Source organism: Hemitrygon akajei, chromosome 8 (genome assembly GCF_048418815.1).
Source record: "Hemitrygon akajei chromosome 8, sHemAka1.3, whole genome shotgun sequence".
Taxonomy (NCBI): domain Eukaryota; kingdom Metazoa; phylum Chordata; class Chondrichthyes; order Myliobatiformes; family Dasyatidae; genus Hemitrygon; species Hemitrygon akajei.
Window position 1 is genome coordinate 95,546 of NC_133131.1, and position 144,179 is coordinate 239,724.

Consider the following 144,179-nt stretch of genomic DNA (forward strand, 5'->3'; position numbering starts at 1 on the left):
TCCACGTCCACTCTGTCTGTGTCCTCTGGTCCTGGACTCTCCCACTATAGGAAACATCCTCTCCACGTCCACTCTGTCTGTGTCCTCTGGTCCTGGAATCTCCCATTATAGGAAACATCCTCTCCACATCCACTCTGTCTGTGTCCTCTGGTCCTGGACTCTCCCACTATAGGAAACATCCTCTCCACATCCACTCTGTCTGTGTCCTCTGGTCCTGGACTCCCCCACTATAGGAAACAACCTCTCCACATCCACTCTATCTGTGTCCTCTGGTCCTGGACTCCCTCCACTATAGGAAACATCCTCTCCACATCCACTCTATCTGTGTCCTCTGGTCCTAGACTCCCCCACTATAGGAAACATCCTCTTCACATCCACTCTATCTGTGTCCTCTGGTCCTAGACTCCCCGACTATAGGAAACATCCTCTCCACACCCACTCTATCTGTGTCCTCTGGTCCTAGACTCCCCCACTATAGGAAACATCCTCTCCACAGCCACTCTATCTGTGTCCTCTGGTCCTAGACTCCCCCACTATAGGAAACATCCTCTCCATTCTATCTGTGTCCTCTGGTCCTAGACTCCCCCACTATAGGAAACATCCTCTCCATATCCACTCTATCTGTGTCCTCTGGTCCTAGACTCCCCCACTATAGGAAACATCCTCTTCACGTCCACTCTATCTGTGTCCTCTGGTCCTAGACTCCCCCACTATAGGAAACATCCTCTCCACGTCCACTCTGTCTGTGTCCTCTGGTCCTGGACTCTCCCACTATAGGAAACATCCTCTCCACATCCACTGTGTCTGTGTCCTCTGGTCCTAGACTCCCCCACTATAGGAAACATCCTCTCCACGTACACTCTATCTGTGTCCTCTGGTCCTAGACTCCCCCACTATAGGAAACATCCTCTCCACGTCCACTCTGTCTGTGTCCTCTGGTCCTGGACTCTCCCACTATAGGAAACATCCTCTCCACGTCCACTCTGTCTGTGTCCTCTGGTCCTGGACTCTCCTACTATAGGAAACATCCTCTCCACGTCCACTCTGTCTGTGTCCTCTGGTCCTGGACTCTCCCATTATAGGAAACATCCTCTCCACATCCACTCTGTCTGTGTCCTCTGGTCCTGGACTCTCCCACTATAGGAAACATCCTCTCCACATCCACTCTGTCTGTGTCCTCTGGTCCTAGACTCCCCCACTATAGGAAACATCCTCTCCACATCCACTCTGTCTGTGTCCTCTGGTCCTGGACTCCCCCACTATAGGAAACATCCTCTCCACATGTGTCCTCTGGTCCTGGACTCCCTCCACTATAGGAAACATCCTCTCCATATCCACTCTATCTGTGTCCTCTGGTCCTAGACTCCCCCACTATAGGAAACATCCTCTCCATATCCACTCTATCTGTGTCCTCTGGTCCTAGACTCCCCCACTATAGGAAACATCCTCTTCACGTCCACTCTATCTGTGTCCTCTGGTCCTAGACTCCTCCACTATAGGAAACATCCTCTCCACATCCACTCTATCTGTGTCCTCTGGTCCTGGACTCCCCCACTATAGGAAACATCCTCTCCACATCCACTCTATCTGTGTCCTCTGGTCCTAGACTCCTCCACTATAGGAAACATCCACTCTATCTGTGTCCTCTGGTCCTAGACTCCCCCACTATAGGAAACATCCTCTCCACATCCACTCTATCTGTGTCCTCTGGTCCTAGGCTCCCCCACTATAGGAAACATCCTCTCCACATCCACTCTATCTGTGTCCTCTGGTCCTAGACTCCCCCACTATAGGAAACATGCTCTCCACATCCACTCTATCTGTGTCCTCTGGTCCTAGATTCCCCCACTATAGGAAACATCCTCTCCACATCCACTCTATCTGTGTCCTCTGGTCCTGGACTCCCCCACTATAGGAAACATCCTCTCCACATCCACTCTGTCTGTGTCCTCTGGTCCTAGACTCCCCCACTATAGGAAACATCCTCTCCACATCCACTCTATCTGTGTCCTCTGGTCCTAGACTCCCCCACTATAGGAAACATCCTCCCCACATCCACTCTATCTGTGTCCTCTGGTCCTAGACTCCCCCACTATAGGAAACATCCTCTCCACACCCACTCTATCTGTGTCCACTGGTCCTAGACTCCCCCACTATAGGAAACATCCTCTCCACACCCACTCTATCTGTGTCCTCTGGTCCTAGACTCCCCCACTATAGGAAACATCCTCTCCACACCCACTCTATCTGTGTCCTCTGGTCCTAGACTCCCCCACTATAGGAAACATCCTCTCCATTCTATCTGTGTCCTCTGGTCCTAGACTCCCCCACTATAGGAAACATCCTCTCCACATCCACTCTATCTGTGTCCTCTGGTCCTAGACTCCCCCACTATAGGAAACATCCTCTCCACACCCACTCTATCTGTGTCCTCTGGTCCTAGACTCCCCCACTATAGGAAACATCCTCTCCACATCCACTCTATCTGTGTCCTCTGGTCCTGGACTCCCCCACTATAGGAAACATCCTCTCCACATCCACTCTATCTGTGTCCTCTGGTCCTGGACTCTCCCACTATAGGAAACATCCTCTCCACATCCACTCTGTCTGTGTCCTCTGGTCCTAGACTCCCCCACTATAGGAAACATCCTCTCCACATCCACTCTGTCTGTGTCCTCTGGTCCTAGACTCCCCCACTATAGGAAACATCCTCTCCAAATCCACTCTATCTGTGTCCTCTGGTCCTGGACTCCACTATAGGAAACATCCTCTCCACATCCACTCTGTCTGTGTCCTCTGGTCCTAGACTCCCCCACTATAGGAAACATCCTCTCCACATCCACTCTATCTGTGTCCTCTGGTCCTAGACTCCCCCACTATAGGAAACATCCTCCCCACATCCACTCTATCTGTGTCCTCTGGTCCTAGACTCCCCCACTATAGGAAACATCCTCTCCACACCCACTCTATCTGTGTCCTCTGGTCCTAGACTCCCCCACTATAGGAAACATCCTCTCCACACCCACTCTATCTGTGTCCTCTGGTCCTAGACTCCCCCACTATAGGAAACATCCTCTCCACACCCACTCTATCTGTGTCCTCTGGTCCTAGACTCCCCCACTATAGGAAACATCCTCTCCATTCTATCTGTGTCCTCTGGTCCTAGACTCCCCCACTATAGGAAACATCCTCTCCACATCCACTCTATCTGTGTCCTCTGGTCCTAGACTCCCCCACTATAGGAAACATCCTCTCCACACCCACTCTATCTGTGTCCTCTGGTCCTAGACTCCCCCACTATAGGAAACATCCTCTCCACGTCCACTCTATCTGTGTCCTCTGATCCTAGACTCCCCCACTATAGGAAACATCCTCTCCACGTCCACTCTGTCTGTGTCCTCTGGTCCTGGACTCTCCCACTATAGGAAACATCCTCTCCACGTCCACTCTGTCTGTGTCCTCTGGTCCTGGACTCTCCCACTATAGGAAACATCCTCTCCACGTCCACTCTGTCTGTGTCCTCTGGTCCTGGACTCTCCCATTATAGGAAACATCCTCTCCACATCCACTCTGTCTGTGTCCTCTGGTCCTGGACTCTCCCACTATAGGAAACATCCTCTCCACATCCACTCTGTCTGTGTCCTCTGGTCCTAGACTCCCCCACTATAGGAAACATCCTCTCCACACCCACTCTATCTGTGTCCTCTGGTCCTAGACTCCCCCACTATAGGAAACATCCTCTCCACAGCCACTCTATCTGTGTCCTCTGGTCCTAGACTCCCCCACTATAGGAAACATCCTCTCCATTCTATCTGTGTCCTCTGGTCCTAGACTCCCCCACTATAGGAAACATCCTCTCCATATCCACTCTATCTGTGTCCTCTGGTCCTAGACTCCCCCACTATAGGAAACATCCTCTTCACGTCCACTCTATCTGTGTCCTCTGGTCCTAGACTCCCCCACTATAGGAAACATCCTCTCCACGTCCACTCTGTCTGTGTCCTCTGGTCCTGGACTCTCCCACTATAGGAAACATCCTCTCCACATCCACTTTGTCTGTGTCCTCTGGTCCTAGACTCCCCCACTATAGGAAACATCCTCTCCACGTCCACTCTATCTGTGTCCTCTGGTCCTAGACTCCTCCACTATAGGAAACATCCTCTCCACATCCACTCTATCTGTGTCCTCTGGTCCTGGACTCCCCCACTATAGGAAACATCCTCTCCACATCCACTCTATCTGTGTCCTCTGGTCCTGGACTCCCCCACTATAGGAAACATCCTCTCCACATCCACTCTATCTGTGTCCTCTGGACCTAGACTCCCCCACTATAGGAAACATCCTCTCCACATCCACTCTATCTGTGTCCTCTGGTCCTAGACTCCTCCACTATAGGAAACATCCTCTCCACATCCACTCTATCTGTGACCTCTGTATCTAGACTCCCCCACTATAGGAAACATTCTCTCCACATCCACTCTATCTGTGTCCTCTGGTCCTGGACTCCCCCACTATAGGAAACATCCTCTCCACATCCACTCTATCTGTGTCCTCTGGTCCTGGACTCCCCCACTATAGGAAACATCCTCTCCACATCCACTCTATCTGTGTCCTCTGGTCCTAGACTCCCCCACTATAGGAAACATCCTCTCCACATCCACTCTATCTGTGTCCTCTGGTCCTAGACTCCTCCACTATAGGAAACATCCTCTCCACATCCACTCTATCTGTGTCCTCTGGTCCTAGACTCCCCCACTATAGGAAACATCCTCTCCACATCCACTCTATCTGTGTCCTCTGGTCCTAGGCTCCCCCACTATAGGAAACATCCTCTCCACATCCACTCTATCTGTGTCCTCTGGTCCTAGACTCCCCCACTATAGGAAACATCCTCTCCACATCCACTCTATCTGTGTCCTCTGGTCCTAGACTCCCCCACTATAGGAAACATCCTCTCCACATCCACTCTATCTGTGTCCTCTGGTCCTGGACTCCCCCACTATAGGAAACATCCTCTCCACATCCACTCTATCTGTGTCCTCTGGTCCTGGACTCTCCCACTATAGGAAACATCCTCTCCACATCCACTCTGTCTGTGTCCTCTGGTCCTAGACTCCCCCACTATAGGAAACATCCTCTCCACATCCACTCTGTCTGTGTCCTCTGGACCTAGACTCCCCCACTATAGGAAACATCCTCTCCAAATCCACTCTATCTGTGTCCTCTGGTCCTGGACTCCCCCACTATAGGAAACATCCTCTCCACATCCACTCTGTCTGTGTCCTCTGGTCCTAGACTCCCCCACTATAGGAAACATCCTCTCCACATCCACTCTATCTGTGTCCTCTGGTCCTAGACTCCCCCACTATAGGAAACATCCTCCCCACATCCACTCTATCTGTGTCCTCTGGTCCTAGACTCCCCCACTATAGGAAACATCCTCTCCACACCCACTCTATCTGTGTCCACTGGTCCTAGACTCCCCCACTATAGGAAACATCCTCTCCACACCCACTCTATCTGTGTCCTCTGGTCCTAGACTCCCCCACTATAGGAAACATCCTCTCCACACCCACTCTATCTGTGTCCTCTGGTCCTAGACTCCCCCACTATAGGAAACATCCTCTCCACATCCACTCTATCTGTGACCTCTGTATCTAGACTCCCCCACTATAGGAAACATTCTCTCCACATCCACTCTATCTGTGTCCTCTGGTCCTGGACTCCCCCACTATAGGAAACATCCTCTCCACATCCACTCTATCTGTGTCCTCTGGTCCTGGACTCCCCCACTATAGGAAACATCCTCTCCACATCCACTCTATCTGTGTCCTCTGGTCCTAGACTCCCCCACTATAGGAAACATCCTCTCCACATCCACTCTATCTGTGTCCTCTGGTCCTAGACTCCTCCACTATAGGAAACATCCTCTCCACATCCACTCTATCTGTGTCCTCTGGTCCTAGACTCCCCCACTATAGGAAACATCCTCTCCACATCCACTCTATCTGTGTCCTCTGGTCCTAGGCTCCCCCACTATAGGAAACATCCTCTCCACATCCACTCTATCTGTGTCCTCTGGTCCTAGACTCCCCCACTATAGGAAACATCCTCTCCACATCCACTCTATCTGTGTCCTCTGGTCCTAGACTCCCCCACTATAGGAAACATCCTCTCCACATCCACTCTATCTGTGTCCTCTGGTCCTGGACTCCCCCACTATAGCAAACATCCTCTCCACATCCACTCTATCTGTGTCCTCTGGTCCTGGACTCTCCCACTATAGGAAACATCCTCTCCACATCCACTCTGTCTGTGTCCTCTGGTCCTAGACTCCCCCACTATAGGAAACATCCTCTCCACATCCACTCTGTCTGTGTCCTCTGGACCTAGACTCCCCCACTATAGGAAACATCCTCTCCAAATCCACTCTATCTGTGTCCTCTGGTCCTAGACTCCCCCACTATAGGAAACATCCTCTCCACACCCACTCTATCTGTGTCCACTGGTCCTAGACTCCCCCACTATAGGAAACATCCTCTCCACACCCACTCTATCTGTGTCCTCTGGTCCTAGACTCCCCCACTATAGGAAACATCCTCTCCACACCCACTCTATCTGTGTCCTCTGGTCCTAGACTCCCCCACTATAGGAAACATCCTCTCCACACCCACTCTATCTGTGTCCTCTGGTCCTAGACTCCCCCACTATAGGAAACATCCTCTCCACACCCACTCTATCTGTGTCCTCTGGTCCTAGACTCCCCCACTATAGGAAACATCCTCTCCATTCTATCTGTGTCCTCTGGTCCTAGACTCCCCCACTATAGGAAACATCCTCTCCACACCCACTCTATCTGTGTCCTCTGGTCCTAGACTCCCCCACTATAGGAAACATCCTCTCCACACCCACTCTATCTGTGTCCTCTGGTCCTAGACTCCCCCACTATAGGAAACATCCTCTCCACGTCCACTCTATCTGTGTCCTCTGGTCCTAGACTCCCCCACTATAGGAAACATCCTCTCCACGTCCACTCTGTCTGTGTCCTCTGGTCCTTGACTCTCCCACTATAGGAAACATCCTCTCCACGTCCACTCTGTCTGTGTCCTCTGGTCCTGGACTCTCCCATTATAGGAAACATCCTCTCCACATCCACTCTATCTGTGTCCTCTGGTCCTAGACTCCTCCACCATAGGAAACATCCTCTCCACATCCACTCTATCTGTGTCCTCTGGTCCTGGACTCCCCCACTATAGGAAACATCCTCTCCACATCCACTCTATCTGTGTCCTCTGGTCCTGGACTCCCCCACTATAGGAAACATCCTCTCCACATCCACTCTATCTGTGTCCTCTGGACCTAGACTCCCCCACTATAGGAAACATCCTCTCCACATCCACTCTATCTGTGTCCTCTGGTCCTAGACTCCTCCACTATAGGAAACATCCTCTCCACATCCACTCTATCTGTGACCTCTGTATCTAGACTCCCCCACTATAGGAAACATTCTCTCCACATCCACTCTATCTGTGTCCTCTGGTCCTAGACTCCCCCACTATAGGAAACATCCTCTCCACATCCACTCTATCTGTGTCCTCTGGTCCTGGACTCCCCCACTATAGGAAACATCCTCTCCACATCCACTCTATCTGTGTCCTCTGGTCCTAGACTCCCCCACTATAGGAAACATGCTCTCCACATCCACTCTATCTGTGTCCTCTGGTCCTAGACTCCTCCACTATAGGAAACATCCTCTCCACATCCACTCTATCTGTGTCCTCTGGTCCTAGACTCCCCCACTATAGGAAACATCCTCTCCACATCCACTCTATCTGTGTCCTCTGGTCCTAGACTCCCCCACTATAGGAAACATCCTCTCCACATCCACTCTATCTGTGTCCTCTGGTCCTAGACTCCCCCACTATAGGAAACATCCTCTCCACATCCACTCTATCTGTGTCCTCTGGTCCTAGACTCCCCCACTATAGGAAACATCCTCTCCACACCCACTCTATCTGTGTCCTCTGGTCCTAGACTCCCCCACTATAGGAAACATCCTCTCCACACCCACTCTATCTGTGTCCTCTGGTCCTAGACTCCCCCACTATAGGAAACATCCTCTCCACACCCACTCTATCTGTGTCCTCTGGTCCTCGACTCCCCCACTATAGGAAACATCCTCTCCATTCTATCTGTGTCCTCTGGTCCTAGACTCCCCCACTATAGGAAACATCCTCTCCACATCCACTCTATCTGTGTCCTCTGGTCCTAGACTCCCCCACTATAGGAAACATCCTCTCCACACCCACTCTATCTGTGTCCTCTGGTCCTAGACTCCCCCACTATAGGAAACATCCTCTCCACGTCCACTCTATCTGTGTCCTCTGGTCCTAGACTCCCCCACTATAGGAAACATCCTCTCCACGTCCACTCTGTCTGTGTCCTCTGGTCCTGGACTCTCCCACTATAGGAAACATCCTCTCCACGTCCACTCTGTCTGTGTCCTCTGGTCCTGGACTCTCCCACTATAGGAAACATCCTCTCCACGTCCACTCTGTCTGTGTCCTCTGGTCCTGGAATCTCCCATTATAGGAAACATCCTCTCCACATCCACTCTGTCTGTGTCCTCTGGTCCTGGACTCTCCCACTATAGGAAACATCCTCTCCACATCCACTCTGTCTGTGTCCTCTGGTCCTGGACTCCCCCACTATAGGAAACAACCTCTCCACATCCACTCTATCTGTGTCCTCTGGTCCTGGACTCCCTCCACTATAGGAAACATCCTCTCCACATCCACTCTATCTGTGTCCTCTGGTCCTAGACTCCCCCACTATAGGAAACATCCTCTTCACATCCACTCTATCTGTGTCCTCTGGTCCTAGACTCCCCGACTATAGGAAACATCCTCTCCACACCCACTCTATCTGTGTCCTCTGGTCCTAGACTCCCCCACTATAGGAAACATCCTCTCCACAGCCACTCTATCTGTGTCCTCTGGTCCTAGACTCCCCCACTATAGGAAACATCCTCTCCATTCTATCTGTGTCCTCTGGTCCTAGACTCCCCCACTATAGGAAACATCCTCTCCATATCCACTCTATCTGTGTCCTCTGGTCCTAGACTCCCCCACTATAGGAAACATCCTCTTCACGTCCACTCTATCTGTGTCCTCTGGTCCTAGACTCCCCCACTATAGGAAACATCCTCTCCACGTCCACTCTGTCTGTGTCCTCTGGTCCTGGACTCTCCCACTATAGGAAACATCCTCTCCACATCCACTGTGTCTGTGTCCTCTGGTCCTAGACTCCCCCACTATAGGAAACATCCTCTCCACGTACACTCTATCTGTGTCCTCTGGTCCTAGACTCCCCCACTATAGGAAACATCCTCTCCACGTCCACTCTGTCTGTGTCCTCTGGTCCTGGACTCTCCCACTATAGGAAACATCCTCTCCACGTCCACTCTGTCTGTGTCCTCTGGTCCTGGACTCTCCTACTATAGGAAACATCCTCTCCACGTCCACTCTGTCTGTGTCCTCTGGTCCTGGACTCTCCCATTATAGGAAACATCCTCTCCACATCCACTCTGTCTGTGTCCTCTGGTCCTGGACTCTCCCACTATAGGAAACATCCTCTCCACATCCACTCTGTCTGTGTCCTCTGGTCCTAGACTCCCCCACTATAGGAAACATCCTCTCCACATCCACTCTGTCTGTGTCCTCTGGTCCTGGACTCCCCCACTATAGGAAACATCCTCTCCACATGTGTCCTCTGGTCCTGGACTCCCTCCACTATAGGAAACATCCTCTCCATATCCACTCTATCTGTGTCCTCTGGTCCTAGACTCCCCCACTATAGGAAACATCCTCTCCATATCCACTCTATCTGTGTCCTCTGGTCCTAGACTCCCCCACTATAGGAAACATCCTCTTCACGTCCACTCTATCTGTGTCCTCTGGTCCTAGACTCCCCCACTATAGGAAACATCCTCTCCACGTCCACTCTGTCTGTGTCCTCTGGTCCTGGACTCTCCCACTATAGGAAACATCCTCTCCACATCCACTTTGTCTGTGTCCTCTGGTCCTAGACTCCCCCACTCTAGGAAACATCCTCTCCACATCCACTCTGTCTGTGTCCTCTGGTCCTAGACTCCCCCACTATAGGAAACATCCTCTCCACATCCACTCTATCTGTGTCTTCTGGTCCTGGACTCCCCCCACTATAGGAAACATCCTCTCCACATCCACTCTATCTGTGTCCTCTGGTCCTGGACTCCCCCACTATAGGAAACATCCTCTTCACATCCACTCTATCTGTGTCCTCTGGTCCTAGACTCCCCCACTATAGGAAACATCCTCTCCACACCCACTCTATCTGTGTCCTCTGGTCCTAGACTCCCCCACTATAGGAAACATCCTCTCCACACCCACTCTATCTGTGTCCTCTGGTCCTAGACTCCCCCACTATAGGAAACATCCACTGCACATCCACTCTATCTGTGTCCTCTGGTCCTAGACTCCTCCACTATAGGAAACATCCTCTCCACATCCACTCTATCTGTGTCCTCTGGTCCTAGACTCCTGCACTATAGGAAACATCCTCTCCACATCCACTCTATCTGTGTCCTCTGGTCCTAGACTCCCCCACTATAGGAAACATCCTCTCCACATCCACTCTATCTGTGACCTCTGTACCTAGACTCCCCTACTATAGGAAACATCCTCTCCACATCCACTCTATCTGTGTCCTCTGGTCCTAGACTCCCCCACTATAGGAAACATCCTCTCCACATCCACTCTATCTGTGTCCTCTGGTCCTGGACTCCCCCACTATAGGAAACATCCTCTCCACATCCACTCTATCTGTGTCCTCTGGTCCTAGACTCCCCCACTATAGGAAACATCCTCTCCACATCCACTCTATCTGTGTCCTCTGGTCCTAGACTCCTCCACTATAGGAAACATCCTCTCCACATCCACTCTATCTGTGTCCTCTGGTCCTAGACTCCTCCACTATAGGAAACATCCTCTCCACATCCACTCTGTGGAGGCCTTTCACTGTTCAACAGATTTCAATGAGATCACCCCTCATTGTTCCGAATTCGTGACACAAGCCCGGAAACACCTGACAATCACCATATGACAAGCCATTCAATCCTAGAATCATTTTCATGAACCTTCTTTGAACCCTCTCCAGTTTCAGCACATCCTTTCTAGGATAAAGGGCCCAAAACTGCTCTCAATACCTCAAGTGAGGCCCCACCAGTGCTTTATAAAGTCTCATCATTACATCTTTGCTTTTATATTCTAGTTCACTTGAAATGAATGCTAACATCACATTTGCCTTCCTCACCACTACCTCAACCTGCAAATTAACCTTTGGGGAATCCTGCACAAGTCCCTTTGCATTTCAGTAATTTTTGTCTCTCCATTTAGAAAACAGTGAAGCTTTTCATTTCTTCTCACAAAGTGCATGACCATACACTTCCCAATACTGTATTCCATCTGCCATTTCTTTGCCCATTCTCCGAATCTGTTTAAGTTCTTCTGTAGCCTCTTTACTTCCTCAAAACTACCTGACCCCCAACCTATTTTCGTCAGGAAGGGTCTCGGCTCAAAACGTCGACAACACTTCTCCCTATAGATGCTGCCTGGGCTGCTGTGTCCCACCTGCATTTTGTGTGTGTTGTTCACATCACCCAATTCTCATTTGTCTATCCTGCCTGTTATGTCTTCAAAGAATTCCAACAGATTTGTCAGGCAAGATTTTCCCTTGAGGAAACCATGCTGACTATGAGCTATTTTATCATGTGCCTCCAAGTGCCCCGAAACCTATAGTTCCCATTCCCTGCCTCTCTCCCTTCTTGAAGAGTAACATTTGCAATTTTCCAGTCTTCCAGAATCTAGTGATTCTTGAAAAATCATTACTAATGCTTCCACAATCTGTTCAGCCTCCTCTTTCAGAACCCTGGGGTGTCGTCCGTCTGTCCGGGTGACTGATCTACCTTCAGACCTTTCAGTTTCCCAAGAACCTTCTCTCCAGTTCTGGTAACTTCACACACTTCATGCCCCCTGACACCTGGAACTTACACCAAACTGCCAGTGTCTTCTACAGTGAAGATGGAGGCAAAATACTTTTTCAGTTCATCCGTTTCCTTGCTTCCCATTCCCCTCTCCAGCAGTGTTTTCCAGTGGCCCGATATCCACTCTCACCCGTCTTTTACACTACATGTATCTGAAAAAACTTCTGGTATCCTCATTAATATTATTGGCAAGCTTACTTTCGTATGCCATCTTTACCTTCTTAATGACTTTTTAGTTGGCCGCTATTATTTTTTTTAAAAGCTTCCCAATCTAACTTCTCACTAATTTTTGTTCTATTATATTCCCTCTCTTTGGCTTCTGTGTTGGCTTTGATTTCTCTTGTTAGCCATGGCTGTGTCATCTTGCCTTTAGAATACTTCTTCCTCTTTGAGATGTATATATCCTGCGCCTTCCAAATTGTTTTCAGAAATTCTAGCCATCACTGCTCTGCCATCATTCCTGCCTGTGTTCTTTTCCAATCCATTCTGGCCAACTCCTCTCTCATTCCCTTTGCTCCACAGTAATACTGATATCTGACTTTAGTTTCTCCTCAAGTCCAGCACATACAGTGACAAAATAATATTAACATAAGTCCTTGAGTGGCATGGCCTGAATATTGACTGGTTGACATAAAGTGCAATGTGCATGTTTATACAAGACTAGACAATGGGGCACCCTTTGAGAGAAAGGTAGTGCAGTCTGATGTGACCAGAATGAACATTAAACTTTCCTGAATGCTATTAGTATTGCTCTGCTTTGGAAATTGAAGATGAAAACCACAGTTTATTAAAGAAGAAAGACGTAGCAAGGCAAATATAGCTCCTCCTCGTTTAATGAAGGACACTTTTGATGGCATCATTTTTGGTTGATCTGCCACCCTTGTGCCTCTCGTTGTCATTCTGGAGACATCCAGTCCTTTCATGCGTCGTCTCTTAATCTCTTCTGCCGTTTGTGCTTTGTCTCTGATTGTGCTCCTTTGCCTCTTCCTCTCTCCTCCTCCTGTGCCTCTCGTTGTCATTCTGGAGACGTGCACGCCTCTCCTCCTCTGTCTCTTCTCCTCTCATCTTTTTTGTCCTGACTCTTTGATCCTGGAGTCGAGTGGCCCTGACCTCATCTGATTCTTGTTCTCTCCCTCTCCTTGTCGCTTCCCGACGACGTTTGGCGTCATCTCGTGACCATAATGTCCCCCCCTCTTCCCACTAGGCTGACCATATACTTTTTTCCCCTAATGCTGGATGGAAGATACGAAGCTGGTTATTCATGACGATGTGGTTGGCGCTCTCCTCAGTGGCCGCGGTGGGGCCGCCATTACAATGAGGTTTGCTGAAGGGCGGCAGCCGCCGATCAGCCGCAGAGCTGCCCTGCCCTTTTGCTCCGCTTGGTGTCGCTGCGGAGGCTGGTCGTGCGCATGCGTCCCGCTGCCGCGTCCCGTTTCCCTAATGGCGGGGCTGTTGATTTTGGCGAGTGAGCACTTTTATACGAATATATTATCCTAAACTTTGCCTACATTCTGCAAGTTAGCGCATTTTAAGTAGATTTTGTCAAAAATAGTGCCGCTGTAATGCACCGTTTGCGCTAATTGGAGGTCACAGACAAACAGCATGAGAGTTTTAGTAATATATAGATATAGGAGAAAATCAGGCTATTTGGCCCATCAAGTCTGCTCTGCCATTCTATCATGGCTGATTTATTACCCCATTCTCCTGCCTCTCCCTGTAACATTTGAGAGGGCTTATCAACCTCTGCTTTAAATAACCCAATGACTTGATCTCCACAGCTGTCTGTGGCAAAGAATTTCACAGATTCACCACTCTCTGGCTAAAGAAATCCCTCCTCATCTCCGTTCTAAATGGACACCCCTCTATTCTCAGGCTGTGCCCTCTTGTCCTAGACTTTCCAACTATAGGAAACATTCTCTTCACATCCACCTTATTTCGGCCTTTCAACATGCGATAGGTTTCAATGAGATAACCACACCCCCACCTACCCCGTTCTTCTAAACTCCAGCCAGTACAGGCTCAGAGCAATCACCTATTCCTCATATATTAACCCTTTCATTCTCAACCCTCCTCTGGACCCTCTCCAATGTGAGCACAACTTTTCTTAGATAAGGGGCCCAAACTGCTCACAATACTTTGTGTGGTCTGACCAATGCCTCAGCATTACACCCTGGCTTTTATACTTCAGACTTCTCAAAATTAATGCTGACATTGCATTTGCCTTCCTTGCCATTAACTGAGTCTGCAAGTTAACCTTTAGGGAATCTTGCACAAACTCTCCCAATTCTGTTTGCAACTCTGATTTTTAAAGTTTCTCCCCAGGTAGTACATAGTCCACATCTTTATTCCTTCTATCAAAGTGCATGACCATACACTTCCCTACAGTATTTTCCATCTGCTACTTATTTACAAGTTCTTCTGCAGCCTCTTTGCTTCCTCAACACTACCTATCCCTCCACACATCTTCGTATCATCTGCAAACCTGGCCACAAAGCCATTAATTTCATCATCCAAATCACTGAAATATAACATAAAAAGAAATGATCCCAACACCAACCACTGTGGAGCACCATTAGTTATCAGCAGCCAATCAGAAAAAAATCTTATTCCCACTCTGCTTCCTGCCAATCAGCAATTCTGGTATATTTCCTGTAATACCATGGGCTCTTGTTAAGCAGTCTCATTTGTAGCATCTTGTCAAAGGGCTTCTGAAAATACAAGTAAATGACATCCACTGACTACTTTGTCTATACCGCCTGTTATTTCTCAGCCAAGATTTCCCCTTAAGGAAGCTATGCTGACTTTGGCCTACTTTATCATGTGCCTCCAAGTAACCTGAAACCTAATCCTTAATAATGGACTCCAACATCTTCCCAACCACTGAAGTCAGGCTAACTGGCCTATAGTTTTCATCCTCCTGCCTCCCTCTCTTCCTAAAATAAGTGACATTTGCAAATTTCTAGTCCCCTGGAACCATTCCTGAATCTGTTGATTCTTGAAAGATCATTACTAATGTTTGCACAATCTCTCTAGCCACCTCTTTCAGAACCCCTGGGGTGTTCTGATCCAGGTGACTGATATACCTTCAGGCCTTTCATCCTCCCAAGCACCTTCTCCTTAGTAATAGCAACTACACTCACTTCTACACCCCCCCCCCCCCCGACACTCTTGAATTTCTTGCATACTGTGAGTGTTTTCCATGGTGAAGTCTGAAATCATCTACCATTTCCTGTCCCCCATTACTACCTCTCCAGGGTGATTTTCCAGCAGGCCAATATCCATTTTTGTCTCTCTTTCATTTAGATAACTGGAAAAAAAATCATTTGGTTTGCTCTTTTACATTATTGGTTAGCATACCTTCATAATTCCTCTATCTCTCCTTATGGATCTTTGGCTGGTTTTTAAAAGCTTCACAATCCTCTAACTTCCCACTATTTTTGTTATATTCCTTTTACTTTTATAGAGTCTGACTTCCCTTGTCAGTGTCATTGTCTCGTTAGAATACATCTTCATCTTTGGAATCCTGCGTCTTCTGAATTGCTCCCAGAAACTCCAGCTGTTCCTGTTCTGCCATCATCCCTGTTAGTATCCCCTTCCAATCAACTTTGGCCAGCTCCTCTCTCAAGCCTCTGTAATTCCCTTAATTCCACTGTAATACTGAATAATCTGACTTTATTCTCTCTTCTCGCCTCCCCTCCCCCCCTCTTTCGTGAAGTCTGTCATATAATGATCACTGCCTTCTAAGAGTTGCTTTACCTTAAGATCCATAATCAAATCTGGGTTCATTACCCAACACCAAATCCAGAATTGCCTTTCCCCTAGTGGGCTCAACCACAAGATGCTCTGAAAAGCCATTTCGTAGGCATTCTACAAATTCCCTCTCTTGGGTTCCAGCACCAACCTGATTTTCCCAATCTACCTGTATATTGAAATCCCCCATGACGATCTTCTGACATGCATTTTCTATCTCCTGTTGTACCTTGTAGTGCACATCCTGGCCACTGTTTGGGGGCCTGAAAGTAATTCCCATCAGGGCCTTTGTACCCTTGCAGTTTCTTAACTCTACCCACACGAATTCTACATCTTCCATTCCTATGTCACCTCTTTGTAAAGATTTGATTTTTTTGTACCAGTATAGCCATACCAGCCCCTTTGCCTACCTATCTGCCCCTTTCATACAATGTGTATCCTTGGATTTTAAGCTCCCAACTATAATCTTCTTTCAGTCACGGCTCAGTGATACCCGGAACGTCGTAGGTGCCAACCTCTATCTGCGCTACAAGATCATCTACCTTAATCCGTATACTGTGTGCATTCCAACGTAACACCTTCAGTCCTGTATCCATCACCCTTTCTGATTTCCACCTTGTTACACTTTAAGATCCCATACACTGCAATTTTGCTTTATCTGCCTGTCCTTCCTGACAGCCTCACTACACACTGCCCCGTCCTCAGGCCTATTACTCTGGTTCCCAGCCCCCTGTCTATTTAGTTCAAACCCTCCTGAACAGCTCTAGCAAACTTGCCCATAAGGATATCGGACCCCTAGGGTTTGGGCATAATCCACGCCTTTTGTACAGGTCATACCTTCCCCAGAAGAGATCCCAATGATCCAGAAATCTGAAGCACTGCCCCCTGCACCAGTTCCTCATTCACTCATTCGTCTGCACCTCTAACTATGGAATCCACTATCACTACTACAGTTCTCTTCTCCCCCTTCATTTCTGAGCCACAGCACCAGTCTTGGGACCAGACGTCCGGTTGATGTGACTGCCCCCAAAACGTCACCCCCGTCAACAGTATGCAAAGTGGTATAATTATTATTGAGGGGAATAGCCACAGGGGCTACCTCTGCATTGGCTACCTATTTCCCCTCCCCCTCCTGACAGTCACCCAGGTACCTGCCTCCTGAAACCTAGGGATGACTACCTGCCTGTAGCTCCTATTTTTCCTCAGTTAAGTTTTTTTAGACACAGAGTGGAGCTCCCTCCACACCGTCCCATCACACACTCCCTGGGTCAGACACAGAGTGAAACTCCCTCCACACCGTCTCATCACACACTCCCGGGGTCAGACACAGAGTGAAACTCCCTCCACACCGTCCCATCACACACTCCCGGGGTCAGACACAGAGTGAAACTCCCTCCACACCGTCCCATCACACACTCCCCGGGTCAGACACAGAGTGAATCTCCCTCCACACCATCCCTCACACACTCCCCGGGTCAGACACAGAGTGAATCTCCCTCCACACCGTCCCATCACACACTCAATGGGTCAGACACAGAGTGAAACTCCCTCACACACTCCCGGGGCTGAGCAGTGCGTGTCTGATTCAGATACAGGGAACACTTGACTGCTGGCTGCTGCAGTCGATGCGTGGAACTGGAACTGAGAGCAAGTGCAGAGAGTTTTCCGTTCTCTTTGCTGGTGGAGAGGAGAGGAAGGGGTTTATTATTGGAAAGAATTGGGGAGTTGGTGGAAGAGCAATTTACAATAGCCGGGGAGGCGGGAAAGGTGCAGGGTAGGGCTGTTGGTTTGGTTGGAAGCTCCAACTTTAACACTGTAGTGTCCAAACCTAGCACATTAACCCTCTCCTCACCACACTGACCTGGCCATGACCCTTCATTCAAGACCAGTGTGGATAAGTTGGTTTACTACAGGCCAGTGAGCCAAATATCCGCTGGAAGGGAAATAGTCGGGAAAATGTTCTGAGCCACGGAGTTCCGAGACAGAGCCCATCAAAGGAACTCAGCGTAGTTTTGCTTGGGTGGTGTCCGTCTCTCCAGTTTGATTGAACTTTGAGGAGGTTGAAAATGTATTAGTGAGGGCAGGGCAGTGGGTTTCATCAGGCCTTTGACAAAGTACCACACACATGTTGCTAAACAGGTGGCAAAGTGGCGGCATGGGCAGAGGTTTGGCTGACAGGCAGAAGGCAGAGAGGGGGACATCCTTTTCAGCATGGCTGCTGGGGATTAATGGAGTTCTGCAGGGGTCAGTGTGGGACCACAATTCTTCACTCTACGTATTGATGATCCAGATGAAAGAACTGACGGCTTTGTCGCCACGTTTGCAGATGATAATACAAGATAGAGCCACAGAATGGTAACAGGCCCTTTGGCCCATCTAGTCCAAGCCAAGCCGTTTAAGCTGCCCACTCCCATCGACCTGCACCGATAGTCATTGAAAAGTACAGTACAGAAACAGGTATGGGAGGAAGAGGCATTGTTAAAGCTCAGATGGTCAGAGGATCACACAGCATGGTAACAGGTACTTCAGCCCAACTCATCCATACTGACTGCCCAGCAAGTGAGTCCCATCTGCCTGAATTGGGCTTCATAGCCCTCTTACCTGCCCACTCCAACACCCCCCCATGTACTTACCTGGAGGCTTTGAAATGTTGCTAATGTGCCTACCACCACTCTGCCATGGTTGGTCCCTCACCCTCCTGTGAAAGGAGGAGGGTTGGGAATGGGGCTAGCAATCCCATCCCATAAAACCCCAGTGCTACAGAAATACCAGAGGCTCCTGGGAGAGGAAGGATTAAAGGAGGTGGACTACATCTGGAAACAACTTGAAAACTGGCTCAGGCCAGAGAATCTGGAGAACTGCTGTCAATGGCCTGTGCCCCAATTTCAAACTTCAAAGTAATTTAATTATTAAAATACATATATGTCACCATATACAACCGTGAGATTAATTTTCTTGTGGGTATACTCAATAAATCTATAAAATACTGCAATAACCATAATGGAACTAATGAAAGTCTGCCCAGTCAGAGTGTTCAACCAGTGTGCAAAAGACAACAAACTGTGCAAATACAAAAGAAGAAACAATAATAATAAATTAACAATAAATATCAAGAACATGAGATGAAGAGTTCTTGAAAGTGAGGCCATAGCCTGGGAACACTTCAATGAGTGAAGTTATCCCCTCTGGTTCAAGAGCCCGATGTTTGATGGGTAATAGCAGTTCCTGAACCTGGTGGTGCGAGTGCTGAGGCTCCTCTACCTTCTTCCTGATGGCAGCAGCGAGAAGAGAGTGTGATCTGGGTGGTGGGGTCTCTGAAGATGCTACTTTTCTACGACAGTGTTTCATGTAGATGTGCTCAATGGTGGCAGGGGAGAGCTTTACCTGTGATGGACCTGGGCTGTATCCACTACTTCTTGTAGGATTTTCTGTTCATAGCCAAGGGTCCTCCCATGACATGCTGTGATGCAGCTAGTCAATATACTCTCCATTACACATCTATAAAAGTTTGTCAAAGTTTTAGATGTCATTCCAGATCTCCGCAAACTCCTAAGGAAGTGGCGGTGCTGCCGTGCTTCCTTTGTGATTGCACTTACGTGCTGGATCCAGGACAGGTAACACTGAGGAATTTAAAGTTGCTGACTTTCTCCACCTCTGATTTCATGGACCTCTGGTTTCCTTCTCCTGAAGTCTATTATTAGCTCCTTGCTCTTGCTGATATCGAGTAAGAAATTATTGTTATGGTACTGCTCAACCAGATTTTCAATCACCCTCCTAAGTGTTGATTCATCACCACCTTTGAATCGGCCTACAGCAGTGGTGTCGTCAGCAAACTTAAATATGGGGTTTGAGCTGTACTTAACCACACAGTCAAAAGTGTAAAGTGAGCAGAGATGGGGCTAAGTACATAGCCTTGTTATTACCAGTCCAAGCTGAATGGGTCTGCAAATGAGGAAATCGAGGATCCAGTTATACAAGGAAGTATTGAGGCCAAGGTCTTTGAGCTTATTGGTTAGTTTTGAGGGGACAATGGTATTGAATGCTGAGCTGTAATTGATGAAGAGCATCGTGATGCATCTTTGCTGTCCAGACGTTCCAGAGTTGAGTGAAGTGCCAATGAGATGGCATCTGCTGTGGGCCTGTTGATCCAGTAGGCAAACTGGAGCAGATCCAAGTTGCTTCTCAGGCAGATGTTGATGGTTCATCACCAGCCTCTCTAAACACTTCTTAACTGTGGATATAAGTGCTTCTGGGTGACAGTCATTGAAGCAGCTCATCGTACTCATGTCCTGACGAAGGGTCTCGGCCCGAATCATTGACTGTTCATTTCCACAGGTGCTGCCCAACCTGCTGAGTTCATCCAGCTTGTTGTACGTGTTGATTTGACCACAGCATCTGCAGTGTACTTAGTGTTCATCATACTCTTCTTGGGCACCGGTATGATTGAAGCCTGCAGCTGGACAGCACACACACTGCCAAAGCGAGAGGTGAAAGATCTCAGTGAACACTCCAGCCAGTTGAACAATGCAGTCTTTCACACTTCACCAGCTGCCCCATCTGGACCGGATGCTTTTCATGGCTTTACCCTCCCAAAGGCTACTTGCACATCAGTCTCAGAGACTGAAATTATAGGAACTTCGGGGGGTGTGGGGGTCTGTGATGCTCTCTCCCTGTTTTGATGGTCAAAGCGAGCGTAGAGGGCATTGAGCTCATCTGGAAGCGAGGTCCCACTGTCACCTTGTCATTTGATTTAATTTTATAAGAGGTGATAGTATTCAATCTCTGCTACAACTGTCAACCATTCTTCGTTGATTCAAGTTTGGTCTGGAATTTCCACGTTGCCCGTGACATGGCTTTCCAGAGATTATGTCTGGACCTCTTGATCATCAAACTTGAATGCCTTTGATCTGGCCCTCTGCAGATTGCGAGTCTAACGGTTCATCCAGGGCTTCTGAATGTTATCCTTTGTTGTCCCAAAATGCAGTCTGGGCATGGTCTAGTGTGTTGGGACCTCTGGTGTTACAGGTTATATACTGACGGTAATTGGGCCGGGTTTTCTTCAAACATGTCCTATAATTTGAATGCATCGGCGGACTGTTTCTAGTTTGGAGATGGCATCATGCAGTATTGGGAGCGCTTGATTAAAGTTGACCAGTGTTGCTATGTAAACTGCAGACAAGATTATGGAGAACTCCTTATGTAAATACAATGGATGACATCTGACCATTAGGTGTTCCAGGTGGGGGCAACACGAGTTCAACAAAACCACCACATTGGCGCACCAAGGGGGGTTTATCATGAAACAGCCCCACAATTTGCGTTTTCTGAATCAGCAGTTCGGTCCATTCGATCATCAAGACACCTTCCTGTTTGCCTGCTCTATCTGGCGTGCTGGGAGAAAGCCATGTCTCGGTCGTACAGAATATAACAGCCTCTCATTTTCCTCTGATAATGCAATCTTGCCCTCAGATCCTCAGGTCCAGTAGGGTTGGTGGCCTTAGGAAGAAGATGCCCACCACAGTCACCAAAACAGTACAGGCCCTTACACCCAGGATGTTGTGCTGACCTTTAACCTAGTCTAAGACCCATCTAACCCTCATCCATGTGCTTGTCTTTTAAATGTCTCCTGGTAGTGTGTTGCATGCACCCACCACTGTACAAAAAACTATCTCTGGCACCCCCCTCCCCCAAACTTTCCTCCAGTGACCTGAGACCACTTCTGGCAGTTCAATCCAAATCACAAAACCCTTTGCTTGAAGAAGCTGCCCTGGTGTTCCTTTGACATCTCTCACCTCTGGTCTTAAAGCAACAGATAGTGAGCGCCACTGAGGCAGGGTCTGCAGAGGATTTTGACTTGTTGGGAGAGTGGGCAAAGGGGTCGATAGAATAGAGCAGAGGGAAATGTGGGATAATGCACTTTGATAGAAGGAAAAAAGGTGTAGGCTATTTTCTAAATGGGGAGTGGATACAGAGACATAGGTACAAAAGGACTTGGGAGCCCTTGTGTGAGATTCAATAGTGAAGAAGGCAAATGCAATGTTCACATTCATTTTGAGAAGAGCAAGGATCCAATGCTGAGGCTTTATAAGCTATTGGTCAGACTGCACTTGGAATTTTGGAAGCAATTTTGGGTTCCTCATCCAAGAATGGATGTGCTGGTATTGGAGAGAGTCCAGCGAAGGTTCACGAGAATGATTGGGAACAGAAATAGGCCATTCAGCCCATTGAGTCTGCTCCACCATTCTATCATGGCTGATCACGGATCCCACTCAACCCCAGACACCTGCCTTCTCACCAGATCCTTCGAAGCCCTGACTGATCAGGAAACTATCAACTTCCACCTTAAGTATACACACGGACTTGGCCTCCATTGCAATCTGTGGCAGAGCATTCCACAGCTTTACTACTCTCTGGCTAAGAAAAAATCCTCCTTGCCTCTGTTCCAAAAGGTCATCCCTCAGTTTTGAGGTTGTTCTGGATACCCCCACCATAGGAAACATCCTCTCCACATCCACCCTATCTAGTCCCTTCAACATTTGGTAGTTTTCAATTAAATCCTCACACATTCTTCTAAATTCCAGTGAGTACAGGCCCAAAGCTGCCAAACACGCCTCACATTTTAACCCCTTCATTCCCAGAATAATTCTCGTGAACCTCCTCTGGACTCTCTCCAATGACAACACATCCTTTCTGAGATATAGGGCCCAAGTGCAGCCTGACCAGTGTCTTAAAAAGTTCAGCATTATCTCCTTGCTTCAGTATTCTATTAGGTAGGAAAAGGGAGGAGGTCCTGAAAAAAGAATACAGGGAGTTAGGAAGGAAGCTGAGAAGCAGGACCTCAAGGGTAGTAATTTCGGGATTACTGCCTGTGCCACATGACAGTGAGGATAGGAATAAAATGAGGTGACAGATAAATGTGTGGCTGAAGAATTGGAGCAAGTGGCAGGGATTCTGATTTCTGGATCATTGGGACCTCTTCTGGGGCAGGTGGAACCTGTACAACATGGATGGGTTGCACTTGAATCCAAGGGAGACCAATATTCTTGCAGGCAGATTTACTAGTGCTGTTGGGAGTGGTTTAAACTAAAATATCAGGGGGACGGGCACCAGTGCGACAGAGCTGAGGATGGGCCAGCAGGTTTACAAGTAGATGATGGGGGGTAACATGAATGTGAGGAAGGATAAACCAATGATTGGGTACAAATGCAGACAGAGCAAAGAATTAAATTGTACCACAGAAGCAAAGTTGAAAAGGATGAAGAAGACTGAAGATGTTGTATTTAAATGTGTGTAGCATTCGGAATAAGGTGGATGAACTCATGGCGCTATTGGAGATTGTAGGTATGAAGTTGTGGGCATCACTGAGTCGTGGCTGAAAGACAGCCATAGTTGGGAGCTCAATATCAAAGGATATACTTTCTATTGAAAGGACAGACAGTAAAGCATAGGCAGTGGTGGGGCTCTGTTGGTAAGAGATGGAATTACATCTTTAAAAAGAGGTGACATGGTATCAGAGAAAATTGAATCTTTGTGGGTGGAGTTAAGAAACTGCAAGGGTAAAACAATTATTATGGGGATCGTATCAAGGTCTCCAAATAGTGGCCAAGATGTGGGGTTGAGATTGCAAAGGGAGCTGGAAAGGGCATGTAATAAGGGTAATGACACAATTGTAATGGGGGACTTCAATATGCAAGGGGGTTTGGAAAATCAGGTTGGTGTCAGATCGCAAGGAATTTGTTGAATGCCTGTGAATGGTTTTTTAGAGCAACTTGTGCTTGAGCCTATTCAGGGAAAGGCTATCTTAGATTGGGTGTTGTGTAATAACCCAGATCTAATGTGGGAGCTTAATGTAAAGGAACACTTAGGAGGCAGTGATTTCATAACATGATTGAATTCATACTGCAGTTTGAAAGGGAGAAGCATAACTCACGTGTCAGTATCGCAATGGAATAAAAGAAATTACAGAGGCATTGGAGGAGGAGGATTGGATCGGAGGATACAGTGGGGGGGGGGGGGGGGATGACGGCAGAGCAGAGATGGCTGAAGTTTCTGGAAATAGTTCACAAGGTGCAGGATAGATACGTCCCACAGAAGTTGTTCTCAAATGGCTGAGGTAGGCAACTGTGGCTGACAAAGGAAGTTAAGGACGGCATAAAAACCAAGGAAAGGGCATATAAGGTAGCAAAAGTGAGTGGGAAGTTGGATGATTGGGAAGCTTTTAAAATCCCACAAAAGGCAACTAAAAAGCCATAAGAAGGGAAAAGATGCAATATGAGGGCAAACTAGTGGATAATATAAAGCAGGATACTAAAAGTTTTTTCAGTTATATAAAGAGTAAAAGGGAGGTGAGAGTTGATATTGAACCGCTGGAAAGTGATGCTGGTGAGGTTGTAATGGGGGATAAAGAAATGGCAGATGAACTTAATGGGTGCTTTGCACCTGCCTTCACTGTGGAAGACACGAGCAGTGTGCCAGAGGTTTGTGTGTGTCAGGGAGCAGGAGTGAGTGTCATTGCTATTACAAAGGAAGAAGTGCTAGGCAAACTCAGAGGTCTTAAGGTGGATAAGTCACCTGGACCAGATGGATTACATCCCAGAGTCCTGAGAGAGGTTGCTGAAAGGATAACGGATGCATTGGTCATGATCTTTCAAGAATTACTTGATCCTGGCATGGTCGCAGAGGACTGGAAGATTGCAAATGTCACTCCACTCTTTTAAGAAGGGAGGAAGGCAAAAGAAAGGAAATTATAGACCAGTTAGTCTAACCTCAGTGGTTGGGAAAGTGTTGGAGTCAGTAAGGGTTAGGAGATGAGGTGGGAGAATAAGGTTTGAAAAAAAATTCAGCCCTGCCTGTCCAACAATCAGCTAAGATGCCTATATAAGCTCATCCCATTTGCCCGGATTCCTTAAAACCTTTTTTATCCATATGCTTGTCAGAGTCTGTTAAATACTGTCATTCACATCTATGGCTTTCTCTAGCACCAACCTAAATCTAGTTTTAGACTTCCCTGTCCTAGGGAAAAAACTGCAACCATCTACCTTATCTGTGCCCCTCATGAGCTTATAAACCTCTACAAAATCAGTCTGCAGTCAGAGGAACCACACTACACTCCACCCTCTCACCCCTTCCATCAAGTCCGTTGCTGGCTCGCTCTCCCCAGCTTCCACGTGAATGAATCTTCTGAGCCAGACTACCTTGCAGGACCTTGTTAAAGTCCATGTAAACAAGGTTTACTAACCTGCTCTCATCTGCCTTCCTATTTACCTCTTCAAACTCAGTCGAACTCTTTACTGTCAGGGGACTGAGTTCAAGAGCTTTGAGGTAATGTTGCAACTCTGTAAAACTCTGCTTTGACCACACGCGGAGTATCATGTTCATTTCTGGTTGTCTCATTCTAGGAAGGAAGTGGAAGCTTTAGAGAGGGTGCAGAGGAGATTTAATAGGATGTTCGAACAACGCACACAAAATGCTGGTGGAACACAGCAGGCCAGGCAGCATCTATAAGGAGAATCACTGTTGACGTTTCGGGCCGAGACCCTTTGGCAGGACTAACTGACCTTCAGTTTCGCGTCTCGGCCCGAAACGTCGACAAGTGCTTCTGCTTATGGATGCTGCCTGGCCTGCTGTGTTCCACCAGCATTTTGTGTGTGTTGTTCGAATTTCCAGCATCTGCAGATTTCCTCGTGTTAACAGGATGCTGCCTGGATTAGACAGCATGTCTTATGAGGAGATGATTGAATGAACTATATCTTTTCTCGGTGGAGCAAAGGAGGATGAGAGGTGACGATAGAAATGTACAAGGTGATATGAGACCCAGAGACACCCACACCCTGACCCCGACAGAGATGCTCCCAACCCTGACCCAGAGACCCTCTCAACTCTGACCCTGATAGGATGCCATGGAATTTTTCCCAGGTGGAAATGACAAAAAGGATGGCATAATTTTAAGGTGATTGGAGAGAAGTATAGGGGGCATTTCAGAGGTACGTTTTTACAGAGTGGTGGCTGCATGGAATGCCTTTGCCAGGGTGCTGATAGAGGTAGATAAATTAGGGACACACGAATGATAGAAAAATTGATACTATATGGGAGGAGAGGGTTAGGTTAACTTGTAGGCACAACACTGGGCTGAAGGGCCTGGACTCTCCTGCAATGCTCTAGGCTCTGCTGCACCCTTTTGGTCCGTGCTCAGGGGAAGGTGTATACCCATCAGAGACAGTGGGGTGCCCCTCTCCAACTCTGAGGTGAGAGTTCATACACTAAGCAGGAGTAGAGAGGGTGGTTGCCATGGAAACGGCATGGTGTTTCAGAATGGGGGCTACTTATGGACAAGAAGGTGGATTTTCTTCTCAAATATTTGGAATTCTCTGCGCAGAGAGCAGAGGAGTGGAGTCCCCAAGTGCCCTAGGATGGAGATGGGAAGATGCTTGTACAAGCAGAATGGTGGGCTGTGTGTAGGCCGAGATGTTGTGGTGGAGGGTTTTGTCCTGGTGAAGATGGGTTGGTCAAATTCAGCAGGCATCCCAGCTGGAGTACGCCAGTAGCCCTGACCCAGGCAAGGAAACAACATTCACAACAAGTTGGAAAATATTGTTTTATTGAAACCAAGTCTGACACATCGATCCATACAAAGATTACTACAATCTTTAATTAACATTGCGTATACTTTATTTAGAATGCTCCTGCCCAGGGAACGGCTCCAGCCTCTTGGCCTGTCACCCCAATGCAGGCTTGGCCTGAAGGAAGCCCCGCATCTGCCCCACCCTTGCATGCCTCAACCCAGCCCCTCACACCCAGTCCGATGTCGAGAACACCCTGAGGGAGGGTGGGAATGGGTTACTGGGGCCAAGGGCCAGGCCATTCAGCCCACTTTATCTCACTAAGCCTACGTCCCTGATTGGGACTCCTAGTCCTTGCCCCCACCACCCCCACTGCCTCCTTCCTGGAGCAATCAAGTGAGATCAACTCCTGTTTGTCTCAACAGCTGCACCTCTGGGCCCTGTCTACCCAACCTCTCTGCATCCAAACCCAGACGACCAGCGCAGGGAGACTACATGCTAGGGAAACCAGACGTCTGTCCTTTCTGTGGTGGATGGGGAGACCTTACGTATGTCTGCACGCTGGGGAGACCAGACACACTGTTCAGTCTAGCAGAGACCAGACATCTGTACCCTCTGTGGTGAGTGTGGAGACCAGATGTCTGAACTTTCTGTGGTGGACAGACCAGACATCTGCACTCTCCTGCAGTACATCCTCACCAGGAGGCATCCCTGTCCCCTCAACCACTACTTACAACATCACATTAACTCTCCCCCCCCCCCCATGGTGGGAGGGTCACAACTGCCCCCTTTAGAGGGTAGGGTGGGTCACTGACTGATGTGGTTGTGTTGTGAGGAAAGGGGGGGGGTTATTAAATGGGAAGAGGGAGAGTCAGATGAGCACATGAGGTCGCTGTACTTGTGGCAGACTCAGTTGATCTGATGGTGCTGGTGTACCCACAGTGACTGAACAACTGCGGAGAGCTGAGGGGTTTATAGGCAGTTGTCAGACCTCACTTGGAGTATTGTGAGCAGTTTTGGGGCCCTTATCTAAGGAAGGATGAGCTGACATTGGAGAGGAGATTCACAAGAATGAAAGAACATTTGAGGCTCCGGGCCTGTACCCATTGGAGGTTAGAAGAATGAGGGGGGATTTAATTGAAACCTATGAAACTCTGAAAGGACTGGATGAGGAGATGTTGTTTCCTATAATGGAGGAGTCTAGGACCAGAGGAAGGACAGAATGAAAGGACATTTGTGTAGAGCAGAGATGAGGAGGAATTTCTTTAGCCAGAGGATGGTGAATCTGTAGAATTCATTGTAAAGATAACAGTGGAGACCAAGTCATTGGGTATAGGTTGATAAGTTCTTGATTAGGTAGGGCTCAAGGGTTACAGGGAGAAGACAGGAGAATGGGGTTGAGAGGGATAATAAATCAGCCACAATGGAATGGTGGAGCAGACTCGATCGGCCAAATGGCCTAATTCTGCTCCTATGTCATATGTTCAGTGAGGAAGTGACCATTAACAGGATGTTCGCCCTGGGATGCCACTGACGGTGGAACCTCCACTGAGGAAGTCCATGAGACCACCAGGCCACTCCAACCTACCAGGATACAATCTCCTTCGGTACAGAAACCCCAAAGTGGGGCAGTTGACTAAGGCTCAGCGGTGTAGAGATCATCATGAGGGTGGGAGTGGAGGAATCAGTGATGGTAGACCCCCAGCTCAGCACCAACTCTCAGTCACCGTTTCCCGGAGGGCAGCACAGACACCGACTGGGTCTGAGGCAGTGTGAAGCACAGTGGATTTGGCAGAGAGACAGAGAGGTTATACTGTTTTCCTTAAAGCACCATTGTGCACAGAGGCAGGAGAGTGACTAAACTTGGTGAGTCCTTGATAATGGCAAATACTCTTTAATATAAACTTCCATTAAATTTATTTTGCGTGATTAATGTATGAACTGGGAATGAGAGTTCCCAGCTGGAAGCACAGACTTTGGCAGTCTTGGTGAGCACAGTTTGTGTAGGTGTGTGAGGAAGGCCAGCATCTCGAATGTCTCACCGGTGAACTCTCGGACTCCAGTCCGTGGAGTGCAGCCGTTCATCGGACCGTGCGTGTGTGGGGTGGCCGTCGCGATCCCTACCCACCGTCATCTGGAGTTCAGGCGCGGAGCCACCTGGAGAGACAGTAAGGGTGGGCTTGGCTGGGGTCCTCAACAGAATCATTCCCACTAATACAACAGTAACACTCTCCTGCCCAACCTCCTCAAACCCAACGGAAACATCTCGACCCCAGCTGCTCCGAATGAGCTTTCCACCCCCAACCCTGACACCATCTCTGCCCCAGAGACACCCCCACCCTGACCCCGACAGGGGCACCCTAAACCTCTCTCAACAGGGTCATCCTACCCTGACACCAACAGGGGCAACTCTAACAGAGGCACTCCTACCATGATGCAGACGGGCAATTCCACCCTCTCTCAACAGAGACATCCCATCCTGACACCAACAGGGGCAACTCTAACAGAGGCACCCCTACCCTGATGCAGACAGGGGCAATTCCACCCTCTCTCAACAGGGACATCCCACCCTGACATGGACAAGGATGCTCCATGCTCTCTCAATAGAGATGTCCCCTCACACCTACAGGGATCCCTCACCCTGACCCCGACAGCGATGTCCCCACCCTCCCTTGACAGATCTCACTGACACTGAAAGGAACCCCCTCTACCCTCTCTTGATAGAGACACCCCCACTTTGACCCCGACAACACACCTCTATCCTCTTTCGATAGAGATGCCCCCAACCTGACTTGGACAGGGACGATCCCACCCTCAGTCCTGACAGAGAATCCCACAAGCTGACCCAGACAGAGAAACCCCCATCCTGCCCCTCCCTCGACAGGGATACCCCCACCCTCAGTCCTGACAGAGAATCCCACAAGCTGACCCAGACAGAGAAACCCCCATCCTGCCCCTCCCTCGACAGGGATACCCCCACCCTCAGTCCTGACAGAGAATCCCACAAGCTGACCCAGACAGAGACACCCCCATCCTGCCCCTCCCTCGACAGGGATACCCCGACAGGTGTCTCTGTTGAGAGAGGGTGGGGGTATCTCAATTGGGTCAGAGAAGGACATCCTGCGACAGGAATGCCCCTTAGAAACATCTGGTCTTACACCGGTGTCCTCTAGTTTTTAGCATGCTTCAAAGAGGAGACCCATGTGCTTTCACCCTGTCTGTGCCCCTGGTGATCATATATACTTCGACCAGGTCACTCCTCAATTCAGGGAATGAAGTTCCAGACCCTCAATCATTAACCCTTTCATTCCCGGGTCCATCTCGCAAACCTGCTCTGGAGGCCAGTAATGGGTAAGTCAAATTTCCCTCATTCAGCACTGTACTGTGCTTGCCTACAGATGTGATCTTTGACTATTGAGACTTGTGAAACTCCATCAGAGATCACCCCTTTCTATTTCCAGATGATATATTTCACCTACCCCTCTCTCCGGAACATCCTGCTGTCAGTTCGCGCTAATCAGTAGTGCAATCCCCCCCATCACACTTGAAAACTCCACACCCAAAACTGCCATTCCTGCCCCTCCCTCAGCCGTGTTTCTGATAGCACCACACTCCAGCTCACCCGCAGGGCCGCTAGCTTTACTACTGAACCCACCGGCAACACCGGGAGCTGTGGTGTCACAGTAACTCTACACTACTGAACCTACCGGCAACACCGGGAGCTGTAATGTCACAGTAACTCTACACTACTGAACCTACCGGCAACACCGTGAGCTGTGGTGTCACAGTAACTCTACACTACTGAACCCACCGGCAACACCGGGAGCTGTGGTGTCACAGTAACTCTACACTACTGAACCCACCGGCAACACCGGGAGCTGTAGTGTCACAGTAACTCTACACTACTGAACCCACCGGCAACACCGGGAGCTGTGGTGTCACAGTAACTCTACACTACTGAACCTACCGGCAACACCGGGAGCTGTGGTGTCACAGTAACTCTACACTACTGAACCTACCGGCAACACCGGGAGCTGTGGTGTCACAGTAACTCTACACTACTGAACCCACCGGCAACACCGGGAGCTGTAGTGTCACAGTAACTCTACACTACTGAACCCACCGGCAACACCGGGAGCTGTGGTGTCACAGTAACTCTACACTACTGAACCCACCGGCAACACCGGGAGCTGTAGTGTCACAGTAACTCTACACTACTGAACCCACCGGCAACACCGGGAGCTGTGGTGTCACAGTAACTCTACACTACTGAACCTACCGGCAACACCGGGAGCTGTGGTGTCACAGTAACTCTACACTACTGAACCCACCGGCAACACCGGGAGCTGTAGTGTCACAGTAACTCTACACTACTGAACCCACCGGCAACACCGGGAGCTGTAGTGTCACAGTAACTCTACACTACTGAACCCACCGGCAACACCGGGAGCTGTGGTGTCACAGTAACTCTACACTACTGAACCTACCGGCAACACCGGGAGCTGTGGTGTCACAGTAACTCTACACTACTGAACCTACCGGCAACACCGGGAGCTGTAATGTCACAGTAACTCTACACTACTGAACCTACCGGCAACACCGGGAGCTGTAATGTCACAGTAACTCTACACTACTGAACCCACCGGCAACACCGGGAGCTGTGGTGTCACAGTAACTCTACACTACTGAACCTACCGGCAACACCGGGAGCTGTAATGTCACAGTAACTCTACACTACTGAACCTACCGGCAACACCGGGAGCTGTGGTGTCACAGTAACTCTACACTACTGAACCTACCGGCAACACCGGGAGCTGTGGTGTCACAGTAACTCTACACTACTGAACCTACCGGCAACACCGGGAGCTGTAATGTCACAGTAACTCTACACTACTGAACCTACCGGCAACACCGGGAGCTGTGGTGTCACAGTAACTCTACACTACTGAACCCACCGGCAACACCGGGAGCTGTAGTGTCACAGTAACTCTACACTACTGAACCTACCGGCAACACCGGGAGCTGTGGTGTCACAGTAACTCTACACTACTGAACCCACCGGCAACACCGGGAGCTGTAGTGTCACAGTAACTCTACACTACTGAACCTACCGGCAACACCGGGAGCTGTGGTGTCACAGTAACTCTACACTACTGAACCTACCGGCAACACCGGGAGCTGTGGTGTCACAGTAACTCTACACTACTGAACCTACCGGCAACACCGGGAGCTGTGGTGTCACAGTAACTCTACACTACTGAACCTACCGGCAACACCGGGAGCTGTGGTGTCACAGTAACTCTACACTACTGAACCCACCGGCAACACCGGGAGCTGTGGTGTCACAGTAACTCTACACTACTGAACCTACCGGCAACACCGGGAGCTGTAATGTCACAGTAACTCTACACTACTGAACCTACCGGCAACACCGGGAGCTGTGGTGTCACAGTAACTCTACACTACTGAACCTACCGGCAACACCAGGAGCTGTGGTGTCACAGTAACTCTACACTACTGAACCCACCGGCAACACCGGGAGCTGTGGTGTCACAGTAACTCTACACTACTGAACCTACCGGCAACACCGGGAGCTGTAATGTCACAGTAACTCTACACTACTGAACCTACCGGCAACACCGGGAGCTGTGGTGTCACAGTAACTCTACACTACTGAACCTACCAGACCTTGTGACCACTGGATCTTCCAACTCCCGTTACAACATCTTCTTCTCTTCCCCCCTTTTGCTGCCATTCCCTGCCTTTCTTGTCTGGGTAGCACTGGGAAGCATTCCTGTTGGGACAATGGTTCCTCTTTGTTTGGTCCCTCTTGCACAGGTCACCCCTCCCCAGAAAAAGTTACCATCGTCCGTCACTGAAGCCCTGCCCCTTATCAGAAATTTAGACACTTAGCTGCTCAACCTAACTCCTGATGAAGGGTCTCAGCCTGTTTGTTCTTCTCCATAGGCACTGTCTGAGCTGCTGCTTTGCTCCAGCATTTTGTGTGTGGTGCCGGGATTTGCGGCCTGCCACTTTAGTGCAGGCTATCCTTGCTGCATCTCCCTGATCCAGTGAAGGACGGGAGCAGCAAACAGGGGAGCACGAGCATGTGCCGATTCCCCCCTCCCCACTTACACCCCCTCTGGCTGGGTCCCTGACAGTCACTGGGTCTGAACGGGGAAACTCCTGCCCAACGGTACTGTACCCAGAGGACTGGAGGTGTTTTCACTGGCCAATAAAAGTTTGCTCTTTCAGAGATGTCCAGATTACAGAGAACAACAGATATGGAGCTGTGCACCCCAAATTAGCTGAGTGACATTAACCCCGATGCTGAACCTTACCACAGACAGATGTCCATTCTTTGCTTTGGAAATTATCAGCTCGGACCCCGACGTGAAGTCGATGATGCCCTCCTTGCCTTGTTTAATGGTAAATTTAATGCTGCAGAACAGACAGAACTGATCACCCTCCAGCAGATCCTCTCGCCCTTCACCTGCTTCCCCTCTCCACACTCACTGGGCCCCGTTAGAACACACAACCATACCACCTCCCTCCACCCTCCTTCCCCATTCACTCCCTCCACCCTCGTTCACTCCCTCTGCCCTCCGTCCCCTCCCTCCGCCCCCGTTCACTCCCTCCGCCCTCCGTCCCCGTTCACTCCCTCCGCCCGCCGTCCCCATTCACTCCCTCCGCCCTCCTTCCCCATTCACTCCCTCCGTCCCTATTCACTCCCTCCACCCTCCGTCCCCATTCACTCCCTCCGCCTGCCGTCCCCATTCACTCCCTCCGCCCTCCATCCCCTCCCTCTGCCCTCCGTCCCCGTTCACTCCCTCCGCCCTCCTTCCCCGTTCATTCCCTCCGCCCTCCTTCCCCTTTCATTCCCTCCGCCCTCCTTCCCCGTTCATTCCCTCCGCCCTCCTTCCCCGTTCATTCCCTATACTCTCCTTCAGGCAGGGTTCTCCTCCTGCCCCACCCATCTCAAATGCCCTGTTTCTCTGGCCCTGCCGTTGCTCACTGCACGCTCCCTCGCCCCTCGCCCCTTGCTCCTCGCCACCCTCCCTGCTTGCCCTTCTCTGTCGTTTCAATAGGGTTCACCCCAACCCCCCTTGGCACACACCTCCCTACCCCGCACTATATTTTGCACGGTGGGGAGGGGAGAGTGTCTGCTCACCTCCCCTGGTTGACGTTGACACTGTTGACCTTGTCTGACTCAATGGCCAGTTTGGTCAGCGTCTCGATCACATGATCACTCCGCAACACCAGATCACCCTGAAACACAGCACAACACACGTCAGGGAGTCGCGCTCTCCGAGTATGGGACCGCGCTGCCGCTGCCGCTGCCCGATTCTCCTGTTACCCACTGACCCCTGCTGCCACAGTCCTGTGTTGTACATAGACCACGTCGTCCGCAATGCCTGGGACCCACGTCACCCACAGACGGTGTTCAAGCTCCCAACAGAGAAGTGAATGGACTGTCAGAAAGCAGGGCAGGAGAGGGTGAGCACCATGGGCAGACCCAGGGGCCAGCACCAGCTCCAGGCTGACTGGCCTCATGTCCAGCGTGAGCTCTTCAAATCGGTTCCTGGTGTCCGACAGAAGAAGCCCCTCCCTGCCCCATAGAGTGAGGGGGCAGGAAGAAGGGAGCACTTGGGGGGATTGTGGGTAAAATCCAGTGGAATTATTAATGAGTGGTCTTTGGTCAGCAAGGACACACAGGCTGAAGGACCTGTTCCCCTTCTGTACGATGAGCTGGCAATCCCTACCTTCTGCCGATTGTCCTCACAGGGAACGTGCAGGACGAAGAGGCCGTCACTGAGTGAACTGACTGATATTCCTGCAGGGAATCATGAAGGATCCAAGTTAAAACCTGAATACTAACCCTGTCCTGCCACACATCAGCTCGGTTAGCGAACTCACTCAATCAACCAACCCAAATCAACATCAGAAAATGAAGAGCATGGGTCAGACACAGAGTGAAGCTCCCCCTGTACTGACCCATCAAACACTCCCGGGGTCAGACACAGAGTGAAACTCCCCCTGTACTGACCCATCAAACACTCCCGGGGCCAGACACAGAGTGAAGCTCCCCCTGTACTGACCCATCAAACACTCCCGGGGCCAGACACAGAGTGAAGCTCCCCCTGTACTGACCCATCGAACACTCCCGGGGTCAGACACAGAGTGAAACTCCCCCTGTACTGACCCATCAAACACTCCCAGCGTCAGACATAGAGTGAAACTCCCCCTGTACTGACCCATCAAACACTCCCAGCGTCAGACATAGAGTGAAGCTCCCCCTGTACTGACCCATCGAACACTCCCGGGGCCAGACACAGAGTGAAGCTCCCCCTGTACTGACCCATCGAACACTCCTGGGGTCAGACACAGAGTGAAGCTCCCCCTGTACTGACCCATCGAACACTCCTGGGGTCAGACACAGAGTGAAGCTCCCCCTGTACTGACCCATCAAACACTCCCGGGGTCAGACACAGAGTGAAGGCCCCTCCACACCGTCCCATCACACACCCCTGAGATCAGACACAGAATGAAGCTCCCTCTACACACACACATACAAATTTTCCAGATCATGCATGGTTATATAGTGGTTAGTACAATGCTGTACAACACCAGATTATATCTGATTTAATATAAATCTTTATAAACCAGGTGCATGTGTGGTTCCACACTGTGATGCACTATTAGCAGAGGAAGGCATTAGTCACTGGCTCCTCGCCATCTCCCCTCCACTACCCACCTTTGAGTTTGGAGTAATCGATGGTCTGTTTGAGTTTGCCTTCCTCTACGAGGTAGGCACTGCTGGCTGTGATCAGTAGCTGGCGAGGCCGTGCCCGGTAACCGTTCCGATCGTACTTCGTCACCGCCACTGCGTACTGCAAGGCAAGCCCAGACTTACTGCCAGCAAAACGTGGAGAGGGCTGCATGCAGGGGATTGGTGTAGGCGCTGGAGACGTGCACGAGTTCAGTGTATGTGATGGGATCGGTGTAGGCGCTGGAGATGAGCACGAGTTCAGTGCAGGTGATGGGATCGGTGTAGGTGCTGGAGATGTGCACGAGTTCAGTGTATGTGATGGGATCGGTGTAGGCGCTGGAGACGTGCACGAGTTCAGTGTATGTGATGGGATCGGTGTAGGCGCTGGAGATGTGCACGAGTTCAGTGTATGTGATGGGATCGGTGTAGGCGCTGGAGATGTGCACGAGTTCAGTGTATGTGATGGGATCGGTGTAGGCGCTGGAGACGTGCACGAGTTCAGTGTATGTGATGGGATCGGTGTAGGCGCTGGAGACGTGCACGAGTTCAGTGTATGTGATGGGATCGGTGTAGGCGCTGGAGACGTGCACGAGTTCAGTGTATGTGATGGGATCGGTGTAGGCGCTGGAGATGTGCACGAGTTCAGTGTATGTGATGGGATCGGTGTAGGCGCTGGAGACGTGCACGAGTTCAGTGTATGTGATGGGATCGGTGTAGGCGCTGGAGACGTGCACGAGTTCAGTGTATGTGATGGGATCGGTGTAGGCGCTGGAGATGTGCACGAGTTCAGTGTATGTGATGGGAGCACACGGAGGGAGTCAGTGTAGTGTAGGTGAAGGGGACGTGTAAGGAGTCGGTGAAGGTGAAGGGTTGTGCACAGGGGGCCAGTATAGGTGACGGTTATGTGCACGTACACGGGGTTCAGTGTACGTGATGGGATCGGTGTGGGTGATGGGATCGGTGTGGGTGATGGGGACACGTGCACAGGGGGCCAGTATAGGTGACGGTTACGTGCACGTACACGGGGTTCAGTGTACGTGATGGGATCGGTGTGGGTGATGGGGACACGTGCACAGGGGGCCAGTGTATGTGATGGGATCGGTGTGGGTGACGGGGACACGTTCACGGGGATCAGTGTATGTGATGGGATCGGTGTGGGTGATGGGGACACGTGCACAGGGGTTCAGTGTATGTGATGGGATCGGTGTGGGTGATGGGGACACGTTCACGGGGATCAGTGTATGTGATGGGATCGGTGTGGGTGATGGGGACACGTGCACAGGGGGCCAGTGTATGTGATGGGATTGGTGTGGGTGACGGGGACACGTTCACGGGGATCAGTGTATGTGATGGGATCGGTGTGGGTGATGGGGACACGTACACGGGGTTCAGTGTATGTGATGGGATCGGTGTGGGTGATGGGGACACGTGCACAGGGGGCCAGTTTATGTGATGGGATCGGTGTGGGTGATGGGGACACATACACAGAGTTCAGTGTATGTGATGGGATTGGTGTGGGTGACGGGGACACGTTCACGGGGATCAGTGTATGTGATGGGATCGGTGTGGGTGATGGGGACACGTACACGGGGTTCAGTGTATGTGATGGGATCGGTGTGGGTGACGGGGACACGTTCACGGGGATCAGTGTATGTGATGGGATTGGTGTGGGTGATGGGGACACGTACACAGAGTTCAGTGTATGTGATGGGATTGGTGTGGGTGATGGGGACACGTGCACAGGGGTTCAGTGTATGTGATGGGATCAGTGTGGGTGATGGGGACACGTGCACGGGGTTCAGTGTATGTGATGGGATCGGTGTGGGTGATGGGGACACGTGCACAGGGGGCCAGTTTATGTGATGGGATCGGTGTGGGTGATGGGGACACGTGCACAGGGGGCCAGTTTATGTGATGGGATCGGTGTGGGTGATGGGGACACGTGCACAGGGGTTCAGTGTATGTGATGGGATCGGTGTGGGTGATGGGGACACGTGCACAGGGGGCCAGTGTATGTGATGGGATCAGTGTGGGTGATGGGGACACGTGCACAGGGGGCCAGTGTATGTGATGGGATCGGTGTGGGTGATGGGGACACGTACACGGGGTTCAGTGTATGTGATGGGATTGGTATGGGTGATGGGGACACGTACACGGGGTTCAGTGTATGTGATGGGATCAGTGTGGGTGTTGGGGACACGTGCACGGGGTTCAGTGTATGTGATGGGATCGGTGTGGGTGATGGGGACACGTTCACGGGGATCAGTGTATGTGATGGGATCGGTGTGGGTGATGGGGACACGTACACGGGGGCCAGTGTATGTGATGGGATCGGTGTGGGTGATGGGGACACGTACACGGGGTTCAGTGTATGTGATGGGATCGGTGTGGGTGATGGGGACACGTACACGGGGTTCAGTGTATGTGATGGGATCGGTTTGGGTGATGGGGACACGTACACGGGGATCAGTGTCTGTGATGGGATTTGTGTGGGTGATGGGGACACGTACACGGGGTTCAGTGTATGTGATGGGATCGGTTTGGGTGATGGGGACACGTACACGGGGGCCAGTGTATGTGATGGGATCGGTGTGGGTGACGGGGACACGTGCACAGGGGGCCAGTGTATGTGATGGGATCGGTGTGGGTGATGGGGACACGTTCACGGGGATCAGTGTATGTGATGGGATCGGTGTGGGTGATGGGGACACGTACACGGGGTTCAGTGTATGTGATGGGATCGGTGTGGGTGATGGGGACACGTACACGGGATTCAGTGTATGTGATGGGATCGGTGTGGGTGATGGGGACACGTACACGGGGTTCAGTGTATGTGATGGGATCGGTGTGGGTGATGGGGACACGTGCATAGGGGGCCAGTATTGGTGACGGTTACGTGCACGTACACGGGGTTCAATGTATGTGATGGGATCGGTGTGGGTGATGGGGACACGTACACGGGGTTCAGTGTATGTGATGGGATCGGTGTGGGTGATGGGGACACGTACACGGGGTTCAGTGTATGTGATGGGATTGGTGTGGGTGATGGGATTGGTGTGGGTGATGGGGACACGTGCACAGGGGGCCAGTGTATGTGATGGGATTGGTGTGGGTGATGGGATTGGTGTGGGTGATGGGGACACGTGCACAGGGGGCCAGTGTATGTGATGGGATCGGTGTGGGTGATGGGGACACGTTCACGGGGATCAGTGTATGTGATGGGATCGGTGTGGGTGATGGGGACACGTTCACGGGGGCCAGTGTATGTGATGGGATTGGTGTGGGTGATGGGGACACGTACACGGGGTTCAGTGTATGTGATGGGATTGGTGTGGGTGATGGGGACACGTACACGGAGTTCAGTGTATGTGCTGGGATTGGTGTGGGTGATGGGGACACGTACACGGGGTTCAGTGTATGTGATGGGATCGGTGTGGGTGATGGGGACACGTGCACAGGGGTTCAGTGTATGTGATGGGATCGGTGTGGGTGATGGGATTGGTGTGGGTGATGGGGACACGTACACGGGGTTCAGTGTATGTGATGGGATTGGTGTGGGTGATGGGATTGGTGTGGGTGATGGGGACACGTACACGGGGTTCAGTGTATGTGATGGGATTGGTGTGGGTGATGGGGACACGTGCACAGGGGGCCAGTGTATGTGATGGGATCGGTGTGGGTGATGGGGACACGTACACGGAGTTCAGTGTATGTGATGGGATTGGTGTGGGTGATGGGATCGGTGTGGGTGATGGGGACACGTGCACAGGGGGCCAGTGTATGTGATGGGATCGGTGTGGGTGTTGGGGACACGTACACGGGGTTCAGTGTATGTGATGGGATTGGTGTGGGTGATGGGGACACGTTCACGGGGATCAGTGTATGTGATGGGATCGGTGTGGGTGATGGGGACACGTGCACAGGGGGCCAGTGTATGTGATGGGATTTGTGTGGGTGATGGGGACACGTACACGGGGTTCAGTGTATGTGATGGGATCGGTGTGGGTGATGGGGACACGTACACGGAGTTCAGTGTATGTGATGGGATCGGTGTGGGTGATGGGGACACGTACACGGGGTTCAGTGTATGTGATGGGATCGGTGTGGGTGATGGGGACACGTGCACAGGGGTTCAGTGTATGTGATGGGATCGGTGTGGGTGATGGGGACACGTGCACAGGGGGCCAGTGTATGTGATGGGATCGGTGTGGGTGATGGGGACACGTTCACGGGGATCAGTGTATGTGATGGGATCGGTGTGGGTGATGGGGACACGTTCACGGGGATCAGTGTATGTGATGGGATCGGTGTGGGTGATGGGGACACGTGCACAGGGGTTCAGTGTATGTGATGGGATCGGTGTGGGTGATGGGGACACGTTCACGGGGATCAGTGTATGTGATGGGATCGGTGTGGGTGATGGGGACACGTACACGGGGTTCAGTGTATGTGATGGGATCGGTGTGGGTGATGGGGACACGTTCACGGGGTTCAGTGTATGTGATGGGATCGGTGTGGGTGATGGGATTGGTGTGGGTGATGGGATCGGTGTGGGTGATGGGATCGGTGTGGGTGATGGGATCGGTGTGGGTGATGGGGACGCGTGCAGATGCCAGTGCGACTCGTACTTTGATGCTATCTTTGTCGATCACCTGCAGCACCTTCGAGTTGATCTCGTTCATTGCTGGAATAGAAATGAGGCATCAGGAGGGGCACCCCAATCGGTTCACACCTCCCCAGCTCCACACCTCCAGGCAAGCTCACTACTCCACAATTATACCCCTGTCCAGGCTCCACCCAGCCCCCATCCCTGCCTTCCTCCCCTCGCCCTGTCCCTCCACCATTACACCGCAACCACTACCATCCCCTCCCCTGGCACCCCGCTCAGCCACTCCTGACCCACTGGTAACTCCAGCTGTTCCCTCTCCAGTCACTACCTCACTCCTCCCTCAATAACCCCCCCTTCCCCCATTCCCTCTCCAGTCACTACCTCACTCCTCCCTCAATAACCCCCCCTTCCCCCGTTCCCTCTCCAGTCACTACCTCACTCCTCCCTCAATAACCTCCCTTCTCCCCCCTGCACAACCCCCTCCACCTCATGGCCACTCACTGATATGGGAGTCGGTGAAGAGTTTGGCCCCACACTCCTGCCCCCCTCCCTGCACACCTCCCACTCACTGATACGGGAGTCGGTGAAGAGTTTGGCCCCACACGCCTGCCCCCCTCCCTGCACACCCCCCACTCACTGATACAGGAGTCGGTGAAGAGTTTGGCCCCACACTCCTGCCCCCCTCCCTGCACACCCCCCACTCACTGATATGGGAGTCGGTGAAGAGTTTGGCCCCACACTCCTGCCCCCCTCCCTGCACACCCCCCACTCACTGATACGGGAGTCGGTGAAGAGTTTGGCCCCACACTCCTGCCCCCCTCCCTGCACACCCCCCACTCACTGATACGGGAGTCGGTGAAGAGTTTGGCCCCACACTCCTGCCCCCCTCCCTGCACACCCCCCACTCACTGATACGGGAGTCAGTGAAGAGTTTGGCCCCACACTCCTGCCCCCCTCCCTGCACACCCCCCACTCACTGATACGGGAGTCGGTGAAGAGTTTGGCCCCACACTCCTGCCCCCCTCCCTGCACACCCCCCACTCACTGATACGGGAGTCGGTGAAGAGTTTGGCCCCACACTCCTGCCCCCCTCCCTGCACACCCCCCACTCACTGATACGGGAGTCGGTGAAGAGTTTGGCCCCACACTCCTGCCCCCCTCCCTGCACACCCCCCACTTACTGATACAAGAGTCGGTGAAGAGTTTGGCCCCACACTCCTGCCCCCCTCCCTGCACACCCCCCACTCACTGATACGGGAGTCGGTGAAGAGTTTGGCCCCACACTCCTGCCCCCCTCCCTGCACACCCCCCACTCACTGATACGGGAGTCGGTGAAGAGTTTGGCCCCACACTCCTGCCCCCCTCCCTGCACACCCCCCACTCACTGATACGGGAGTCGGTGAAGAGTTTGGCCCCACACTCCTGCCCCCCTCCCTGCACACCCCCCACTCACTGATACGGGAGTCGGTGAAGAGTTTGGCCACACTTTGGGGGTAGTTGTCCTTCTTGTCCTTGAAAAGTGCACTTGCCACAACCTTCTGCTCCAGCTGTGGGGGAAGAGACATCCTTCAGTCATAGTCAACAATCCTGGCTCGTGGGAAGGCAGAGACGGCAGCCAAGGGGAGTCACGGATCAGATACAGCACCTATATCCAGAGGACGGATTGCTGGTGGATTTCAGTCCCAGACCCCTGGCTGTGCTTCGGGGCTGTCCCATCACTGTGGGATATCTGTGTGTGTTCACTGAGCAGAGGACAAGGCCAGATGATTGTCACCTCCCCTGTCTGGCATCATCCGTTCAGGAGGCAGTGCTCAGACCTGCTCCAGGAAGGAGGGCTCAGGAAGTGACGTCTCCTCCCTTGGATGGTCCCGTCCAGTCCCCACCAAGTGCCTGCAGACTCCCGGCCCCGACCCTGACCCTCACACCACTCTGGATAATCGGAATTGCTTCCCAATCTCCACCTCCTGCTTCAGCAATACCTACATCTGGCGGCTGCTGCTTATTGATTACTGCGACTGGATCCTCGACTTCCTCGGGAGACCGGAATCAGCATCTCGTCCTCATGGACAATCAGCACTGGTGCACTGCAAGGATGCATGCTTAGCCTTCTGCTCTATTCTCCCTACACCCAACTGGCGACTATGCACAGCTCATACGCCATTTATAAACTTGCTGACAACACAACTATTGTTGGCAGAATTTCAGATGACGATGAGGAGGCGTACGGGAGTGAGACAGATCCGCTGGTTGAGAGGTGTTGCAGCAACAACCCAGCACTCAACGTCAGTCACCAAGTGCCTGATTGCAGACTTCAGGAAGGGAAATTCAAGGGAGCACATCCCAGTCCTTATCGAGAATCAGCAGTTTCACTTCTTGGGTGTCACCATCTCTGAGGATCTATCCTGGGCCCAACATATTGATCCAGTTACAAACTGGCAGCTCTGTCTCATTGGGAGTTTGAGTAGATTTGGTATGTCATAAAAGACTCTAGCAAATTCTGAGCCCCCACCAAGTGTCACCAGATATCTGTAGATGTACCATGGAGAGAATTCTGCCCCGTTGCATCACGGTCTGGTACCGGGGACCGCAAGAGGCTGCTCCATCACGGGCACTAGCCACCACACCATCAACGACAACAAGTGATGTCTCAGGAAGGCAGCTTCCGTCAGTAAGGACCCTCGCCACCCAGGGACATCCCTCTCCTCATTACCACCATCAGTGAGCCTGAAGACACACACTCAACATTTCAGCTTCATCCCCTCCACCATCTGATTACTGAACGGTCCGTGAACCCATGACAGTACTTCACTATTTGAGGGCTATGGTATGGGTGCGGGTTGATGGGATTATGCAGAGTAACACTTAAGCATGGACTAGATGGGCTGAAGGGCCTGTTCCTGGGCTCTTCCTCCTTATTTCTGCAGTTGATAGTAATCTTTCTGTCATGCACTCACTACTGTTGTAAAACAAGGTCCATGACATACGAGACCATAATAAATCTGATTCAGATTCCGATTCCCAATCCAGCCCCATCCCCATTCCTGTCTCCATCATCCATTCCACACCCTCATGCTCCACCCCAAAACTCCACCTCACCTGTTGCTTCCACTCCGGAGTGATCTTCTTGCAGTAGATCTGGACCATGTTCTTCATGTGTAGCTCCCTCAGCAGCTCAGAGGCCTGGGACACACCATTCAAGATTGTCATTCAACCATACACATGAACACAGCCAAGGTGCAACACAGAACTAACAGTCAGACACAGCACATGTAACCATGATAGCAAAAAAAAGTTACAAAAAAAGAAAATAAAAATAATGATATGGATCAAGTGCCTGAGTGGCTGTAGACTGAAGGTGCGTGATGTTGCCCTGGAGCTACGTTTCTGCAAGAACAGACTGTAGCAGTTCCTCACCTTGCTCCAGTGCAGCCACAAACAAACCCAATTCTGTTTGTTTTCTACCGAGTGAGGGGGGGCAGGGGTGTGGGGCCAGCCTCAAAGCCAGCTGCGCACAGCCAGCTCTGGCATCTTCTCTGGAGAGGCCACAACAGGCATGAATGGGGACCTGCTCCGCACCACAGCCGAGTACCCTTGCCATCAGTCTAATCAATGAACCAGTGTATCAAACTTGCAGTATTCTACAATACCAACGTCCAATAGGGTTGCCACCTCAAGAAAATGCCCGGCAATAATTACCATCGCTTGTTGACAGTGCACTGCCTGTGGCTGAAGCAAGCTGTAACAAAATGAACGAGTCCAGCTCCAATGCTATCCAGCAACTCGTATAAGGTCCCAGACACACAGCTTCCACATCCTTAAGCAGCCTTCAGCCAATGAGGTAACTTTCTCAGCGAGTTGTGATAGGAGGGAGTGTTCAGTGGGCAGGAACATATGGCAGACAGAGCCTCATTCACCCTCGGTAACCACAGCCCTGACAGAGGCATCTCACTCCTCTCCCCATGGGAATTACCAATTATAATGCAGAAACAAGCCACAGCTGGCTGAGTCAAGGGGAGGGGATCAGAGCCCGGCACTGGGGGGTGGGGGGTGGAACTTGGACCATAAGATATAGGAGCAGAATTAAGCCACCTAGTCCATTGAGTCTGCTCCGCCATTTCACCATGGCTGATCGATTGTTTCTCTCAGCCCCAATTTCCTGCTTTTCCTCCCTGGCCAGTCAAGAATCTATCAACCTCTGCTTTAAATATATATAAACACCTGGCCTCCACAGTTGCCTGTGACAGCAAATTCCACAGATTCACCATTCTCTTACTAAAGAAATTCTCTGCTCTAAAGGACACCCCTCTATTCCGAGGCTGTGTCCTCTGGTCTTAGACTCTCCCACTATAGGAAACATTCTCTCCAAATCCACTCTATCTGTGTCTGGTCCTGGACTCTCCCACCACAGGAAATGTCCTCTCCACATCCACTCTATCTGTGTCTGGTCCTGGACTCTCCCACCACAGGAAATGTCCTCTCCACATCCACTCTATCTGTGTCCTCTGGTCCTAGACTCCCCCACTATAGGAAACATCCTCTCCACATCCACTCTATCTGTGTCTGGTCCTGGACTCTCCCACCACAGGAAATGTCCTCTCCACATCCACTCTATCTGTGTCCTCTGGTCCTAGACTCCCCCACTATAGGAAACATCCTCTCCAAATCCACTCTATCTGTGTCCTCTGGTCTTAGACTCTCCCACTATAGGAAACATCCTCTGCAAATCCACTCTATCTGTGTCCTCTGGTCTTAGACTCTCCCACTATAGGAAACATCCTCTCCAAATCCACTCTATCTGTGTCCTCTGGTCTTAGACTCTCCCACTATAGGAAACATCCTCTCCAAATCCACTCTATCTGTGTCCTCTGGTCCTGGACTCTCCCACCACAGGAAACGTCCTCTCCACATCCACTCTATCTGTGTCCTCTGGTCCTGGACTCTCCCACCACAGGAAACGTCCTCTCCACATCCACTCTATCAAGGCCTTTCATCATTTAATAAGTTTCGATGAGGTCACCCTTCATTCTTCTGAATTCCAGTGAAGATGGGCCCAGAGCCATCAAATGCTATTTATACAATAAGCCATTCAATCCTGGAATCATTTTCATGAATCTCCTTTGAATCCTCTCCAGCTTCAACACATCTCTTTGGCTTTTATGTTGGTTTTGACTTCCTTTGTTGGCCACTGTTGTGTCATCTTACCTTTAGAATATTTCTTCCTCTTTGGGATGTGTATATCCTGAGCCTTCCACATTGTTTCCCAAAATTCCAGCCATTGCTGCTCTGCCATCAACCCAGCCAATGTCCTTTTCCTATCAGTTCTGGCCAACTTCTCTCTCAAACGTCTAATTCCCTTTACTCTACCGTTAAACTGATACATCTGACTTTAGCTTCTCGTTCTCAAATTTCAGGGTGAATTTGATCATATTCTGATCACTTACCCCTAATGCTTCTTTTACCTTTAGCTCTCAAATTTGCAGGGACACAGCATTGGTTTCTGGCCAGTGTGACAACTTTGTTCATGTCCAGCACAGTCAGAGCCAGGAACACAGGGACAGATCAACACTCTCTCAAGCCAAGTACTGGCACCACTGGTGGAAACAGTCACTTACCTCAGAGAGAGCTGGAGGAGGCACTGGCCACGATTTATCCAGAACGTTCTTTGGCAAGTTGCGTTTCAAATTCATCAGGAAGGAGCATCTGACATAATCCACAAAATACTCATTCTCTGGACAGCGCGGTTTGTGCCGGTTAATGAAACCCTTGATAAACCTGGAGGGAGAGAGGGAGGGTAAGGGGGGAGGTGAGGGTAAGGTAGGGCGATGGCAGAGGACAAGGGAGTAAGGGAGAGAGAGAAGGGAATGGGGTGAGGGAGGGAGGGAGAGGGTGATGGAGAGAGAGTAACAGAGAGGGATGGTTAAGGCAAGCCTGGGTCTGGGTGTAACTGGCTCCTATTCAACCTCTCTGCCAGTGCCTCTGCACCTACCAGGCATGGAGTGAGTGGATTCTGCATGGGGAGGAATAGGCAGCCTTTTCCCCTCCCTGCAACCATTGACTCTGGGTGACCTGATCCTGAGCCATCTGCGGGTTACTGGCGACACTGGTGGTGGAGATGGCACCGAATGAACAGCATTATCGGTGACAGTGGCTGTTCGGCCCCTCTGGCTGCTGCTGGTCCATCCACTCACAACTGACATTTCAGGGCAAGACTCTTTACCAGGACTGAGGCTTTATAAAGCATTGGTCAGACTGCTCTTGGAGTAGTGCTAGCAGTCTTGAGCCCCTTACCCAAGAAAGCTGAGCTGGTGTTGGAGAGGGTCCAGAGGAGGGTCACAGGAATGAAGGGGTAAAGTATGAGAAGTGTCTGATCCTCTGGGCCCGTACTCACTGGAGTTTAGATAAATGAGGGGGAATTCCACTGAAACCTACTGAGCATTGAACGGCCTAGATAGAGCGGACATGGAAAGGGTGATTCTTATCGTGGGGGAGTTTAGGATCAGAGGGCATGGTCTCAGAATAAAGGAACATCCATTTAGAAGAGATGAGGAGGAATTTCTTTAGCCAGAGGGTGGTGAATCTGTGGAATTCATTGCCACGGTTGATAGATTCTTGACTTTTCATTGTGTCAAAGGTTACGGGAAGAACGCGGGAGAGTGGGGTTGAGAGGGATAATAAATCAGCCGTGATGGAATGGAAAACTAGATTGATGAGTTGAATGGCCCAATTCTGCTTTTGTCTTATGGACTGGAATGGAAAGTGGGCATTTACATTTCCACCAATCACCTACCAGCTTCTCACTTCATCCCCCCCTCCTCCAACCACCCACCTTCCCTTCACCCGGTCATACTGTAACCTGCTAACTTGTACACCTCCCCCTCCCCCTATCTTCTTATTCCAGCTTCTTCCCCCTTCCTCTCCAGTCCTGATGAAGGGTCTTGGCCCAAAATGTCGGCTGTTTATTCCTCTCTGTAGCTGCTGCCCGACCTGTTGAGTCCCTCCAGTGTTTCGTATATGTTATATCTGATTTGCAGCATCTGCAGAATCTCTTACAGCTCCTGTAACGGGGTACTCATGTCTGGCCAAGTTGTGGTCAGAGATTGGCGGTGAGGGTCTGGCCGATGGGGATTCCAGGGACAATGGTTGGACTCTGGAATATTTAGTGTGAATGTTTTACACCTGTCTGGGGCCTGATATCCCCTGTCCCACCCGATATCTCCCCACCCCTTCCAGCACGAGCTGAAACCCCGCGCTCTCCGGCCCTGTCTCAGAGAAGCAGGCCTGTTCCGCGGCCCAGGTCACGGGGAAAGGTGGGGGCACCCCCTCACCTGCGGATGGTGTTTGCAGCGTTTCTCCTGCGTGCTGCCACACGGCGCCCCATCTCCCCTCTCCACCACGACTGGATGGTGATTGCTGCAGGGAGAAAGAGCACGGGTCAGGCCAGATGGACATCCTTCCATTGATCAATACACCAACCTCTGACCCTTGATCCCACCACCCCGACCCCTGACCCTGAGCCCCTCACCACCCTCACACTCAAGCTGTGCTTACACCTGTCAGGGTCAGGCTGGTGTTACACACGCAGTACCAGCACAAGAACTCAGTTAACACACGCTACCACCCACTCCTCACCTCCTGCCAACTTTCCCCGCCTATTCATTTCTCTTAAAATCAGCCAGGCGCTTTCCTCCCCTCCTTGAGGCAGCGTCTCAAAGACTCACCCCCACAGAAAACATTTACCCATCTCCTGGCGTGAGGTTCTCCCACGAGGAAACACCCTCTTCACGTCCATCTGTAGATACCCCTCAGGACCTTCCATGTTTCAGTCGTACCCATCCCCGCCCCTAACCCCGGCCGGTACAGCCAGTTCTCACTCTCACATTCTTTCCAGTCCATAAGACATAGGACCAGAATTAGGCTGCTCGGCCCATCAACTCTGTCATTCCATCATGGCTAACCCCATTCTCCAGCCTTCTCCCTGTAACCTTTGACACCCAGATTGATCACAAACCTATCAACCTCTGCTTGAAATATACCCAGTGACTTGGCCTCCACAGTCGCCTGTGGCAACGAATTCCACAGGTTCACCATCCTCTGGCTAAAGAAATTCCTCCTCATCTCTGTTCTAAATGGATATCCTTCTGTGGAAACATCCTCTCCACATCGACTCCCCAGATCTTTCAATATTCAGTGGGCTTCAATGAGATTCCCCCTCCTTCTTCAGAACTCCAGTGAGTACAGGCCCAGAGCCATCAACGCACTTCATATGTTAACCCCTTTCATTCCCAGGACCATCCTCTAGGCCCCTCAATACCAGCACATACTTTCTTAGAAAAGGGACACAGAACTTTTCACAACACTCCAAGTGTCTGACCAATGCCTTATAAAGCCTCAGCATTACATCCGTACTTTTATATCCTAGTCCCCTCAAAAGAAACGTTAACACTGCACTTCCTTCCTCACCACTGACTCGACCTGCAAGATAACCCTCAGGGAATCCTGCATGAGGACTCCCAAGTCCCTTTGCACTCCTGATTTGCCAACCCCAGACAGTAGTACTGTACACAGACCCCAGAATACTGGGCCAAGGTAACATCATTAACACCTCCCTACCCCAAGGGACTGCAGCTGAAGCAGTCCAGGCTGTTCTTGAGGAGGGTTGGTGCACAGAAGTGACTACTGGGCTCAGAGAATGTCCAACAAGGTTTCCACAAGTCCAAAAGCTGTAGGAGCAGAATGGGCTGAATGGCCTAATTCTACTATTCCATCATGGCTGATTTATTATTCCTCTCAACCCCATTCTCCTGCCTTCTCCACTAATCTGTTGATGCCCTGACTAACCAAGAACCTATCAACCTTCGCTTTCAATATACCCTGTGACTTGGCCCCCACAGCCATCTGTGCCAGTGAATTCCACACATTCACCACCCTCTGGTTCGACAGACAGCAGCTGCTCACTTCCCTCCTGACCTGCTAACCTCTGCCCACCGTCAAGAGGTGGCAATGTCTTGGACTGAGGAATCTGCCACCTGGCGGTGAGAGCAGGAAGGATTTCTTCTCCGTATCAACGAGGAGTCCTCAGGCTTGCCTCCGTGGAGGGAGAGTCAACAAAGACCTTCTACTCCGGAATGGCATGGGGTGAGGCAACAAATCTGCCATGACACAGATAAGGAACAGCACAAGAGGGGCAGAATGGCCTGTCCGTTTCCATTTCCATTGTTTTTAAACAGGTTTCTGTGACAAAACAGTGCTGGTTCACCAGCGTGCAGTACCGTCACCAACAGCTCACCTGAGGATCGCAGCTTCTGGTATTTCTGCCTCTGGTGGAATCCGCGCCATTCCGCCTGGATCTTCGTGGCTGTGGGAGGGGAGGGTTTCTGTGATTGCAATGCCAACTCCATCCAATATCAGCCCCACCAGGCACTCCCATCCCACAGAACCCTCCACCAACGCATTCCACCCCATCCTGCCCTCCCTTCTGCAAACCACTCACATCCCCTGTCTCACACCCACCCACATCCCTGTCCTCGCACCTGCCTGTGTCCCCGTCTCGTCTCGCACCCGCCCAATGGGTTCCTCTGGCCCCTCCCAAGTCCTTCTGTAATCACAGCACCATGACCCCTGTTCAATTCCTGTTGAACTGTGCTGAGTTTGTCTGTTCTCTACGTCTGCATGGGTTTCCTCCCACAGTCCATAAACCTACGGGTTAGGATCAGCAGGCGGGTTGACACTTGCGCTGCACCCCACCCCCCCAGAATATCGTTGGGCTGTGTTGGTTGTTATCTAACCGAAAGCAGGCACGTTCTGCCTTCTCCCCTCTCCCATCGGGCAGAGGGGCCCAAAGCCTAAAAGCACATCTCAGCAGGCTGGTGTCGGACTATTGTTAGAATCAGATGGGCTCTGGACCTCATTACCTACCTTGCTGTGCTCTTTAGAGAGAGAGCGCGGAACAGGCCCTTCCGAACGAGCCGCACCATCCAGCACCCCACTCATTGAACCCTAACCCAATCACGGGACCTACCGATGGAGGAAGGAAACCGGAGCACCCAGAGGAAACTCCCTGGCTCACAGGTGGGATCACACAAACTCCTTTCCGGCGACATCCAAATTAAAGTCTGGCCTCCAGCATCCCACCCTGTAATAGCATCACACTAACCAGTATGCTACTGTGGTGTCCTCAAATGCAATGCCCAGACAGGGACTTGAACCCTTGAGCCTCATGTTAAAAGTCTGATGCTTTACCCATGACCTACCCAGGAACCTGATAGTCTGCACATTCCCTGTAACTGTACACTCTATTCTGCGTTCTGTTATTATCTTACCACAATGCTCTTTGGAAATGAAATGATCTCTCTGAACAGAACGCAAGACAAGCTTTTCACTCTACTTCAGTATGTGTGACAAGAATAAACCAGTTTCCCAATTCTTCAGCCGCACCACACCGAGACTCCCGTCTGGCCTCGCACAGATCCGACCCCACTGCCGCAGATGAGACTGCAGTGGCCGTCAGTGACAGCGGTGCACCAGGAGGTTAAACAGGCTGTCACCGGGAGCTGGTGCCCGAGCCAGAGGTGCAGACCACACCAGAGAAGGCTGAGCACGGACACTCACCGATTGAGTTCTTCTGTAGCTGGAAGGCATCTTCTGTGGCAAACAGGGTTTTGGGAAAACGGATGAATATCTTTGTTCTGGAACACAGAGGAAAAGGAATCAAACAGGCAGAGAGCAGGGAGACAGAGAGGCAGGGTAACAGGCCTCTCCCCAGTGAAGAAACTGACTCTCCCCTGGGTACAGTCCCTCATGTACAAACTCTTCCTGAGGTCTGGTCCCTCCTGACGTACCGACTCTCCCCCCCCCCCCGGGGTACAGTCCCTGACATACCGACTCTCCCCAGGGTACAGTCCCTGACGTACCGACCCCCCCCCCCCCAGGGTACAGTCCCTGACGTACCGACTCTCCCTGGGGTACAGTCCCTGACGTACTGACCCCCCTCCCCAGGGTACTGTCCCTGATGTACCGATTCTCCCCGGGGTACAGTCCCTGATGTACTGACCCCCCCCTCCCCCGGGGTACTGTCCCTGATGTACAGACCCCCCCCCCCCCCCCCCAGGGTACTGTCCCTGATGTACCGACTCTCCCCGGGGTACAGTCCCTGACGTACCGACCCCCCCCCTCCCCAGGGTACTGTCCCTGATGTACCGACTCTCCCCGGGGTACAGTCCCTGACGTACCGACCCCCCCCCTCCCCGGGGTACTGTCCCTGATGTACTGACCCCCCCTCCCCGGGGTACTGTCCCTGATGTACCGACTCTCCCCGGGGTACAGTCCCTGATGTACCGACTCTCCCTGGGGTACAGTCCCTGATGTACTGACCCCCCCCTCCCCAGGGTACTGTCCCTGATGTACCGACTCTCCCCGGGGTACAGTCCCTGACGTACCGACTCTCCCTGGGGTACAGTCCCTGACGTACTGACCCCCCCCTCCCCAGGGTACTGTCCCTGATGTACCGACTCTCCCTGGGGTACAGTCCCTGACGTACCGACCCCCCCCCCCCCCAGGGTACAGTCCCTGACGTACCGACTCTCCCTGGGGTACAGTCCCTGACGTACTGACCCCCCCTCCCCAGGGTACTGTCCCTGATGTACCGATTCTCCCCGGGGTACAGTCCCCTGATGTACTGACCCCCCCCTCCCCGGGGTACTGTCCCTGATGTACAGACCCCCCCCCCCCCCAGGGTACTGTCCCTGATGTACCGACTCTCCCCGGGGTACTGTCCCTGATGTACAGACCCCCCCTCCCCGGGGTACTGTCCCTGATGTACTGACCCCCCCCCTCCCCGGGGGTTCTGTCCCTGATGTACCGACTCTCCCCGGGGTACAGTCCCTGATGTACCGACTCTCCCTGGGTACTGTCCCTGACGTACTGACCCCCCCCCTCCCCGGGGTACTGTCCCTGATGTACCGACTCTCCCCGGGGTACAGTCCCTGTCGTACCGACTCTCCCTGGGGTACAGTCCCTGACGTACTGACCCCCCCTCCCCAGGGTACTGTCCCTGATGTACCGACTCTCCCCGGGGTACAGTCCCTGACGTACCGACTCTCCCTGGGGTACAGTCCCTGACGTACAGACCCCCCCCTCCCCGGGGTACTGTCCCTGATGTACCGACTCTCCCCGGGGTACAGTCCCTGATGTACCGACTCTCCCCAGGGTACAGTCCCTGACATACCGACTCTCCCCAGGGTACAGTCCCTGACGTACCGACCCCCCCCCCCCCCCAGGGTACAGTCCCTGATGTACCGACTCTCCCCAGGGTACAGTCCCTGACATACCGACTCTCCCCCGGGGTACAGTCCCTGACGTACTGACCCCCCCTCCCCAGGGTACTGTCCCTGATGTACCGATTCTCCCCGGGGTACAGTCCCTGATGTACTGACCCCCCCCTCCCCGGGGTACTGTCCCCTGATGTACTGACCCCCCCCTCCCCGGGGTACTGTCCCTGATGTACCGACTCTCCCCGGGGTACAGTCCCTGATGTACCGACTCTCCCTGGGGTACAGTCCCTGACGTACTGACCCCCCCCCTCCCCGGGGTACTGTCCCTGATGTACCGACCTCTCCCCGGGGTACAGTCCCTGACGTACCGACTCTCCCTGGGGTACAGTCCCTGACGTACTGACCCCCCCTCCCCAGGGTACTGTCCCTGATGTACAGACCCCCCCCCTCCCCAGGGTACTGTCCCTGATGTACCGACTCTCCCCGGGGTACAGTCCCTGATGTACTGACCCCCCCTCCCCAGGGTACAGTCCCTGACGTACTGACCCCCCCCCTCCCCAGGGTACAGTCCCTGACGTACTGACCCCCCCCCCCAGGGTACTGTCCCTGATGTACAGACCCCCCCCCCCAGGGTACTGTCCCTGATGTACAGACCCCCCCCCCCCAGGGTACAGTCCCTGATGTACAGACCCCCCCCCTCCCCAGGGTACTGTCCCTGATGTACCGATTCTCCCCGGGGTACAGTCCCTGACGTACTGACCCCCCCTCCCCAGGGTACTGTCCCTGATGTACAGACCCCCCCCCCCCCAGGGTACTGTCCCTGATGTACCGACTCTCCCCGGGGTACAGTCCCTGATGTACCGACTCTCCCTGGGGTACTGTCCCTGATGTACCGATTCTCCCCGGGGTACAGTCCCTGACGTACTGACCCCCCCTCCCCAGGGTACTGTCCCTGATGTACAGACCCCCCCCCCCCCAGGGTACTGTCCCTGATGTACCGACTCTCCCCGGGGTACAGTCCCTGATGTACCGACTCTCCCTGGGGTACAGTCCCTGATGTACAGATCCCCCCCCCCCCCCAGGGTACTGTCCCTGATGTACCGACTCTCCCCCGGGGTACAGTCCCTGATGTACTGACCCCCCCCCCCCAGGGTACTGTCCCTGATGTACCGACTTCTCCCTGGGGTACTGTCCCTGACGTACCGACTCTCCCTGGGGTACAGTCCCTGACGTACTGACCCCCCCTCCCCAGGGTACTGTCCCTGATGTACCGACTCTCCCCGGGGTACTGTCCCTGACGTTACCGACTCTCCCTGGGGTACAGTCCCTGACGTACTGACCCCCCCTCCCCAGGGTACTGTCCCTGATGTACCGATTCTCCCCGGGGTACAGTCCCTGACGTACTGACCCCCCCCTCCCCAGGGTACTGTCCCTGATGTACAGACCCCCCCCCCAGGGTACTGTCCCTGATGTACAGACCCCCCCCCCCCCAGGGTACTGTCCCTGATGTACTGACTCTCCCTGGGGTACTGTCCCTGACGTACTGACCCCCCCTCCCCAGGGTACTGTCCCTGATGTACAGACCCCCCCCCCCCCCAGGGTACTGTCCCTGATGTACAGACCCCCCCCCCCCCCAGGGGTACTGTCCCTGATGTACTGACTCTCCCTGGGGTACAGTCCCTGACGTACTGACCCCCCCTCCCCAGGGTACTGTCCTGATGTACCGACTCTCCCTGGGGTACAGTCCCTGACGTTACCGACCCCCCCCCCCCCCCCAGGGTACAGTCCCTGACGTACCGACTCTCCCTGGGGTACAGTCCCTGACGTACTGACCCCCCCTCCCCAGGGTACTGTCCCTGATGTACCGATTCTCCCCGGGGTACAGTCCCTGATGTACTGACCCCCCCCTCCCCCGGGGTACTGTCCCTGATGTACAGACCCCCCCCCCCCCAGGGTACTGTCCCTGATGTACCGACTCTCCCCGGGGGTACTGTCCCTGATGTACAGCCCCCCCCTCCCCGGGGTACTGTCCCTGATGTACTGACCCCCCCCCTCCCCGGGGTACTGTCCCTGATGTACCGACTCTCCCCGGTGGTACAGTCCCTGATGTACCGACTCTCCCTGGGGTACAGTCCCTGACGTACTGACCCCCCCCCTCCCCGGGGTACTGTCCCTGATGTACCGACTCTCCCCGGGGTACAGTCCCCTGACGTACCGACTCTCCCTGGGGTACAGTCCCTGACGTACTGACCCCCCCTCCCCAGGGTACTGTCCCTGATGTACCGACTCTCCCCGGGGTACAGTCCCTGACGTACCGACTCTCCCTGGGGTACAGTCCCTGACGTACAGACCCCCCCCTCCCCGGGGTACTGTCCCTGATGTACCGACTCTCCCCGGGGTACAGTCCCTGATGTACCGACTCTCCCCAGGGTACAGTCCCTGACATACCGACTCTCCCCAGGGTACAGTCCCTGACGTACCGACCCCCCACCCCCCCCCAGGGTACAGTCCCTGATGTACCGACTCTCCCCAGGGTACAGTCCCTGACATACCGACTCTCCCCGGGGTACAGTCCCTGACGTACTGACCCCCCTCCCCAGGGTACTGTCCCTGATGTACCGATTCTCCCCGGGGTACAGTCCTGATGTACTGACCCCCCCCTCCCCGGGGTACTGTCCCTGATGTACTGACCCCCCCCCTCCCCGGGGGTACTGTCCCTGATGTACCGACTCTCCCCGGGGTACAGTCCCTGATGTACCGACTCTCCCTGGGGTACAGTCCCTGACGTACTGACCCCCCCCTCCCCGGGTACTGTCCCTGATGTACCGACTCTCCCCGGGGTACAGTCCCTGACGTACCGACTCTCCCTGGGGTACAGTCCCTGACGTACTGACCCCCCCTCCCCAGGGTACTGTCCCTGATGTACAGACCCCCCCCTCCCCAGGGTACTGTCCCTGATGTACCGACTCTCCCCGGGGTACAGTCCCTGATGTACTGACCCCCCCTCCCCAGGGTACAGTCCCTGACGTACTGACCCCCCCCCTCCCCAGGGTACTGTCCCTGACGTACCGACTCTCCCTGGGGTACAGTCCCTGACGTACTGACCCCCCCCCCAGGGTACTGTCCCCTGATGTACAGACCCCCCCCCCCCAGGGTACTGTCCCTGATGTACAGACCCCCCCCCCCCCCAGGGTACAGTCCCTGATGTACCGACTCTCCCCGGGGTACAGTCCCTGACGTACTGACCCCCCTCCCCAGGGTACTGTCCCTGATGTACAGACCCCCCCCTCCCCGGGGTACTGTCCCTGATGTACAGACCCCCCCCCTCCCCAGGGTACAGTCCCCTGATGTACCGATTCTCCCCGGGGTACAGTCCCTGACGTACTGACCCCCCCCCCCCCAGGGTACTGTCCCTGATGTACAGACCCCCCCCCCCCCAGGGTACTGTCCTGATGTACCGACTCTCCCCGGGGTACAGTCCCTGATGTACCGACTCTCCCTGGGGTTCTGTCCCTGATGTACCGATTCTCCCCGGGGTACAGTCCCTGACGTACTGACCCCCCCTCCCCAGGGTACTGTCCCTGATGTACAGACCCCCCCCCCCCAGGGTACTGTCCCTGATGTACCGACTCTCCCCGGGGTACAGTCCCTGATGTACCGACTCTCCCTGGGGTACAGTCCCTGATGTACAGATCCCCCCCCCCCCCCAGGGTACTGTCCCTGATGTACCGACTCTCCCGGGGTACAGTCCCTGATGTACTGACCCCCCCCCCCCCAGGGTACTGTCCCTGATGTACCGACTCTCCCTGGGGTACAGTCCCTGATGTACCGACTCTCCCCGGGGTACAGTCCCTGATGTACTGACCCCCCCCCCCCAGGGTACTGTCCCCTGATGTACCGACTCTCCCTGGGGTACAGTCCCTGATGTACCGACTCTCCCCGGGGTACAGTCCCTGATGTACTGACCCCCCCCTCCCCAGGGTACTGTCCCTGATGTACCGACTCTCCCCGGGGTACAGTCCCTGACGACCGACTCTCCCTGGGGTACAGTCCCTGACGTACTGACCCCCCCTCCCCAGGGTACTGTCCCTGATGTACCGACCTCTCCCCGGGGTACTGTCCCTGACGTACCGACTCTCCCTGGGGTACAGTCCCTGACGTACTGACCCCCCCTCCCCAGGGTACTGTCCCTGATGTACCGATTCTCCCCGGGGTACAGTCCCTGACGTACTGACCCCCCCTCCCCAGGGTACTGTCCCTGATGTACAGACCCCCCCCCCCCCCAGGGTACTGTCCCTGATGTACAGACCCCCCCCCCCCCAGGGTACTGTCCCTGATGTACTGACTCTCCCTGGGGTACTGTCCCTGACGTACTGACCCCCCCTCCCCAGGGTACTGTCCCTGATGTACAGACCCCCCCCCCCCCAGGGTACTGTCCCTGATGTACAGACCCCCCCCCCCCCAGGGTACTGTCCCTGATGTACTGACTCTCCCTGGGGTACAGTCCCTGACGTACTGACCCCCCCCTCCCCAGGGTACTGTCCCTGATGTACCGATTCTCCCCGGGGTACAGTCCCTGACGTACTGACCCCCCCTCCCCCAGGGTACTGTCCCCTGATGTACCGACTCTCCCTGGGGTACAGTCCTTGACGTACTGACCCCCCCTCCCCAGGGTACTGTCCCTGATGTACAGACCCCCCCCCTCCCCGGGGTACAGTCCCTTACGTACCGACTCATACTGACCCCCCCCCCCCCCCCCCCCGGGGTATAGTCTTCGAATACTTTGGCTCCCCCCAGGGTCTGTTCCCTGAATGCTCTGGTTCTTTCCAGGATTGGATTTGTGTTACAAACCATTCCTGCTTGTGGCTCACCTGCCGAGCTTGTAATCTTCTGGCTTGTATCCTAGGTGTTGTACCAGTGTTGCCACCCCCGTCGGCAGGGGGACCTCTCCAGTTGGGCCACGTCTGAGGGCAGAGAGACTTGTACCTGGAGAAGGTGAGCATTGGGTAGAGAATGTGAGCGTTGTACAGAATGTTAGCACTGGAGAGACAGAGAGTGGGAGCACTGGAGAGGGAGAGAGAGAATGGGAGCATTGGAGAGAGAGACAGAGTGGGAGCACTGGAGAGACAGAGGGAGAGAGGGAGCACTGGAGAGAGGGTGGGAGCACCGGAGAGACAGAGTGGGAGCACCAGAGAGACAGAGGGAGAGAAGGAGCACCGGAGAGAGGGTGGGAGCACTGGAGAGACAGAGGGAGAGAGGGAGCACCGGAGAGACAGAGTGGGAGCACCAGAGAGACAGAGGGAGAGAGGGAGCACTGGAGAGAGGGTGGGAGCACTGGAGAGACAGGGTGGGAGCACTGGAGAGAGAGAAAGGGAGCACTGGAGAGAGGGTAGGAGCACTGGACAGACAGAGTGGGAGCACTGGGGAGGGAGGGAGAGAGAAAAAAAGCGAGCACTGGAGAGACAGAGGGAGAGAGGGAGCACTGGAGAGACAGAGGGAGAGAGGGAGCACTGGAGAGACAGAGGGAGCGAGGGAGCACTGGAGAGACAGAGGGAGAGAGGGAGCACTGGAGAGACAGAGGGAGAGAGGGAGCACTGGAGAGAGGGTGGGAGCACTGGAGAGAGAGAGGGAGAGAGGGAGCACTGGAGAGACAGAGAGAGAGAGGGAGCACTGGAGAGACAGAGTGGGAGCACTGGAGAGAGAGGGAAAGGGAGCACTGGAGAGAGAGGGAAAGGGAGCACTGGAGAGAGGGTAGGAGCACTGGACAGACAGAGTGGGAGCACTGGGGAGACAGAGGGAGAGAGGGTGGGAGCACTGGAGAGACAGAGGGAGAGAGGGAGCACTGGAGAGAGAGAGGGAGCACTGGAGAGAGAGGGAGAGAGGGAGCACTGGAGAGACAGAGGGAGAGAGGGAGCACTGGAGAGACAGAGTGGGAGCACTGGAGAGAGAGGGAAAGGGAGCACTGGAGAGAGGGTAGGAGCACTGGGGAGACAGAGGGAGAGAGGGTGGGAGCACTGGAGAGACAGAGGGAGAGAGGGTGGGAGCACTGGAGAGACAGAGGGAGAGAGGGAGCACTGGAGAGAGAGAGGGAGCACTGGAGAGACAGAGGGAGAGAGGGAGCACTGGAGAGAGAGGGAGAGAGGGAGCACTGGAGAGACAGAGTGGGAACACTGGAGAGACAGAGGGAGAGAGGGAGCACTGGAGAGACAGAGTGGGAGCACTGGAGAGAGATGGAAAGGGAGCACTGGAGAGAGGGTAGGAGCACTGGGGAGGGAGAGAGAGAGAGAAAGGGAGCACTGGAGAGAGGTGGGAGCACTGGAGAGACAGAGGGAGAGCGGGAGCACTGGAGAGAGAGAAAGGGAGAATTGGAGAGGGGGTGGGAGCACTGGAGAGGGAGAGAAAGGGAGCACTGGAGAGACAGTGGGAGCATTGTACAGAAGTGTTGAAAAACGGACTTGTAACTTGGTTCACAGATTCCGAGGTAACCTGTCTGTCTTTGGCTGGAGGAGCCCACGTTCCATGTTAACGAAGAAGCAGGAGGCTGCAGCCCGCCACCCCCCCCCCCCCCCCGTCAGTACATTTGAAAAAGCTGCTCCATCATGAGGTTTAGCCTTCCCAGCATCAAGGACACCGTCAAAGGGTGACGCCTGAAAAGGTAGCATCCATCATTAAGAACCCCCATAACCCAGAACACGCCCTCTCCTCATTGCTACCATCAAGGTGGAGGTACAGGAGCTTCAAGATGCAAACTCAAATGTTGCAGGAACAGCTTCTTCCCCCTCTGACATCAGATTTCTGAATGGACATTGGACCCATGTACACTACCTCATTACTTTTCCTCTTCTTTGCAATATTTATTTAAATATATATATAAATTATATAGTGTAAATAAGAGGGAACTGACCCTTCAAGTCAGTATTTAGTAAATGCACCTTTGGCAACAATGACAGTCTTGAGTCTGTGTGGATACGTCTCTATCAGATTTGCACATCTGGACACTACAATTTTTTCTCATTTTTCTTTACAAAACTGCTCAAGCTCTGCGAGATTGCAAGGGGATCATGAGTGAACAGCCCTTTTCGTCCAGCCACAAATTCTCAATTGGATTGAGGTCTGGACTCTGACTTGACCAGTTAGCACATTAACTTTGTTGTTTTTAAACCATTCCTGTGTAGCTTTGGCTTTGGGATGGTTGGGTTTATTGTCTTGCTGGAAAATAAATCTTTCCCCAAGTCACAGTTCTCTTACAGACTGCATCAGGTTTACCTCCAGGATTTCCCTGTATTTTGCTGCATTCATTTTATACTCTACCTTCACAAGCCTTCCAGGACCTGCTGCAGTGAAGCCTCCCCACAGCATGATTTAGCCATCACCGTGCTTCACGGTAGGGATGGTGTGTGTTTCATGATGTGTGGAGTTTGGCTTACACCATACTTAATGTTTAGTCTGATAGCCAAGAAGTTCGATTTTGGTTTCATCAGACCATAGAACCTTCTTCCAGCTGACTTCAGAGTCTCCCACTTGCCTTCTGGCAAACTCTAGCCGAGATTTCATGTGAGATTTTTCAACAGTGGCTTTCTCTTTGCCACTCTCCCATAAAGCTGTGACTGGTGAAGCACCTGGGCAACAGTTGTTGTATGTGCAGTCTCTCCCATCTCAGCCACTGAAGCTTGTAACTCCTCCTGAGTTGTCACAGGTCTTTTGGAGGCCTGGCTCACTAGTCCCCTTCTTGCATGGTCACTCAGTTTGTGAGGGCAGCCTGCTCTAGGCAGATTCACCACTGTGCCATATTCTTTCCATTTCTTGACGATTGACTTAACTTTTGCCAGGATACTGACTCACCAGCAGATTGTGCTTTTACTACAATCAATTGGAACACCTTGACTGCACACAGCTGATCTCCATGAAAACTTCCAAGGGGCTGTATACACTCACAACATATACAATTCTTATCATATAGATCATAAGACATAGTAGAATTAGGCCATTCATCCCATCGAGTCTGCTCTGCAATTCCATCATGGCTGATCTTGGATCCTACTCAACTCCATACACCTACCTTCTCACCATATCCTTTGATGCCCTGACCGATCAGGGAACTATCAACTTCCGCCTTAAATATACGCAGGGACTGACCTCTACCACAGTCCATGGCAGAGTATTCCACATATTCACTACTCCTTACCTCTCTTCTAAAGGGTCACCTCTCAGTTTTGAGGCTGTGTCCTCTAGTTCTGGATACCCCCAAGATAGGAAGCATCCTCTCCAACCACCCTATCTCGTCCTTTCAACATCTGGTAGGTTTCAGTGAAATCCCACCCCCCCCTACATTTTTCCAAATTCCAGTGAATACAGGCCCAAAGCTGCCAAATGCTCCTCATATATTAACCCCTTCATTCCCAGAATCATCGTGACTAGCCTCTAGACTCTCTCCAATGACAACATGTACTGTATAATTTCCCATTGTAATGTTTAGATATGGCATTACTCTGTATTACACTGCACTGCTGCTGCTCATTGTAATTTTTATTTATTTTATTCCTCTGTATTACACTGTATATATTTTTCATTGTAATGTTTAGATATGTTATTACTCTGCATTGCAACATACTGCTGCTGCAAAACAGTAAATTTCTCACATGTGCCAGTGATTCTGATTCTGATTCGAGTTCTGGTGTCATTTCAGCCCCACCAACACCCTGGCTTATTAGATTTATTTAGAGGTACAGTGCAGAACAGGCTGTGCCATCAGCACCCACCGATCTAACCCTAGCCTAAACATGGGACAATTTACAATGGCCAAGGAAAACTGGAGCAGCCGACAGAAACTCACACAGCCACAGGGTGGCGGACACTTCTAGACAGCGTCACAATTGAACTGACAGCCCAAACTGTACCACTGTGGTCTTTGTGTACCTGGTGGGGAACAGTTCAGTCAGGGGATCTCCTGGATCTGATCCTGAGTCTGTCCAAGCCCACTGTCTGCCCCTCTTCCAAGGACCTGCCTGTACCTGGTGTCTGTGGAGAGGGAGCACACTTTATCTGACTAGTGTTGGGCTGGCAATCTGAAGGTCGTTAGGTTCGAGCCTCAGCCGAGGCAGCAAGGCACTGAACCACACACTGCTCCTGCACAGTCAGCGGCAGCGGCTGGTGCAGTACGGACAAGACAAGACTCCCTGGCAATCGTCTGGTAGTGGTGACAGCCACAGGGGCTGGACTGATGATCACGGTAATTTAAAATGTCTGATAAAATTATTCTGAACAAGCAATATTGAAATAAGTTTAAGAAAATCTAACTGAACTGCGATCATTCGTGGAGTGTTTCAGCACCATGTGGACAGGACATGGAGTGAGTGGGATTGCTGGTGTGTTCGGTCCAGGAATACGAGCTGGTACCCACCTCTGCAGGAAGATCTCGAATCTTCGCCGGTATGCAAACCCAGCTCTGCGCACCCGCAGGTTTTCCATCAGACCGAGATACTTGACCTGATGTCTGATCAGGACTTCATCAAACCTGCCTGGAAGAGCATTGGGACACGTCACTGATAGTGACATACTGTGTGCGCATACACCTACCCCACCTGTACACCATTTCATTCAGACACTGTGTACCCTCACCCCCTCTGCCTGTACATCAGTTCACCCAGACACTGTGTACACCCTGACCCCTCCACCTGTAGATTGATTCACCCAGTGTACCCTCACCTCCTCTGCCTGTACATCGATTCACGTACTGTGTGTACCCTGAACCCCCTCTGCCTGTACATCAATTCACCCAGACACAGTGTACACCCTGACCCCATCTGCCTGTACACGGATTCACTCAGACATTAACCACTCCGTCTGTGTAACCCAGCTACCTCGACCCACTCTCTGTTGTTGTAAGGTAGTGGTGTTTTATTGATGGAACTGGACTTTCTGGTGATGACGACCTCCTCGCCAGGGCTGTTCAGAAGCAAATGCTTTGAGAGGCTGGTCAAGGACTACACATGCAGCATGCTACCACCCACAATGGTCCCCCTACAATTCGCCTACCAACACAATCGATCGACAGATGAAGCAATAGCCACAGCTCTACACACCGTCCTTACACATCTGGAGAAGAAGGATGCTTATGTGAGAATGCTGTTCTTGGACTGCAGTTCAACATTCAACATCATAATTCCGCCCAGGCTCAACAAGAAGCTCAGAGAACTCAGCCTGCACCCCACCTTGTGTAGCCGACAAGTGGCAAGAATGGGCTTCCTCACCCCTGCCCCTCTGACCCTCATCACAGGAGACCCCACGACTGTGTCCTGAGTCCCCTCCTCTACTCCCTACACACCTACAACTGTGTTGCCACGCACAGCTTCAATCTCCTGATCAAAATTTACAAATGACACGACATCGGTTGGCTTTATTTCCAACAATGATTGAAAGGTTAACACCCTGACAGAGTGGTGCCAAGAAACCAACCTCTCCCTCAATGTCCAAAAAATGAAGGAGTTGATTGTGGATTACAGGAGGAACAAAAACAGGCTAGGCCCTATCGACATCAATGGGGCTGTAGTTGAGAGGGTGAGAAGTTTCAACGATCTCACTTGGTCTGTACATACTGGCTGTGTGGTGAAAAAAGCACAACAGTGCCTCTTTCACCTCAGACGGCTGAAGAAGTTCGGCACGAGTCCCCAGATCCTTGGGATTTTCTACAAGGGTACCAGAGCATCCTGACTGCCTGGTATGGGAACTGTACTTCCCTCAATCGCAAGGCACTGTAGAGAGTGGTGCGGACAGCCCAGTGCATCTGTGCATGTGAGTTTTCCTCTATTCAAGACGTTTACAGTAGCAAGTGCATAAAAAAGGCCCAGAGGATCATCTGGGACTCCAGCCACCCCAAACATAAACTATTTCAGCTGCTTCTGTCTGGGAAACCATACCACAGCATTAAGGTCAGGACCAACAGGCTCCGGGACAGCTTCTTTCACCAGGCCATCAGACTGATCAATACACACTGATCTGATTGCATATCTGACTGTACATACACATATACAAAACAATTCTGTATACCATCTTAGTGTCTGGGCAACATCCCCCCACGTTTCCCTTCCATAAAGGTTTCTACTCCCTCAAGTAAGAAATGGATATATTAGAAATAAAGTTCTAAATCTAATAATTCTAATTCTCTGGCATAGGGCTGATGTCCCCTGCTCTGTGCAACATCTGGGGTTTATTTCAACCTTCTTATTATCCCGTTTTGTGGGTCCTCAACCATCGAGAGTTCCTGTAACTGCCACAAAAGCAAACCCCAAGGACCAGGTGCCAACCTCACCTCCTGGTCCAATCTCCCCGTACTTCCATCAGCTCCTGATTCCCATATGCCAAACCAACAATCACTCCCTCGCCCTCCCACCAGTGGGCAAGGGGAAGAGAGAGAGGGGAACTAGGGGTGGGGGTGACTGGAGGAGAGAGTGAGACAAGGGACAGGGACGAGGGGGGTCGGGCTTTACCTGACTGCTTGGCATCGTTGGGTTTGATACAGCGCACGTAGGACGGATCTTTCGACATCAGAATCTCCATCAGCTTCGCCAGGCTGTTCTTAAACTGGGTGGCGGCCTGGGGGGGAGAGAGAGAGAGAGAGAGGGGGGTGAGGGGGAGAGAGGAGGGGGATGGGGATGGTGTGAGGGAGTGAAGGCAACCAGGAGGTGGTGAACAGGGGGATGCACTTTGAGCAAATGAGGAGGTGCCATGGGTAGGGGGACACAGTCACCTGCAGACAGTTCTTCCCCTCCCCCTCCCCCCCCCCCCGCCCCACAGAGATTGGGACGTGGCGACAGCAGACCTAAGGGAGCTGGAAACTGGGTATGGACACTGGTCCCACATTCTCCCCTCCCCACCTCCGATGGGACTCCCTCAAGAATTCCCATTCCCTAGGGCGGTGGGTAGCTACAGCCTGTGACCAATTTTCCCAAATGAGACAAATCCTTTGAGTAAGGAAAGAGTGTCTATCTACTGTGGGGAAGGGGACAGTGCCCCCCTCATTGCCTCCCCTACCCGCACCTTCCCGACACACCAACCCCTTTCCAGATTGGGGGCAGTGACCTCCGCACTCAACCTGGACCAGCCTGACCTTCCCAACGGGGGCTGGGGATGGTGTCAGAACTATCAGGCAATAGCCTGACCTCTGACCCTACATGTCTACCTATTGACCTCACCCTGACTTGACTTTGCTGCCTGGCCACTTCTTCCCAGCACCAACTCAATCTCAAAGGAGCTGCAGCTGGGTGTGGCCAAGGTGGAGATTGGGGTTTTCTCTTTGCCCCACCCCTCTCCCAAACATGACTCCCACCCTGGGGTCATCCCCCACCTTGCCCACTCACCGTCTCCGGCCTCTTCTTGTCCTCGGGCCCGGCCGGCGGGAAGCATTGACTAACGATGCGATTCCCAGAGTCACACATCGCCTGCAACACACCAGGGGTCAGCAGCACAAGGACAGTTGGTAGGGAAGGAGGATGAGGGGGTGGGCAGAAGGGGAAGGTCGGATGAGGCTTACAGAGTGAATGGGGGAAGGGTTAAGGGAAGGAGAAAGAGAATAGTGTAGGGTCCAGAGAAGGTCCACAGGAATAATTCCAGGAATTAAAGGGTACATTCTGGGAGTGTATGAGGAGCATTTGATGGCTCTGGGCCCGTACTCACCGGAACTTAAGACCATCCAGGGGGGATTTCACTGAAACCTATTGAACATTGAAAGGCTTAGATGCAGTGGATGTGGAGAGGATGTTTCCTATAGTGGGGGGGTCTAGGACCAGAGGACACAGATAGAGTGGATGTGGAGAGGATGTTTCCTGTAGTGGGGAGTCTAGGACCAGAGGACACAGATAGAGTGGATGTGGAGAGGATGTTTCCTGTAGTGGGGGAGTCTAGGACCAGAGGACACAGATAGAGTGGATGTGGAGAGGATGTTTCCTGTAGTGGGGGAGTCTAGGACCAGAGGACACAGCCTCAGAACTGAGGGACATCCATTTAGAGCAGAGATGAGGAATTTCTTTAGCCAGAGGCTGGTGCATCTGTGGAATTCACTGTCACAGGTGGCGGCCAGTCCATCGGGTACACGTAAGACAGAGTTGACTGGTTCTTGATTAGTCAGGGCATCGAAAGGTTATGGGAAGAAAGCGGGAGAGTGGGGTTGAGAGGGATCAAAGTCAGCAATGGTGGAATGGAGCAGACTTGATGGGCTGAATGGCCTGATTCTGCTCCTACATGTTATGGTCTGAAGTGTAGGAGAGAGGTGCTAGGGAGCAAGGGGGAGGGCTGGGTGAGGGGAGAGGGGGTAGGGATAAGACATTTTCCCTCCACCATCAGGTTTCTGAATGGACAATGAACACAAGTAAGTGACCACAATTTTTTTCTCTTTTTGCAGTACTTCATTTATTTAATATATATTATTTCTTATTGTAATTTTTTTATTACTATGTACTGCTGCCACAAAACAAGTTTCAGGACAGACGCCAGTGATGTTAAACCGGATTCTGACACAGTCCACAGGGAGGGGCGGTGCCACAGGTCAGCGAGTGAGGTGCTGGTCCCGGAGAGGCCATGGGTCACACAGGACGGCCTCGTGACCAGCCAGATCTATGGTCACCACAACAGACAGACAGATGATTACCCTGAGCAGCCTGGACTTCAATTGACAGGCCTGTCAAAATCCCACTGCCGGGGACACCCCGCTAGTGTAATGGTCTACACGATGCTGTTACAGCTCGGGGTGTCAAAGTTCAGAGTTCAATTCCCACGTCTCTGTAAGGTGGCTGCACATCCTCCCCATCAGTGCGTGGGTTTCCCCCCACAGTCCAAAGATGTACCAGTTAGTAGGTTCATTGTACATTGTCCTGTGACGAGGGGCTGGGCGTGGCTGTTCAGCCCATCGATCTTGTTTTTGCTTCAATAGTCTTATCAGGGAGAAGGCAGAAAATAGGGTTGAGAGGGTTAATAAATCAGCTGTGATGGAATGGAATGGCAGAACAGACTCCATGGGCCAAATGCACTAGTTCTGCTTCAATGTCTTATGGTTTTATGGGCCCTGGGCCCGTGTAGCCCGTTCCCCCACAGTGCTGCCTTTGTTCCCGTCGGAGGGTCTCTCTGACTCTGATCACCCATCAGGACAGGCCCCCCACACTCAGTGTACCAGTGCTGACCACCTTTACCCTCACACTCACCTCCTTCAGATTCCGGAACAGGAGGTCATTGTTCTTGTCGAGAAATCCTGCGGGAAGACATGGGCTGTGAGCAGGGTGCCAGCAGGGATTGTGACGTGCAGAGGCAGGTGGGAGACACGCTTACCTGTCACGTTGTAATTCACCTCGCCCGCATAGTGTAGCAGGCGGAAATCCTCCCGGGCCAGGGTCTTCCGCGTCTTCTGATCTCCCAACTTGTGCCTGACGACAGACAGAGCGTACGTTAGTTTACAGGGAGGTGTGAGGGGAGATGGGGAGGACAGAAAGAGACAGACAGAGAGAGAGAGAGTCAGACAAAGAGGGAAAGAGACAGACAGAGAGAGAGAGAGTCAGACAAAGAGGGAAAGAGACAGACAGCAAAAGAGACAGAGGAACGGGGGGGGGGGAGAGAGAATGAGAACAGAAGAGTAAGAGAGAGCGCACAGGGCGAAAGCAGAAAGCTAGTTCTGACTGTGCTGAGGCTCTCTGTGAGTTGAGTGCATGGTGGGGGGGGGGGGGTTTCATTTGCTGCATGTGGTGGGATGGCTTTGCCTGTGAGATACCCACACGGATCAGTGCGTACAGCTGTACATAGAGGTGGTAGAGAGGAGGATGGGGCCAGTTCACCTCATATGCTGAAGGGTGAACATGGGGGGGTAGCAAACAGCTACTCACGTTGTGAAGTGAGGGTGGGATCCCACTGTCTCCTCCAGCTTCTCCAGGAAGGTCAGATCAGTTGCATCACCAGGTCTTAAACACTCCTCGTCCTGGGAACAAGATCAGACGGCAGTCAATGCACAGCAAGATTCCACACAGAGGGTCTTGCGGATGAGTCTCGATGAGGTGAGGCTGAAGGTCAGTCGGTGTGTCGGGAAGGCAAGATGGAGGAGATGGAACGGTCAGTCAGCAAGTGAGGGAGGGGTGGGTCTGTAACCAGTGCAGGAGGATGGGAGGGGTGGGTTACATTGAGGGCTGACCGTGCAGACACAGCAGTAATTCCAGAATACTGGAAAACTGAAAATATCACTGCATCTTTTAAGAAATGAGGGAGGCAGAAGAAAGGAAATGATAGGCCAGTTAGCCTGATTCAGTAGTTGAAAAGATGCTACAAATGTATTACTGAGGATGAGGTTTTGGGGGACATGATAAAGTCAGCCAAGGTCAGCATGGTTCTTTTAGGGGGTAATCTTGCCCAACAAATCAGTTGGAATTCTTCATGGTAGTAACAAGCAGGATAGACAAAGGTAATGTTGTGTATTTAGATTTCCGAAATGCCTTTGACAAGGTGCTGCACATGAGGCTGCCAAACAAGATAAGAACCCATGGTAGATTGGAGCGACTGGACTTGTATACACTGGAATTTAGAAGGATGAAAGGGGATCTGATTGAAACGTATAAGATTATTAAGGGATTGGACACACTGGAGGCAGGAAGCATGTTCCCGCTGATGGGTGAGTCCAGAACCAGAGGCCACAGTTTAAGAATAAGGGGTAGGCCATTTAGAGCAGAGATGTGGAAAAACTTTTTCACCCAGAGAGTGGTGGATATGTGGAATGCTCTGCCCCAGAAGGCAGTGGAGGCCAAGTCTCTGGATGCATTCAAGAGAGAGTTAGATAGAGCTCTTATAGATAGCGGGGTCAAGGGATATGGGGAGAGGGCAGGAACGGGGTACTGATTGTGTATGATCAACCATGATCACAGTGAATGGCAGTGCTGGCTAGAAGGGCCGAATGGCCTACTCCTGCACCTACTGTCTATTGTTCAGACCGCACTTCAGTATTGTGAGCAGTTTTGGGTCCCTTATCTAAAAGATGTGCTGGCATTGGAGAGGGTCCAGAGAAGGCTCCCAGGAATGAAAGTGTTTACATACGAGGAGCATTTGATGGCTCTGGGCCTGTACATGCTGGGGTTTAGAAGAAAGACGGGGAAGGCCTAAATAGAGTAGATGTGGAGAAGAAGTTTCCTATAGTGGGGGGGGGGGGGGGAGTCTAGGACCAGAGGGCACAACCTCAAAATAGGGGGATGTCCATTCAGAACAGAGAGGACATATTTCTTTAGCCAGAGGGTGGTGAAGCTGTGGGATTTCATTGCCACAGACAGCTGTGGAGGTCAAGCCATTGGGTACATTTAAAACAGAGGTTGATAGCTTCTTGATTAGTGAGGTTGTCAAAGGTTACAGGGATAAGGCAGGAGAATAAATCAGCCATGATGGAACGGTGGAGCAGACTCGATGGGTTGAATGGCCTAGATCCTATGTATGGTGGTCTTATGATGCGCGAGGTCTGTCAGTGCTCACCATGATGGAGATGATCCCTTTATGCTTCTCCTCCACCAGGTCACAAATGATTTTGTTGTTAAAGTACGGAACGGGTTCCCACTGTAAAACACACACCGAGGGATTAAACAGGAACCGGACCCCTCACGTGCCAACACCTTCACCCCACCCCCAGAGACCACAAGTCAGCAGCACACAGGAGTGAGACGCTGACTGGGTGAGTGATGTTGCAATAACAAGACCAAGGAACTGATTGTGAACTTCAAGGAGGGGAAGTCGAGGGAACACACACTGATCCTCATTGAGGGATCAGCAGTGGAAAGGGTGAGCAGCTTCTAGACCCTGGGTGTCAACATCTCTGGGGATCTGACCTGGGTCCAACATATCGATGCAATTACGAAGAAATCACAACAGTGGATATATTTCATTCGAAGTTTCAGGAGATTCGGTTTGTCACCAAAGACTCTGGAAAAGTTCTACAGATGTGTGGTGGAGAGCATTCTAACTGGCTGCATCCCATCTGGTACGGAGTGGCCACTGCACAGGATCGAAAAAAGCTGCAAAGAATTGTGAACTCAGCCAGCTCCACCATGGGCACCAGCCTCCCCAGCATTGAGAACACCTTCATAGGGCGATGCCTCAAAAAGGCAGCACCTATCGTTAAGGCCCCTCACCATTCAGGACATGCCTCTTTTCATTACTGCTGTCAAGGAGGAGCTACAGGAGCCTGACGACACACACCCAATCTTTCAGGAACATCTTCTTCCCCTCCAATGGATAATAAACCCGTGAACACTACCTCAGTATTTTGCTCTCCCTTTTACAACCTATGTCAGAGATGATAATGCTGGTCCTCCCCCATTCCTTCCATCCAGAAACTGCTCCCCCTTGACAATATCAAACTCTTCGTCATTTTACACCCCTTGATCAGATCTTGCCCTTGAGTTCTGATGCAAGGTCCCACATACCAGGGTGGGAGAGGGAAGAACATGAGGAAGCGTGGGGGAGAAAGTGGAGGGGGAAGGGGGTGAGAAAATGCAATGGATGAGAGAGTGGGGGGATGGAGATAGGGAGAGTGTTGGAGATGAAGAGAGTGAAGGGGGAAGGGGGGAGAGAGTGGAGGACGAGGAGACAGGATGGAAGAAAGGGGGAGGTGGAGCCAAGGAGAGGGAGGGATGGGGAAAATGGAGGTGGGGAGAGAGAGGAGCACATGCTGAGTAGGAGAATGGGGGACGGTGCACAGCAAGGGGACAACTAGAGATGCAGGCAGTTTGAGGAGAAAGGAGAACATGAAGGCTGAAGAGGGCTTGGGGGAGATACAGACATTCGGGGGGTGCAGAGGGAGAGCAAGGAAGAGTTCGAGGGATATTGAGGATGGGGTAGGGATGTATCCTGTCCTGCTCCCATTTGCCCCGGGCCATGCATCAGTGGCAGCCGGTGCAGAGTTGCCGAGGGCAGCCTGCCCGTGACTCACCGCGATTCCCTCCGACTCATACTCCTCCTGCTCAGACTTGAGCGTCAGTTCAATGAAAAGTTGCTGCAGTTTCTCGTTGCAGTAATTGATGCAGAACTGCTCGAAGCTGTGGAGAGAGACAGGCTTGCTGAGCAGAGAGACACAGTAATGGCACACTGAACCCCCCAATCCAACTCCTCCACTCCCGGCCTGTGGTTTGTCAGCTGTTTGGCGGGGGAGGGTAGTCCTGAAGTTTCCAGCTCTGACCCCCCAACCGCTGGAGAACATGCCCTGTATTGACCCTGTGCCTGACCCACACTGGTGTGGGCAGCTCACTCGCTGACCTCTACATATCCTTTCCTTTTCATAAAAATACATTTAATAGCCACTGCAATATGAGAATACAATTACATTACAAACAAAAATCAGAAATCATGATTCACACATTCCCATCCACACTGAAGATGGCATTTACTCCTCACGGTGCCCAAAGTATCTCTCTGTTACCCATGGATGCCATATGTTCTTTTGCTGGGCACAGACATACCTGCAGAATATTGCCAGGCAGTCAGCCCAAGCTGCCTGCCTCCAGGAGCCACAAATAGCTATCTTAGTTTGCAGACTAACTAGGACAGCTACCTCCCTCCCCGCCCCCTCTTTACTGGATGACCAGAGATGAAGAGGATGGGGCTAAGATACAGCCAGAAGGCACATCCATGCCCTCAACTCCACGCTGCTGCAGAACCCCACCCCATCCTGTTCCAGTTCCCCTCAGACACTCCCGGCTCCCATTCCATGACCCTCTTTCTGCAATGGCAACCCCTCAGATCCATAATATCCACCTAACCCCCCCCACCCAATAAAGTCAGTCAAACCTCTCAAGAGTCTCCAGCAAGAAGACCCTGAGAGTTTTGACTGACTGTGGGGGATGGGGGTTAGGGGGTTTAGCTAGATCACAGGACCAGGGAGAAGGCATGGGTCAGAGGTCAGAGAGTGACCCCAGGACTGGGTCAGAGGTCAGGTGACTGCAGTCTATCACTGACCCAGGGTCAGAGTGCTCCGTATACAGATTAAAAGGCATTTTTAGTGTTAGCCTTCATTAATCGGGGGATTGGGTTCAAGTGCCGTGAGGTAATATTTCAGCTCTATACAGCCCAGGGTAGACAACACTTGTGTTCAGTAAAAGATGATAAGAAGCAACAATCAAGTGGACGGCCAGCTCCTTTTTCCCCAGGGCAGAAATGGTTAATACAAAGCAGAATATTTTTAAGGTGTATAATGTATTCACCCACCCTCTGCCCCAGAAGTAATCATGTTTTATTGTTTTACAACATTGAATCACAGTGGATTTAATTTTGCTTTTTCTGACACTGATCCAACAGAAAAGACTCCTTCATGTCAAAGTGAAAACAAATTTCTACAAATTGGTCTAAATTTATAACAATTATTAAACTCAAAACAATGTTTTGTAAACATTGATTGCATAATTATTCACACCCTTCAAACCAGTATTTAGTAGATGCACCTTTGGCAGTGATTACGGCCTTGAGTCCGTGTGGATAGGTCCCTATCAGCTTTGCACATCTGGACACTGCTATTTTTCCCCATTCTTTACAAAACTGCTCGAGCTCTGTCAGATTGCATGGGGATCACGAGTGAACAGCCCTTTTCAAATCCAGACACAAATTCTCAATTGGATTGAGGACTGGACTCTGACTTGGCCACTCCAGGACATTAACTTTGCTGTTTTTAGGCCATTCCTGTGAAGTTTTGGCTTTATGCTTGGCATTATCTTGATGGAAAACAAATCTCCCAAGTCACAGTTCTCTTGCAGACTGCATCAGGTTTTCCTCCAGGATTTCCCTGTATTTTGCTGCATTCATTTTACCCTCTACCTTCACAAGCCTTCCAGGGCCTGCTGCAGTGAAGCATCCCCACAGCATATTTCTTTCAACAGTGGCTTTCTCTTTGCCGCTCTCCCATAAAGTTGTGACTGGTGAAGCACCCGGGCAACGGTTGTTGTTTGTGCAGTCTCTCCCCGCTCACCCATTGAGACTTGTAACTGTTCCAGAGTGTCACGGGTCTCTTGGTGGCCTCGCTCACTAAACCCCTTCTTGCACGGTCACTCAGGTTTTGAGAACGTCCTGCTGTGCCGTATTCTTCCCATTTCTTGATGATTGATTTAACTGTACTCAGTGACTTGGAAGTGTTCTTGCATCCATCTCCTGACTTGTGCTTTTCAATAACCTCTTCACAGAGTTGCTTAGAGTGTTCTTTTGTCTTCACGGTGTAGTTTTTGCCAGGATACTGACTCTCCAGCAGTTGGACTTTCCAGATACAGGTGTATTTTTACTACAATCGATTGAAACATCTTGACTGCATGTAGGTTTATATATAGCTAGGACACCTTAACTAATTATGTGACTTCTAAAACCAATTGTGTGTACTAGTGATGATTTGTTGTGTCATATTAAGGGGAGTGAATGCTTATGTAATCAATTATTTTGTGTTTTATATTTGTAATTAATTTAGATCACTTTGTAGAGATCTGTTTTCACTTTGACACAAAATGAGTCTTTTACTGTTGGTCAGTGTCAAAGAAAGCCAAATTAAATCCACTGTGATTCAATGTTGTGAAACAGTAAAACTGCAAAACTGGCAAAGAGGGGTGAATACTTTTTACAGGCACTGGATAAGGGGAATGTCAGAGGTAGTTGTTCATGCTGCCAGGGATGTGGTAGAGGCAGATACATTAGGAACAATTAAGAGACTTAGAGTGGCACATGGATGAAAGAAAAGTGGAGGGTTATGTGGGAGGGAAGGGTAAGATTGATCTTAGAGTAGATTAAAAGGTTGTCAGATTGTGGGACCAAGGGTCTGTACTGTGCTATACTATGTTCTAGTTTACTGATAGCACTGCTTCAGGGAGATGCGGGCAGGGTTAGAATGGAACAATGGAAGAGCAGTGACTGAGCTCTGTGGAGGTATCTCTTCAGGGTTAGAATTAGAACGGACAGACAAGAGCAGTGATGGATCTCTGTGGAGGTTGGTATCCACCTACCTGTTGTGCTGAAACACTTCAAACCCGTAGATGTCCAGCAGTCCGATAACGTTGGGTCGGTAGTTCTCTGTGTATGTGGAGTCCTGTAGGTGACAAAGAGAGTGGAGTTACCACCTACCTCCCAAAGACAGGCAGAGCAAGACACACAAAGTGCAGGAGGAACTCAGCAAGCCAGGCACCTGTGGAGAGGAGTAAACAGTCGATGTTTCAGGCCAAAACCCTTCATCAGGACTCGGCCCGAAACATCAGCTGTTTATTCCTCTCCATGGATGCTGGCTTACCTGCTGAGTTCCTCCAGCACTTTGTGTGTGTTGGTCAAGATTTCCAGCATCTGCAAAATTTCCTGTGTTCAGATATCCCTGTCCTCGAAATGGGCCCTACCAACCTGTCCTGTGCCAAAGTTCCCCAAGGTTACACCACACATTCTCCTGTTCACCCACTTCTGTCGGTGGTCAGAATGTCTGTCCCTGAGGCTCAAGCACTTTCAGCCCACCACGTGTCCTTGTCTTCCACCACTGGCTGGATGTTTTCTTTAATACCCTGTGATCCAGTTCCCTTCTTTGACCCAGGGAACGTACCCAAGCACTCCAGCATGGGACTGAAATCAGTGACCTTTATTAAAGGCAATTACAAAGGACTGGGGAGATAGGTTAAAGACAGTGGTTGAATTTTCTGAAATCCCTACATGGTACATTGTGCTTTGGAAGGAATGTTTTGGGATAAGAGTCCACTTGTCTGAGCTGACTCCAGAAGAGGACAGAGAAACAGAAGAATAACAGGAGTAACTGTGGAGAGTAACGGGAGTAATGGCAGAGAGTAACAGGAGTAACTGTAGAGAGTAATAGGAGTAATGGGAGAGTAACAGGAGTAATGGGAGGGTAACAGGAATAATGGGAGGGTAACAGGAATAATGGGAGGGTAACAGGAATAATGGGAGGGTAACAGGAATAATGGGAGGGTAACAGGAATAATGGATGAGAGTAACGGGGTAATGGTAGAGAGTAACAGGAGTAATGGTAGAGAGTAGCTGGAGTAACAGTAGAGTGTAATGGGAGTAATGGTAGAGAGTAACGGAAGCAATGGTAGAGAGTTACAGTAGAGAGTAACAGGAGCCCACAGAATTGGGACGTATTGAAACCAGTAAAGACTGACCCAAAATATTGCCATGGAGAAGATGAAGCTTGAGAGCAAGACTGCAAATAATGTAAATATTCCTACACCTGACATCAGTTCCTCTGGTAAACACTGGTCCCAATGAGTGAGATAATCATTGAAACAGGTAATAAAGAAATAGGTCATAGAGTCATGGATACTACAGCACAGAAACAGGCCTTTCAGCCCATCTAGTATATACTGAATTGTTATTTTGCCTAGTCCCATCAACCTGCACCCAGACCAGATTTCTCTTAAATGTTGAAATCGAACCTTATCCACCACATGAACTCGTGGCTCGTTCCACTCTCACCACCCTCTGAGTGAAGAAATTTCCCCTCATGTTCCCATTAATATTTCACCTTTCACCTCTTGTTTTAGTTTCACACAACCTCAATGCCTGCTTGCATTTACCCTATCTGTACCCCTCATTATTTTGAATACCTCTATCAAATTTCCCCTTATTCTCCTGTGGGGAATAAAGACCTAACCTATTCAATCTTTCCATATAATTCAGGTCATTGTGTCCCAGCTACATCCTTGTAAATTTTCTCCATATTCTTTCAATCTTATTGACATATTTTCTGTTGGTAAGTGACCAGAACTGGACACAATACTCCAAATTCAGCCTCACCAACATCTTGAGCAATACTTTAATCCCACCTCTTCCATGCCATCTCTAATGGCTCTCTACACCAAACCTATTTGCCCACAACAGACCATATCCCTTACATCTCTCCTATCCTTGTCCTTATAATAATCATTATTAGATCTGACTTCATCACCTCCTCTGGTACCTTCTTTTGTACTAACACTACCTTCTGCGTGCAAAACTCACCCTTCAAATCTCCTTAAAATCCCTAGCAACGTACACAAAAAGCAGGAGGAACTCAGCAGGTCAGGCAGCATCTATGGAGGGAATAATAGCCTTCCTCACCACAGACTCGACCCGCAAATTAATCTTTAGCAAATCTGCACAAGGACTCCCAAGTCCCTTTGCGCCTCAGTTTTTTTTTGTATTTTCTCTCCATCTAAAAAAGTCAACCCTTTCATTTCTTCTACCAAAGTTCATGACCATATTCTTCCCAACACTGTATTCCATCTGCCATTTCTTTTCCTATTCTCCTAATCTAAGTTCTTCTATAGCCTACTTCCTCCACCCATCTTTATTCTGTCTGCAAACTTTGTAACACAGACATCAATTCCATCATCCAAATCATTGACATATAATGCAAAAAGAATTGGTCCCAACACAGACCCCTATGGAACACCACTAGTCACTAGCAACCAACTAGAAAAGTATCCCTTTATCCCCACTCTGCTTCCTGCCAATCAGCTACTGCTTTATCCAAACTAGACTCTTTCCTGTAATACCATGGGCTCGTAGCTTGTCAAGCAGCCTTGTGTGTGATATCCCAGTACACAACATCAACTGATTCTCCTTTGTCTATCCTTCTTGTCATTTCTTCAAAGAATTCCAACAGATTTGTCAGACAAGATTTTCTTTGGAGGAAACCATACTGACTATTGACTATTTTATCATGTGCCTCCAAGTATCCCGAAAATACATCCTTAACAATCGACTCCAACATCTTCCCAACCACTGAGGTCAAACTAACTGGCCTATTATTTCCTTTCTTCTATCTCGCTCCGTTCTTGAAGAGTGGAATGACATCTATAATCTTCCAGTCTTCTAGAACCATTCCAGAATCTACTGACTCTTAAAAGACCATTACTAATGCCTCCAAGATCTCTTCAGCCACCTCTTTCAGAACCCTGGGGTGTACACCATCTGGTCCAGGTGATTTATCTACCTTCAGACCTTTCAGTTTTCCAGGAACCTTCTTCCTAGTAATGGTAACTTCACACACTTCATGATCCCCAACACCTAAAACTTCCACCAAACAGCTGGTGTCTTCCACAGTGAAGACTAATGTAAAATAATTATTCAGTTTATCTGCCATTTTGTTGTCCCCCATTACTACTTCTCCAGCATTGTTTTCCAGCTGTCCATGTTAATCAATGTTTGCTATGTTAATCTGTTTCTCCAGAATAGCTGATTCTCCAGTGGGCTCAACCACGAGCTGCTCTAAAAAGCGATTTGAATTGACTTTATTTCTTACATCCTTCACTTATGTGAGGAGTAAAAATCTTTACATTACGTCTCCATCTAAATGTGCAATCATAGTAATTTATAATAAATAGAACAATCAATGTATTATAGAATACACTCATGTCAGCGTGTTCATCAGTCTGATGGCCTAGTGGAAGAAGCTGTCCCGGAGCCTGTTAATCCCGGTTTTTATGCTGCAGTACCTCTTCCCAGATGTAGCAGCTGGAATAGATTGTGGTTGGGATGGCTTGGGTCTCCAATGATCCTACACAAATGATTTTTACACACCTGTCCTTGTAAATGTCCTGAATCATGGGAAGTTCACGCTACAGATGCGCTGGGCTGTCCATACCACTCTCTGCAGAGCCCTGCGATTGAGGGAGGTACAGTTCCCATACCAGGCAGTGATGCAGCCAGTCAGGATGCTCTCAATTGTGCCCCTGTGGAAAGTTCTTAGGATTTGGGGGCCCATACCAAACTTCAACTGTCTGAGGTGAAAGAGGTGCTGTTGTGCCTTTTTCACCACACAGCTGGTGTGTACAGACTACGTGAGGTGACCTGGACCCATTGCAATTTGCCTATCACCACAATAGGTCAATGGCAGATGCAATCTCAATGGCTCTCCACACGGCTTTAGACCACCTGGACAACACAAACACCTACGTCAGGATGCTGTTCATCGACTACAGCTCAGCATTCAATACCATCATTCCCACAATCCTGATTGAGAAGTTGCAGAACCTGGGTCTCTGTACCTCCCTCTGCAATTGAATTTTCAACTTCCTAACTGGAAGACCACTATCTGTGCAGATTGGTGATAACATATCCTCCTTGCTGACAGTCAACACTGGCGCACCACAGGGGTGTGTGCTTAGCCCACTGCTCTACTCTCTATATACATATGACTGTGTGGCTAGGCATAGCTCAAATACCATCTGTAAATCTGCTGATGATACAACCATTGTTGGTAGAATCTCAGATGGAGACGAGAGGGCGTACAGGAGTGAGATATGCCAACCAGTGCAGCAACAGCCTTGCACTTTGCGTCAGTGACAAAAGAGCTGATAGTGGACTTCAGGAAGGGTAAAACGGAGGAACACATACCAATCCTCATAGAGGGATCAGAAGTGGAGAGATTGAGCAGTTTCAAGTTCCTGGGTGATAAGATCTCTTAGGACCTAACCTGGTCCCAATGTATCAATGCAGTTATAAAGAAGGCAAGACAGTGACTATATTTCATTAGAAGTTTGAAGAGATTTTGTATGTAAATAAATTCACTCAAAAACTTCTATAGATGTTCCGTGGAGAGCATTCTGACAGGCTGCATCACTGTCTGGTATGGAGGGGCTACTGCACAGGACTGAAAGAAACTGCAGAGGGTCGTAAATTTAATCAGCTCCATCCTGGGTACACAGCCTACAAAGTACCCAAGACATCTTCAAGGAGCGGTGTCTCAGAAAGGCAGCGTCCATTATTAAGGACCTCCAGCACCCAGGGCATGCCCTTTTCTCACTGTTACCATCAGGTAGGAGATACAGAAGCCTGAAGGCACACACTCAGTGATTCAGGAACAGCTTCTTCCCCTCTGCCATCCGATTCCTAAATGGACACGGAATCCTTAGACACTACTTCACTTTTTAAATATATATTATTTCTGTTTTAGATAGATAGATACTTTATTTATCCCCATGGGGAAATTCAACATTTTTTCCAGTGTCCCATACACTTATTGTAGCATGATTTATTGTATGGTTTTTAATCTATTCAATATGCGTATACTGTAAATGATTTACTTATTTATTTATTACTATTATTTTTTTTCTTCTTCTATATTATGTATTGCATTGAACTGCTGCTGCTAAGTTAACAAATTTCACGACGCATGCCGGTGATGATAAACCTGCTTCTGCTCATATCTGCCAGTCTGTAACTGTGCTACCAGTTCATCTACCTTATTCCCTATGCTGTGCGCATTCGGATATAACACCTTCAGTCCTGTGTTCACCCTGGTCAATTCTGTCTGCCTTTTGTGTTTCAGCTCATTCTGTTGCTTGTAATTTTGCTCTATCGACAGCCCGTCCTCACTACACATTGCCTCTGTTTGTAAACCAGCTACCTCATTTTCAGCACAATCATCTGCCTTTCCTACGATACTCCTTGTATTGAAATATCCGCAGCTCAGGACACTGGACACAACACGCTCAACATTTTGATTCCTAACTTTGTCTGAGGTCTTACTAACATCTGCCTCTACAACCTCTTCACTAACTGTTCTGGCACTCTGGTTCACATCCCCCTGTAACTCTAGTTTAAACCCCATCCTGCAGAATTAACAAACCTTCCTGCTAGGATATTACTCCCCTCCAGTTCAGGTGCAAACCAACCCTTCTGTACAGGTCTCACCTTTCCTGGTAGGGAGCCCAGTGATCCAAAAATCTTATGCCCTCCCTCCCACAGCAACCTCTTAGTCACATATTATACTGTATAATCTTCCTATGTCTGACCTCACTAGCACTTGGCATGGGTAGCAATCCTGAGATCACAACCCTGGTGATCCTGCCCTTTAACTTTTCACCTAACTCCCTGAACTTCCGCTGCAGAACCTCGTCACTCATCCTATCCACTTCATTGGTACCTACATGGACCACGACGTCTGACTGCTCACCCTCCCACTCAAGATACCCCGGACACTGGTACCTGGGAGGCAACATACCATCTGGGAATCTCATTTTTGCCCACTGAACTTCCTGTCCATTCCCATTACTAACAAATCCCCTATCACCACAGAGTGCCTCTTCTCCCCCTTCCCTTCTGAGTCACAGAGGCAGACTCAGTGTCAGAGACCCGACCACTGTGATTTTCCTCTGGTAGGTCACCCCCCTGAAGTGATATACCTGTTGTTGAGGTGGATGGCCACTGGGGTACTCTGCATTGGTTCTTTCACCCCTTTCCCCTTCCTGACTATCACCCAGTTTCCTGTGTCCTACACCTTGGGTGTAACCACCTCTCGATATGACCTATCTCTCACCCCCTCAGCCTCCCAAATGATCCAGCTCCAGCTCCTTAATGCAGATTGTTAAAGCTGCAACTGGATACGCTGCTCACAGCTGTAGTGGTCAGAGACACTGGAGATCTTCCCGCCTTCCCACATCCTGCACTGTCCTGCCTGCCATCTCTCCTGTCCTCGCTGAGCAGGTGCAACGATGGGAAGGAGAACGACTTCACCTGAGATTTTCTTCGCTTTGTTTTCTCTGACTGAAGCCTCGAAGAACTAAAGCCTCAAGATCACTGCTCAGACTCTGCCCGCCCAGACGACGGCCACTGCGTTTGCCCCTGCCCTCCTTTAATCTGCTCTTGCTAATCAATCCCAGGCCCCCTAGGCCAGTGGTCAACACTCTTGTTCACTGTAGTGACCCACTGCTGGCTTTTCTACGTGGGCAGTGAATTTGAGTGAAGTCCCCTCCTCTCAAACCTCCAATGTCCAGATTGGTTGCCGGTCAGAGCTCTCTTTCGCTCTTTTTCAGTTAACATGAGGGGAAGGTTTTTCACTCAGAGAGTGGAACGAGCTGCCAATGGAAGTGGTGGATGCGGGTTTGATTTCAACCTTTAAGAGAAACTTAGATCGGTACATGGGTGGGAGGTGTACGGAGGGCAAGTAAATGGGACTAAACATGAACTAGACGGCCAGAAGGGCCTGTTTCTGTGCTGTAGTGTTCTATGACTGTATGCGTTTCACTAAGGTGGACGAAGGGGAAGTGGTAGGTGTCGTGGTAGGTATAGGACAAGGAAAAAGGAGACGGGGTTGTTAATAAATTGGAGTAGACAGTGGTCAGATTCTTCTGAGTGTTGTGTTCATGGGGACGGTATCAGCATCTGTCCGTGCATAGCCAGTGTCACCTGGACATCGATGGAGTGAGCTTCAGAGTGAGTGTGGGGTGAGTGAGTGAGTGAGCTCACTCCCTCCTCCTACCTGGTGAGCAAGGGACTCGTTGATCTTGTTCACCAGCCAAGAGAAGGTCCGTCCGTAGACCGCCTTTGCCAGAGCATCTCGTGCGTAGGCTGCCTGCTCGACGTTCAGCGGGCTGATCAGCTGTGAAGGGAGAGGGAGACAGTGAGCATTCCCCAGTAAACACCAGCCCTGTGCTGCCCTGCTACAGCTCATATCCTGCCTGGGGTAGGAGGCTTTGCCTCGACTCACGGGCTGTCTCCTGAGGATGTGCTGGCTGGTAATACACGGATGCATTTCATTGTATGTTTCCATGTACGTGCAACAAACAAATGAATCTGAATCTGACTGCACTCTGAGTGAATGTCCTGAATGGCCGGGACAAGCCTCCACCCCCACCACGTCCCACCCAATCACATCTTTAACCACCCAATTGGTGTGGGCCTGGGCCCACAACACAGTTACCTCACTGCCACTCAGTCCAGGGGCTGAGGCCTGGATCCTCTTGTATCACCCAGGCATAGACACCTGGCTCACACACACTCTCACCCAGGCATAGACACCTGGCTCACACACACTCTCACCCAGGCATAGACACCTGGCTCACACACACTCTCACACAGACACCTGGCTCACACACACTCTCACCCAGGCATAGACACCTGGCTCACACACACTCTCACCCAGGCACAGACACCTGGCTCACACACTCTCTCACCCAGGCATAGACACCTGGCTCACACACACTCTCACCCAGGCATAGACACCTGGCTCACACACACTCTCTCTCACACACACACAGACACCTGGCTCACACACACTCTCACACACACAGACACCCGGCTCACACACACTCTCACCCAGGCATAGACACCTGGCTCACACACACTCTCACACACACACAGACACCTGGCTCACACACACTCTCACCCAGGCATAGACACCTGGCTCACACACACTCTCACACACAGACACCTGGCTCACACACACTCTCACCCAGGCATAGACACCTGGCTCACACACACTCTCACCCAGGCATAGACACCTGGCTCACACACACTCTCACACACAGACACCTGGCTCACACACACTCTCTCTCACACACACACAGACACCTGGCTCACACACACTCTCACACACAGACACCTGGCTCACACACACTCTCACCCAGGCATAGACACCTGGCTCACACACACTCTCACACACAAGACACCTGGCTCACACACACACTCACACACAGACACCTGGCTCACACACACTCTCACACATAGACACCTGGCTCACACTCTCTCTCTCTCTCTCAGACACCTGGCTCACACTCTCTCTCTCTCTCTCTCTCACTCAGACACCTGGCTCACACACACTCTCTCTCTCTCTCAGACACCTGGCTCACACACTCTCTCTCTCTCTCTCTCTCTCACACACACAGACACCTGGCTCTCACACACACACACTCTCTCTCTCTCTCACACACACACAGACACCTGGCTCACACTCTCTCACACACAGACACCTGGCTCTCACACACTCTCACACACAGACACCTGGCTCTCACACTCTCACACACACACAGACACCTGGCTCTCACACTCTCACACACACACAGACACCTGGCTCTCACACTCTCACACACACACAGACACCTGGCTCTCACACTCTCACTCACACACAGACACCTGGCTCACACTCTCTCACACACAGACACCTGGCTCTCACACTCTCACACACAGACACCTGGCTCACACTCTCTCACACACAGACACCTGGCTCTCACACTCTCACACACAGACACCTGGCTCACACTCTCACTCACACACAGACACCTGGCTCACACTCTCACTCACACACAGACACCTGGCTCACACTCTCTCACACACAGACACCTGGCTCACACACTCTCACACACAGACACCTGGCTCACACTCTCTCTCACACACACACAGACACCTGGCTCACACACAGACACCTGGCTCTCACACTCTCACACACACACACACAGACACCTGGCTCTCACACTCTCTCTCTCTCTCACACACAGACACCTGCCTCTCACACTCTCTCTCACACACACACAGACACCTGGCTCTCACACACTCTCACACACAGACACCTGGCTCACACACAGACACCTGGCTTTCACACACTCTCACACACAGACACCTGGCTCTCACACTCTCACACACACACAGACACCTGGCTCTCACACTCTCTCTCACACACACACAGACACCTGGCTCACACACACTCTCACACACAGACACCTGGCTTTCACACACTCTCTCTCTCTCACACACACAGACACCTGGCTTTCACACTCTCTCTCTCTCTCACACACACAGACACCTGGCTCACACACACACACAGACACCTGGCTCACACACACTCTCACACACAGACACCTGGCTTTCACACACTCTCTCTCTCTCACACACACAGACACCTGGCTCACACACACACAGACACCTGGCTCTCACACACTCTCTCTCTCTCACACACAGACACCTGGCTCACACACACACAGACACCTGGCTTTCACACACTCTCTCTCTCTCACACACAGACACCTGGCTCACACACACTCTCTCTCTCTCTCACACAGACACCTGGCTCACACACACACAGACACCTGGCTCTCACACACTCTCTCTCTCTCACACACACAGACACCTGGCTCTCACACACACACACACTCTCTCTCTCTCTCTCACACACACACAGACACCTGGCTCACACTCTCTCACACACAGACACCTGGCTCTCACACTCTCTCACACACAGACACCTGGCTCTCACACTCTCACACACAGACACCTGGCTCTCACACTCTCACACACAGACACCTGGCTCACACTCTCACTCACACACAGACACCTGGCTCACACTCTCTCACACACAGACACCTGGCTCTCACACTCTCACACACAGACACCTGGCTCACACTCTCTCACACACAGACACCTGGCTCACACTCTCTCACACACAGACACCTGGCTCTCACACTCTCACACACAGACACCTGGCTCACACTCTCTCACACACAGACACCTGGCTCACACACTCTCACACACAGACACCTGGCTATCACACTCTCACACACAGACACCTGGCTCACACTCTCTCACACACAGACACCTGGCTCTCACACTCTCACACACAGACACCTGGCTCACACTCTCTCACACACACACAGACACCTGGCTCACACACTCTCACACACAGACACCTGGCTCTCACTCTCTCACACACAGACACCTGGCTCTCACACACTCTCTCTCTCTCACACACAGACACCTGGCTCACACACACACAGACACCTGGCTTTCACACACTCTCTCTCTCTCACACACAGACACCTGGCTCACACACACTCTCTCTCTCTCTCACACAGACACCTGGCTCACACACACACAGACACCTGGCTCTCACACACTCTCTCTCTCTCACACACACAGACACCTGGCTCTCACACACACACACACTCTCTCTCTCTCTCTCACACACACACAGACACCTGGCTCACACTCTCTCACACACAGACACCTGGCTCTCACACACTCTCACACACAGACACCTGGCTCTCACACTCTCACACACAGACACCTGGCTCTCACACTCTCACACACAGACACCTGGCTCACACTCTCTCACACACACACAGACACCTGGCTCACACTCTCACTCACACACAGACACCTGGCTCACACTCTCTCACACACAGACACCTGGCTCTCACACTCTCACACACAGACACCTGGCTCTCACACTCTCACACACAGACACCTGGCTCACACTCTCTCACACACACACAGACACCTGGCTCACACTCTCACTCACACACAGACACCTGGCTCACACTCTCTCACACACAGACACCTGGCTCTCACACTCTCTCACACACAGACACCTGGCTCTCACACTCTCACACACAGACACCTGGCTCTCACACTCTCACACACAGACACCTGGCTCACACTCTCTCACACACAGACACCTGGCTCTCACACTCTCACACACAGACACCTGGCTCACACTCTCACTCACACACAGACACCTGGCTCACACTCTCTCACACACAGACACCTGGCTCACACTCTCTCACACACAGACACCTGGCTCTCACACTCTCACACACAGACACCTGGCTCACACTCTCTCACACACAGACACCTGGCTCACACACTCTCACACACAGACACCTGGCTCTCACACTCTCACACACAGACACCTGGCTCACACTCTCTCACACACAGACACCTGGCTCTCACACTCTCACACACAGACACCTGGCTCACACTCTCTCACACACACACAGACACCTGGCTCACACACTCTCACACACAGACACCTGGCTCTCACACTCTCACACACACACAGACACCTGGCTCTCACACTCTCTCTCTCTCACACACAGACACCTGGCTCTCACACTCTCTCTCACACACACACAGACACCTGGCTCACACACACTCTCACACACAGACACCTGGCTTTCACACACTCTCTCTCTCTCACACACACAGACACCTGGCTTTCACACACTCTCTCTCTCTCACACACACAGACACCTGGCTCACACACACACAGACACCTGGCTTTCACACACTCTCTCTCTCTCACACACAGACACCTGGCTCACACACACACAGACACCTGGCTCTCACACACTCTCTCTCTCTCACACACAGACACCTGGCTCACACACACACAGACACCTGGCTCTCACACACTCTCACACACAGACACCTGGCTTTCACACACTCTCTCTCTCTCACACACACAGACACCTGGCTCACACACACACAGACACCTGGCTCTCACACACTCTCTCTCTCTCTCTCTCTCACACACAGACACCTGGCTCACACACACACAGACACCTGGCTCTCACACACTCTCTCTCTCACACACACAGACACCTGGCTCACACACACACAGACACCTGGCTCTCACACACTCTCTCTCTCACACACACAGACACCTGGCTCACAAACACTCTCTCTCTCTCACACACAGACACCTGGCTCACACACTCTCTCACACAGACACCTGGCTCACACACTCTCACACACAGACACCTGGCTCACACACTCTCTCACACACAGACACCTGGCTCACACACACTCTCTCTCTCTCTCACACACAGACACCTGGCTCTCACACACTCTCTCTCTCTCTCACACACAGACACCTGGCTCACACTCTCACTCACACACACACACCTGGCTCTCACACACTCTCTCTCTCTCTCTCACACACAGACACCTGGCTCACACACTCTCACACACAGACACCTGGCTCACACACTCTCACACAGACACCTGGCTCACACACTCTCTCTCTCTCTCTCTCACACACACAAACACCTGGCTCTCACACACAGACACCTGGCTCTCACACACACACACACTCTCTCTCTCTCTCTCTCACACACACTCTCACACACACACACAAGACACCTGGCTCACACACACACTCACACACAGACACCTGGCTCACACACTCTCTCTCACACACACAGACACCTGGCTCTCACACTCACTCTCTCTCTCTCTCACACACACACACACACACACACACACACACACACACACACACACACACACACACACACACACACACACACACACACACACACACACACACACACACACACACACCTGGCACAGGAAATTACACTGCAACCCAACATCTGGCTACACACTGGCACATCTCACCTCCTCTCCCTTGGCAGTGATCTTCTTGTGGATCAGGGCCTCCCGCAGGGTTGGCCCAGGAACACCCAGCAACTGTAAGGCAGAAGAAAACTTCAGAGTGATTAACTCACGCTGATTTGAGTCTATTTCTATGTTACATTGACTGTTCTATTTATTATAAATTACTGTGACCGCATATTGCACATTTAGACAGAGATGTAACATAAAGATTTTTACTCCTCATGTAGGTGAAGGATGTAAGAAATAAAGTCAGTTCAATTCATTGTAAGGTGTAGGGTTGCTGTGAGGGGGGACAGGCGGGAGGGTGGGGCAGGTTAGGCATGAGCAGCACAAAGTTTAGGAGAATGAGGGGGGATCTTATTGAAACCTTTCGAATATCGAAAGGACTCAATACGAGAGGATGTGGAGGGGATGTTCCCTGAGAGGATGTGGAGGGGATGTTACCTGAGAGGATGTGGAGGGGATGTACCTGAGAGGATGTGGAGGGGATGTTACCTGAGAGGATGTGGAGGGGATGTTACCTGAGAGGATGTGGAGGGGATGTTACCTGAGAGGATGTGGAGGGGATGTTACCTGAGAGGATGTGGAGGGGATGTTACCTGAGAGGATGTGGAGGGGATGTACCTGAGAGGATGTGGAGGGGATGTTACCTGAGAGGATGTGGAGGGGATGTACCTGAGAGGATGTGGAGGGGATGTACCTGAGAGGATGTGGAGGGGATGTACCTGAGAGGATGTGGAGGGGATGTTACCTGAGAGGATGTGGAGGGGATGTTACCTGAGAGGATGTGGAGGGGATGTTACCTGAGAGGATGTGGAGGGGATGTTACCTGTAGTGGGGGAATCTAAGACTAGAGGACACAGCCTCAGAATATAAGGATGTCCCTTTAGAACAGAGATCGGGAGGAATTTCTTCAGCCAGAGGATGGTGAATCTGTGAAACTCGTTGCTACAGATAACAGCGGTGGCCAAATCATTGGGTACATTTAAAGCGCAGGTTGATAGCTTCATGATTAGTCAGGTTACGGGGAGAAGGCAGGCGAATGGGGGTTGAAAGGGACAATAAATCAGTCCTGATCAAAAGGTGGAGCGGACTCGATAAGCCAAATGGCCTCATTCTGTTCCTATATCTTATGGTTTTGTGGCCGGCCAGATGGGGTGGCGTTAAGTGACCTCTCGGACAGAATGGTAGGGTGAGTAGTGCTGCTGCCTCTCCGGTTCGATCCTGATCTCTGGCACCATCCGTGTGAAGTCTGCACGCTCTCCCAGTTGACAACACGAGGTTCCCCTGGGCCTCCAGTTCCCTCCCAAATCCCAACAACATGCAGGTTAGTGGATTAATCAGCCCTTGTAAAACTGCCCGCGGTGTTGGGGTGATGGGTAGAGTCTCGGGGGGGGGGGAGTTAATGGGAATGTGGGGAGAATAAAAAATGGCATTAATGTAAATGGGTCAGCACTGATTTAGAGGGCTGAAGAGCCTGTTTCTAAGCCACATTTCCTCATGACTGGGAGCATTGGGAGAGGACTGAGGCTTTGGAGGACGGAGTAGGGGAGAGGGTGGCATAACATGATAGGTTCAAAGCAGGGAGATGGGGGGGGTGGGCAGCAGGTCCCGTGGCAGGGAAGCTTTATCAGATCAGCCAACACTCAGACACCAAATCTCCTCGATGGGACTGGACTGAGACAGCATCTGGGGAGGGGAAGAGAGTGGGGAAAAACATGGCGGCACAATAGCGTAGCGACTAGTGCAACACTGTGTCAGTCACCACCACTGTCTGATGTTCTCCCTGTGACGGTGTGGATTTCCTCCGGGTGCTCCTATTTCTACCCACATTCAGGTTAGGCTCAGTAAGTTGTGGGCATGCTAGGTTGGCACCAGAAGTGTGGTGGCACTTGTGGGCTGCCCCCAGCATATCCTCGGACTGTGCTGGTCGTTGGGCCTCTACAATGGTGAGACCCATTGTAAATGGGGACCACTTTGTCGAAGACCTTCACTCCACCCGCCACAAGCAGAACGTCCCGGCGGCCAAACATTTAAATTCCTATTCCCATTCTCGTTCTGACAGGCCAGTCCATGGCCTCTTCTTGTGCCACGATGAGGCTACCCTCAGGATGGAGGAGCAACACCTTATATTCCATCTGGGTAGCCTCCAACCTGATGGCATGAACATTGATTTCTCCTTCCAGTGAACCCCACCCCCCAAATTCCTCTAGTCCCTACTTTGACCTTTCACCTCTTCATCTATCGGTCACTTCCCCCTGGGCTCCTCCTCCTTTCCTTTCTCCTCTGATCCACTCTCCTCTCCTGCCAGATTCCTTCTCCTCTCTATCACTTCCCCCTGGGCTCCTCCTCCTTCCCTTTCTCCTCTGGTCCACTCTCCTCTCCTGCCAGTCTCCTTCCTCTCCAGCCCTTTACCTTTCTCACCCACCTGGCTTCACCTATCACCTACTAGCCAGCCTCCTTACCCTCTTTAATTCAATTTACCCATTTTAATCTGGCATCTTCCCCCTTCTTTTCCAGTCCTGAGGAAGGGTCTTAGCCCATAACGTTGGCTGTTTATTCATTTCCATAGATGCTGCCTGACCCACTGAGCTCCCCCAGCGTTTTGTTTTGTGTGTGTTGGTTTGGATTTCCAGCATTTGCAGACTTTGTGTTTATTATTGAATGTATTTTTTATATTTCTTATGGAAATTTATAGTCTTCTATTATCATGGATTGCGATTTACTGCATTTTACTGCTACCACAAAACAACAAATTAAAGCTGATTCTGACTGCAGTTCTGTGACACTGACCCGGGAAAGCAGGCGTATCTGGTTCTCCCCGTTGACGGTCGCGTTCCCTTCGTCATCTGCCAGGCACTGCAAGTTTCCCAGGTGAAGGACACTCGCCACGACATTCAGCAGCTCCTGTCCCGGAGAGAGAGGGGGGTCAGAGAAAGCACAGGACCCCACCGTTCTAACCCAAACTCCTCGCTCCCTGGAGGTCTGGAGAACGGATGCACAGCTCTCCACCCACACATAACACACCGTGACCTCCGCAGCCTCAGGGGGAATGACCCTGTACGGAGCAGCCAGTAGCAGAAAGATCAGCCTAACATCACACCCCCACTGACCCCTGCATGATCCACTTTACGGCACTGAGCCCAACAACCAGCTGGCTTCACTCAGTACGTGGAGGAGAGAACGGAGGGGAGAGTCAGGGTATGGGAAGAGAGGTGGAGGAGAGAGGGGAGTAGGGAAAGGGGGACGTTCCCAGCATTCCTACACCATACCTCCCCACTGGGAGGATACCCAGGTCCTCAGGGCTTCAGGGAATGTCCCAGGGAACGGGGATCAAACCAAACGCCAACCCTTCGGTGATGACCAGGCTAGGGGGGTGGAGAAAGTGGGAGAGGTGATCCCAACTGCCCGGACCCCATCTCACAACAGCCCCCAGACTCTCACTGTCTCCCCCCTCACCTCGATGTCAGTGCTGCTGAAGTTGATGACAGACAGGGCTCGGTGTACTGTCTTCCAGTCGTTCTTATCATTGATGGAACTGACCTTGGCACAGTGACCCTGCAACAGAGACACACTTCTTCAGCTCCCAATAATCCCTCCTCCTCACCATCCCTCTCCTTCCCCTCCCCTCTCCCTCTATTCACTCTCCCCCTCACCCTCCATCACACCCACCCCACCCTCCTCCATCTCTTTACCACTCTCCCCAATCTTCCTCCCTACCTCTCACCCTCCCTCTTCCCTTCATCACAGCCCCTGTGGTCTTCTGACTTACTCACTCCCCCCCCACCACAGCCCAGACAACGTGGTGGGGGTGTACAGGCCCCACCTGCCCCTTTAGGCAGATATCCAGCCCCTCTGGGTGGAATACCCGTCCTCCAACTGGCCCACCCCCAAAAATTAGCAGTTGTTCATTGGGTCAGCTTCTCTCCACATCCCCAGACCTGGGGGTTCAATCGGACCCCAGGTGCTATCTGTGTGGAGTATGCACGTTCTCCCTGTGCCTGCAGGGGTTTCCCATATGCACTTCACGTTCTATATGGGGAGGGCAGGCCAGGGGAGAGAACACAGGGGGAGTGTGATTTGCCACGTCTCTCCCTGACTGTCTGTGGTTTTTGACCACGCACAGAACAGTATAACTCACCATACAGTGGGATAATGTCTCGAAATATTCAAACACATCATTAGGTGCAGCTGAGAAAAGCCCTCAACAAGAGCACTCCGAACAAACCCAGTCCCGCACACTGTGTACAGACCAAGAGCATATGAAACATTCCCCAGTGCAGACACTCTTTCATTGCAACCTCCATCCCTGAAACCTTTACTGCAACGAGGGTCCTTCCCTAACACTGGTGGAGGTGTTGCACAGGGCAGTACCGTACAACAGGTTCACTGATGCCCCGTCCACCTGTCCATTCTGTGGCCGGGAGGAGTCAGTGTACCACGCGTACATGGAGTGTGAGAGGTTGCAGCCCCTGTTTCGATATAGAGGAGCTGCTACTCAGCTTTAATTACACTTCAGCCCTGCGATCCTCATATACGGGGACCCAGCACAGAAGGGGGCAAGTTGCTCGGAAGATTAACTGGTGGGCTTGTTTCCGGGATGGCCAAAGTAGACATTCATGGGTCCAGGCAGCAGGCTCTGTGCAAAATGACTACCTGCCCCTCTTCCACAGTTATGTTCATGCCCAGGTGTCCTTGGAGAGGGAGAATGTGGTCACTATGGGCACAGTGGGGGGCATCCAGGAATGGTGGGCCTCCCAGGGAATTCAATGTTTTATAGATGGTAGTTAGAAATTGTTACAGTCTTGTAAATCCCTGATGTTTGTATTTTGTGTGTGAATAAACCCTGTAGTTTTGTTTTAAAAAAAAGCTGTAACTGTAAAGATGCATTTCAGCACAAGAGACTGTGAAAATCTGCAGCCTATACAGTAGAGGGCAGATCTGACAAATCCCTTAGTCGTATGTCATAGAAAAGTCCAGTCGTTTATCATAAAGGTGCCAGCTATAGGTGACAGAGGTGCTGTGGCCAGGAGGGCTGGCCTAATCAGTCGCAGGAGCCGAGCCTCAGGCAAAACGACCAAAGGGATCTCAGTGTGTATACACAGACTCTGCTCAAAGTTCAATGTAAATTTATAGTATGCACATATTACCACATATTACTCTAAGATTCATTTTCTTGCAGGTATTTACAGGGAAAAAAGAACACAATAGAATTTACAAAAAACCATAAAAGACTGACAAATAGACAAACTGCAAATGAAAATACTTATATTGTGAGTCCATAGGTTGTGGAATCAGTTCAGAGTTGAGTTAAGTGAAGTTATCTACACCGCGGTTCAGGAGCCTGACGGTTGGGGTGTAATAACTTTTCCTGAACCTGGTGGTGTGATTCCTGAGGCTCCTGCAGCTCCTTGCTGATGGCAGCAGTGAGAAGAGAGCACGGCCTGGATGGTGGTGTCCCTGGAGATGGATGCTGCTTTCCTGCGACAGTACTCATGTAGATGTGCTCAATGGTGGACAGGGAAGCTTTTGCCTATGATGGACTGGACCAGATCCACATCTTTTTGTAACCTTTTCCATACCAGGGGTGATGCGAGGAGTCAGAATGCTCCACACTCTGCATCTATAGGTTTATGAAAGTTTTAGCTGACATTCCGATATACACAAACTCCTAAGAAAGCAGGGGACTGTTGTGCCTTCTTTGTGATGGACTTACGGCTGGATCCTAGTCCTTCACAGGAAAAGGCAAGGAATTTAAGGCTTCTGACACAGTTCATGGCACGGATGGGTAGAGACAATGGGAGAGAGATCCTAGTAAATCAGGCAGGGAGAGTCCAGCCCTACAGTACTGGAGGGATCCAGACTTGACCAATAGCTTTAGTGAGATCTCAGAGAAGGCAGGAGACCATCACTGTGTGCTCTCCCCCCCAACCCCACCCCTTCAGACCCTCTTCCCCAGCACCTACCTTGACAAGGTACTGGTAGCTCTGTGGGTTGCGTTCCAGACCAAGCCGTTGGAGAAGGTCATTGTCGCCTCCCTCAATCACCTGGTAGAAGATGTGGAAATTCCTCTCACCGTGGTTCTGGTGAACAACCCGGGACTTCTCCAGCAGGTAGTTCAGGATGTGACCTCCCACCGGTGCTCCCTACAACACAGCACAACACCCGGGCAAAAGGTCAACACCAGGACAACAGGCTGACGGCACGACACCCGGGCAACGGGCTGACCGCACGACGCTAGGGCTACAGGTCAACTGCACAACGCCCGGGCAACAGGTTAACTGACCAACACTCAGGCAACAGGACAACACCTAGGCAACATGTCAACTGCATGATTCCAGGGCAACAGGACAACAGCACAATGCTGTTACATGCATCCAAGCCCCACAACTACTATACCCTACCGAGTAACCCTACCCACACTGTGGGGCATTGATGGCACCCTTACACCCTCCCCACACTCACAGCTCACCAACTCTTGGATACTCGGACAAAGCCATCCTGTCCCTTGCCTCTCTGGCTGCGTTTCCCAATATCCTCACACCCCTAGATCCCGTACATGCCCCTTTCTCACCCTGAAGTCGAACTGGACGTCCATGTACTTGCCGAACCTGCTGGAATTATCGTTACGGAGAGTCTTTGCGTTTCCAAATGCCTAGCAGAGACAAAACAGGGACATGGGTCAAAAGCTGAGAGAGAGGCGGGGCTGTCCCACACCCCGTCACACCCCGGCACACCCACTCCCGCCCCCCCCCACCCCACACCCCGGCAAACCCCATCACACACACTAACCCACCCCCACCCCACCCCACACCCCGGAAAACCCCGTCACACCCACTAACCCACCCCCCCACCCCACACCCCGGAAAACCCCATCACACCCACTAACCCACTCCCCCCCCACCCCACACCCCGGCAAACCCCATCACACCCACTAACCCACTCCCCCCCACCCCACACCCCGGCAAACCCCGTCACACCCACTAACCCACTCCCCCCCACCCCACACCCCGGCACACCCCGGCAAACCCACTATCCCACTCCCCCCACCCCCCACCCCGGCAAACCCCATCACACCCACTAACCCACTCCCCTCACCCCACACCCCGGCAAACCCCATCACACCCACTAACCCACTCCCCCCCACCCCACACCCCGGCAAACCCCATCACACCCACTAACCCACTCCCCCCCACCCCACCCCACACCCCGTCACACCCACTAACCCACTCCCCCCACCCCACACCCCGGCAAACCCCGTCACACCCACTAACCCACCCCCCCCACCCCACACCCCGGCAAACCCCGTCACACCCACTAACCCACCCCCCCCACCCCACACCCCGGCAAACCCCGTCACACCCACTAACCCACTCCCCCCACCCCACACCCCGGCAAACCCACTAACCCACTCCCCCCACCCCACACCCCGGCAAACCCCATCACACCCACTAACCCACTCCCCCCACCCCACACCCCGGCAAACCCCATCACACCCACTAACCCACTCCCCCCACCCCCCGGCAAACCCCATCACACCCACTAACCCACTCCCCCCACCCCACACCCCGGCAAACCCACTAACCCACTCCCCGCACCCCACACCCCGGCAAACCCACTAACCCACTCCCCCCACCCCGGCAAACCCACTAACCCACTCCCCCCACCCCACACCCCGGCAAACCCACTAACCCACTCCCCCCACCCCCACACCCCGGCAAACCCCATCACACCCACTAACCCACTCCCCCCACCCCACACCCCGGCAAACCCACTAACCCACTCCCCGCACCCCACACCCCGGCAAACCCACTAACCCACTCCCCCCACCCCACACCCCGGCAAACCCACTAACCCACTCCCCGCACCCCACACCCCATCACACCCACTAACCCACTCCCCCCACCCCACACCCCGGCACACCCCGTCACACCCACTAACCCACTCCCCCCACCCCACACCCCGGCAAACCCCGTCACACCCACTAACCCACTCCCCCCACCCCACACCCCGGCAAACCCCGTCACACCCACTAACCCACCCCCACCCCACACCCCGGCACACCCCGTCACACCCACTAACCCACTCCCCCCACCCACCGGCACACCCCGTCACACCCACTAACCCACCCCCACCCCACACCCCGGCACACCCCGTCACACCCACTAACCCACTCCCCCCACCCACCGGCACACCCCGTCACACCCACTAACCCACTCCCCCCACCCCACACCCCGGCACACCCCGTCACACCCACTAACCCACTCCCCCCACCCCACACCCCGGCAAACCCCATCACACCCACTAACCCACTCCCCCCCACCCCACACCCCGGCAAACCCACTAACCCACTCCCCCCACCCCACACCCCGGCAAACCCACTAACCCACTCCCCCCACCCCACACCCCAGAAAACCCCGTCACACCCACTAACCCACTCCCCCCACCCCGGCACACCCCGTCACACCCACTAACCCACTCCCCCCACCCCACACCCCGGCAAAACCCGTCACACCCACTCCCCCCACCCCACACCCCGGCAAAACCCGTCACACCCACTAACCCACTCCCCCCACCCCGGCACACCCACTAACCCACTCCCCCCACCCCACACCCCGGCAAAACCCGTCACACCCACTCCCCCCACCCCACACCCCGGCAAAACCCGTCACACCCACTAACCCACTCCCCCCACCCCACACCCCGGCAAACCCCGTCACACCCACTAACCCACTCCCCCCACCCCCCCACACCCACTCCCCCCCACCCCACACCCTGGCAAACCCCGTCACACCCACTAACCCACTCCCCCCCACCCCACACCCCGTCACACCCACTAACCCACTCCCCCCACCCCCCCACACCCACTCCCCCCCACCCCACACCCTGGCAAACCCCGTCACACCCACTAACCCACTCCCCCCCACCCCACACCCACTCCCCCCCACCCCACACCCTGGCAAACCCCGTCACACCCACTAACCCACTCCCCCCCACCCCACACCCCGGCACACCCACTCCCCCCCCACCCCTACCCCACACCCACTTTCTCATTTCCTTTTCAGGCACCTTGTGTACAGACACTCCTGCCCCTGGCGTCACTTTATGGACAGACAATGAAACTGTGTACATAACCGATCTGATGGACTTACATTTATTGTCCTCTTTTATTATCACGTTCTTAATCTTATTGTGTTTTTTTGTGCAACATCAAGTCAGGAGCAGTAATTATCTCTTTCTCCTTTACACTTGTGTATTTGAAATGGCATTTAACCATGAGGTCACACAATGAGTGTGAAGCACCCTCAGACTCAGAATCTGGTTTACTATCACCGATACGTGTCATGAAATTTGCAGCAACAGTACAGGGCAGATGGGGCTCATCTAGGAGAAGGAAAACTCTGAGCTTCCCACTCATGGGGAAGGCTTTGGGAGTAAACCTGGAGGAAAACTACGGAGCTGGAGACCCTAAGGCCACCCTACATTGAGTTCAATGCTGACGGGCAACTCCTGTGACCCTGCTGACACCGAACTGTATCGGTATCTGCCGTTCCTCTGGGTTCATCAGACGTGTGGAGAGGGGGAACTTGCTACACAGCAACAGCTTGTTCTCCAGATCGTACTGCCCAGGCTTGCGTATCTAGACAGCTAGGACACAATATCCATGGTCAACTCTGACTGATGGAGGCCCTCGCTCACAGTGAAAAACATTAAAAAATTTATGGAATTTGCAACAAGAAATACAAAAAGTAAATAAGTAATGTGATTACAATGCTATTAGCTTCAAAGTAATTATGGAAATTCTGGTCCTCGGGTTGAGATTGTAAATCGGAGAAAGGCCAATTTTGATGGTATCACAAATGATCTGGTCGTGTGGATTGGGAAAGGCTGCTTTCTGCCAAGGGTGTGCTTGGTCTGGGAGGCCTTCACAAGTGAAATTTTGAGAGTACAGGGAGTGAATGTGCCTGTCAGAAAAAAAAGGCAAGGATAACAAGTTTAGGGAACCTTGGTTTTCATGATATTGAGGGCTTGGTTAAGAAAGCCCTTATAACAGGCAGGTAGGAAGAAATGATTTACAAGGATGTTGCCGGATCTGACGGGCCTGAGTTTTAAAGAAAGGTTGAATAGGTTAAAACTTTATTCCCTAGAATGAGGAAGATCGAGGGGAGATTTGAGTGAGGTATACAAAATTATGAGGGTATAGATAGGGTAAACGCAAGCAGGCTTTTTCCACTGAGTTGGGTTAGACTGGAATTAGAGGTGATCGGTTAAGGGTGAAAGGTGAAATACTTAAGGGGAATATGAGGGGGAACTTCTTTACTCAGAGGGTGGTGAGTGTGTGAAACCAACTGCTAGCGCAAATGGTGGATGCAATTTCTGTTTTGACGTTTAAGAGAAGTTTGGATAGGTACATGGATAGAATAATAGAGAAATGGAGGGCTATGGTCCCAGTGCAGATCGATGGGAGAAGGCAGTTTAAATGGTTCAGCATGGACTAGATGGGCTGAAGGGTCTGTTTCTGTACTGTACTTTTCTGTCACTCTATGCAAAAAGAGAGCAAAGTAGTGAGGTAAAAAAGAAAGCAAAATAATCTAAGTCATGGAGTCCCCTCCCCAACAGCACCAAATTGACAATAGCATAAGGTGATGTTTCACTGACCCCTCACCCCAGGGGATCAGGGATGGGCAAAAATACTCAGATCCCCAGAACATTAATTTTAAACTAAAATAACTCTATCCTCTCCGACACCGTCCTTAGGCACAAAGTTCCACAGTGACTAGTCTGGACTCTTGGCCATCCAGTCACAAACAAAGCAGGAGGGACGAGAAAGAGGGAGGGAAGGAGGTCGAGAGTGAAGGGCAGAGGTACTTGGAAGGATGAGGGGTGAAGGAAGGACATGAGAGGGGAAGAAAGACATGGGATGGGGTGGGGGGAGAGGAGAGAAAATGAAGGGAATGGTGAGGGAGGGAGTACAAGAGGAGGAAAAGTGGAGACAGGTGAGAGGAGAGGTAAGGAAGGCAAGAGGGAGAGAAAGCAAGGGGATGGGGAGGAAGGCAAGGGGAATGGATGAAGGAGTGGAGAAAGTAAGGTGGCTGAGGAAGGAGGAGGGGAGCGGAAGAGGGAGAGGGGAGGAAGCAAAGTGGACGGGGGAGTTGTTGAGTCAGTGATTCTCTGTTCCCTTCACAACTTGCTCATTTCCTTTTGGGACATCCCACTGCCACAGGGCTGAGCTCAACCCTTGCAACAGGAGCCGGTGAAAACCCTCCCACCACACCCTAGTAAACTCCTCACCTCCAGAACGGGATTAGACTGCAGCAGTCGGTCTCGCACCGTCTCCACCCTGTCACTGCTGGGGCATGTCACCGCGTAATACTGCAGGATCTTCTTGGAGGCTTCCGTCTTCCCGGCCCCGCTCTCCCCGGAGATCAGGATACACTGGTCCTTGCCCTCCGAACGCATTGAGCGGTACGAGTTGTCCGAAATGGCGTAGCTGTCAATCAAACAGGTGGTTAACAGCACAGACTGGCTGATTCATTATCCCTCCCACCCTATACTTGCTGCTGGTGTTTAGAAGTTTCATTTAATGTCAGAGAAATGTATACAATATACAAACCCCATTTCCAGAAAAGTTGGGATATTTTCCAAAATGCAATAAAAACAAAAATCTGTGATATGTTAATTCACGTGAACCTTTATTTAACTGACAAACGTACAAAGAAAAGATTTTCAATAGTTTTACTGATCAACTTAATTGTATTTTGTAAATATACACAAATTTAAAATTTGATGGCTGCAACACACTCAACAAAAGTTGGGACAGAGTTAAAATAAGATTGAAAAGTGCACAGAATATTCAAGTAACACCGGTTTGGAAGACTCCACATTAAGCAGGCTAATTGGTAGCAGGTGAGGTATCATGACGGGGTATATAAGTAGCGTCCATCAAAGGCTCAGTCTTTGCAAGCAAGGATGGGTCGTGGCTCACCCCTTTGTGCCAAAATTCATGAGAGAATTGTTAGTCAGTTCAAAAGGAACATTTCTCAATGCAAGATTGCAGAGAATTTAGGTCTTTCAACATCTACAGTACATAATATCGTGAAAAGATTCAGAGAATTCAGAGACATCTCAGTGCGTAAAGGGCAAGGTCGGAAACCACTGTTGGATGCGCGTGATCTTCGAGCCCTCAGGCGGCACTGCCTAAGAAACCGTCATGCTACTGTGACAATTATAGCCACCTGGGCTCAGGAGTACTCTGGAAAACCATTGTCACTTAACACAGTCCGTCGCTGCATCCAGAAATGCAACTTGAAACTGTATTACGCAAGGAGGAAGCCATACATCAACTCTATGCAGAAACGCCGGCGAGTTCTCTGAGCCCGAGCTCATCTCAGATGGACTGAAAGATTGTGGAACCATGTGCTGTGGTTAGATGAGTCCACATTTCAGCTAGTTTTCGGAAAAAAACAGGCGTCGAGTTCTCCGTGCCAAGATGAAAACGACCATCCTGATTGTTATCAGTGAAAGGTGCAAAAGCCAGCATCTGTGATGGTATGGGGGTGCATCAGTGCCCACGGCATGGGTGAGTTGCATGTATATGAAGATACCGTTGACTCTGAGGCGTATATTAGGATTTTAGAGAGGCATATGTTGCCATCAGGGCGACGTCTCTTCCCGGGACGTCCATGCTTATTTCAGCAGGACAATGCCAGACCACATTCTGCATGGGCTACAACAGCGTGGCTTTGTAGACACAGAGTGCGTGTGCTTGACTGGCCTGCTGCCAGTCCAGATCTATCTCCTATTGAAAATGTATGGTGCATCATGAAGAGGAGAATCAGACAACGGAGACCATGGACTGTTGAGCAGCTGAAGTCTTATATCAAGCAAGAATGGACAAAATTTCCAATTGCAAAACTACTACAATTAGTATCCTCAGTTCCAAAACGATTAAAAAGTGTTATTAAAAGGAAAGGTGATGTAACATAATGGTAAACATGCCTCTGTCCCAACTTTTGTTGAGTGTGTTGCAGCCATCAAATTCTAAATTAGTGTATATTTACAAAATACAATTAAGTTGGTCAGTAAAACTATTGAAAATTTTTTTGTACTTCTGTCAGTTAAATAAAGGTTCATGTGAATTAACATATCACAGATTTTTGTTTTTATTGGGTTTTGGAAAATATCCAACTTTTCTGGAAATGGGGTTTGTACATCCTAAAATGCTTTTTCTTCACAACCATCCACAAAAACAGAGTGCCTCAAAGAACGAATTACAGATAAATGTTAGAACCCCAAAGTCTCCCCTCCAGTGCGTAAGCGGCAGCGAGCAACCACACCAGACTGTGAAGCGAGTGGTCCCGGGTTCGAATTCGGCCAGCTCATCGCACATTTTCCATCGAGCTAACCACTCAGCCTCACAAAAAACAGACAAAATGCTAAAGAAACGGCAAGGTTGCTGCCTGATATGGCACAGGATGTGGAAAGGAATAGCAACAACCGTAACCCCACAACCTCTGACACCCTGACTAATCAAGAATCTCTCAATTTCCGCTTTAAATATACCCAATGACCTAAATAAACCTACTGACATCTGTGGCAATGAATTCCTCTGGTCCTAGACTCATCCATTCTGTCTGTGTCCTCTGGTCCTAGACTCATCCACTCTATCTGTGTCCACTGGTCCTAGACTCCCCCACTATAGGAAACATCCTCTCCACACCCACTCTATCTGTGTCCTCTGGTCCTAGACTCCCCCATTATAGGAAACATCCTCTCCACACCCACTCTATCTGTGTCCTCTGGTCCAGACTCATCCACTCTATCTGTGTCCTCTGGTCCTAGACTCCCCCACTATAGGAAACATCTTCTCCACACCCACTCTATCTGTGTCCTCTGGTCCTAGACTCCCCCACTATAGGAAACATCCTCTCCACATCCACTCTGTCTGTGTCCTCTGGTCCAGACTCATCCACTCTATCTGTGTCCTCTGGTCCTAGACTCCCCCACTATAGGAAACATCTTCTCCACACCCACTCTATCTGTGTCCTCTGGTCCAGACTCATCCACTCTATCTGTGTCCTCTGGTCCTAGACTCCCCCACTATAGGAAACATCCTCTCCACATCCACTCTGTCTGTGTCCTCTGGTCCTAGACTCCCTCACTATAGGAAACATCCTCTCCACATCCACTCTATATGTGTCCTCTGGTCCTAGACTCCCCCACTGTAGGAAACATCCACTCCACATCCACTCTATCTGTGCCCCCCCCACTATAGGAAACATCCTCTCCACATCCGCTCTATCTGTGTCCTCTGGTCCTGGACTCCCCCACTATAGGAAACATCCTCTCCACATCCACTCTATCTGTGTCCTCTGGTCCTAGACTCCCCCACTATAGGAAACATCCTCTCCACACCCACTCTATCTGTGTCCTCTGGTCCTAGACTCCCCCATTATAGGAAACATCCTCTCCACACCCACTCTATCTGTGTCCTCTGGTCCAGACTCATCCACTCTATCTGTGTCCTCTGGTCCTAGACTCCCCCACTATAGGAAACATCTTCTCCACACCCACTCTATCTGTGTCCTCTGGTCCAGACTCATCCACTCTATCTGTGTCCTCTGGTCCTAGACTCCCCCACTATAGGAAACATCCTCTCCACACCCACTCTATCTGTGTCCTCTGGTCCTAGACTCCCCCATTATAGGAAACATCCTCTCCACACCCACTCTATCTGTGTCCTCTGGTCCAGACTCATCCACTCTATCTGTGTCCTCTGGTCCTAGACCCCCCCACTATAGGAAACATCTTCTCCACACCCACTCTATCTGTGTCCTCTGGTCCAGACTCATCCACTCTATCTGTGTCCTCTGGTCCTAGACTCCCCCACTATAGGAAACATCCTCTCCACATCCACTCTGTCTGTGTCCTCTGGTACTGGACTCCCCCATTATAGGAAACATCCTCTCCACAGCCACTCTATCTGTGTCCTCTGGTCCTAGACTCCCTCACTATAGGAAACATCCTCTCCACATCCACTCTATATGTGTCCTCTGGTCCTAGACTCCCCCACTGTAGGAAACATCCTCTCCACATCCAGTCTATCTGTGTCCTCTGGTCCTGGACTCCCCCACTATAGGAAACATCCTCTCCACACCCACTCTATCTGTGTCCTCTGGTCCAGACTCATCCACTCTATCTGTGTCCTCTGGTCCTAGACTCCCCCACTATAGGAAACATCCTCTCCACATCCACTCTGTCTGTGTCCTCTGGTACTGGACTCCCCCATTATAGGAAACATCCTCTCCACAGCCACTCTATCTGTGTCCTCTGGTCCTAGACTCCCTCACTATAGGAAACATCCTCTCCACATCCACTCTATATGTGTCCTCTGGTCCTAGACTCCCCCACTGTAGGAAACATCCTCTCCACATCCAGTCTATCTGTGTCCTCTGGTCCTGGACTCCCCCACTATAGGAAACATCCTCTCCACACCCACTCTATCTGTGTCCTCTGGTCCTAGACTCCCCCATTATAGGAAACATCCTCTCCACACCCACTCTATCTGTGTCCTCTGGTCCAGACTCATCCACTCTATCTGTGTCCTCTGGTCCTAGACTCCCCCACTATAGGAAACATCTTCTCCACACCCACTCTATCTGTGTCCTCTGGTCCAGACTCATCCACTCTATCTGTGTCCTCTGGTCCTAGACTCCCCCACTATAGGAAACATCCTCTCCACACCCACTCTATCTGTGTCCTCTGGTCCTAGACTCCCCCATTATAGGAAACATCCTCTCCACACCCACTCTATCTGTGTCCTCTGGTCCAGACTCATCCACTCTATCTGTGTCCTCTGGTCCTAGACTCCCCCACTATAGGAAACATCTTCTCCACACCCACTCTATCTGTGTCCTCTGGTCCAGACTCATCCACTCTATCTGTGTCCTCTGGTCCTAGACTCCCCCCACTATAGGAAACATCTTCTCCACACCCACTCTATCTGTGTCCTCTGGTCCAGACTCATCCACTCTATCTGTGTCCTCTGGTCCTAGACTCCCCCACTATAGGAAACATCCTCTCCACATCCACTCTGTCTGTGTCCTCTGGTACTGGACTCCCCCATTATAGGAAACATCCTCTCCACAGCCACTCTATCTGTGTCCTCTGGTCCTAGACTCCCTCACTATAGGAAACATCCTCTCCACATCCACTCTATATGTGTCCTCTGGTCCTAGACTCCCCCACTGTAGGAAACATCCACTCCACATCCACTCTATCTGTGCCCCCCCCACTATAGGAAACATCCTCTCCACATCCGCTCTATCTGTGTCCTCTGGTCCTGGACTCCCCCACTATAGGAAACATCCTCTCCACATCCACTCTATCTGTGTCCTCTGGTCCTGGACTTCCCCACTATAGGAAACATCCTCTCCACATCCACTCTAACTGTGCCCCCTGGTCCTAGACTCCCTCACTATAGGAAACATCCTCTCCACATCCACTCTATCTGTGTCCTCTGGTCCTGGACTCCCCCACTATAGGAAACATCCTCTCCACATCCACTCTAACTGTGCCCCCTGGTCCTAGACTCCCTCACTATAGGAAACATCCTCTCCACATCCACTCTATCCGTGTCCTCTGGTCCTAGACTCTCCCCACTATAGGAAACATCCTCTCCACATCAACTCTATCTGTGTCCTCTGGTCCTGGACTCTTCCCACTATAGGAAACATCCTCTCCACATCCAGTCTATCTGTGTCCTCTGGTCCTGGACTCTTCCCACTATAGGAAACATCCTCTCCACATCCAGTCTATCTGTGTCCTCTGGTCCTAGTCTCCCCCACTATAGGAAACATCCTCTCCACATCCACTCTATCTGTGTCCTCTGGTCCTGGACTCCCCCACTATAGGAAATATCCTCTCCACATCCACTCTAACTGTGCCCCCTGGTCCTAGACTCCCTCACTATAGGAAACATCCTCTCCACATCCACTCTATCCGTGTCCTCTGGTCCTAGACTCTCCCCACTATAGGAAACATCCTCTCCACATCAACTCTATCTGTGTCCTCTGGTCCTGGACTCTCCCCCACTATAGGAAACATCCTCTCCACATCCAGTCTATCTGTGTCCTCTGGTCCTAGACTCTCCCCACTATAGGAAACATCCTCTCCACATCAACTCTATCTGTGTCCTCTGGTCCTGGACTCTCCCCACTATAGGAAACATCCTCTCCACATCCAGTCTATCTGTGTCCTCTGGTCCTAGTCTCCCCCACTATAGGAAACATCCTCTCCACATCCATTCTATCTGTGTCCTCTGGTCCTAGACTCCCCCACTATAGGAAACATCCTCTCCACATCCACTCTATCTGTGCCCTCTGGTCCTAGACTCCCCCCACTATAGGAAACATCCTCTCCACATCCGCTCTATCTGTGTCCTCTGGTCCTGGACTCCCCCACTATAGGAAACATCCTCTCCACATCCACTCTAACTGTGCCCCCTGGTCCTAGACTCCCTCACTATAGGAAACATCCTCTCCACACCCACTCTATCTGTGTCCTCTGGTCCTAGACTCTCCCCACTATAGGAAACATCCTCTCCACATCAACTCTATCTGTGTCCTCTGGTCCTGGACTCCCCCACTATAGGGAAACATCCTCTCCACATCAACTCTATCTGTGTCCTCTGGTCCTAGACTCTCCCCACTATAGGAAACATCCTCTCCACATCAACTCTATCTAGACCTTTCAATATCAGCTAAGTTTCAATGAGATCCCCCCGCCCACCATTTTTCTCAGCCCCAGTGAGTACAGGTCTTTCAATTGCCTGGATCACTCTGGACCCTCTCCAATTCCTGTATATCCTTTTTCACAGAATTTAAGATTTTTGTCAGGAAAGGTTTAAAAGAGTACAGGCAAAAATATGGGCAAATGGGCCTGTTGGTCAGCATGGATTGGTTGGGCCAAAGGTCCTTTTTTCCATGCTCCATGACTGTAAGATCTGTTTAGAGTAAAAATAATTTGCATTTCACAGGCTCAGCAACACCAGGCACACAGGTACAGGCCCTTCAGCCCACCCAGTCTGTACTGACCAATAAGTAAGTAGTTACACTTCATTCTCCCCCACACTCCCATTAACTACCAGACTATACCCCTCACCCACACACTGGGGACAACCCACTGACCTGTATGTCAAACGTAGGAGAAAACTGAAGCAATCCAGAGGAAACTCACAAACTGCTTACAAACAACAGTGGCAGAGGTGGGGATTGAACTCAGAACCCTGTGAGGCAGTGGACCTCCCTGATCTATAGACTACGTGCGGGGCGTGATCAGATCCCCCAACCCCACCAACTGCAGGGTAGAGCAGTCGCCCAACTGACACCCTATCCGTCAGGGCCTTCTGGTGAAGACCACCATCCCATCCCCACGAGTCGGATTTGACATGGTTACTCCCCGGGGTTCGGGTAGCTAGTCACAGTAACGTAGTGGTTAGCATGATGCCATTACAGCTCAGGGTGTCAGAGCTGGGAGTTCAGTTCCGGAGCCCTCCCTCAGTAAGAAGATTCTGTGTTCCTTCCCACGCGCGCATCGGTTTCCTCCCGCGGTTCAAGGACCCAGGGTTGGAAATGGTCCTGCGATCAGGCTACGTTAAATAGGCGGTTGGTGGGTGGAGAGGCTCGTTGGGTTGGAAGGGCCCGTTCCGCTCTGTATCACTGGAGCAGTGATGGGCAGAGGCCAGCCGAATGGACTACGAACCTGCAGCGCCCACAGCTCAGACCAACCTCGGAAGCAGCTCGTGGCACGTCCAGACTGTGGGGTCGGATCCACACGGCCGGTGTTCAGCAGTTCGAGACCCGATCTGCCCTGCCTCACCCAATCTCTCCCACAGCACCCGGCTTGACTCCAGGCTCTGTGTCCGGACACGTCCTGAATTCCAGACGCCAGCCACCCCCACACTTGACCACCAGAACGAGTCACCCACTCCCCACTCGGTTGCCCAACGCCGGGGGTCTGCACTGCCCCACCAGGATTAGTGAAGCCACGCGGCCCGCCCCAGCTCCTACCGCCCCTCGCAGTCACTCACATGTGGGGCGAGACTTCATAGAAGTTGACGCCGCGGGTACCGTTCCATGTGTTGCCGGCTGTAGATCTCCAGCTCCCGGTACGGGTTCACCGACACCAGCACCGAGCCGATGTACGTCTGCGAGGAAAAACCAGCTCGTCACCGTCAGTCCTGGGCCACACGGGGGTGGGGTTGGGGGGTCAGCTCGTCACCGTCAGTCCTGGGCCACACGGGGGTGGGGGGTGGGGTGGGGGGGTCAGCTCGTCACCGTCAGTCCTGGGCCACACGGGGGTGGGGGTGGGGGTGGGGGGGGGGTCAGCTCGTCACCGTCAGTCCTGGGCCACACGGGGGGTGGGGGTGGGGGTGGTGGGTCAGCTCGTCAACGTCAGTCCTGGGCCACACGGGGGTGGGGTTGGGGGGTCAGCTCGTCACCGTCAGTCCTGGGCCACACGGGGGTGGGGGTGGGGGTGGGGGGGGGGTCAGCTCGTCACCGTCAGTCCTGGGCCACACGGGGGGTGGGGGTGGGGGTGGTGGGTCAGCTCGTCAACGTCAGTCCTGGGTCACACGGGGGTGGGTTGGGGGGTCAGCTCGTCACCGTCAGTCCTGGGCCACACGGGGGTGGGGGTGGGGGTGGGGGGGGGTCAGCTCGTCACCGTCAGTCTTGGGCCACACGGGGGTGGGGGTGGGGGTGGGGGGGGGTCAGCTCGTCACCGTCAGTCCTGGGCCACACGGGGGTGGGGGTGGGGGGGGGTCAGCTCGTCACCGTCAGTCCTGGGCCACACGGGGGTGGGGGGTCAGCTCATCACCGTCAGTCCTGGGCCACACGGGGGTGGGGGGGTCAGCTCGTCACCGTCAGTCCTGTGCCACACGGGGGTGGGGTTGGGGGGGGTCAGCTCGTCACCGTCAGTCCTGGGCCACACGGGGGTGGGGGTGGTGGGTCAGCTCGTCACCGTCAGTACTGGGCCACACGGGGGTGGGGGGTCAGCTCATCACCGTCAGTCCTGGGCCACACGGGGGTGGGGGGGTCAGCTCGTCACCGTCAGTCCTGTGCCACACGGGGGTGGGGTTGGGGGGGGTCAGCTCGTCACCGTCAGTCCTGGGCCACACGGGGGTGGGGGTGGGGGGGTCAGCTCTTCACCGTCAGTCCTGGGCCACACGGGGGTGGGGGTGGGGGGGGTCAGCTCTTCACCGTCAGTCCTGTGCCACACAGGGGTGGGGTTGGGGGGGTCAGCTCGTCACCGTCAGTCCTGGGCCACACGGGGGTGGGGGTGGGGTGGGGGGGTCAGCTCGTCACCGTCAGTCCTGGGCCACACGGGGGTGGGGGTGGGGGTGGGGGGGTCAGCTCGTCACCGTCAGTCCTGGGCCACACGGGGGTGGGGGTGGGGGGTCAGCTCGTCACCGTCAGTCCTGGGCCACACGGGGGTGGGTGGGTCAGCTCGTCACCGTCAGTCCTGGGCCACACGGGGGTGGGGGTGGGGTGAGGGGGTCAGCTCGTCACCGTCAGTACTGGGCCACACGGGGGTGGGGTGGTGGGTCAGCTTGTCACCGTCAGTCCTGGGCCACACGGGGGTGGGGGTGGGGGTGGGGGTGGGGTGGGGGGGTCAGCTCGTCACCGTCAGTCCTGGGCCACACGGGGGTGGGGGTGGGGGGTCAGCTCGTCACCGTCAGTACTGGGCCACACGGGGGTGGGGGGGTCAGCTCATCACCGTCAGTCCTGGGCCACACGGGGGCGGGGGGGTCAGCTCGTCACCGTCAGTCCTGGGCCAAACGGGGGTGGGGTGGGGGGGTCAGCTCTTCACCGTCAGTCCTGGGCCACACGGGGGTGGGGTGGTGGGTCAGCTCGTCAACGTCAGTCCTGGGCCACACGGGGGTGGGGGTGGGGTGGGGGGGGTCAGCTCGTCACCGTCAGTCCTGGGCCACACGGGGGTGGGGTGGGGGGGTCAGCTCTTCACCGTCAGTCCTGGGCCACACGGGGGTGGGGGTGGGGGGGTCAGCTCGTCACCGTCAGTCCTGGGCCACACGGGGGTGGGGTTGGGGGGGTCAGCTCGTCACCGTCAGTCCTGGGCCACACGGGGGTGGGGTTGGGGGGGTCAGCTCGTCACCGTCAGTCCTGGGCCACACGGGGGTGGGGGTGGGGGTGGTGGGTCAGCTCGTCACCGTCAGTCCTGGGCCACACGGGGGTGGGGGGGGTCAGCTCGTCACCGTCAGTCCTGGGCCACACGGGGGTGGGGGGGTCAGCTCGTCACCGTCAGTCCTGGGCCACACGGGGGTGGGGGGGTCAGCTCGTCACCGTCAGTCCTGGGCCACACGGGGGGGTGGGGGTGGGGGTGGTGGGTCAGCTCGTCACCGTCAGTCCTGGGCCACACGGGGGTGGGGGTGGGGGGGTCAGCTCGTCACCGTCAGTCCTGGGCCACACGGGGGTGGGGGTGGGGTGGGGGGGTCAGCTCGTCACCGTCAGTCCTGGGCCACACGGGGGTGGGGTGGTGGGTCAGCTCGTCAACGTCAGTCCTGGGTCACACGGGGGTGGGGGTGGTGGGTCAGCTCGTCACCGTCAGTCCTGGGCCACACGGGGGTGGGGGTGGGGTGGGGGGGTCAGCTCGTCACCGTCAGTCCTGGGCCACACGGGGGTGGGGTGGTGGGTCAGCTCGTCAACGTCAGTCCTGGGCCACACGGGGGTGGGGGGGTCAGCTCGTCACCGTCAGTACTGGGCCACACGGGGATGGGGGTGGGGGTGGTGGGTCAGCTCGTCACCGTCAGTCCTGGGCCACACGGGGGTGGGGGTGGGGGGGGTCAGCTCGTCACCGTCAGTCCTGGGCCACACGGGGGTGGGGGTGGGGTGGGGGGGTCAGCTCGTCACCGTCAGTCCTGGGCCACACGGGGGTGGGGTGGTGGGTCAGCTCGTCAACGTCAGTCCTGGGTCACACGGGGGTGGGGGTGGTGGGTCAGCTCGTCACCGTCAGTACTGGGCCACACGGGGGTGGGGGTGGTGGGTCAGCTCGTCACCGTCAGTCCTGGGCCACACGGGGGTGGGGGTGGTGGGTCAGCTCATCACCGTCAGTCCTGGGCCACACGGGGGTGGGGGTGGGGGGGGTCAGCTCGTCACCGTCAGTCCTGGGCCACACGGGGGTGGGGGTGGGGGGTGGTGGGTCAGCTCGTCACCGTCAGTCCTGGGTCACACGGGGGTGGGGGTGGGGGGGGGTCAGCTCGTCACCGTCAGTCCTGGGCCACACGGGGGTGGGGGTGGTGGGTCAGCTCATCACCGTCAGTCCTGGGCCACACGGGGGTGGGTGGGTCAGCTCGTCACCGTCAGTCCTGGGCCACACGGGGGTGGGGGTGGGGGGGGTCAGCTCGTCACCGTCAGTCCTGGGCCACACGGGGGTGGGGTGGGGTTGGGGGGGTCAGCTCGTCACGGTCAGTCCTGGGCCACACGGGGGTGGGGGTGGGGGTGGTGGGTCAGCTCGTCACCGTCAGTCCTGGGTCACACGGGGGTGGGGGTGGGGGTGGTGGGTCAGCTCGTCACCGTCAGTCCTGGGTCACACGGGGGTGGGGGTGGGGGGGTCAGCTCGTCACCGTCAGTCCTGGGCCACACGGGGGTGGGGTGGGGTTGGGGGGGTCAGCTCGTCACGGTCAGTCCTGGGCCACACGGGGGTGGGAGGGACAGGGGTAAATATGTGGGATGCAGACTCATGTAGAACGCAGGGTTTCGGGAGATCAGCAGGCAGGGGGTCGGACGGGTGGGGAGGATATGTGGGGTGCAAACTCACGTAGATCAGGCTTTCCTTGAAACGCTTGCGTAGGTTCTCAATGAAGGCAGCTTCGCTGGTGAAGCTCTCCAACAGGACGAAGTCCTGCACTCCCACACGGTCCCTCGCAGTGAGAGCCCCCTCCATGGCCAGTCGCGCCCGCTCGCCTCCCTGGGCCTGTGGGGAAAGCAAGGTCTATGAGACAGAGAACCGGGCCCTTCGGCTTACACGAATCATTCACACTACCCCCACCCCTCACCGACACTGACCCGACAACTTACAGCAACCACTGGAACATGGAAGGGAACAAGAGCACAGGGGGCAAGTGGACACAATCACAAGGAGAGCGTGCAGACTCCGCACAGACAGCTCCAGAGTCTGTGAGTGTACCAGGGATGAGGCAACTGCCCCACCCTCTGTACCACTGAACTGTGGTGCCCCCTCCATCCTTCCCTTACCAACTCCCACACCTAAACTCATCCCCTCCCACACCTCGGCTGTGAAGAGGGTGGAAGGGAGAGAGGAGGAAGGGTGAGGGGCGAGAGGAGAAGGGGGTGAGAGAGGAGGAGGGGCGAGAGAGGAACAGGTGGGAGGGTGGGGGAGGGAGAAGGAAGAGGAGGAGTGGAGAGAGGAGGAAAGACAAAGGGGAGAAAGAGGAGGCGATAGAGGAGGAGAGAGAAGGGAGGGTGGGTAGGGACGAAAGGAGGAGGGAGGGGGGTACAGAGAGGAGGGAGAAGGAAGAGGAGGTGGAGAAAGAGGAGGGAATGGGAGGAAGATGGGAGGGAGGAGGAGGGGAGGAAGATGGGAGGGAGGAGGAGGGGAGGATGGGAGGGAGGAGGAGGGGAGGGAGGAGGAGGAAGGATGGGAGGGAATAGGAGGAGAGTGGAGAGAGGAATGGAGGGAGGAGAGGGACAAGAGGGAGAGATGAGGAGAGAGGAGGGGAGAAGGATGAGAGAGGAGGGGAGGGAGTAGGAGGAGAGAGGAGGAAGAATGGAGGGAGGGGAGGGAGGAGGGAAGGGAAAAGTAGAGAGGAGGGAGGGACGATGAGTGAGGAGGAGGGAGAGAGGCTGGGACAAAATGGAGGGGAAAAGGCCGGTGGGTGGGGTGAAACTGGGTTATGTTCACAAGAAGGGTGAGAAGACCCTGAGCCAGGGTAGGAACAAGCCCAGGAGTGAGTAACCCTATGGGTCACCTCCACATGACACCCCGTCACCCAGAGGTGGGAAGTGCAATGTACCGATCAGCAGCTAAAACACATTGGCCAAGATCTCAGAAGCAGCGATGGGACAGCACAAAACATGGGGCCGAGTGGTTAATGAACTTGAGTATATATGGTGGGAACATTGCCCAAAACTTGGTGCCCAATCTGTAGGGCCATCAGCAAATATCACAGTGGTGACAAGAGGCAGCTTTTAAAAATAAACAACACTGGCACTTCACAGATCAGACAGCCTGGCGGGATATCCCAAGGGTGTGAAAACCATAACAAGCTTAACTCAGAAAGTTAGTCAAAATATGAGACAAGAAACAGGGCAAAGGTGAGACCAGCAACAAAGAGACAAAATCTGATGTCTCTCCACAGACACGGAAGGCAAAGAGAGGGAGAGGAAAATCCATAGTGAGATATCTCTGTCATCACCACATGCCCAGACAGGATCGCATAATCCGCTTGTCCCTCAGGAGACACGAATCGCCTCTCTTAGGGAGTCAGACGATGAGGGGGCAATCCCTTATCACACAGCCCAGTACAGACCCTTTGACTCACCACGATATGCCAAACTTTTAACCAATCTAACCCTTCCCTACTACATTGCCTATTATCCATCTGACTAACAGTTCTTAAATATTCCCGTAGTATCTGCCTCTACCATCACCCTGGCAGGATGCTCCGCCTTGCCAAGTTCCTCTAGAGCCACGCAGGGCTGCATCTATGACGACACCCAGAAATCCTCGATGGTGTGTGTAACCAAGTTTGCAGGTTTGGTGAGTGGAGTCAGATGACACTCACTCATGGTAAGTTAACTATTTGTCTACAGGCCACTAAACATTCAGTAAACCTTTCAAATTACATACAATTACAAAAACTTCTCAAAATGGAGTGCCCGAAGTGTGCCAGGAACTTTTTCCCAGGGTGGAAGCGGCCAATACCCGGGAGGGCAGAGCTGCTGCACAGGATCAAAGTAAGTTGTAAAGAGTTGTAAGTTAGTCAGCTCCATCATGGGTATTCGCCTCCATAGTATCCAAGAAGTCTTCAAGGAGCAGTGCCTCAGGAAGGCGGTGTCCTTCATTAAGGCTCCCCACCACCCAGGACATGCCCTCTTCTCACTGTTACCATCGGGAAGGGAAGGAGGCACAGAAGCCTGAAGCCACACACTCAGTGATTCAGGAACAGCTTCTTCCCCTCTGCCATCCGATTCCTAAATGGACACTGAACCCTTAGACACCACCTCACTACTTATTTATTTCTGGTTTTTCACTTCTTATTTCAACTATTTTATATACACACAGACACACACACTGCAATTCACTTTTTCTATATTATCATGTATTCCATTGTACTGCTGCCACAAATTTAACGAGATATGTGAATGATATTAAAGCTGATTCTGACTGTAGGAATGCATAGAGAAAATGTCAGATTAAGAGGTAGATTGCTTTTAAAACAGAGAGAGGTGGGTGTGTGCAACCCACTGGTAGATGCAGACACATTCAGGACATTTAAAAGACTCTTAGATAGGCACGTAGATGAAAGAAAAATGGAGGGTTATGTGGGAGGGAAGGGTTAGGTTGTAAGGTTGGGATGTTGGCCTGTACTGATATTCCACGTTCTATGACTAGAAATTGAGAAGCAGCCCTTTCATTCACTCTGACAGGGGCTGTGATGTCTTGCATTCCACATAAACATGATGCACAGACACCTCCAGCTGCCCCTCTCCTGGGAGTGTGTCACAGACAGAAACAGGCCTTGGCCTTCGTCTGCCTAGCCCCATTGGCCTGCACCCGGGCCACAGCTCTCCCATCCATTTACCTATCCAAATGACACCTGTATCCATTCAGTGTGACAGCGTATCCAACGTGCTCTCCTGTCCTGGGACAGGGTGCTGCTGTCAGCACCTGCAGGTCATTTCAGAGTCTGCACCTGGTCAGCAGGTGGCTCGCGATGTGTATGATTTCCAGTGTGAAGTTGGCTCCAGCCACCCGATTAAAGATGAACCTGTGTGTGTCTGCTCACCACGGCTTTTGGAGCCACGTGTTCCTCAGAAGAGTCCAGGGCGCGTACAAGTGTCCGGTACGGAGGGGCCATTGTACAGGATTAGAAAAAGCTGCAGAAAGTTGTAAACTCAGCCAGCTTCATCATGGGCACTAGCCTCCCCAGCAACCAGAACACCTTCAAAAGGCGACACCTCAAAAAGTTGGCATCCATCATTAAGGGCCCCCATCACCCAGGGCATGCCCTCTTCTCATTGCTACTATCAGGGAGGGGGTAGAGGAGCCTGAAGGCCCACACTCAACGATTCAGGAACAACTTCTCCCCCTCTGCCATCCAATTTCTGAATGGACACTGAACCCGTGAACACCACCTCACTACTTTTTGTCTCTCATTTTGCACTACTGATTTAATTTTTTATATACTTACGGTAATTCATAAGTTTTTATTATGTATTACACTGTACTGCTGCCGCAATTTTCAAGACATACGCCAGTGATACTGAACCTGATTCTGATTCTGAGCTGGGTGGGCGTCGACAGCAGTACCCGCACGGTATACGGCAACCCACCTACCCACCCCAACTGTAGGAGCCAAACACACTGTCTGAGCAACAAACATGTCAGCACAGCTCCTGCACGGCCATAACTACGCATGGACTTACAACGCCAGCAGCACTGATATTGAAACTGGATCAGTGTTCCTGATAAGAGGGTTCATTAGAAACAGTGTTTATTGATCTCGAGCCAAGCTTCGAAAGCAAAAGTTCAGTGCTGCCTCTGCAGAACTGGTGCTGTGTGAACTGCCTGGGGCATATGCTGGGAGTTCTGTGCTAAGCTGCCACCATGGGCAGTACCTGTGGATATCCCTTTGTAGGGGCTAAACCTGTCCTTACCCAGGTGGGGCTGTGCTACACCTGACTGCAGACCCACCAGTGTGGCCCCTCTCAGCCTGCCCTGGGCAAACCTAAGTACCTACCACTCTGTGTAAAAAAAAACTACCTCTGACATCCTTACTCACCTTAAAATCATGCCCCCTCACATTAGCCATTTCTACCCTGGGAAAAAGTCTGATTCTCCACTCGATCTATGCCTCTTCTCACTTTGTACACCTCACATCCTTCACTCCAGAGAGAAAAGCCCTAACTCACTCAACCTATCCATAAACCACACTCTCTAATCCAGGCAGCATCCTGGTCAATCTCCTCTGCACCCTCCCTAATCCAGGCAGCATCCTGGTCAATCTCCTCTGCACCCTCTCCAATCCAGGCAGCATCCTGGTCAATCTCCTCTGCACCCTCCCTAATCCAGGCAGCATCCTGGTCAATCTCCTCTGCACCCTCTCTAATCCAGGCAGCATCCTGGTCAATCTCCTCTGCACCCTCTCTAATCCAGGCAGCATCCTGGTCAATCCCCTCTGCACCCTCTCTAATCCAGGCAGCATCCTGGTCAATCTCTTCTGCACCCTCTCTAATCCAGGCAGCATCCTGGTCAATCTCCTCTGCACCCTCTCTAATCCAGGCAGCATCCTGGTCAATCTCCTCTGCACCCTCTCTAATCCAGGCAGCATCCTGGTCAATCTCCTCTGCACCCTCTCTAATCCAGGCAGCATCCTGGTCAATCTCCTCTGCACCCTCTCTAAAGCTTCCACATCTCTCCTATAATGAGGTGACCAGAACTGGACACAATATTCCAAGCGTGCTCTAACCAGAATTTTATAGAGCTGCAATGTTACCTCGTGGCTCTTGAACTTGATCCCCCCTGACTAATGAAGGCCAACACACCAAACGCCATCTTAACCACGCCATCAATTTACACAGCAGCTCTGAAGGATCTATACACTTGGACCCCAAGATCCCTCTGTTCCTCCACACTGCTAACAATCCTGCCATTGACCCTGCACTCTGCCTTCAAATTCGACCTTCCAAAGTGAATGACTTTACATTTGTTTTAGACTGAACTCCATCTGTCACTTCTTAACCCAGCTCTGCATTTAATCAAGCTAATGGCAACCTTCTACACAATCCACATCTCCACCAACCTTTATTATCATCTGCAAACATACTAACCCAGCCTTCCTCTTCCTCATCCAAGTCATCTATAAAAATCACAAATAAGGGTTACAGAAGAGATGTGGTGGAACACCACTAATCACTGACCTCCAGGCAGAATACTCTCCATCTACAACCATTCTGCCTTCAATGGGCAAGCCAAATCCGAATCCAAGTTTCCCTGAATCCCATGCCTCTCGACTTCCTGTGCATAGTGTGGGGAGGGAGCCTTGTCCAGCACTTTACTAAAATCAGTAGTCTGATGTTAGGTAACAGCCAGCAGTACGGTGCTGCAGCGAGTGCAGGCATTATTGGTGTTACCGACTGCAGTGCTGGAGCAGGAGAGATTCGCGCTGCTGCATTAGGACCACTCTGAGTTTATTACTCAATCCCCACCACTGACTGCTATTGTTTGTGGGAACTTGCTGTGCACAAACTGGCCCAGTGTTCACTATGACGGTGACTGCATGGCAACGGTAGTGGACGCTGAGCATGGAGGGTGTTTAGGGTTGATGCAGCCCCTTTGCCCAGACCATCCCAACAGTTCTGTCATCAGGCAGCTACACATCACCACACTGCAGGGACATCACAGTCCATGACACAGGGAGCGGACTCTGACACTTCAAACACATACAGTGAGACAGACACACACACATACGTACAGAGCAACCTACTTCCACACACAGTATGTACAAGAGGTGAGTGCACACAATATTAGACTGGAGTTGGTCCACCATTGAACAGTGCAGTCTGTGGAATTTGTACTGTAATCCGGCGCAGCTCCTGCTATGACCCCACCCTAATCTCTGGCCGACAGTCACCATTAAACACTTCAGAGTGAAGTCATTTTTAGATGCTTCCTGCAAATGTGGAGTGTTTGGAATCAGCTGGCACGGTGACAATGCAGGAACGGGCAGGTCCACAGAAAGAGCATTGTTCAGCATCTGTGGCCAGTGAACAGAGAGGGAGTGCCCATGATTACATCACCCAGGTCACTGAGGCAGGGTACTCGTGCATGTCCAAACCGCAGCCTGGCACAAAACGGAAAAACCTTCTCAGCTGCACACAGACCCACCGGGATGCCCAGTGACGTGTGGGGTGTCTGGGAGAATAGACCAGATGACTGACTGACTGACTGACAGACAGACAGACAGACAGACAGACAGACAGACAGACAGACAGACAGACAGACAGACAGACAGACAGACAGACAGACAGACACACACACACACACACACACACACACACACACACACACACACACACACACACACAGGGCCAGCACGCTCAAGAGACAGTAGGCAGGCACAGAAACAGAGGCAGCCATTCACTGTCAATCGCTATGTTAACAACAGCATGTGACACATTCCAGAATTTATTTTTTCTGGCATCAGAACCACAAACTGAACCAGATTTATTGATTCAAGCATAAAATACACAAAAACCACACCGTGATTGTGACCATGATTCGGTATGAGGAACAGACCAGTGTGATGGGCTGAACAGCCTGTTACTTTACTGCAATTGCTACGGTTCTAGTACATCAATTAAGGCCAAGTTGGAACATCTTCCCTTCCACTATTTCACCACAAACCATCGTCTGAAGTTGCTGAGAGACTGCTCACAAGAGGGAGTTAAAAATATCTGGAATCTAAAAATATAACTCCACGTCCCAGTGTCTGGGATTGATAGAAGAGTTTCGGGCAATGCCAGCCTCCACGTCCCAGTGTTCAGGAATGATGGAAGAGTCTCGGGCAATGCCAGCCTCCACGTCCCAGTGTTCAGGAATTATGGAAGAGTTTCGGGCAATGCCAGCCTCCACGTCCCAGTGTTCAGGAATGATGGAAGAGTCTCGGGCAATGCCAGCCTCCATGTCCCAGTGTCTGGGATTGATGGAAGAGTCTCGGGCAATGCCAGCCTCCACGTCCCAGTGTTCAGGAATTATGGAAGAGTCTCGGGCAATGCCAGCCTCCACGTCCCAGTGTCTGGGATTGATGGAAGAGTCTCGGGCAATGTCAGCCTCCACGTCCCAGTGTTCAGGAATGATGGAAGAGCCTCGGGCAATGCCAGCCTCCACGTCCCAGTGTTCAGGAATGATGGAAGAGTCTCGGGCAATGCCAGCCTCCACGTCCCAGTGTTCAGGAATGATGGAAGAGTCTCGGGCAATGCCAGCCTCCACGTCCCAGTGTTCAGGAATGATGGAAGAGTCTCGGGCAATGCCAGCCTCCACGTCCCAGTGTTCAGGAATGATGGAAGAGTCTCGGGCAATGCCAGCCCTGATACAAACCATACCAGAGTCGGCTGAGGCACAGTGAACCATCGCCACACAGCCTGTGGCAGCTCATAGGCAAGAAAAGCTGGTACTGAGAGCCAGTCCAGCAGCTGTTAAAGGTTGCTCTGGACACCCTGATGGGAGGGGGGCCCAAGCCAGAAGCATCAGGACCGCCAGATCCCAGATACAGCTCCTCCACATAGACCACCACAAAGACAGCCGTCCTGGTGCCCCACCACTTGACTAATCTTTCAAGCAGCCTCCACTTCCCTCTGGCTGACAGTGCCGCTTGACTTAGGCAGAGCTCCTGGATTGAGGTGTATAAGATGATCGGAGGGATAGATTGAGTGGACAGTCAGAGACTTTTTCCAGCGCAGAAATAGCTAATACAAGAGGGCATAACTGTAAGGTAATTGGTGAAATTTTAAGGTTTAAGTATAGGGAGGGTATCAGAGATTGGCTTTTCTTTACAGGGTGGTGAGTGTGTGAAACGCCCTGTCAGGGGTGGGGGTGGGAGAGGCAGATACATTAGGGACATTTAAGAGTCTCTTAGGCACATAGACGATAGAAAAATGGAGGCTATGTGGGAGTGAAGGGTTAGACTGATCTTGGAGTTAGGATAGAAGTTCAGAATCAGAATTGTAACACTGGCGTATGTCATGAAATTTGCAATACACACAATAAAACATCTATAAATCACAATAAGAAACTTTTCAAAATTGAATTAAATAAGTAATGCAAAAAGAGAGCAAAAGACACTGGGGTGTGTTCATGGGTTGATTGTCCATTCAGGAAAGTGATGGCAAAGGGGAAGATGGTGTTCCCAAAGGCTTATGTTAGCACAACATTGTGGGCCGAAGGGCCTGAACTATGCTATGTTCTTGTGAATATTTATGCCTTATCCCCACCCTTCCTGCCCTCCCCTTCACCTTGTCCGGCTCCAGACTCCAAACTCCACATTCTGTTCAGACAAACTGATTGCTGTGCAGATTTGCCAGCATTTCCCGTTCTCACTCCACTGGCTCTGCACAGTACACCAACAGTCTGTCTCCCCATTTCCCTCATGCCAGGAAGGACCAGGGCAACAACTCATTTATTTAACACATCTTGTCGAAACTTGTGTCGACATTTAACACTTTTTAGCTTGTGTCATAAACATACCCTATTATTTGATCATTTATTTGTGGTAGCATTACTTTATGTGTTGTGTGTGTGAGTTATAAGTACTGTGTTGTGCACCCTGGCCCGGTGGAACGTTGTTTCGTTCGACGGTATACACGTGTACAGTTGAGTGTGAGTTATATGTACTGAGTTGTACACGTTGGCCTGGTGGAACGTTGTTTCATTCGACGGTATACACGTGTACAGTTTGAGTGACAATAAACGGAATCTGAACTTTAAGTTGAAACATACAGTGAAATGCATGTTTCTGTTACCAACCAACACGACCCAAGCCTGTGCAGGGGGCAGCCCACTAGTATTGCCACACATTCTGATGCTAACTTAACGAGTGCACAATGCAGGGCTGAACAACAAAAACAGCAACACCAAAACAAATCCCTTTCCCGCTCACACAGACAGGCCTCCAGCCACTGGGGGTCAAGGAGGTGTGGCTCACCACACTCTCCACCCTCCTGGGGCAGGTAGGGATGGCCAATAAACGCTGACCCATCCAGTGAGGACACAGACCAGAGAAGGGAGGGTGGGTGGGGTAGGGGATCTCCCCCACACCTATTGTTCACTGTGGTGGGTCTGATCAAGCAGTCACCCCAGATCAGTTCCACATGGAGATTCATGGGCAAATCCTGCCCCTACTCGCGTAGGGTGGGGGGAAGGTAATCTGTCTGAAGACGGTGGGGGACGGGGATAGTTACAGGGGCCCTGGTGGGCACTATTTGTAGGAGGGAGAAACACAGGAGGGGGGTGATGTCTGGGGGGGTGACATCTAGAGGGGGAATATCTGGGGGAGTGTGACGTGTGGGGGGTGAAGTCTAGGGGGTAATATCTGGGGGTGACGTCTAGAGGGGAGGTGATGTCTGGGGAGGGTAACGTCTAGAGGGGGTAATATCTGGGGGTGACGTCTAGAGGGGAGGTGATGTCTGGGGGGTGACGTCTAGAGGGGGAATATCTGGGGGAGGGTGACGTGCGGGGGGTAAAGTCTGGGGATGTGGGGGGCTCACAGATATGGGAAGAAAGCACTGATGAGGACAGGGATGACAGTGGGCAGCAAAAGGGGGGACGATGGTAGTCCCGGGACAGAGAATCGGTATGGGTCAGGCGGAGAGTGGAAGGGACGGTGAGGGGGGCAGTGGCGAATAAACCCGTCCAGGATCTCCACCCCCACCTCTCAGCCTGCTTACCCCGGCCCGGCCTCCGCGGAACTTCATCCCGCTCCGTCCCGGGACGCTGGGCTCCCGGTTCCCCGCGGCCAGGTGCCGCCCTGATTCCGTCTGTGCCCCCGTGCCGCCGGTAACAGGCTGCCGGACCGCCGCCTCTCCCTATCTCTGCCTCACTCACACGGTCCCTCCCTCACTCCGTCCCGGAGCCGCCCCGCCCGCTGGAGGCAGTCCAGCAAAACAGCACAGCAAAGTCTGAACTCAGAGAGCAGAGAAACAGGAGGGAGGGGAGGGGGAGAGAGGGAGAGAGAGAGGAAGGAGAGAGAAGGGAGTGGGGAGAGAGGGGAGGGAGAGGGGGAGGGAGAGAGGAGGGGGGGGAGAGGGGAGTGGGGAGGGAGAGGGTGAGAGGGGGAGGGAGAGGGTGAGAGGAGTGGGAGAGAGAGAGAGGAGGGGAGGGAGAGAGGGAGAGGGTGAGAGGGGGAGGGGAGAGGGAAGAGGAGAGGGAGGGGAGGGGGAAGAGGAGAGGGAGGGGAGAGGAAGAGGAGAGGGAGGGGAAAGGAAGAAGAGAGGGAGGGGAGGAGAGGGGAGAGGTGAGGGGGAGGAGGGGAGGAGAGGGGAGAGGTGAGGGGGAGGAGAGGGGAGAGGTGAGGGGGAGGAGAGGGGAGAGGTGAGGGGGAGGAGGGGAGGGAGAGAGGGGAATGGAAATGGAAGGGATGAGAGAGGACAGAGGGGAGGGAGAAGGAGGGGTGGAAGGAGGGAAAGGGAAGAAAGGGAAGGGATGAAAGGAAAGAGGGAAGGAAGGGTGGCTGAAATGTAAGGAGAAGAGGCAATGGTTGAGAGGGGAGAATAGGGGAAAGAGGGCAAGTAAACCTGGAGTGAGATGGGGGAGAATGGAAGATGAGGGAAATGGCCTCTCCCTTTCCCCCTTAGCTTGCAACCCTGGGGTTGAACTACCTCAAATGAACATCTTCATTTTCACACTAGCCTTGCAGACACACGCTCTCCTGGCCTGTGTCCATTCCTATAGGGGGACATGGTCCGTTCAGTGGTCAACCCCCCACCACCCCCCAATCCCAACATCCAAGTGGCCTCCTTCCTTCCCTGCTACCTGAAGATGTTCTCTGGTTTAGCACCGAGTGGCACCACCATTCTGCCGTCCAGTAGTAACCTCCCTGTCTCCCTCCCTCAGTGACCAGTTTCCCTGCTGAGGGATGTTGGGAATAGCCATGAATATGGACCTTTGTGACTATGCTGTGCCCTCCAGGCTAGAGTAAACCTCTGGGGAACTAGTGCTTGACCATCTAGGCAGAGTTTTACAGAACTCAAAATGTCATGTGGCAGCTAAAGGAGGACAGATATGTCACCTTGTACAACCCTGAGATTCATTTTCTTGCAGGGCATTCACAGTAAATACAAAGAAGCACAATAGAATCAGTGAAAAAAAACTGCACACAAGACAAACTACAAATAGAAAAAGTAAAGAAATAATGTTAAATGAATAAGCAATAAATATTGATAACATAAGACAAAGAGCCCATAGGTTGTGGGAACAGTTCAGCATTGGGGTAGAGTGAAGAGTTTGATGGTAGAAGGGTAACAACTGTTGGCGAATAGAAAGGAAGGAATTGGAGGCTTTAGAATGGGCAGAGGAACGTTTCACCAGGGTGCTGCCTGTATTGGACAGTATTGGCTAGATGGAGATTGGACAAGCCTGGACCGTTTCTCAGGAGCAGCGGAAGCTGATACAAGTTTATAAAATTATGACAGGCACAGATAGAGTCAGTAGAATCTTTTTCCCAGGGTGGCCATGTCAAATGCCAGAGGGCATGGGTTTTAAAGTGAGAGGGAAAGTTTTTTTAGAGATACAGCATGACAACAGGCCCTCCTGGCCAAATGAGCTGCACTGTCCAATTGCACCCACCTCTCGGGAATGTGGGAGGAAACCAGAGCACCCGGAGGAAAGCCACGTGGTCACAGGGAGAATGTACAAACTCCTTACAGACAGTGGCAGGGATTGAACCCTCCCTTCCCCTCCCCTCCCCAAGTGCTTCTGCATTCAGAGGATGTGCGCACAGAGGATGAATCAGGCACAGCAGACAGTACTGAATGTTACAGGACCCACGAGGGGCCAAATGGCCTTCTCTCCTTCGAGTAGTTGTGTCCTTGTATTCCTAAAGAGATTACTTTTTGTTAAAACTATCACAGTAGCATAAAGGCTAGTGTAACACTTTCATCACCAGCAACTAACTGGGGTTTGGGATATACTCTCCATCCCAAAGGTGCACGGGACGGGTTAGGGTCAGTAAGTAGTGGACATGGCGATACTTGCGGGCTGCCCTCAGCTCATCCTCAGACTGTGTTGGTCATTGATGCAAACAGCCCATCTCAGTGTGTGCTTTGATGTTTCAATGTTAATATGACAAATAAAACTAAACTTAAAATTGCAAACAGTGCACTGCATCATTATCAGCTGAGTCACTGATGCATGCCTGGCCCAGACTGCTGACTCATTGGACTGGCCACCCCTTCCATGCCCTCCGCTCTCCGTGCCACTGGGCAGAGAATGCCCTGACAATGGTCCTCTGATGCCAGTGCTAATCACTAACCATCTCCCTTCCACAAAGAGCACGTGACCAGCCAATCTTATGATGACGGCAGTAAGTAGAGGGCAGCCAAACCTTCCTCAGTACCACCATTGTGCAGGGAGTCGCAACAGCACACACAGTGGATGAGCAGGAGGGGCACTCTGCACTCTGCTGGTTGTGGGGAACGAAGGGTAACTGTCCGTTACTACAGGATCAGGACATCCTGAAATGTAACAGAGGAAACGTTTTGTACAGACACTGTCCCAACAGTAACAAGGAAGGCAGGTGCAATGTTGGCATTCATTTCCAGTGGATTAGAATATAAAGGCAAGGATGTCATGCTGAGGCTCTATGCTGGCATTGGCCAGGGTACAGAAAAGGTTCATGAGAATTATCCATAAAGTGAAAGGGTTAATGTACAAGAAGCATTTGATGGTCCTGGGCCTGTACTCGCTGTTTAGAAGAATGAGTGGAGGGGGAGGGGGATAATCTTATTGAAACCTATTAAATATTGAAGGTCTAGAGAAACTGGATGTGGAGAGGATGCTTCCTATAGTGGGGGAGTCTAGGACCAGAGGACACAGATAGAGTGGATGTGGAGAGGATGTTTCCTATAGTGGGGGAGTCTAGGACCAGAGGACACAGATAGAGTGGATGTGGAGAGGATGTTTCCTACAGTGGGGAGTCTAGGGCCAGAGGACACAGATAGAGTGGATGTGGAGAGGATGTTTCCTATAGTGGGGGAGTCTAGGACCAGAGGACACAGATAGAGTGGGTGTGGAGAGGATGCTTCCTATAGTGGGGGAGTCTAGGACCAGAGGACACAGATAGAGTGGATGTGGAGAGGATGTTTCCTATAGTGGGGGAGTCTAGGACCAGAGGACACAGATAGAGTGGGTGTGGAGAGGATGCTTCCTATAGTGGGGGAGTCTAGGACCAGAGGACACAGATAGAGTGGATGTGGAGAGGATGTTTCCTATAGTGGGGGAGTCTAGGACCAGAGGACACAGATAGAGTGGATGTGGAGAGGATGTTTCCTATGGTGGGCGAGTCTAGGACCAGAGGACACAGACAGAGTGGATGTGGAGAGGATGTTTCCTATAGTGGGGGAGTCTAGGACCAGAGGGCACAGATAGAGTGGATGTGGAGAGGATGTTTCCTATAGTGGGGGGAGTCTAGGACCAGAGGACACAGATAGAGTGGATGTGGAGAGGATGTTTCCTATAGTGGGGGAGTCTAGGACCAGAGGACACAGATAGAGTGGATGTGGAGAGGATGTTTCCTATAGTGGGGGAGTCTAGGACCAGAGGACACAAATAGAGTGGATGTGGAGAAGATGTTTCCTATAGTGGGGGAGTCTAGGACCAGAGGACACAGATAGAGTGGATGTGGAGAGGATGTTTCCTATAGTGGGGGAGTCTAGGACCAGAGGACACAGATAGAGTGGATGTGGAGGATGTTTCCTGTGGTGGGGGAGTCCAGGACCAGAGGACACAGATAGAGTGGATGTGGAGAGGATGTTTCCTATAGTGGGGGAGTCCAGGACCAGAGGACACTGATAGAGTGGATGTGGAGAGGATGTTTCCTATAGTGGGGGAGTCTAGGACCAGAGGACACAGATAGAGTGGATGTGGAGGATGTTTCCTGTGGTGGGGGAGTCCAGGACCAGAGGACACAGATAGAGTGGATGTGGAGAGGATGTTTCCTATAGTGGGGGAGTCTAGGACCAGAGGCCACAGATAGAGTGGATGTGGAGAAGATGTTTCCTATAGTGAGGGAGTCTAGGACCAGAGGACACAGATAGAGTGGATGTGGAGAGGATGTTTCCTATAGTGGGGGAGTCTAGGACCAGAGGACACAGATAGAGTGGATGTGGAGAGGATGTTTCCTATAGTGGGGGAGTCTAGGACCAGCGGCACAGCCTCAGAATAGGACGCCCCTTTACAACAGAGCTGAGCAGGAATTTCTTTAGCCAGGGTGGTGAATCTGTGGAATTCATTGCCACAGGTTAAGTCTTTGGATAATTTTTAAACCTGAGTTTGACAGGTATTTAAGGGTGTTGAAGATTATAGGGAGAAGGCAAGAGAATTGGGTTGAAGAGGCATAATAAATCAGCCATGACGAATGGTAGAGAAAACATGGGCCGAATGGCCTAATTCTGCTCCTATGTATTACGCTACTTGGGACTCTTCCCCCCCCCCCCCCGGGGTTACCTACAGCCCCCAGAACAGGCTCTCAAGATGTAACTCCTATATAGTGCCCCCCCCCCACAGTAATGACCCTCCCATGGCACGGCATTCCCTAATTACCACCTCCTCTCACAGCACCGAGCTCCCTCAATTCTGCCCCCTCCGAGGTGTGTAGCCCAGGACAATAATTCTCTTCCAGAGACACGGACACTGTGAGAAGTCATGAGCACCCAACCACCCAAGGGTGCCGCTGAGCCCCAACAAAGAGCTGGTGGAGAAGTGACCAGACACCTGTTCAAATCCAACAAAGCCATCCTCCCACTGACACCTCTGCTGGGCCCGTCCCACGGATTCCACAGCCCCTTTGCCTCTCCCCTCCAGCAGACCTTCTCTCAAGTCCCTCCAAATCCTCCCCTCCCCACCCTCTCTCCTCAACATTGCTCCTCCGTCTTCGTCCTCTCCACCAGCCCCTCCCGTTTCCCCTCTCCTCCACATACTTTTGCACTGATTTAGATAAACACCGCCCGGGAACAGACTGAGCGGGAGACATTTCCTTTTAAGGAAAGCCTCGCATCAGCCGAGCGGGTCCTGGGACGGAGCGATGCAGCTGCGGCCAGAGGTGGAGTCCCCCTGAAATCTAGGTCCGAAAACCAGCCCCCGCCAGAAATCTCGGCTCCCTCCCCGCAATCCTGGGACACCGGCCCCCACGTCCGGACTCGCACCGGGTTCCGCTCACCCCACCCCAGGATACCGGCTCTCGCCAACCCCACTAACAACATATAACGCCCGTACTGTGCGCAGTAGGGAAAGGGGAGGAGGCCTGGCATTCTCCGCCTCGGCGAGCTCCAGAGACAAATTCAAACATTCAGTTCTTCCGAATGTCAGCGCGGAGCCGGGCTCAGCAGCAGAGGCTAGGCAGAAGGTCCCATTGGAAGCACATACCGCACCGATGATCAATGGGAGTGTCTGGGACCTGACTGGAGGGGCGTCCACTTAGTAAAGAGACGACGAGGCATTTCTTTACCAGGAGGGTAGAGAATCTGTGGAAGACAGCCGTGGATACCGAGTTACTGGGTATATTTGAAGTAGAGGCTAATAGGTTCTTGATAAGTTAGGGTTTCAAAGGTTACCAGGAGAATGGGGTTGAGAGGGTTAGCAGATTGGATGGGCTGAGTAACCCAATTATTGTCTTGATGGAGAGTCCAAACAAGCAGGGTGGACTACGTGCAGGCAGGTGGGATTAGTTAGGAAAACACCATGGTTAACACAGACATGATGGGCCTAAAGGCCTACTCCTGTGCTAGGCTGTGGCTCCTCCTGCAGAGTTGGCCAGCTACAAATAGTAGTGGACTTAGCCCAGTCTATCACAGGAAAAGCCCTCCCCACCATATGGAGAATTGTTATGGGAAAGCAGCATCCATCATCAGGGACCCCCACCACCTAGGTCACGCCCTCTTCTCACTGCTGCCATCAGGAAGCTGGTACAGGAGCCCCAGGACTCACACCACCCTGTTCAAGAATGGTTATTACCTCTCACGATCAGGCTCTTGAACCAGAGGGGATAATTTCACCCAACTTCATGTGTCCCACAACCTATGGACTTTCAAGAACTCTTCACCTCATGTTCTCAATGTTTATTGTTTCCTCACTTTTTTTCTTTTTGTAGTTGCACACTTAGTTGTCTTTTACATATCGGTAGTTTGTCCTTCCTGTTCTGTGTGGTCTTTCACTGATTCTATTGTGCTGCTTTGTATTTACTATGGTGCTTACAAGTAAATGAATCTCAAGGATGTATATGACGATATAGGTGATGAAATGTTCTGAGAGGTTGATGATTAAACACATCAACTGCTGCCACAGAAGTGATTTGGATCTGCTCCAATTTGCCTACTGGCACAGCAGGTCCACGGCAGCTGACTCTTTACTCAACCCTGGAACACCTGGACACAATGTTAACATCAGAGTGCTTTTTACCAACGGCAACTTGGCACTCAATACCATTATCCCTTAAAAACTGAGCGATAAGCTTTAATGCCTCAATACATCCTTGTACAACTAGACCCTGGATTACCTTACTTGCAGACCCCAGTCAATTCAGATTGGCAAAAACATCTCGTTCACAATCTCCATCAGCACAGGTGCACCACAAGGCTGAGTGCTTAGCCCTCTGCTCTACTCACTTTAATCTTATGACGGTGTGGCCAAGCTCCAATGCCAAATTTAAGATTGTTGTGACACCACTGTCAATGGGCAAATCAGAGGTTGTGATCAATCAGCATATTGGAGGGAGATTGAAAATCTGGCTGAGTGGTGCCACAACAATATCTCACTCAATGTCAGCAAAACCAAGGAGCTGATTATTGAATTCAGGAGTACGAAACCAGAGGTATTGAGCCAGTCCTCATTGGGGCATCAGAGATGGAGAGGGTCAACAATATTAAATACCTTGGTGTTATCATTTCAGAGGACCCATCCTGGGCCCAGTACTTAAGTGCAATGGTGAAGAAACTCCTTAAGAGTTTGTGGAGTATGTTAAGAGTATGACATCTGAAACTTTATTGCCCATTACACCATTGGCATTTAGGATAGCAATGAAAGTCCTCCATCTTTGGCAGTACTCAGGGCCTCCTTCATCACTTCAGTAGCTTCCTCTCAGTTTCAACTCTGTCAGTCATGCAAGTCACAGCTGCAGGCTCAAAAATATCATTGCCTATCATAGAAGGATGCATCATTGCTGTTTCCGTAACAATTTTGTTTTACCAGTCAAGGTTGTTGGCTCCGACTGAACCCAAAACCTGAAGGACCAATGGGCCATTCTTAGTCTGGCCTCTACCCTTTGACCTGTTTGACATGGGTGACCCTACATAAAACCCTGACTCCAGCCAACATAGCTCTCCGGGTCCTTGAGGCATGTAAGCATTCCAACCCTACAACAAGGTTGTGGTCCTTTTGCAGGTCTAAAACTTTGACAAGCTTCTGTACCTGTGCGCAACACACACAAAATGCTGGAGGAACTCAGCAGGCCAGGCAGCATTAATGGAAAAGAATAAACAGTTGACATTTCAGGCCGAGACCCTTCATCAGGACTGGAAAGGAAGGGGGAAGGAGTCAGTCTAAGAAGGTGGGGGGCAGTGAGGAAGAAGTACAAGGTGATAGGTGAAACCCAGAGAGGGGGAATGGGTGAATAAAGAGCTGGGAAACTGATAGATGAAAGAGATAAAGGGCTCTTAGAGAAGGGGGAATCTGATAGAACAGGGTAGAAGACCATGGAAGAAAGGGAAGAGTGAGGTATGGGCAGTAAGGAGATGGGGGTGAGAGAGAGAGAAATGGGAATGTGAATGATGAAGGGAGGGGTTCAATCACAGGGAGTTTGAGAAATTGATGTTCATACCATCAGGTTGGAGGCTACCCAGACAGAATATAAGGTGTTGTTCCTCCAACCTGAGTGTGACCTCATTGTGGCTATGGACTGACATATGGGAATGGGGAGTAGAATTAAAAGGGGCAGCCACTGGGAGATCCAGCTTTCTTCTGGCGGACGAGCATAGGTGCTCAGTGAAGCAGTCTCTCAACCTATGTCAGGTCTCACTGATTGATGAGCCAGTAATCATCGGAGGATCAGAGGTAGAGAGGGTCAGTAACTTTAAATTTCTGTGTGTCACTCTCTCAGAGGACCTGTCCTGGACCCATCATATAAATATTATTGTGAAGAAAGCACGACAGTGCCTCTACTTCTTCAAGAATCTGCAGGGATTTGGCATGTCATTGAAAACCTTGGCAAACTTCTTTAGATGTGTGGTGGAAAATGTGCTGACTGGCTGCATTACAGCCTGGTATGCCTTTGAGCAGAAAATTCTATGAGAGGTAATGGATTTGGCCCGGTACATCATGGGAAAACCCTCCCAACCACTGAGCACATCTACATGAAACACTGCTGTAGAAAAGCAGCATCCACCATCAAAGATCCTCACCTCCCAGGCCATGCTCTTTTCTCACTGCTGCCATCAGGTAGAAGGTACAGGTGCCTCAGGAATCACACCACCAGGTTCAAGAACAGTCACTACCCCTCAACCATCAGGCTCTTGAACAAAAGGGGATAGCTACACTCATTTAAGGACTTGGTTGTTTCATGCTCGTTATTTATCTGCATCTGCACAGTTCGTTTACAGTTACTGTCCTACAGATTTGCTAAGTATGCCTATGGAGAAAGAAACTCAGGGTTGTATGTGGTGATGTGTATGTACTCTGCTAACACATTTTACAATGAAGTTTGATACTGGAAGCCACACCCTGAGCACCAGATGCAGTAGATGATCCTAACAGAATCACAGGTGAAGTGTGACCCCCCCCCCCCCCCACCTGGAAGAACTGCTTGGGGCCCTTAATGGTAGGGAGGAAGGAGGTGTAGGGCAGGTATGGCAATTGTTCCGCTTGCAAGGATACATATCAGGAGGGAGATCAGTGGAGAAAGATGAATGGACAAGAGAGTCTCATACAGAGTAATCCTTGTGGAAAGCAGAAAGTGGGGGGGGGGAATGTGCTTGGGGTGGGATCCCATTGGAGATGGCGGAAGTTACATCAGGTTGGAGAAATAACACCTTATATTCCGTCTAGACAGCCTCTAACCTGATGGCATGAACATCGATTTCCCAAACTTCTGGTAGTTGCCCTCCACTCCAGCATTCCCGTTTCCCTCTCTTACCTCACTTCCTTCCCTGCTCCTCCCCCTTCCCTTTTTCTAAATGGTCTTCTACCCTCTCCTATCAGATCCCCCTTTCTCTAGCCCTTTATCCCTGAACAGCTTTCCAGCTCTTTACTTCACTCCAGGTACAAGAGGCAGTGAAGAAAGCTAATGGCATGTTGGCCTTCATAACAAGGGGAGTTGAGTATAGGAGCAAAAAGGTCCTTCTGCAGTTGTACAGGCCCCTGGTGAGACCACACCTAGAGTACTGTGTGCAGTTTTGGTCTCCAAATTTGAGGAAGAACATTCTTGCTATTGAGGGAGTGCAGCATAGGTTCATGAGGTTAATTCCCGAGGATGGCAGGACTGTCATATGTTGAAAGATTGGAGCAACGGGGCTTGTATACACTGGAATTTCGAAGGATGAGAGAGGATCTGATTGAAACATACAAGATTATTAAGGGATTGGACACGCTAGAGGCAGGAAACATGTTCCCGATGCTGGGGGAGTCCAGAACCAGAGGCCACAGTTTAAGAATAAGCGGTAGGCCATTTAGAATGGAGTTAAGGAAAAACTTTTTCACTCGGAGAGTTATGGATCTATGGAATGCTCTGCCTCAGAAGGCAGTGGAGGTCAATTCTCTGGAGGCTTTCAAGAAAGAGTTAGATAGAGCTCTTAAAGATAGCGGAGTCAAGGGATATGGGGAGAAGGCAGGAACGGGGTACTGATTGTGGATGATCAGTCATGATCACATTGAATGGCTGTGCTGGCTCAAAGGGCCGAATGGCCTACTCCTGCACCTACTGTCTATTATTGTTGTCTATTCACTCCTCCCCTTTCCTGGTTTCACCTATCATCTTGTACTTTTTCCTCGCCTTCCCCCACCTTCTTGCTCTACTCATTTTTTCCCAGTCCTGATGAGAGTCTTGGCTTGAAACGTTGACGTTTATTCTTTTCCATAAATGCTGCCTGGCCTGCTGAGTTCCTTTTTTGGGTGTGCTACTTGGATTTCCAGCATCTGCAGATGTGTAGTGGTGAGTATAATGACTGACTGCATCACAGTCTAGTATGAAAACACAAATGTCCTTGTATGGAAAATCCTATAAGATGTAGTGGATACAGCCCAGTCCATCACGGGTAAATCCCTCCCAACCATTGAGCACATCTGCACGAGTGCTGTCAGAGGAAAGCAGCGTCCATCACCAGGCACCCTCACCATCAGGTCATGCCCTCTTCAAGCTGCCGCCATCAGGAAGGAGGTACAGGAGCCTCAGGACTCACACCACCAGGTTCAGGAACAGTTATCACCCCTCAACCATCAGGAAGGAGGTACAGGAGCCTCAGGACTCACACCACCAGGTTCAGGAACAGTTATCACCCCTCAACCATCAGGAAGGAGGTACAGGAGCCTCAGGACTCACACCACCAGGTTCAGGAACAGTTATCACTCTTCAACCAGAGGGGATAACTTCATTCACCCCAACACTGAATTGTTCCCACAACTTATGGACTCGTCATCTCATGTTCTCGATATTTATTGCTTATTTGTCATTTCTTTTTCTCATTTGTATTTGCAGTTTGTTGTCTTTTGCACACTGGTTGTTTGTCCGTCCTGTTAGGTGCAGTCTTTCATCGTTTCTAGATGTCCTTGGATTTACTGAGTATGCCCTCAGGAAAATGAATCTCAGGATTGTATATGGTGCTTTGATAATAAATTTACATTTAAATTTGTTTTTAGCTTTACCACGTTACACTGGCGTTGTGGTATTAATTCTAATGAGGAAGCAAAATAATGAAGAATGTAAAATATGTGCCCAGCAGGGGTGAGTGTCCCACTGCCTGTGCACGAGGGCACTCTATAGAGACCCACCAAACCCAGCACATCTGCTGCAGAGGGCAATTAATTCTTAACTAAACTCCCTGAACACTCTCATATTTATTATTTCTGGATCACCATAATATAGGCTGGATACTTACACGTACATGCTGAGGATTGTGGAAAAAAAAACAACCTTTCTTGGCATTTGATTTGAGGACATAGGAACATTAACTCTTTAGGACGTAACCTTAGGCTCTTCTCAGTCACTCTGTAGTGTAACTTGCAAAGTGCGTGCAACCTGGGTACTGGGAGCTGGGAAGTTTGTTTTCAGTGTACACAGTAAAGGCCCCTCCTGTCCAAGTTCAAATTTATTGTCATCTGACCATACTTTTTTCAATATATATATAAACAAACAAAACAATATTCTTCTGGACCATGATGCACACATGAAATATATTACACTCAGCACATAAAACAAAGTATTACAATAAATAAGTTAATAAAATATAATTCAAATACAGCACAGATAAACATTAAACAGCTCTCTGACGTTGGAGATGGCAGGGTATTCGTTAGTCTCTCAGCCTGAGGGAAGAAGCTGTTACCCAGTCTGACAGTCCTAGTCCTGATGTTCCTGTACCTCCTTCCTGATGGGAGTGGGTCAGAGAGATTATGGGATGGGTGGGAGGGATCCAGGTAGGGTCCCATCAGCTGAGCAGTCAAGTTCCCTCCCTAACTTTCTTCACCTCTCTCCCACCCCTCATTTCCTTCAATAAGCTTTTTGTCACGGGTTCAACCATCCAACCAAAGACAACAGCGGACCCTCCCCACCGACCAACATGAAGCAATCCAGGCCAGAAGGCAATTCAACCCATCCAGTCTCTGCAGACTCTTTAAATGAGTTTTCCAACAAGTCCCTTCATTATTTTTCCAACCCCTTGCATGGAAAAAATTGCTGTATGCCATTGTTTTGGACATCACACTCCACAGATCACAGGAGCTCACTGCCTGCAAACACTCTGATCAGTTTTACTGTTTGACACGTGTACATCAAGCATCAATACACAAAGTGAAATGCCACAGGTCACGGAGCAACAGGTCAACGGCAGATGCCATCTCTCTGGCACTACATTCCTCCTTAGAACATCTGGAGAATAAAGACGCATATGTAAGGCTCCTTTTCATTGACTATATCTCTGCCTTTAATAACATTATTCCAAATAAACTGATTCCTAATCTCCGGAACCTGGGTCTTAGCACTCAGATCTACAGCTGGATCTTCAAATTCCTCACAGACAGGACCCAGGCTCTAGGGTCAAGCTCTCCTCTACAATCACTCTGAGTACCAGTGCCCCACAAGACTGTGTACTCAGCCCCCTGCTGTACTCACTGTACACCCATGATTGTGTAGCCAAGTTTCCATCAAACTCAATATATAAGTTTGCTGATGACACCACAATTATAGGCCGTATCTCGGGTAATGATGAGTTTGAGTACAAAGAGGAAATTAAAAACCTGGTGGCATGCTGCGAAGACAATCACCTATCCCTCAACGTACTGGAGTATAAATTTACCAAAACTATGAAGTCAGTTTTGAAATTTGCTATGCATGTATCTTAAGAATGTGGAAGACAATGATGTGTTAATGAGAGGCAGCTAAAGAGCTAAAGAAATGTAGATTAGAACATTGCTCAGTTCTGATTTTGCTATTTGCTATGTATGTACCCAATTTGGTAGGAGACTGAAGTCTTAAGATGACAATGGTGTGTTAATGAGAGGTAGCTACAGAAAGAGCTTGCTATTTGCTATGCATATATCCTAAAAATGTAGAAGACAATGATGTGTTAATGAGAAGTAGCTAAGAGATATAGATTAGAACATAATTAAGTCAATTGATAGAAACAATAGGGACAATGATGTACGTGAGGTACGTGTAATACGCAACTATAGATCGATTACATATGCTAATGCAACTGGACCAGGAGATTGCTATAAAAAATGCTGTGTCTGGGGATCGGTGGGCAATCAGCGACTAGCTCAATGACTGTCTCAGCTTTGATTTGCAAATTAAAGTTTAACCCTTCTTGAAGAATCTTCTGCGTCTCCTGGTCATTTGTGAGGCACGAAAAAGCACGACAAACATCAGCAAGACAAGGGAATTGGTTGTTGACTTCAGAAGGAGTAGTGGACCGCACGACCCCATCTACATTGGTGGTGCGCAGGTGGAACAGGTCAAAAGCTTCAAGTTCCTGGGGTGAATATCACAAATGACCTGACGGTCTAACCAAGCAGAGTCCACTGCCAAGAAGGCCCACCAGCACCTTTACTTCCTGAGAAAGCTGAAGAAATTTGGCCTGTCCCCTAAAACCATCACTAATTTTTATAGATGCACCGTAGAAAGCATTCTTCTAGGGTGAATCACAACCTGGTATGGAAATTGTCTTGTCCAAGACCAGAAGAAGCTGCAGAAGATCATGAACACAGCTCAGCACATCACACAAACCAATCTCCCGTCCTTGGACTTACTTTACACTGCACGCTGTCGGAGCAGTGCTGCCAGGATAATCAAGGGCACGACCCACCCGGCCAACACACTTTCTGTCCCTCTTCCCTCCGGGAGAAGGTTCAGGAGCTTGAAGACTCATACAGCCAGATTTGGGAACAGCTTCTTTCCAACTGTGGTAAGACTGCTGAACAGATCCTGACCCGGATCTGGGCCGTACCTTCCAAATATCCGGACCTGTCACGCGGTTTTTTTTTGCACTACCTTACTTTCCCTTTTCTTTTTTCTATTTATGATATATAATTTAAATTTTAATTAAATTTTACTATCGATTTGTACTCCAGGCTCTGTGAAGCGCAGAATCAAATATTGCTGTGATGATTGTACGCTCTATTATCAATTGTTTGGCAACAATAAAGTAATGCCTCGTTTGCATCCACAACCAACGCATGTCGTGAGGTAATCTTGCAGCTCTACAAAATCCCATTTAGACCACACTTGGAATATTGTGTTCAGCATAGGGCGGATATGTAATCTTTCGCGAAGCTGCAGAGGAGATTGGCCAGGACACTGCCTGGATTACAGAACTTGTCTTATGAGGAAAGGTTGAGCAAGATAGGGCTTTTCTCTGTAGAGCAAGGGGGTCACTGTACTTCACCATAAACACATTAAACCACATTTTATAATGCTGTTTACAGTGTGAATACTTGCTGGTGTCTATGTATTTATACACATTTTATTCCATATCAAAACTTTAACCTCTAACTTTAAGAATAAAGAACTATATAAAATAAAAAGTTGTTCAATATTTTGACAGTTACAGCAACGCACCACAGCATCAGCCTCGTATGTAAATGTACACGGCAAATACAATTGATCCTTGATCTTTGACAAAAGCTGACTTGTTAGAGGTGTACAAGGTGATGAGGGGCATTGATTGAGTGGACTGATGTTCCCAAGGCAGAAATGGCTACTATGTGGGACTGAATTTTAAGGTGATTGGGGGAAAGTATAGGTGGAATGTCAGGGGTAGGTTGTTGTTGGATTTTAAAGTACACAGGGCGTAGGATAGGCTGCCAGGGCTGGTGGTTGACACAGATACATTAGGGACATTAAACAAACTCTTTGATAGGCACAAATACAAAGAAAAACAGAGGGCTATATGGGAGGGAAGGGTTAGATTGATCTTAAGAGTAGGTTAAATGGTTGGCACAACTTAGGGCCTGTACTGTGCCATAGTGTTCTATGTCCTATGTGTTGGGGGCAGCCCACACGTGTTGATGCCCTGGGCCATCATAGCATGCACACAACTGTCTTTTGTAATGTGGGAGGAAACTGGAACATCTGACGTGGTCATGAAGAGAACACACAAGCTCTTAACAAACAGAACTCCGATCACTGGAGCTGTAAATTGTTGTGCGAACTGCCTCACTATTCTGCTCCCCCGTTAGTGTGTTGGTCACCCACCCATCAATTGCCCGCTCCACACGGATTCCATTACACTGTCCTGATTCACGCACCACAGGTCCCCTCATAGCCAGAAATCAGTTGATGTTTGTCCGGTTAGCTCAGTAACTATGCTCCACAGCTCTGCACTGCATGGCCAGCTGTTTATTCCAAGACTAGGACCCCTGGTCTGGAGTGGACAGCCAGGGGCCCCGTCTCTCCCATTTATCACGCCGTTGATGAATTTTGCATGATTCATTGAAATCATCCTCATCTTTACTTGCCCCATCACTGAACTGTTCCCACAACGCATGGCCTCAATTTCAAAGACTCTTCACCTCCTGTTTCTTTTTGTATTTGAAGTCTGTCTTTTGCACGTTGGTTGTTTGTCTGTCCTGTTGGGCTTGGTCCTTCATTGATTCTATTGTGTTTCTTGTACCTGCTATGAATGCCCACAAGAAAATGAAACTCAGGATTGTACATGGCAGCATACATGTACTTTGAAACTCTCACCCACCTAGACTCCCAACAGCATCATTCAAGTCTGGCTAATCTTGCCTCAAATGAAGGAAGATCGATAAATATAAGCTTTATTTTTCACATGCACATCAAAACATACAGTGAAGAGCATCATTCAGAAAACCTACAGCACAATACAGGCCCTTCGGCCCACAATGCTGTGCCAAACATGTACTTACTTTAGAGATTACCTTGGGTTACCCCTAGCCATGAATCTATCCATCCTCAGATAGGGAGACCAGACCCAAAAATATTTTCCAGGTACAGTCTCACTAAGGCTCTATTTATTGTGTTAAGATGTATTTAGTCTTGTGTAGAATTCTGTTATAACAAAGGCCATCATACTGTTCACCTCAATTGCTTGCTGTACCTGAATGTTAAGTGATCTGACTCCAAGGACACCCTGGTTCCACTAAATTTCAGCAATTTTCAATTTTTTTTTACATTTATAAAATGTTCACCATTTAATTATTTTCCTAATTATTCCATAGATAATCATTGCCATTAAATTTGCGTCAAATCAAATCAGCAAGGATCGTGTTGGGCAGCCCACAAGTATCACCACACTTCCAGCGCCAACATAGTATGCCCACAACTTACTGAGCATAACCTGTGCATCTGCAAAATGCGGGAAGTCGGAGTAGCCAAATGAGGAACTGGGCACCCAGGAGTAAACCTGGTGAAGTCCTGCTGCCCTCCAGGTACAGACAGCAGATCTTCAAACAGCATTCTCAATAGGACTCTCTGCAATCACAGTAAAATGTCTATTCCTCTTACAATCTAGACAAACAAACCACTTGCCTTTCTGAGTCCTGACGAAGGGTTTCGGCCAGAAACATTGACTGTACTTCTTCCTATAGACGCTGCCTGGCCTGCTGCATTCCACCAGCATTTTGTGTGTGTTGCTTGCCTTTCTGATCAGTTGCTGTAGCTGCTCATTGACTTTACACGCATCAGGCAGGCAGCTCCCTCCAGGCGACAACAACTTTCAACCTCTTGCAATTTAGTTCATCACTCTGCCTTTACTTTCTCCACTGAAGTGAATGACCTCTCATTTTCCAAATTATATTGAGGGTGACACAGTAGCCTAGTGGCTAGCGTAACACTACAAGAGCACCAGCAACAGGAGTTCGATTCCCGCCGCTGTCTGTAAAGAGTTTGTACATTCTCCCCATGGCTGTGTGGGTTTCCTCCGGGTGCTCTGATTTCCTCCCACATTCCAAAACCGTACAGGTTAGGAGGTTAATTGGCTACATGGGTGTATTGGGTGTGTGGGCTCATTGAGCCTGTTACCATGCTGTACTTTTTAAAATAAATATTCCATCTGCCATGTCCATATCAGCCTAACTACCCTACATTGTCCTCACAAGCCACACCGTTAGTGTGTCGCTATTACAGCTCTGTGCATTGCACAATTCTGCCACCGTCTCCAAGGAGTTTGTGACTGCGTGGGTTTCCTCTGGGTGCTCTGGTTTCCTCCCACAGTCCAAACACGTGCTGGTTAGCAGGTTAATTGGTCACTGTAAATTGTCCTGTGATTAGGCCAGGGTTAAATAGGTGGGTTGTTGTAGTGCGGCTCATTGGGCAAAAGGGCCTGTTCCCCGCCATATCTCTAAATAGGTAAATAAATAAAAATACCATCCTTCTGTGCAAACTAGGATATTATACCTAATCCTCATCCAAACCATTGATGCAGATTGTGAAGAACTGGGATTCCAGCACTGATCCCTGCAGCACTGCATTGATCCCAACATAAACACCATTCCTCAGCCCATATCTTCCTCATTCTTGGTGATAATCTTTTAAGAGGCATCCTACCAAAGGCCTCTCAAACTCCAAATACATTATAATCAGCGTCTTGCTGTTATTCTGTGAGTTGCAACTTTAAAATACTCAAACAACTTTGTAAAACGTCATTTCTCTTTCACAGATCTATGACAACACTGCTCAATGCTGATATTGGTCTCCTACAGCCTGCTTATTAGGTCCTGAATAACAGATTCCAGCATCTAATAGATTTGGCATATCTCCAAAAGCTGTGACGAACTTCTACAGATGCACAGTGGAGAGTATCCCGACTGGTTTCATCACGGCCTGGTGTGGAAATACCAAAGCCCAGGAACAGAACAGGCTGCAGAAAGTGGTGGATACAGCCCAGTCCATCACAGGCAAATCCCTCCCCACCACTGAGCATATCTACACAGAGTGTTCACAAGCAAACAACATCCACCATCCAGGCCATGCTCTCTTCTTGCTACTAGATACAGGAGCCTTAGGTCCCACACTACCAGCTTCAGGAACAGATACTACCCTACAAGCATCAGGCTCCTAAAATGGTGTGAATAACTTCACTCACCACTACTCAGAACTGGTTCTACAACCTACAGACTCATTTTCAAGGACTTCTCGTTTGCAGTTTGCCTTCTTTTGCACATTGGTTGTTTGACAGTCTCTATGTTTTTTTTAATAGATTCTATTGGATTTCTTTATTTTTCATGTGATTGCCTGCAAGAAAATTAATCTCAAGATAGTAACATATACAAACTTTGATCATAAACACTTTGAACTTCTTGATTTCCTTACATTTCGGATGGGTGGTGCGCAGGTCACATGGGATAAGGACTGTGACTGGTCTGGTACTGAGTTGGATGTTACACAGATCCCAATGTCCCCCCATAGCCAATGAGGAAGCTGCACTTTCTGAACCTGCCTTCTCCTTCCCAACTATACCCTCAGGCCTCAGAATTCCAGAGCCAAGGAGCAGGTCCAGCACCAAGTTCACTCTTTGGGAGAGTTTTCATTCCAGCCCCTTTCCCTTCAACCACAGGCAAACAAACCTCCTCAAAAATTCAAGTTCAAGTGCAATTGCCATTCTCATTTTCTAAGTGGTGCCTCAGAAAAGCAGCTTCCATCATCAAGGAAGCTTGACCACCACCCAGGACATGCCCTCTTCTCATTGTTACCATCGGGAAGGAGGTACAGAAGCCTGAAGGCAACACACTCAGCGATTCAGGAATAGCTCCTTCCCCTCTGCCATCTGATTCCTAAATGGACATGGAACACATGGACACTATCTCACAACTTTTATTTTGTTCTGTTTTTACACTAATTATCTGAATGCAACTGCTTAATACACACACATATAAATATATATATTATCATGCATTGCACTGCGCTGCAGCCACAAAGTTAACAGATTTCACGACATACGCCAGTGATATTAAACCTGATTCTGATTCACAGGAATACAGTTAAACAAAACAGTGTTCCTCTGGGGCCAAAGTGCCCACAGTCACACACAGCACATAACACACACAATTATGGTAGCAGAAAAACATACAGTTATTAAACAAATAATATAAAAGAAAATAATAATACGGATGAAGTGCCTGAGTGTCGTGGCCTGTAGATTGATGGTACATGGATGTTATCCTGGAGCCATGTTTCTGTAAGAACAAGTCCATAGCATTTCCTCATATCATGCAAGTGCAACTGCAGATGAACCCAATCCAGCCTGTCTCCCACCGAGCAAACAACGGAGAGCCGCACTGATGGAAGGGACCAGCACAGAATCCAGCAGCACACAACCAGCTCCTTCCTTGGCAGCCTTTACGGGCGACCCCAAGGCACGAGGGCCTGGTCCATACCACAAATGAGGCCACACAGCTCAACTGTTAGTCTCGCCAATGAACGAGCAAATCGGACACATGGTATTCCAGGTTACCAATGTCCAACAGGGTCACCGCCTTCACCCGTTTCCCACTCGGATTTTTGGTGAACTTGGTTTCTTTATTATGTAAGATCTTTTTAAGCGAGTGGAGATAAGAGCAAACATTGCATTGTTAGTGGGGGAGGTACTGAGAAACTGAGGAGACAGACACAATTGGGCACAACTGACTCATTTCACACAAAGTTGCTTTCAGAACATAAAATAATAAATATACTGAGGCATTTTAAAGGGGCAACAAGTTCAGACTCTGACATCTTGCAATTGGAGACAGCAAAGGGACTCTGGAAAAAGAGCTCCCAGTTCAGACATCACTCTAGGAATTATTTCCTCCTTCCCCTCAGGAATCCAACCACTCCTCCAGTGAGGTCCTTCAATAATTAGGGGCTGCATTGGACATGGTCTTCTCAGCCCTGCCTACATTTCACCCACTGGGACTCTCTCTCTCTCTCTCTCTCTGCCCTCCTGTTACAGCAGTCAGGCCCTACTAAGGGTCTTTATAAAATCATATGGTTCTGGTCGCCCCATTCTGGGAAGGATGTCGAGGCTTTGGAGAGGGTGCAATAGAGGTTCACCAGGATGCTGGCTGGTTCAGAGGGCACGTGCTGCAATGAGAGGTTGGGCAAACTTGGGTTGTTTGCTCTGGAGTGACGGAGGCTGAGGGGAGATCTGATAGAGGTTTATAAGATTATGAGAGGCACAGATAGAACAGACAAAAACTAGTATGTTCCATGAGCTGAAATGTCTAATACCAGAGGATATGCATTTAAGGTGAGAGGGGGTCATTTCAAAGGAGATGGGAGGGGCAAAATTGTTTTTAAAAACACAGAGAGTGGTGGATGCCTGGAATGGTGTTAGACGCAGATACATCAGGGACTTCTAAGAGACGTTTAGATTGCCGCATGACTGTGAGGAAAATGGAAGGATATAGATATTGCGTAGGCAGAGGGGATTCACAATTTGATTACTAACTTAATTGGTTCAATGTTCTATAAACACAGGAACAATGCAAAGACAGCTCACTCTATTGTAACGGACACAACATGCCCAACAGTCACGTGGAGCACATTATTCAGCTTCCAGAGGATTAGGGTTGTGGGAGGGGGAATGGCATAACTCAGAGATGTATTTCAAAGAAACAGGTTGCCTCCTGTCTTCCTACAGTACATAGCAGACTTAATCGAATTCAGCACATTCTTCATACCCCGTTTAAGTTGGGAACTATGCGTCAGTCAGCAACCAGCTACAGATTGGAATGTTCCCACTGGCAGGAAAGCTTCTGACTGACTGCTTCCTCTCTGACTCATTCAGACAGCTCAGAGCCAACTCAACACAAAGTAACACTCCCTCCACATTTCCCGTCATACACTCAAGGCAGGGACTGTACAGTGAGTGACCTCCTGGTCCCGAGTCAAAATCCAGGAGGAGTTGATGGATTTCTACTGGGTCACTGCCACCATTCCGAGTCTTCTGATCGGGAGAGGGTAGCCTGTCACTGGTGTGTCCACACTCAGGTGGCGACTCTCCACTTTCAGACCCCGATGCTGTGTGTAGGCATGTTGTCCCCCACCTGGGACACTGCCTTCAGCAAAGCATCAGCAGGCTCCCAATGGTGAGCATCAGCTGTGCTCCTGAATCAGATTCAGATCCATCTACTTATCTATTTAAACATCAAAACACATAGTGAGATCATTTGCATCAACAACCAACATGACTTACAGATGTGCTGGGGGCAGCCTGCAAGTGTTGCCACCGGCCCACAATGTTCAGCAGGACACAAGCAACAAGACCCTTTCCCACACTCCCACAGCATCTTGCCAGAGATTCAGAGATCACTACAGCATAGTCCATGCAGAATGATTAATCTGCTTGGTTCTATCAACCTGCACCCGGGCCATAGCCCTCCATACTCCTCCTGTCCATGTAGCTATCCAAACAACTCTTAAATGTTAAAAATCAAAACCACATCCATCATTTCCACATTCTCACTACCCTCTGAGTGAAGAAACATTTCACCTTTCACCCTTAAACCATGCCCTCTAGTTCTAGTATCAGCCAATCTCAGTGGAATAAGCCTGGTCAGCGGCACGCAACTAGTTTTTAAAATGGTTTATGGGCTTGCCGGCCATCTGTCATTTCTGACCCTGAAGGACTCTGTCATTCACATACATTGTACATCAGTTGTGAAAGGCTGCAGACCCAATTGTGGCCACACTTTAGTCCTACTCTCCTCAATTTTGGGTACCCAGTGAGGTGAGGGTTCAGTTTCGGGGCGGGGGGGGGCGGTCTCGTCAGGTGTAACCGGGTGGTGGGGGGGGCGCGGTCTCGTCAGGTGTAACCGGGTGGTGGGGGGGGGGGGCGGTCTCGTCAGGTGTAACCGGGTGGGGGTGGGGGCGGTCTCGTCAGGTGTAACCGGGTGGGGGGGTGGGGGCGGTCTCGTCAGGTGTAACCGGGTGGGGGGTGGGCGGTCTCGTCAGGTGTAACCGGGTGGGGGGGGGGGTCTCGTCAGGTGTAACCGGGTGGGGGGGGCGGTCTCGTCAGGTGTAACCGGGTGGGGGGGGGCGGTCTCGTCAGGTGTAACCGGGTGGGGGGGGGGGGCGGTCTCGTCAGGTGTAACCGGGTGGGGGGGCTCATTGGTCCAGACAGGCCTGTCACTGTGCAGTATCTTTAACTAATTAAATAAAATCTCCCTTTTTGTACCTAGTTACAATTATTCCCTGATTTATTTTGCCTCTTCTCATTTTCCTTGCTGAGAGCGAACACTCCATGTTCCTGAGGATTGAATTTTACCAGCCTGTTCTCCACATTTGTATCATCTGCAGCTTCAGATGTCAGTGTCAGGCCTGCTCCTACTGACACCAGCCAGCCTGCACAGCAGGCACCTGATCAGGGTCACGTGAAGCTATGGCAGCAGGTGGTGAACGGTCGTATGAGTAGTTCAAATAAATGAGCACATCACAAATCCTGGTTATGGAACCACTGATGCCAAGCAGACAATCTCTGAAGAGCTGAGATCACCCGTCTTGTAAAGACACTGCCCAGAAGGCAATGGCAAACCACTTCTGTCACAAAGTTTGCCTAGAACAATTATAGTCAAAATACCATGCATTCCCACATCATACAATAAGGCACATAATGATGACGATGATTATTATTCTGCATGACTGAATCGTCTTCACTGCTCTGCTTTTGGGTCAAGTCTCCTCAACCTTACCCGATACTGTGTGAGTTACAAATGAATATGTAACACTGGTCTTCATTCTGATGCTGTCCCAGTGACGCACCGTCCACCGCCCCGTCCCAGTGACGCACCCTCCCGCCCCGTCCCAGTGACGCACCCTCCCGCCCCGTCCCAGTGACGCACCGTCCACCGCCCCGTCCCAGTGACGCACCGTCCACCGCCCCGTCCCAGTGACGCACCCTCCCGCCCCGTCCCAGTGACGCACCCTCCCGCCCCGTCCCAGTGACGCACCGTCCACCGCCCCGTCCCAGTGACGCACCGTCCCGCCCCGTCCCAGTGACGCACCGTCCCCTGCCCCGTCCCAGTGAAGCACCGTCCACCGCCCCGTCCCAGTGACGCACCGTCCCGCCCCGTCCACCGCCCCGTCCCAGTGACGCACCGTCCACCGCCCCGTCCCAGTGACGCACCGTCCACCGCCCCGTCCCAGTGACGCACCGTCTCCCGCCCCGTCCCAGTGACGCACCGTCCACCGCCCCGTCCCAGTGACGCACCGTCCCCCGCCCCGTCCCAGTGACGCACCGTCTCCCGCCCCGTCCCAGTGACGCACCGTCCACCGCCCCGTCCCAGTGACGCACCGTCTCCCGCCCCGTCCCAGTGACGCACCGTCCCCCGCCCCGTCCCAATGTACTGAGCCGTGTATATTACAGCACAAGGTGTAATGTACTGAGCTTTGAATATTACAGCACAAAGTGTAATGTACTGAGCCGTGTATATTACAGCACAAGGTGTAATGTACTGAGCCGTGTATATTACAGCACAATGTGTAATGTACTGAGCCGTGTATATTACAGCACAAGGTGTAATGTACTGAGCCGTGTGTATTACAGCACAAGGTGTAATGTACTGAGCTTTGTATATTACAGCACAATGTGTAATGTACTGAGCCGTGTATATTACAGCACAATGTGTAATGTACTGAGCCGTGTATATTACAGCACAATGTGTAATGTACTGAGCCGTGTATATTACAGCACAATGTGTAATGTACTGAGCCGTGTATATTACAGCACAATGTGTAATGTACTGAGCCGTGTATATTACAGCACAATGTGTAATGTACTGAGCCGTGTATATTACAGCACAAGGTGTAATGTACTGAGCCGTGTATATTACAGCACAAGGTGTAATGTACTGAGCCGTGTATATTACAGCACAAGGTGTAATGTACTGAGCCGTGTATATTACAGCACAAGGTGTAATGTACTGAGCCGTGTATATTACAGCACAAGGTGTAATGTACTGAGCCGTGTATATTACAGCACAAGGTGTAATGTACTGAGCCATGTATATTACAGCACAAAGTGTAATGTACTGAGCCGTGTGTATTACAGCACAAGGTGTAATGTACTGAGCCTTGTATATTACAGCACAATGTGTAATGTACTGAGCCGTGTATATTACAGCACAAGGTGTAATGTACTAAGCCGTGTATATTACAGCACAAGGTGTAATGTACTGAGCCGTGTATATTACAGCACAAAGTGTAATGTACTGAGCCGTGTATATTACAGCACAAGGTGTAATGTACTGAGCCGTGTATATTACAGCACAATGTGTAATGTACTGAGCCGTGTATATTACAGCACAATGTGTAATGTACTGAGCCGTGTATATTACAGCACAATGTGTAATGTACTGAGCCGTGTATATTACAGCACAATGTGTAATGTACTGAGCCGTGTATATTACAGCACAAGGTGTAATGTACTAAGCCGTGTATATTACAGCACAAGGTGTAATGTACTGAGCCGTGTATATTACAGCACAAAGTGTAATGTACTGAGCCGTGTATATTACAGCACAATGTGTAATGTAGGATAAGCTTAGGACATGGATCAGCCTGTGGAATTGTGACATTGTAACCATTAGTGAGATTTGGTTACAGGAGTGGCAGGACTGGCAATGTTTTAGACGTGACATTAAAGGATTAAAGGAGGAGAGGTGGCATTACAAGATAGGGAAAAAGTCACGGCAATGCTCAGTCTGGACAGATTAGGGAGCTCATGTAATGAGGCTTTATGGGTAGCACTGAGGAATAAAAGGCGTATAACCACATTAAAATATTATAGAGCACCCAACAGTTGGTGGGATTTAGTGGGGCAAATTTACGGAGAGTTTGCAGTCTGCTGCAAGAAACACAAGGTTTGTGAGAGTAGGTGATTTTAACTTTCCACACATTGACTACAACTCCCATACTCTAAATGGGCTGATGGGAAATCTTTGTTAAGCGAGTTCAGAAAAGGTTCTTTAATTAGTAAGACATAAAAGTCCCAACGAGAGAGAGTGCGACTCTTGATCTCCTATTAGGGAATGAGACAGGGCAGGTGACAGAAGTTTGAGAAGGAGAACATTTTGCATCTAGTGATCTAATTCCATTAGTTTCAAGGTAATCATGGAAAAGGTTTGGTCTGGTCCTTGGGTTGAGACTCTAAGTTAGAGAAAGGCCACTTTTGATGGTATCAGAAATGATCTGGCAAGTGTGGTTAGGACAGGTTGTCTTCTGGTAAAGGTGCACTTGGTAAGTGGCAGGCCTTCAAAAGCACAGAATTTGTATGTTCCTGTCAGAATAAAAGGCAAGGATAACAGGTTTAGGAAACCTTGGTTTTTGCAAGATATTGAGGCCTTCATTTGAAAGAAAGAGGTGCATAGCAGGTATAAGCAGGCAGGAACAAGTGAGGTACTTGAGGAGTACAAGAAATGCAAGAGAACACTTAGGAAGGAAATCAGGAGGACTAAAAGAAGGCGTGAGGTTGCTCAAGCAGACAAGGTGGAGAAGAATCCCAAGGGATTCTACAGATATATTATACAAAGGATAGCAAGATCAGAGTGTTAATCTATGAGTGGAACT

At 51.3% G+C, this 144,179-nt stretch overlaps 1 protein-coding gene across 1 annotated transcript; it reads right to left on the minus strand.

Annotated features, from left to right (window-relative positions):
• Positions 1-26,412: 26,412 nt before the first annotated feature.
• On the minus strand, positions 26,413-118,829 carry LOC140731526 (unconventional myosin-Ic-like). The gene is given in 34 exon segments (XM_073052995.1): positions 26,413-28,548; positions 32,733-32,832; positions 33,563-33,660; positions 34,155-34,225; positions 35,147-35,282; positions 39,790-39,845; positions 41,224-41,317; positions 42,867-42,950; positions 45,383-45,542; positions 47,096-47,180; positions 49,057-49,125; positions 50,379-50,455; positions 56,911-56,969; positions 56,971-57,025; positions 61,440-61,557; positions 63,526-63,631; positions 64,396-64,476; positions 66,232-66,278; positions 66,356-66,450; positions 66,904-66,995; positions 68,525-68,605; positions 69,978-70,083; positions 73,018-73,100; positions 80,253-80,372; positions 85,943-86,014; positions 88,736-88,849; positions 89,402-89,500; positions 91,909-92,088; positions 92,517-92,597; positions 97,235-97,433; positions 105,033-105,067; positions 105,069-105,149; positions 108,776-108,931; positions 118,645-118,829. Coding segments are annotated over 34 exon segments (3,144 nt in total). The 5' UTR covers positions 118,672-118,829; the 3' UTR covers positions 26,413-28,521.
• Between the last annotated feature and the right edge of the window lie 25,350 nt (positions 118,830-144,179).